This window comes from Aristolochia californica, unplaced genomic scaffold (assembly GCF_029961685.1).
Source record: "Aristolochia californica isolate CCGP_79_NKW_82.1479 unplaced genomic scaffold, dmAriCali1.0.hap1 SCAF_9, whole genome shotgun sequence".
Classification (NCBI taxonomy): Eukaryota; Viridiplantae; Streptophyta; class Magnoliopsida; order Piperales; family Aristolochiaceae; genus Aristolochia; species Aristolochia californica.
In genome coordinates this window covers 34807930-34935110 of record NW_027182290.1, presented here as the reverse complement: position 1 = coordinate 34935110, position 127181 = coordinate 34807930, and the positions used below count along the sequence as shown (strand labels likewise).

Sequence of the window (127181 nt, the reverse complement as noted above, 5' to 3'; positions counted from 1 at the left end):
AATCATTCTCTGAATTTTTTTTATTGTTTTCAGTTTCTCTGTTTCACAAAGACTTTCCATACCCCATTATAATTTTAAAGCAGCTAACAACAGCCAAAAATGTTGTCGATGGAATTGAAGGAAGCTTTCATGAACCATCATCATTTTCTAGGATGGCCCTTCTTGTGGATTGATTTTGTGATTTAATTATGCAAAATGGACTTTTAGAGTTTAAATCCGCAACCTTGATTATCACAATTCATTCAAGGGGCGATGTTATCCGATCAAATTCAAGCCTTGGTTTTTTTGTTTAACCAGTGAGGTATCCAGCTTTGTTGCGTGCGCCAATTCGCATCTCCATCAATTGGGACCATAATGAATAATTGGTCTCATCGAGGATGATTCCAGTTGCAAATGCAGAATTGTCTTGGTGGACTATAATCTGTGGTGATGGGATAAGTTCGGTGGATGCGCCTGTAGTGGTGGCCATCGATCTGGAAATTTGGTCTGGTCTTTGTCTAATTCGGTCCGATTCGGTTCGATATGGTCCGGTTCAGTGTGATATGGTCCTGTTCAATTCTGGTCCGGTCCAGTGTTGGTCTGGTCCAGTTATAGTCCGGTGCCGATCGGGTTCGATTCTGGTCCGGTTCGGCCCGATTCGGTTGACCCACCGGTCTGGGTCGGTTCGATCGGCAAAAAAAATAAAGGAACAGTAGTTCCAAAGTTTCAAAAAAAAAATTTCACCTTTCTTCTTCGGCAGCGGCAACGGAGCTTCGGCTTCCTTCGGCAACGACGGTGGTTGGCAGCAACAACGGGGTGGTGGTGCCATCGTCGACGATCGTCAGCACTCGTCGGCAATGTGGTTTCGGCTACAGGACCGTCGTCGCAGAAAGAGAACGTCGTTACAGAAAGAGAACAGAGTTCTGCAAGTCAGCTTCCGTCGGCAGCGGTGATCGGCGGCAATAACGGGCAGGTGGTTCAGTCATCGGCGGTCGTCTTCGGTCTTCGGTGATCGTCGTCGGTCATCGACGACGTTCTTTTGGCTACAGGACAGTCGGAATACGGAGTTGCAAAAAAAAAACAGAGTTCTGCAACTCCACGATGATTTTTTTTTTTCGGCTTCCTCCTTCGGCGACTATGGGAGCAATTAGCTTCGACTTTCGGCGACGGAAAAGAGAGGATAATTCTCCTGCTCTGATACCTTGTGAAATAGAGAAACCAAAAACAATAACAGAGATTCAAAGAATGATTTTCGATGATGTATTCTTCTCCGTTTATGAGGCAATTTATAATATATTACATGCTGATTTTAGGATTAATTTAGATCCTAAAATCATGGAATAAAATTACAGGATCAAGGAAACAATCCGTTTCCTACAATCACGTTAATCAATTTACAGACAACTCATTACAGGCTTGCAAACAAATTCATTCAAGGGGCGATTTTATCCAATCAAATTCACGAAGAAAACAGTGCAATAAAACTAGAGATATAAGTTCGATTAAATCCATATGTCCAGATGCAGACATAATTCATATATATATCTCAGTAGTGTATTAAAATAAAAAAATATTTGATTTGGAAAAAAAAAAAATCTGTTTGATAGGCTTTAATGGCGGATGAATAAGTTAAGAGAGGATTTCAATTGTGCTACAAAGGCATAAACACAATAAAAATCATAATTTATTTTAATAATAATTTTAAAAAGTATTTTTTTTAATCATTTGATGCTTTCGATTTAAAAGATAAAAAAAAAAAGTCTATACGATTTATACTATAATTTGACATACAAGTATACTGGTTCTTTGAAATCAAAGTCATTACCATTAATATCTGGTAAGTGGTTGGTCCAGAATTCGGAGAACTTCATACATGTGATGGATAATCCATCGCAGGGTCAAAGTTGGTGTGCTTTAGTTCCAGACTTGACGCTTCGAAGTGCAGCTTTATAGTGCGGGCAGCCATGGAAGGTTATCCCAAAACTTTGATAGTGAAGCAGTGGAAGAAATCATCGAGAGATACAAGGCACCATCATCATCAGCTCCGGTAAGGAACCGAACCTGCAAATCAATAGAGTGAAGTCTTCATTTATGATCTGAACAGTTGGCTAACTGTAAAAACTACCCCGAGATACTCTGACGGCTCGACGTAAAATATCAATCGATGCTGTTCATTCACACGGGCTCTCATACTAACGCAAATAAATTATATGTAATTATGTTTAGATTAGCCAAGAGCCGGCCACGCGTGGACTGACCTTGTAAACAGTTAGAACTGGTCGCGCCCCGGGCCTTTTGCCAATTGGGTTGATTTACTGTTGTTAATTAGGGTTTCCATTTAAAAATTGTTTGTCATTTTGGTTTTCCTCGTTCGAGCTGATGAGTTATTCAGTCACCATATGCCGACAGCTTTGTTAGGTCAAAAACAAAAGTCAGAAACACGGAAGTTTCAAATTAAAAATTTCTATCAGTAAGTTTCATCGTGTTCATTTGTCAATGGGATGATCTCATCCATATTATAAGATTTTTTCTTGGGACTTTTAGGATATTATCCAACTTTTTAAACATAATTAGACAAATAATAAAATTTTTAACTTATTTTTAAAAAAATCGCCAATTTTGATCGGTGAACACATCAACTAACACGTAATCTTCAAGACACGGGTTTTTTCAGCTACATTTTGGCATGAAACTGAAGCAGAAGGAACGTTATTTGATGTTATACCTGAGACAGCTCACTTGTTTTGTAAGCATCTTAGGCTTACAAAATGACGGATTTCCTGTTTAAGTAAGCATCTTAGGCTATAAGATGATGCGAGAGAAATTTCTGGATGGCTTCAGGATTACGATGACTTTCCTGTTAGTAACTCTATTTCAAAGACGTGGGACTTTATCCACCGATGACTTTAATAGTTTGAAGTTTCCGGAGTTTAAAAGTTTTTGTTTAATCCTTACATTTACTAAGTAGCTGTTCATATTATATTACTACGGTTTTTCCACGAGGACCGTTTCTAACCAGTAGTTTCCGCCGGAGATCTTAGTGTGCCGGCATCTATAAATATCCATTTCGTCTAGGGAATAACTCAAGCAAAGAAGGAGAGGATTAGAGAGAGAGAGAAGAGAAGAGAGAAAAAGAAATGGAGTCATACGGTATTTCGATAGAATCACTTCCCACCAATGTTGATAATGTTAAGGCTTTTGAATCGTATCCCATGAATGGAGGTGATGGACCAGCCAGCTACGCTCATAACTCCCATTATCAGGTACCTCCCGATCATCTCCCTCATTTGCTAATTCGTCTTAGGTGAGTAGCTGCCTTGCTTTGTCGCTAAAATTATCTGTTACTACTCGACTTCAAACCGCTGCTGTAACATTTAACTGTATGGTTTTTTTGGTTCTGGTAACTGATACACGAAATTTCCTATAGGGAGAGGGTGTCAACGCAGCCAAAAAATTGATCAGCGAAGCCATAGATCAGCATAGCTGCCTGAAGCAGCTATCCTCCTTGAAGACTTACCATGTTTCAGACCTTGGGTGCTCTGTCGGACCAAACACATTCACCGTTGTGCAGAACATCATCGATAGTGTGAAGCACAAGCTGGTCAGCCTCGGTCGCTCCTCCAACGTTATGGAATTTCATGTCTCTTTCAATGACCACACGTCCAACGATTTTAATACCCTTTTCATTTCTCTTCCCTCCAAAAGCCAGCGATATTTCGCCGCCGGTGTGCCTGGGTCCTTTCACGGCCGTCTCTTTCCCAGGTCGTTCCTTCATTTCGTCCACTGCTCGTATGCAATACACTGGTTGTCTCAGGTACCCAACGTGCTGACGGATGAGACATCTCCGGCATGGAATAAGGGAAGGATCATGAGCGATGGTACAAAACGTGAGGTTGAGGAGGCTTATGCAGGTCAATTTGCCACGGATATGGCGATTTTCCTACAAGCCAGAGCAGAGGAGGTTGCTGTCGGTGGCCTGATGGCCCTTACAGTTCCATATAGTAAAGGTTCCGTGAGCGTCCAACAAGCTCTGTTTACCAGACTCTTTCGCATCTTGGACTTGACTCTAAACGACATGGCCGCCAAGGTATATTCGCAACCTTAGTTTATATTGTGTGATAAATATACGCTTTTCAGAGCCATGGAATGCGGAAATATGCTCACTGTGTATTGTGCTAGTATAGGGTCGATTAGATGAAGCGAAAGTGAACTCCTTCAATCTACCCCTCTACATTCCCTCTGCACAGGAGATCCAAAAGCTGGTCGAAAGAAATGGGTCCTTCAGCATCGAGAAGATGCAGCCATTAACTTCATCAACGAAAGGGTTTAATTCCAGACTTGACGCTAGGCAATGCAGCTTGATGGTGCGAGCGCCCATGGAAGGGATCATGAGCCAATACTTTGGTAGCGAAGCAATCAACGAAATCTTTGAGGTATACGTTGAAATAGCTGAAGAGAATTCCGAGTTCATCTCACAAAGTGCAGCCTTGACTGAAGACTTATTTGTGCTTCTCAAGCGCAAAGCTTAGCAACTCGGGGATCTTCCAAAAACTGTCTGATGCTCGCAAGTTTTTTTTTTTTTTAATCTTTTAATGTATTTGTCGTTTCTTACTGTCGTACCCTCACGCACCCTCTCTCGCAGGAAATACCTTCTCTGAAAATAAATGTCAAACGAAGTTATCGGACTATGTGATTTAGGATCAATATTCCACCAGTGAATGATCACTCTCTTTGTTATTACTTTTTTACGTATCATCAACTCAACAAACAAGTATACATGCAGTTGACAAATAACATAAAATCCGAGAACACGCTTCCTCTTTTTGAAAATCAAGATTGGACTCTTCTCTTGGAGCTCAATCTTGAATGGGTATGATAGAGATAAAGATAAAGATAGTGATAGAGATAAAGATAACTAGTGAATCAGAGACATACTCAAATTGTAGAATTGTACTCTCCTATTGTCTCTATTGTAATTTTATAAATAGTGTATACTTAATCAATGATAATCACAATAATATTATTCTATATTCATATATTCTACCCCTCCAACTTGAGTTTTCACTGCTTCAGTGTGGAGTCCCACATAGCAACCCAAGTCTGCGATACGAAATCGGTCACCGGAAGAAAGCCATCCTAGCTCAAAATCCTAAACAATGATCTATTTGACCACAGATACAGCCATCAAAAAAGCTCCATCTCTCTGTCGTGTCGTGTCGTGTCGCATTACAATTTAAGGAGGACCAGTTAGATTGTTCAAATAACTCCATAATATTATTTTTTATAGAAGCCATAAAAAAAATCCCAAAATCCCGCTATAGAGCGCGGGATTTATTATTTAGCAGATCCCATCACCAAACTAACATTATAGAGCTTATGGATCATGACCTTCGTAAATGGATGACCATATCAGATACAGCTGCTTTGAGGAGGCCGAAGAGCACAAAAAAAAGTGGCTTTAGATCTGAACTGCCTTCCTGGAATAGAATGATAAGTGCCATAGAGCCACCAACAACAATCTCATCTGCCCTAGCTAGCAGAAAACAGATACAGTGCAGCCGAAACGTCGCGCTTGGCGCCAAAACAAGTGATCTTCCACTTATTCCATGCAGGAGAGTTTTTATTCATCATCTCTTTGGGCAGTGAACGTAATGAAGGGACGCCTTGGGGAAGAGACGGCCATGGAAGGATCCCGGCACGGTGGCTGTCCCACAAGGGAGATCGGATGGGTGTATTGAAATCATTGGATGCGATGTCATTGAAGAAGGCTTGAAACTCCAGCAGATTGCCATGGGACTCGTAGTACTTGAGCTTCACTGCTTCGAGTATGGCTCCGACGAGAAGGAACGTGTTGGGACCTGCGGAGCAGCCCAAGTTAGCGATGCGAAACGACTCGCCTGGGTTTGTAGAAGAATCTTTCATGTCCAAATCCTTGGCTATGGCCTTCTCGATCATGGTTAGAGTTTCATTTCTGAAAAGGCAACAAGCTCAACAGGGACATGCTGAGTTATCCCTTTTCAAACTTAGAAATATAAAAGGTTCCGAATCTTGGACGCTCAACCGTCAATAAACGTAGCTACAATATTTACGGATCTGGTCGGATTTTTTTAGTACCTTGAGATATCTGAAAATTTTTAGAGACATCTGGAGGACGAAAGCTCTTGATTTCCCTTTCTTTTAATGTGGAACTGAGTCAGTAATCAATTTTATAAAATTTGTGATTAATAAGCACATCCTTGTCATGGAATCTTCCATTATTTTATCTTATCTGTCATCAGCTAAACCCTAAAATGGACGCCGCGAGCGTTATTGACACCACATGGCTTTATCAATATTTTATTAAAGATGGGATTCCCACCATGTGAGTCTTTCCGGGTTTTTTTTTGGATATTTTATTAACCACATGGCACACGCAACACATTTATCATTAGTGTCCATACAAAACAAGCTTAGTTTAGGTAGACTTATGAACATGTTTTTATTGTGGGGTAGATAGACTTTCTATTAGGATGTTGACATATAAATTTAATGTGTTGCTGGTTACAATATCCTAAGTAGGGAATAGTATAGTTTTTTGTTGTGACCGGTCCCCGACTCCCCTTAATCCCTCGAATTCCGCACCGCTCGTTAAATTAATGAGTCGGCTAAGGAGCTTTCGACCCGAACTTCGATTCGGTCGAGCTCGACTCGTTAATTTAAACAAGCCGATCCCGGATCTTGAACTCGGATCGAGAATCGGGTATACCGAATCGAGCCGAGCTCGAGCTTCTCGGGAGCTAGCTCGGTTCTAAGCCACCGCTAATCCCACGTAAGGCCTATAAATATTTACCAAAAAAATATTTAAGGAAATAAGGCAGCAAAGACTGGTTCTTTGGGTTAGTTGTTGGTGCCAAACCAAAATAACGAAAAGTTCCTTCTTAGTGATTACCTTACCTAAAATATTTAAGGCAAGTCAAGGAATGAGATTGATTTGCTGAAGTGGGACCTAAGACACTAAATAAAGGTTGTAGAAAACACAACAATATTTTCTCAGGAACGTCTAAACAACAATCAAGAAGAAAGCCAACACTGATCTTTTTGAAATACAGTATGGTTTCACCCCACCACACTCTCTTAGAATAACTTCAATGGCTTTTGGACTGAACAGAAATACAAGAAGAAATTATAACAGAATAGCAAGGAAGAGCTATGATCTGGGGATTGCCTAATGCCGCTGAAGAACACCTCTATTTATAAGTGTGTTGCAGCACGCAATGTTTGTTGCACGCAATGGCGACTGGCAGACAGCTACCTAATCATGTTGGGAGGCTATGAAGATGACCTTCATGAAGCTTCCTTCGTTCACACTTGGGTGATGCAATCATGACAAGGGCATACCGTCGGGCCGGGTCCTACTGGCAGTCCCCGGAACCCCGTCGAGGCTGACACCCCGAACCTCATCTTCCTTATTAATTTTACAGTTTCTTCACAAATAGTTTCTTTTACTTGATCATACAAGAGGTGGATTAGCGTTTGAGCTTCCAAAATATCTATTGACTTCAAGTTGGGAACATTGACCTTATCTCCCAGGTTGAGGAGGAGAATAGAAGAAGTATGAAGGATGAACACATTTGAGATTGTTTGTTTTATTGATTATCAAACAACACTTGGTTCAACTTATTATTGACAATCTATTACTTAGCTTGACTCACTCACTCACTGCCAAAGCTACTATCTACAATCTACTATCTGCTATTTGCTGCCGCCTTGACTCCGACTTGATTACTACCCTAGATTATTACCTTGGATTATACACAACTTGTTACTTGGTGCATAACTTCCTTATTCAATGATGGACTTGCTGAAAATTATCTTGCAGATTGTTGTCAGCCTTGGTTATTCTGATGGAGAAGAAAGCACTTGGTGACCCCTGAATATTATCTTCCGGTGATTACCCTTTACCCCCATAATTGGCAGTTTTACTCCTACCATTTGAGAGTCGATGCCCTGTGTTGGGACACCGTGATGTAGGAATTTATTAATATACTTTTGAGCAATGTCTATAGACCCACTACCTACAGAGGATAGGAGTGTGCCCAACATCCAGCGTGAGTCAAGTCTACTATTCACCCAAGAAGTGTATTTTTTTAGCTACCCTAAGAAAGTGGGTAGACTCTGTGCCCCCACAGTAAGACTACTTTTTTGGCTGAGAAATTAAGCAGAAGGTATTTTTTACTATGACCATTTGACAAGAGTATGGAGAGATGTCTTACGACTAGGAGTGATTTTATTCTCTCTTATATTACGCCAACTGGATCTCTTGGTAAAGGATGAAGAGACCACCAATTTGAAGGGAGAGTGATGGAAGATATGATGGACTGCTATTTTATACGAGAAGATCCAATACACCATTTGTAGCAACCTGGGTGTTCATAATGTTCTCTCACCCCTAGCTTGGGGGAGGGTGTTGGAAGATGGGCCCATGGCCACACAACCAATGAAGTCCACACGTCCAAGAGTGTGGAAGATGGGCTCAAGTCCACAGACCAAGGAGAAGACCCATATGCCCACTTAATGGTAGCAGGATGGTACGTAAAGGGTCATCTCATAAAGATGACACTGATATAATTAGTCTATGATTTATGTCTCTTATTCACTCTTACAAGGGTGAAGGGTATTCTTATAATATTAGTACTTTTGATATCTATAAATATAACTTAAATGGGCGGGTTTGGACAATTCTATTCCCCTAATTTGCTTCCTCGTTACTCCAAAGTTGTCACTCTTCCTCTTCTCCACAACGCTTCTTCTTCTCACCCCTTAATCCTCTTCTACCATGACTATACATCATGGAATCCGATGTTTCAACACCATACATGCTTTAGAAATTTGGGATTTCATTACAAATTTGAAGTCATTATTCTCACGCGCGTCATCCACCTCAAGCAAGTAGAAAAACTTAATCAAACATGGATGCTTCAGAATGATACGTACCTAAGGAAACTATTTAACCTATAGTGCCCTATGCATAGTTTTTACTTGTGTTTTAACTCAAAGCTCTCATAAATATTTAAGAAACAACATGCAGGAAAATCTCACATTAATCCTTGTTGATGCTCCACTCTAGGAAAACCATTATGCCAGTTAATATAAAAATAGAGTTGTCCAAATATTTAGTTGGGCTTGCGCTTAAGTGGAACAAAAAGATCCTGGCTCACTTCCATACTTTGTATAATGAGATGAGAAGAGTCTTCAATTTTCTGGCGGTGTATGTCAAAGATTTCATCGATTATTTCGCTCCCAAATTGCGTGCTCATTATCACCTCTGTAATTGCTCTTATGAGAGAAGACAAAGTACGAGCATCAAAGGCCATGTTGGGTATAGTTAGTGGCTGCATCATCTCCATACTTAAACTGCCATTTTCTTCAACTAACATCCCGTATTCATCAGCAGTTGGAAGGTAGGCAGGCAAATTGAATGAATCTACTTGATCTTCATCCAGTCTAGCCTGTAAAACATAACGAAATGCATAATCCTCTTGCGAATTACTAGTCTATCCTTCCATTTATACAAAGGAAATAAATGAGACAATACAAACTCCGACTCGTTCCTTATTTGAGTAGACTAGAGGCGTGAATAGGGGTGGCCACAATTTGTGTCAAGCTCGGGGTATCTCGAAACCCAAATTTAAAAAAGTCAAAAAAAAACTCAAGGTATCTCTCTTAGGTTGAACGTGTAGCAGAGGTAGAGAAACAGCTAAACACGTTTGCCACCTACCTCTAAAACAAAGACACGTCCATCCTCATGACTCGTTCATTTGGTCAACCACGTCAAGATCCTTCACTAATAACAAATATTTTAATCAAATACCTAATTTTAATGAAATATTTATCAAAATAACCAACTCACAAACTTAATTTTAAAAATACACAACTTTGACAGGTTAACAACCCATTGTAAATTCCAATGCGGCACGTCATTATTGACCATTGACCACCCTGTTGCTGCCACCGTTGGTCACGGTTCGTCGTCCCGCTACCATCGCATGTTGTCACCTCCATCGCCGACAACCATCACCGATCAACCACATCCACCATCGTCACTCTCCTTGCCGTTGCCGCTGTTGACCATTCCGGCCACAGTGATAACTGCCCCCAGCCAGCCGGCGTCGATCGTAGTTCTCCCCAACCCCCCTTATGCCCTGTCCCGCACAACGTGCGAATTTACATGTGCGAAAAATATATTTTTTATTTTTATATTAAAAAAAAACCTCGCTACATAACCTCATCTTCCCATTTAGACGATGCAATTTCGTCTGCTTCAGCCGCCACCAATGCCGCTGCTCTTCCTCATTTCTTCATCGAAATATGCAATTTTGTTTGTCCCAGCCGCTGCTCTTTTTCTAGACGATGCGATTTCGTCCGCCTGAACTGTTGCTTTTACACCGGATGATGTGATTCCGTCCACTCCCACCTCCGCCCTTCCATTGGACGATGCGATTCCGTTCGCCTCCAATATCGCTGTTCTTCTTAATCGTTGCTCTTCCCAACCACTTCCGAGAACACGCTTCCTCTTTTTGAAAATCAAGATTGGACTCTCTTCTCGGAGCTCCATCTTGAGTGGGCATGATAGAGATAAAAATAAAGATAGTGATAGAGATAAAGACATTGGTAGGTATAAAGATAACTAGTGATTGAATTAGAGATAGACTCAAATTATAGAATTGTACTCTCCTATTGTCTCTGATGTAATTTTATAAATAGTGTGCACCTAATCAATGATAATCACAATAATATTATTCTATATTCATATATTCTACGTGATTCCTCTCCGATTTGAGCTTTCACTGCTTCAATTACTGTGTCGACGGCAATGTCCATGTTGAGTCCCACGGAGCAACCCAAGTCTGCGATCCGAAATCGGTCACCGGAAGAAAGCCATCCTAAGTCAAAATCCTAAACAATGATCTATTTGACCAAAGATACAGCCATCAAAGCTCAATCTCTCTGTCGTGTCGCATTACAATTCGAGGACCAGTTAGATTGTTCAAATAACTCAATAATATTATTTTTTATAGAAGCCATAAATGATCATCAATCAACTCTTAATAAAACCCTAAAGGGTGATATTAACTCTTCATAGAATCAACTCTTAATTGATCCAAAAGGGTTGTGTCCCCTTATCCCAAAATCCCGCTACAGAGCGCGGGATTTCAAGATTTATTATTTAGCAGATCCCATCACCAAACTAACATTGTAGAGCTTATGGATCATGGCCTTCGTAAATGGATGACCATATCAGATACAGCTGCTTTGAGGAGGCCGAAGAGCACAAAAAAAAGTGGCTTTAGATCTGAACCGCCTTCCTGGAATAGAATGACAAGTGCCATAGAGCCACCAACAACAATCTCATCTGCCCTAGATAGCAGAAAACAGATACAGTGCAGCCGAAACGTCGCGCTTGGCCCCAAAACAAGTGATCTTCCCAATATTCCATGCAGGAGAGTTTTCATTCATCATCTCTTTGGGCAACTCAGATAACCAGTGAAGCGCGTAAGAGCAGTGAACGAAATGAAGGGACGCCTTGGGGAAGAGACGGCCATGGAAGGATCCCGGCACTGTGGCTGTCCCACGAGCGAGATCGGATGAGTGTATTGAAATCATTGGATGCGATGTCATTGAAGAAGGCTTGAAACTCCAGCAGATTGCCATGGGACTCGTAGTACTTGAGCTTCACTGCTTCGAGTATGGCTCCGACGAGAAGGAACGTGTTGGCACCTGCGGAGCAGCCCAAGTCAGCGATGCGAAACGGCTCGCCTGGGTTTGTAGGAGAATCTTTCATGTCCAAATCCTTGGCTATGGCCTCCTCGATCATGGTTAGAGCTGTTGTTGATCCACTTCTCTGTCACACCATAAGACATTATTGAAGGCCATTTTGCAACCTATAATCAGCCTGATGATCCCACAACGTGAAGCAACAAAAGCAACCATAGAATCATCGCCTCATCAGCAGTAAAGCTGGACTGGGAAGAGAGGAACTTACCTGATAGGAAGAGTTTCGGGCATAACTGTTTGGACCGTCGCCTCCATTCATCGAACATGACCTCGTCTCTTGCCGTGCAACTGTCTTCTTTTTGTGCAGCCTTCATTTCTGAAAACGCAACAAGGTCTTCCATCTGTAAATTTTCCAGGGACCCTCCAAACTTAGAATTAAACAAGGTCGGAGGAAATTCCCTTGAATTGGAGATCTCGAGACTGGGGCATCTCTGGTCAGCAATCAATTTTATAAAATTTGTGATTAATAAGCACATCGCTGTCACGGAATCTTCCATTAAAGTATATATCCTTTTCAAGCCTGCAACATCTTCATATTTATTTTCATTATTTTTTAATTTTTCGAAAGCTCTTACTGCAAGCCAAGCTGTATGTGAGGCATCAACATTGTATTCTCACGTAAGCACGCCCGTTGACTGCCTCGAGAGACGAAAATGACTAAAAGGCTCTCATGAATAGTAAAGGAAACCATTTATCCTTATTGAGACTCCACATTAGGGAAACCATTACACCATCGGTAAATATGAAATATGGATTGTCCAAAAATTTTACTTGGGTTTGCGCTTAAGAAGTAAAAATATATCCTGGCTCACTTCCATACTTTGTGTAATGAGATAAGTGTCAAGGTGGTTCCGTCCACTCTTGTTTGTGGTCTGAGTTAGGTATTTGGCTTTCCGCACCTTAAACGGCTAGTCTTTTTGGGTTGTATTGGCTAGGTATCTGACTAAGAACTTTGTACCTCCTGGGAAGTACTCTTGCCTAGGACTTTGACAATGAGAAGACTCTTCGATTTTCTGGCGATGCCTGTCAAAGATTTCATCCATTATTTCAATGCCAAAGTGCCTATTCATTATCAGCTCAGTAACGGCTCTAATGATAGTAGACAAAGCACAAGCATCAAACGCCATTTTGGTCTGAGTCAGCGGCTCCATCTTCTCGATACTAAAACTGCCATTCTTTTCGACCAACATCTCGAACTCATCAGAAGTTGGAAGGTACGCTGGCAAATTGAAAGAATCTACTTTGCCTTCATCCATTTTACCCTATAAAACATTAAGATATTACTAAGCTTCTTCATTATGTGGTCAAACCGAACAGGTAAATAATGGGAAGTCTGAAGCCAGGTTCTTATGCTATGTGCAAACCCAACAGGGACGAGAGGCATGAGAAAGGCAGATGGATCAAATTAAGCAAAAAGGAAAAATCAGATAGATCGTTAATGAAAATGTGAAACAGCATCGCATACCAAGGCTACAATATCAGCCAGAGACGATTCAAGAAGTTCCATAAGTATCTAAAAGAGAGGCCGTTCATGAGGGAAGTCAGCTCCCCGAAATGGGAAGACAAATGCCATGACGCCTCCAGGAACCACCTCTTCTGCCCTTGCCTGTAGAAAAGAGTCCATGTACACGGCAAACTGGCCCAAAAATGCCTCAGCAACCTCAAATTTGGACCCACAAAACGTGATCTTCCCTGTGTTCCATGCCGGGGATTTGTCGTCCGTCACGGCGGATGCAAAGTATCGGTTGTCTTCCCACTATGGAGACCTGAGGAGCGTGTTGAAATCATTGGAGACGGTATCATTGAAGAAGACTTGAAACTCCAGCACGTCGCCTTTGGACTTGTAGTACTTGAGTTTCACTGCCTCAATACCGCCCACAACGCCGAAGGTGTTGGGACCCACATAGCTGTTAAAGTCTAAGCAAGAGTATTGCCCAGGAGGTCACCCATCTTAGAATTACTCTTGCCCAAGCTCGCTTAACTTCGGAATTCTGAGTCATATACCTAGCCAATACAACCCGAAAAGACTAGTCGTTTAAGGTGCGGAAAGCCAAGTACCTAACTCAGACCACAAACTCTAACAAGAGTGGACGAAACCAATCTGACACCCACCCCGTCCATTCTGGAGCCGCTTCTCACGAGATATGAACACGAGTCGTGGTATGCCTAGCTCTGATACCATGTTAAAACCAGTTGCGCTAAAACCTCGAGGCAATAGTGTTCCATCACATTGACCAATTATTTCACCTGTCTCTACACTCATGAGTAGAAATACTATCTAAGTGCCCGGTCCGTGACAATTTGCAAGGCACGTTTCTTTGGTATAGTAAAGAAGCAGGTTGAACTGGCAGACCCAACACTTGTCTACCAAAGGATTCTTCTCTCCAGGGCAGCGACCCTTCAGACACGGAGTAATTGTTATTTTAACTCCTTCAGCGGTGCTTCCCTCTCCTCTGGCCACAGTGCGTGTACATTCATAGAGGGCAAAGGAAGAGAGAAGGATGCAGCAGAGAAGCGTGGAGAAAATCACGATCGCGGTGCCCATGGCTCCAAGTTATGATACTAATAACTGATGTTATTAATCGAAGGAAGAGCTAGGTGGTTCCAGTCCACCTGGGTTAGGTTTCGTCCACCCCTGGTCTATCTGCGTTAATAACCTAGAGATTTGATTGAGTTATTGTGATCGTTCGGGGAAAACGCAGGGAGAAAATTCCATTCTTTCTCCCTGCATCGCGCTTCCTACTGCGGACCCGATTCCAAAGCAGGGAGTCGACGAGGAGAAGGTGCAGATGCAAGCTGACAGACGACTTCCCGCGACCAAAGACGACCACCGACGAATCACCGCTTGGTTTTCCGACACATCACCAGTCCGACGAAGAGGAAGAGAATCATCGTCGTCGTGAACAGAATCGCCGTCCAAGAAGACTGGTAGAAGTTCTGAAAGTTGCCGATGCCGAGCCACCGCTCGGCCTCCAAGAAAACCGTACCGTTGCCGACAAAACCAGAAGGCCTGCTGTCACTGAAGACGAAGACGACCGGGTACGCGAAAAAAATCGCTTAACTTAGGTCTGATTTTTATTATTCTGTCGACCCGAACCCGAACCCGAACCGGGCCATAACCGGAGTTGACCAAATCGAACCCGAACCAGATTCGACTGTACCGGAGTCGAAGCGGTCCAAAATCGGACCAGAAATGGACTGGAACAGAAACGAACCGGAGCAGAACTGAACAGGATCAGGAAAAAAAATAAAGTTTATTTGCAAAAGCTGGGCATATTCACTCGCCCCCAGCTTGAAGTTGAGTGTTCGAAAACATGACCCAAGAACACAAAATCGCCCCCAGCTTGAAGGGGAGTGTTCGAAAACAGGACCCAAGAACACAAAATCGAAGACGCTATGTCGTCACCGAAGACGCTATGTCGTCACCGAAGACGCTATGTCGTCACCCATCACCGAAGATGCTTTGTCGTCACCACATTACCGAAGACGCTATGCCGTAATTACTGAACACGCTCTGTCGTAACCCCGTCACCGAAGACGCTTTGTCATCATCGAAGACGCTTTGTCATCACCCATCACCGAAGATGCTCTGTCGTCACCTATCACCAAAGACTCTCTCGAATTAATCTCTGGTTCGCCGTGAAAGCACGGTTCAAAAGTGCTCTTGACAAAGAAGACGATGAGACTAGATTTGACTCGGATCAAACTTAATCGAACTGAATTACCGAAACAGACTGAACTGAACATCCGAATCGGATCATACAAATAGACTTCCGCTGATCACACCTGATGGAATACTCAAGAAGAGCGGATATATGGTATATTTTTGTCTCAGACCAAGCATAGTATGCAACAAGAACTTATACAACTCACTTCGCAAGTTGGGCATACGTTATCTGTACGCACCAACTTGAGGGGGAGTGTTGGCGTGAGCTATCTGAGTTTCCTTTCAGAAGAGGAAATCTTCCGTTGAATCAAAACGAAAAAGTTTATTATGGTGTGATTGTAGGAAAAAGATTGTTTCTTTGATTTTGTTTATTCCTTGATTTTAGGATCTAAATTGATCCTAATATCAGCATGTACTGCATTATAAATTGCCTCCTAAACGGAGAAGAATAATAAGTCAAAAAATATTGTTAAAAAAAAAAAAAAAACCTCGAGGTTTTAGCGCAACTGGTTTCAACATGGTATCAGAGCAGGTCGGTCCCGAGTTCAAATCCCGTTCCCCACCTGAAATTGGCCACCAAATTTCCACGGGTATTCCCCGTGCGGGGGCGTGTGGAACCGTATTTGTATCGCTCGGGCCAGTCCTTGTATAGGTCCTGTTGCGCCTCTCACTAATGCCTCTAGGTTTTATCGTAACTGGTTTCAACAAGAGCAGCCCAAGTCGGCAATCCGAAATGGCTCACCAGATGCGATCACAGGAAAGTTTCTCATATCCAAACCCTTGGTGATGGCCTCTTCGATCATGGCTAAAGCCGTAGTTGCTCCACTTCCCTGCCACACAACTTGGTGTTAGTGAGAGCATCAGAAGTGCAGGAGTTCGTTAAAACCCAGCGGAGAAAGAAGAAAATCACCTGGTAGGACGAATTCTGGGAGTAACTGTCGGGGCCAACGCCACCGTTCATCGCTATTGGTTCCATCTCATGCTCTGTACCCTCGCCTCTTTCCGGTCGGGTTTCCCTCGATCAGTCGATATTCTCGAGTCAAAGTTAGCAGATCTACCGAAGAAAATAAAGACACTATATACACCCCATGGCGGTCGACTCATCAACCGAAGGTTTCTCTTGTTATTTATGAAGATGTTTGAAGGACATTGGCCGCCAATCGAATAGAACAAAAGATCTCGTATGAATCGGTAGCGCTATTGACCACTAGTGGGCGGTGCAAGTGTTTATTTTTCCATGGCTTTTTTATCCATATTTTATTCGGTTCTTGAAAAATGGGATTCCCACCATGTGAATCTTTCTGGATTTTTCTGGATATTTTATTAAACCTCACTTGTCACACGCTGCACATTTATTATTTAAGTGTCCATAAGAAACAGACTTAGAGCAAGTAGACTTACCCACATGTTTTTATTTTAGGATAAATAGATTTTCTATTAGCATGTTGACATATAAATTTAATGTGTTGACTTACCCTAAGCCAGGAGTAGTACAATCTTTTAATGTGTTAACGAAGGAGATAGTACTATTTTAATGTCTTAGGAAAAGAAGTGTTTTCCCATGGGCAACTGAGTTCAAATTTGAGGAGTCCCCTCCAGTAATATAGAGATTATATGAGTATGACTCATTTACATGGGCATACATGTAGTCGAGCAATTAGATCGACTTGTACAAGTCTACTAGTAGAACTAACTGCTTGACTTCTTCGTCTTAGAGATATAGAAACAAACATGCGAGCATACCACAACCCAAGGCTCCATTGAATTTTTAGTGAGAATGTTGTTTGGTTGTATCCTATTATACAGAAGATTATCAAATTTATTCTACTCGCTAATGCGGAACATTGTTGTAAGTTGTAACATATATAGGTGAAAAACCATAAATCACTAAAAGAAACTTGAGGTATGTTGCAACAAGTAATTTTGTTTTCATATTATCAATAAGGTTACTTCCATACTTTGTGTAATGAGATGAGAAGCCTCTTCGATTTTACAAAAGAATTTTGCTGCCTTGAGGTCTCATTACCTATGTGGTTTGTGGGGTGGAAGAGGATAGGAGGTGGTGTTGGGGTCTCGTTCCAGTCAATGGGTGGGCCATGTTCTCAGGGATCATATGGAGGTGAAGGTGGAAAAGTTCAAAGTCTACCTCAACAATCAGATAGCTTGTTTTTATCTTTATATTGAGGTCCTACAAATTACTCAATCAAATCTTCCTTTTGGCATAAAATAAAGAGATACACAGACAAAACACACACAAAAGGTTGGTAGAGATAAGTTCTCAGAAAATAAGTTAGGCCAATCATTTCCCACACGAGTACAATCTATGTGCTGATTTTACAAAAGAATTGTGCTGCCCTGAGGTCTCATTACCTATGTGGTTTGTGGGGTGGAAGAGGATAGGAGGTGGTGTTGGGGCATCGAGACCTATAGTTCACTTTCCAGTCAATGTGTGGGCCATGTTCTCAGGGATCATATGGAGGTGTAGGTGGAAAAGATCAAAGTCTACCTCAACAATCAGATAACTTGTTTTTATCCTTATATCGAGGTCCAACAAATTACTCGATCAAATCTTCCTTTTAGTTTTTCCTGTTAAGTTTTATAATGTTAAGGTGCGAAACCCATTGGTTGTAAATGGATATTTAAAACCAAGATGGATTCAAAGAGCAATGTCGAGAGCTATAAGGTTCGTCTAGTCACTAAAGGCTTTACTCAATGGGCAGGCATAGACTATGAAGAGAATTTCTCTCCTGTATCTTAGAAAGACTCTTTTAGAACAATAATGGCACTAGTGGCTCATTTAGATCTAGAGTTACATCAGATGGATGTCAAAACTGCGTTTCTCAATGGAGACATTGATGAGACGATTTATATGGTACAACCAAAAAACTTTGTATCTGGTGATCCAAAGTCTATGGTCTGTAAATTAAAGAAATCCATCTATGGTCTCAAACAGGCTTCCAGTCAATGGTATCACAAGTTCTATCAAGTCATAACCTCGTACGATTTTGAGGCGAATGATGTTGATGACTATGTATATAATAAGTTTAGTGGGAGTAAATACATCTTCCTGACATTATATGTCGATAATATTCTGCTCACTAGTAGCGATATAGGCTTATTACACAAAACCAAGAAATTTTTTACCAAGAAATTCGAGATGAAAGATCTTGGTGATGCCTCTTTTGTATTAGGTATATAGATACTTAGAGATTGTTCTCAAAGTATCCTTAGGTTGTCACAAACGAGCTATATTGATAAGGTTTTGAGCAGATTCGGCATGAAAGATTGTAAACCAAGAGACACACCCGTCACTAAAGGAGACAAGTTTAGTCTCAAACAGTGCCCTAATAATGATCTTGAAAGAAAAGAGATGCAGAAAATTTCCTATGCATCAGTAGTAGGGAGTTTAATGTACGCTCAAGTTTGTACTCGTCCCAACATAGCATTTATAGTTGAAGTTCTGGGCAAATATTTGAGCAATCTGGGTATGCAATATTGGAAGGCAACCAATGTGTGATGCATTATTTGAGGAGAACAAAAGACTACATGCTCACTTATCGAAGATAAGACAATTTATAGATCATTGGGTTTTCTGACTCCGACTTTACTAGATGCCAAGATAGTACACGTTCCACATTAGGCTACATCTTTATGTTGGGGGAAGGAGCCATCTCATGGAAGTCTGCTAAGCTGACTCTCATAGCTTCTTCAACCATGGTTGCGGAGTTCATTGTTTGTTTTGAGGCGTCCAACCACGGAATATGGTTGTGAAACTTTGTCACTGGGTTGCGAGTGGTAGATGGCTTTGACATGCCATTAAAGATTTATTGTGATAATAACTTGGCTATACTTTATTTCAACAACAACAAGAGCTCGACGAAGTCGAAGTTTATCGACATCAAGTTTCTAGTTGTTAAGGAGAGAGTTCAAGATAAGCAAATTTCTATAGAATATATAGGGATAGACTCTATGCTAGCAGACCCATTAACCAAGGGCTTAACGCCTAAGGTCTTTCATGAACACACTACTCAAATAAACATTATTTCTGAGGATACCTTGGTTTAGTAGGAGTCATTTTTGTACTATATATTTACTATATCAACTTCTCTTTTTGGTTTTACTCTTTTTGCACTTTCAGGATAGCTATTTACACAAACAAAAAAAATTCTTTCTCTTATTTGATTAAACGGTGCTGATAGTATTATTTGGATAGTGTGTTTTCTGACATAAACAGTTAATTTTAATTTTTGTATGGGCTATTGTGATGAACCATTGTCAATTGAATGTATATGCTACCAAAAATCTCATTTGTTTTTTTTTTCCAGAAAGACATACTTAATGCATATAATTAATAACTTAAAATTTTATTATCATCAAACTATCTAAATGGGAATCTTGAAACTACAACTAATGTCCTAGCTAGCAGTGGTCACTGGGGGGGACAATTTTCTCAAGCCAAATTCAACAAGTAAAAAATGTTGATGCATATCATATCAGCCTATATATGATGTAGCCGAACTTGCGCAACTTATCTGGTACAATTGTTCCTTTGTACTGGTCTACATAAGTCTACTCGCTAGTATGCTTCACTATATTATAGTGCATTTACATGGCTGAAAAAATATCTTTAGTTAAAAATTAATAAAACTGTTTTTTAGATTTTTGAAGAGAGGCATATCAGATTCATGCATGTAACTCATGCATTGGCGTAATAGCATGCCAAGCACCAAATTTTTAGTTGGAATGTTTTGTCTGTTGTGGTCAACACAGGCATGTCAAACTTGGCAACCAGAATTTTTTTAGTTCATTAGGGCAACAAGACCGCATGAGTGGACTCGCCTTTTATTGTTGCGGGTCAGAAGGTCAGAAAATGCGGACTGAAGAGGGCATCCATATTGTGGAAGCTAAGATGCAGCTTTATCAACAACCTCATCATCGACTCCATCCCCCTTAATTGATGAAGAACTCAAACAGAGATTCATTCATTAGACAGCAGTCAAGTCTGAGAAAGAGTGAAAGATCAAATGGCTTCAATTGGGAAATTTATTTAAATTTTTTGGGGTTAACCATCTCATTCACCTAATCAACTGGGTAACTATTTTAAGCAAGACCATTTGTTTGACCACACCAATATAACTGAGCAATGGTCTTTGGTTTTACCTAATCTTTTAGTGTTTTTATATTCCTTGAAAACGATTTTCTTGTATGGAAGTCATGAAGTGTCTCATCGATCTTGACCCATTAGTGTATCTAAGGTAGCAGAAAAGTTACTTCATTAGGAGTACTCAACTATTTGATTGAAGGGAAGGGAAGGAAGTCGCCTTCCATTGACCATCGTATTTCGTTTACTTGAACCCAGACGCTGTTGAGAATTAATTTGTCCGGTCGGCTTTTAAAGTTTATACTCCACTGGCCTAGCTATTATTCAGGCATGGAAGGGGCGACTTTGAGCATGTAGTGATCATGTTGGTCAATGTCGGTATGCAGAATGTAACGTTTATGATTTGTTATATAGAGGGGGTTAGTCAACTTGAAGGATGAGATGATATTCAACCGATGAAGATCCTTCAACACTTGAAGTAGTTAGTGGAACGTAGATGAAGCTTCATCTCGATGCAGGGGATGAATGGGTCCTTCTTTTCCACGGTTTACTTTCCTTCATCTTGAAGAAGGCCTAGTTTGATCTTCTTTGAATTGAAGGACGCACGACACTGGCTTTTTCCCCTCTCTCTCCTCGCGCGTCGTCATTTCTTGTTTTTTCTTCCTCTCCCCCGCACTCCCTCTCTCGTCTCCCTGCCTCTCCAACGTCGCTGCTGCCATAAAATTGATCGAATTTTCGTCTCCGGCCACCGTCTCAGCTCCCTCTCGTCTCCAGCCTTGTCTCTCGGTCTTCTCTCAGCCTCACCCTCTCTCTCGCACCCCCTCTCTCATCTCCGTGACTCCCTCTCTTCTCTCGGACTCGCTCTCACTCATTTCTCTCTCTCTCTTATCCCTCCCGACCTCCCTTTCTTCTCTGTCTTCTCCCTTTTGGCCTCCCACTCCCTTCTCACTCTGGCTTTTCTCCTTTCCCCCGAAAATACCTTCTGATTTCGTTCGATTTTCCCATTTCCATTTCAATTTTCTTCGATTTTGGACATTTGGGCATCAATTGTTTAATTTCTACTTCGATTAGGCATCGATTTTTCCATTCGGCATCGATTTCACCCTTCAGCTTCGGTTTTCCCCAAATTTCAGAAGATATGCCTAAACCCTTTTTTTCATTAAATTAGTGTTTTATTTGATTTAAATTTATTTTCAGTGCCTAATTGGGGGTTATTTGTGCATTATTGTGGGATTTAGTGTTATGGTTTATCGTCTAAATTCTTGATTCGTGTATGGATTATTTTTAGGGTTTGTTGCTCGGTATTTAAGGGTCCTGTAATTAGGGTTTAGGGTTTATGGTTAATGATTTAGGGTATTTTAGGGATTAGGGTTTTAAGATTTAGGTGGTTTAGGGTTTTTAAGGTTTTGGGGGTTTTGTGTTTTTAAGCTCTAGGGTTTTTTGGGTTTAGGGTCTGGAATTAGGGTATAGGGTTTAGGGATTTTAAGGTATTAAGTTCTGGCATTAGTGTTTAGAGTTTAGAGTTTAGTAGGTGATATGGTTTAGGGTTTGATGGTTTAAGGTTTTTAAGGTTTTGGGGGTTTAGGGTTTGATGGTTTAGGGTTTTTAAGGTTTTGGGGGTTTAGGGTTTGATGGTTTAGGGTTTTGGGGGTTTTGGGGGTTTAGGGTTTGATGGTTTAGGGTTTTTAAGGTTTTGGGGGTTTTGTGTTTTTAAGCTCTAGGGTTTTTTGGGTTTAGGGTCTGGAATTATGGTGTAGGGTTTAGGGTTTAGGGCTTCTACGGTTTAGGGGGTCTAGGGTTTAGGGTATTATGTTATGGAATTAGTGTTTAGGGTTTATAGTTTAGTAGGTGATTGGGTTTGACTTTAGGGTTTGATGGTTTATGGTTTAGGTTTTATTAGGGTCTTTTTAGTCCAATTCAAACAAGGCTGAGTCGCCTACACGGGCATCCATTAGCCAACGAAACCAGACCCCCATCACTGATGAGGTACAGTTCGTAGTGACTGCAAAGTTATATGGGGCTCTACCAGGGGTGTTCAGTGAATTTGGACTTTATGTGTGTGTTTTCTCATTGTTTAGTGCATATGTAGTAGTGGAAATAGTTTAATTAATTTTGAAATGTTTGAGAATGTTGTTGAGAATGTTTGAAGTGTTATGGAATGTTTTTTCCATGTGGTGAGGAGATTCAGGTGTTATACATATCCACCACATGGTATTCTATTTTTTATGGTGTGTGTTTCTGTGACGGGTAAAGGTTGTCTGATAAAGTTTTTTTCCATGAGGACCGTCTCGAATTTTTATTATACATAGCTACAAGAAGACAACCAACTGGTCGACCATATGACATTTGGACCTTCGAAGACGATAGCAAAATGCTCGATCTCTTGGTCGAGCATGTTAATCTAGGGAACAAGTTGCCTAACGGGGTATGGAAGCATGAGGTATATATGGAGTGTGTTAATAAGTTCAATGAAGATGCAGTCAATAAAAAAACTGTTGAGTAGGTGAAGAATCAAACAAGATCATGGAAGAAAACATACTAAACGGTAACGAGTTGTATCAACACTAGTGAGTTCGGTTGAGATGCAACCACACAACGAGTTGCTGCATGTAATTTTGTATGGCTTGACTACATAAATGTCAGTAATTCATGATGTACTATAAAATATTTTTTATGTTTTCCGCGTTAGTATAACTCTAATTTTATTTTTTTGTTTTTGTCATAGGTGGAGATTTTGCTCATGCAGGGACGTATATTATTTTCTAGCATGAAGAGAAACAACTACAATTTGTAAATTTATAATGGATTTATAGTTTTTATTTGGGTGATTGTAAATTGATAGTGATATTTCATTTAATTTTGTTGTGTTTGATTATTGTATGAAGTCTATTTATAATGTTATGCAGTGTATGGAGTGTTTAGATTATTTTAGGGAATGTATAAATAATTTCATGGAGTGTTTATGCAGGTATTTGATGTGAATTTTTTGTTATATCGGATTTTATACCTCGCAAGCCTACGAATTGTTCATGTAATCTAGCGGTACGCGATGGTTATATCCACAGGGAGGACTGAATTTTGTGTATTCTTCAATCAACTAGCCTAATAATTATGATGAATTAATCTGAACTAAACACTAATTATATCCTAAATTATCAAGCAATAATCTAATTAACTACTTGCACAACAGGAAACGTCAACTCTGGATTTTACCATGATTCGTGCCTCTCTCGAGCGCCACGTAACCACGAATCCAAATTCTCAATCCTTGCGTCTAGCCCCTCTCGGGCACCTAGAGTTAATGACAGAGATCGGATTACAATAGAATGCAGAGAACCAATTTCCTATTGTGATGATGCTAAAATTATCAACTCTGGATTTTACTGTGATTCATGCCTCTCTCAAGCGCCATGTAATCACGAATCCGGTCTCTCAATCCTTGCGTCTAGCCCCTCTCGGGCGCATAGAGTTAAAGACAGAAATTGGATTAAAATACCATAATCCAACCTAAATTATAATCCTACCCTAACTAGCTAATTTAATCAAATATTCGGAAAACAAATATTCAATAAATATTAATTCTCAAATCAAATTTAATAAACATTCAAAACCTAAGTTCAAACTATAGGAAAATTAAATTACAAAATGACGGATTACTCCCCTTCTCCTTCCTCTCGCTCGGGCAACAAAGGCTCGTTCTCACGGGTGCTACAATTTCCAGAAATTGATGGCTTCGGGTTGCAAGAGCGAGTGGCCAGAGGTAGAGACGACGCCGGCAAAGAATGATAGAAACCCACGGATGGAGGTGGTGCGGCGGACGACGGAATGGAGCCGAAGTCCTCTGACCGGCTCTCTCGAGTCTCGGTCGGAGTCGAAATAGATCCGAAAATGGTCAGAAATGCGAAATCGATGCCAGAGGAACCCTCTCGAGTCACCTCTCGGCCTGGTGAGCAAAAACTGGTAGCGTCGAACTCGTCGGGACGGAGTCTCTCTCGAGCTCTCCTCGGTCTGTTCTCGGTTGCCAGATGGTGGTGGACGACGGTGACGAACGGCGTTCGGAGGGAGCCCTCTCGAGTCTTCACTCCGAACGGTCAGTGGCTGGAGGGAGACTCTCTCGAGCTCTCCTCTCCTTTCGATCGGCGGCTCCTCCCCCTCTTTTGACCTGTCTTCCTCCCTTTTCAATACGATTTTGCCCTAAAAATCACATCCCCCACTAATGGTATTTCTGTAAATATCTTCTTCTCTACACAAAATTCTCCTGAAATTCCATAATTAAATCCATAAAAATCATTTCAGGAAGAAATAAACCCCAAAAAGCAATGAAATATAATTCAGGAGAGAAAAATATGCAATATAAGCAGTGATTAATACCAAATTCAATAAATGCACATTTCATGTGAAAACCGGTAAATAACTACCTATAACACAATTATAAGGGTTATTCAATTATAATTAACCTAGTTCTCATGTCAGAATCTTGCATCTAGAAGTATTATGTATATTGATTATGCCCAGTTTTAAGTAGAGTCATGCCGAATTTTATTCATGTATTATATACATAAATTATGCTCAATTTTAAGAAGAGGTTATGCGTAATCTTATACATGTATTATATATATAGGTTATGCCTAATTTTATGTAGAGTTCATGTCCAATTTTATGTTAAATGTATGCGTAATTTTATATACAATTTATTTGATATATATTTTTTGAAAAGATTTAAATGTATGTTGAGACTCGAGCTCGGCTCGAAGCTCGGCGAACTTGGTTAAAATTTTTGGGCTCGAGCTCGATAAAAATTTTAGGCTCAAGACGAGGTTTGAATATGACACTAGAGCTCATTCTCCGACGACTTGATGAAGGTGGGGGTCGAGGACCACCGTCGCCAGCAGCCTATTCTCCGTCGGCCGCGCACCACCAGCCACCACAACCTCCTCCACCACCGTTGCGCCACCCCCATCCACCTATGACACCTCACATCCAGGGACCAAATTTGGTTCCCAGGTATGTGAAATTGGACTTTCCGACATTTGATGGATCTAAGGACCCCTCGATCTGGTTACACAAATGTGACCAGTTCTTTTACCATAAAAAAACACTGGTGGATGACCAGGTCTAGTTGGCAGCATACCATATGCTCGATGAAGCGCTCCTATGGTTCCACCAATTCCAAAATGAACATTTGGTTCAAGATTGGGAGACATTTAGACAATCTTGCATGATGAGGTTTGGTCCTCCAATCAATAGCAATCCATTGGGCGAATTGATAAATTTTAAACAGACAGGCCCACTTGATGTGTACCAAAAGACCTTCCAGGAACGTTTGGCCAGAGCTAGTAATTTTGTCAAACCCTCTCAGTATGTTCAAATCTTTACTGCTGGATTGACTGAGGCCCTGTGTCTGGAGATTGAATTACATGGCCCTAAAGATTTAGACCACGCTATGAATCTGGCCCAAACAATTGATCTTAAACAGCGTGTTCTCAAGGAATCGTTGATCAGAAAACCAGCTTGGGCAAGCAGGACAAATACCACTACGCCATCACCCTTTTCAGGGCCTCCACGTACAGGTCCTACTGTAGCCCAGCGTGCAGAGAGTTCTTCCTCCAAGCCACCAGCCCCTTAAAAAAATTAAATACACAAGGGATGGAACAGAGGAGGGCAAAGGGGCTTTGTTTTAATTGTGATGACCAGTATGTCCAGGGTCACATATGCAAAAAATTGTTCAGTGTCATTCTTTGTGAGGATTTTGAGGACATACTATCCGAGGAAGACATTGTTGAGACAGACCAGGAGGGCCCATCTATTTCACTCCTGGCCAAGATTGGCTTGCGCAGTTCCAACACAATGCAAGTTCAGGCACAATTGCACCTTCTACAGTTACTAGCCTTAGTTAACTCGGGCAGCACGCATAACTTCATCAGTCAGCCAACGACAGAATAACTTGGGTTAGTAATCCAGCAGAACACAGGCCTCCCAGTCTCAGTGGCCAATGGGGGCAAAATCGCCAGTGTGGGTATCTCAACAGCCACCCTCTTTTCTATTGAGGGCCACTCTTTTATTGTCGATTTCTTGGTGATTCCTCTGGCAGGATTTGATTTGGTACTCAGAGTTAAATGGCTCCAAATGTTGGGGCCTATTTTATGGGATTTTCAGGCCTTGACCATGATCTTCACAGAGGCCCAACGTCAGATAACCTTGCATGGCACACATGCTACAGTGCCCTGCACACTTCAGGCAATTCAGGTCCAGAGCACTGAGCTCTGTAAGTTATCTCAATTACTTAAAGACTTTGAAGATTTATTTCAGGCACCTTCTGCTCTTCCGCCTATTCGCCACTGTGATCACCGCATCAAATTGCAAATGGGGACTGACCAAATGGTGGTTCGGCCTTACCGTTATCCCACCTTACAGAAGGATGAAATTGAGCGCCAGTGCTAAAATATGCTCGCCCAGGGAATTATTCAGCCCAGCAGGTCTCCTTTCTCATCCCCGGTGTTACTGGTAAAAAAACATGACAAGTCGTGGAGGTTTTGTGTAGACTACAGGCAGCTTAATGCTTACACAATTAAAGACAAATTTTTCATTCCAGTGGTGGACGAGCTGTTAGATGAGTAACATGGCGCCATTATATTTACCAAGCTGGACTTGAAGTCCGGTTATCATTAGATTCAAGTTCATCCTTCAGATGTCGGGAAGACCGCGTTCCGCACGCATCTTGGTCATTTCGAGTTCCTCGTCATGCCCTTTGATCTCTCCAATGCACCATCCACATTCCAGGCCCTCATGAATGAGTTATTTAGCTCTATCTTTCAGAAATATGTTCTTGTTTTTTTATGATAAATTGGTGTATAGCAAACACTTGGATGAGCACCTTCACCAGGTATTTACTCTTCTCCGCTCCCATCATTTGGTTTTAAACAAATACAAATGTTCTATGGGTACCTCCGAGGTGGCATACTTGGGCCACATTATTTCAGCAGTTGGGGTGAAGGTTGACCAGAGCAAGATTTAGGCCGTCACAGGCTGGCCTCCTCCCACCTCCATCACATCGTTAAGGGGATTTTTGGGCCTCACTGGGTATTACAGAATATTTATCCACAGCTATGGCCAGATTTTAGAGCCGCTCCACAATCTCCTCAAGAAAAATGCTTTCATCTGGTCCGAGACAGCGGATCACTCCTTTCAGCAGTTGAAGGAAGCATTATCTTCAACGCCGGTTTTGCAACTCCCAGATTTTGATGAGTTGTTTGTAGTGAGATGTGATGCTTCAGGCGAAGGTATAGGTGCAGCGTTACAACAACAAGGCCACCCGATCGCTTATTTCAGCCGACAGCTTGGTGATGTATAATTTTAGTTACATCGACTTTTATACCTCGCAAGCGTACGAATCGTTCATGTAATCTAGCAGTAAGTGAGGGTCATATCCACAGGGAGGATTGAATTTTGTGTATTCTTCAGTCAACTAGCCTAACCAAATATGATGAATTAATATGAACTAAACACTAATTATATCCTAAATTATCAAGCAATAATTTAATTAACTACTTGCACAACAGGAAACGTCAACTCTGGATTTTACCGTGATTCGTGCCTCTCTCGAGCGCCACGTAACCACGAATCCGGATTCTCAATCCTTGCGTCTAGCCCCTCTCGGGCGCCTAGAGTTAATGACAAAGATCGGATTACAATAAAATGCAGAGAATTAATTTCCTATTGTGATGATGCTAAAATTATCAACTCTGGATTTTATCGTGATTCGTGCCTCTCTCGAGCGCCACGTAACCACGAATCCGGATTCTCAATCCTTGCGTCTAGCCCCGCTCGGGCGCCTAGAGTTAATGACAAAGATCGGATTTCAATAGAATGCAGAGAATTAATTTCATATTGTGATGATGCTAAAATTATTAACTCTGGATTTTACCGTGATTCGTGCCTCTCTCGAGCGCCATGTAACCACGAATCCGAATTCTCAATGCTTGCGTCTAGCCCCTCTCGGGCGCCTAGAGTTAAAGACAGAAATCGGATTAAAATACCAAAATCCAACCTCAATTATAATCTTACCCTAATTGGCTAATTTAATCAAATATCAAGAAAACAAATCTTAAATAAACCTTAATTATCAAATTAGATTCAATTAACATTCAAAACCTAAGTTCAAACCATATAAAAACTAAATTCAATAATGACGAATTACTCCCCTTCTCCTTCCTCTCGCTCGGGCAGCAACTCGTTCTCACGGGTGCTGCAATTTCCGGAAATTGGTGGCGTTGGGTAGCAATAGTGAGTGACCGGAGGTAGAGAGGACGCCAGTGACGAAGGTTGGAAGCCGACGGATGGAGGGAACGTCCGGCGAAGAACGAAACAGAGGTGAAGTTCTCTAACCGGCTCTCTCGAGCCTCGTTCGGAGTCGGAATCGCTCCGGGAATGGTCGGAAATACGTAATCGACGCCGGAGGATGGTCGGAAAGCGGAGTTGGCACCGGAGAAGCCCTCTCGGATCACTTCTCGGCCTGGCGAGCGACGACTGTCAAACTCACCTCGACGGAGACTCTCTCGACCTCTCCTCAGGTTTGTTCTCGGTTGCTGGACGGTAGTGGACGGCGGTGGACGGCGGTGGATGACGGTGGCGCGGTGGAAGACAGTGGTCCGGCGAGCGACGGTGGGAAACTCCTCTCGGGTCTCCCCTGTTTCCGGTGCTCTGTTCTGGCGAGCAGAAACTGTCGAACTCACCTCGACGGAGACTCTCTCGAGCTCTCCTCGGGTTTGTTCTCGGTTGCTGGACGGCGGTTGACGGCGGTGGACGATGGTGGCGCAGCGAACGACGGTGACGCGGCGACCGAAGGAGGGAAACTCCTCTCAGGTCTTCCCCTGTTTCGGTCAACGGTCGTGTTCTGATTTGTCTTCCCGCTCGGGTCTCCCCTCTCGGGTCCCCCCCCTCGGGTCCCCTTTCGACCCCCTCTTTCGACGCCCCCCTTTTGCTTTAAATACCATCTTATTTATTTTAAAACGATTTGACCTAAAAATCATCTCCATTTCACTAAGGGCATTTTGGTAAATATCTCCTTCTCCCACCATAATTCTCCTGAAATTCCATAATTAAATCTATAAAAAGTATTTCAGGAAGAAATAAACCTTAAAAACAATGAAATATAATTCAGGAGAGAAAAATATGCAATATCGATAGTGATTAATGCCAAATTCAATAAATGCTCATTTCATTTGAAAACCGATAAATAACCACCTATAACACAATTATAAAGGTTATTCTATTATAATTAACTTAGTTCTCATGTCAGAATATAGCATCTATCACTTGGCCCACACCATCACAAACTAGCGGCTTATGAAAGGGAATTAATCGGTTTAGCTAAAGTAATCCAGCATTGGCGGCCTTATCTCTGGGGGTGCCCTTTTCTTATTCGAACTGATCATTACAGCTTGAAGTATCTTTTTGAGCAGCGTCTCACCACCTCCCCTCAGCAACACTGGTTGAGTAAGCTGATGGGGTTTGACTTTACAGTTGAATGTAAACCTGACAGCTTGAATGTGGCAGCCGATGCCTTGTTTCGTCGGGACATTCCCGAGCCACACTTACATGATATCAATCAGCACAAAGTTCTTTTGCTGGATTCTATATGGGAGGAGACACAGCAGCACCTAGAACTCATTGCTTTATATCATGATATTCAGCAGGGGACATCGGATATCCATTGGACGATCCAGGATCGTCTTATCTTGTTTAGGAACATGATTTTTCTGCACCACACCTCGCCACTTATTCCTAGTATCTTAGCCTCTTTCCATGACAGTACACATGAAGGCAGATAGAAAACATATTTCCGCCTCAATAGAGATTTTTATTGGAAGGGTATGAAAAGCAACATAACAGATTATGTGGCGGTTTGTTAGACTTGTCAACGGAATAAAGCTGAATCATTAAGTCCAACAGGGTTACTCCAACCACTTCACCTACCGTCACAGGTATGGTCAAATATTTCCATGGACTTCATTGATGCCCTTCCCCCCTCTTCTGCTAAATCCATTATATTTATTGTGGTTGACCGCTTCTCCAAGTATGACCATTTCCTCCCTTTGGCGCATCCCTACACAGCCGCTCACGTGGCTCAGATCTTCATGGATAACTTTGTCCGATTACATGAGATGCCTGCGTCCATTACCAGTGACAGGGACGCCATCTTTACCAGTACGTTATGGAAAGAACTATTCAAGCTGCAAGGCACAAAATTGGCGTTCTCTTCCTCTTACCATCCGCAGACTGATGGACAGACCGAGGTAGTTAACAGGACGATTGAGATGTATCTCCGTTGTTTTGTGGGGGACTCACCTAAAAGGTGTGTTAAGTGGCTGGCATGGGCACAGTTCTGTTATAATACATCATACCACAGCGCCCTCGGCACTACTCCGTTCAAGGTAGTATATGGCAGAGATCTGCCTCGGCTTTTGTCGTATGAACCAAGTACATCCAAGGTAGCCACCTTGGACCAGGCTTTAGCAGAAAGGGACGCCATGCTCAGTGAGGTGCGCACTCATCTCCAAGAGGCCCAACATGCTATGAAACTATCTTATGATAAGAAGCACCGGGAAGTGTTCCTCTCCCCCGGGGATTATGTGTGGCTACTTCTCCAACATTACAGGCAACTTTCATTGGCCGCCTATAAACGTCACAAACTCTCCCCAAAGTATTATGGTCCCTTTCAGGTGTTGGACCGCATTGGCATAGTCGCCTACCACATGCAACTTCCACCAGAAGCCAAGATCCACAATGTGTTTCACGTCTCCCAATTGAAGGCCTTCCAGGGAGACTCCCCATTGCTACACACCCCTCTGCCACCGCTACATGAAGGCTGGGTCCTTTCTACTCCAGCGCAGGTGTTGCAGGCTTGCCGCATTTAGGATGATTGGGAGGTTCTAGTGCAGTGGGCTGATGCTGACCCCAATGACACTACATGGGTGCCCTTAGCAGCTTTCAGGGCTCTCTACCCCTCTTTCGAGCTTGAGGACAAGCTCATTCTCCAGGAGGGAGGTGGTGTTATGGACTCCATAGCATCCCGAGTTATCAACAGGCGTCGGAATTAAATTATTTCCCTTTCCATCTATGTTAAATTTTGTTTGGTTTGGTTTGGATGTAATTTGGCGTGAACCAATTGACCCATGGGTCTAAGTTGTATTGTCGTCCCCAAACATATTTATTGGGATGGAAAGCTGATGAAGGCAAGCATTGAGTAAATTAATTTTAGCCTGGTCGGATTCTCCCTCAGAGGTCCAGGTCGAGCTTCCTTCAAAGCTCAATCCATTCCATTCCGATTCCACCATTACACATTCAAAGAACAGGAGTTCTCTTCCAGCGTCAACAGTCAATCTCGAGGAAAGAGAGGGAAGAAGGGTGACGAGATCCATGGCCCGGGAAGATCCCAACAGCTTTCTGACATAAGCTATTAATTTTAATTTTTGTATGGACTATTGCTATGCTACCAAAAATCTCATTTGTTTTTTTGTTATTTCCAGAAAGACATATTTAATGCATATAATTAATAACTTAAAATTTTATTATCATTAAACTATCTACAACTAATGTCCTAGCTAGCAGTAGTGGTCACTGGGAGGACAATTTTCTCAAGCCAAATTCAACAAGTAAAAAATGTTGATGCATATCATATCGGCCAATATATGATGTAGCCGAACTTGTGCAACTTATCTGGTACAATTGTTCGCTTTTGTACTGGTCTACATAAGTCTACTCGCTAGTACGCTTCACTATATTACAGTGCATTTACATGGCTGAAAAAATATCTTTGGTTAAAAATTACGGAATTTCACCAAAATAACCATTTAAAACAACTTATTTTGAAAAACAACGACGTTATCAAATTATTTTGAAAAATACCCAAATCTGACTTGTCCACTACACTTGTATACAGTCAAAAGCGACACGTAAGCTTTGACTACTTACATGTCCCCACATCATCGGTGCAGTGAAGGTAGAAAAACACGTCATTTGCCACATCATTATTTCGCCAAGTCTTCTGCCATGTCAGTTGCCACGTCATTAAATGAAAAAAATTTGAATTTTTTTTAAAAAAATATAAAAAATCAAATACACTTTTTATTAATAAAAAATATAATAAATAATTAAAAATTAACTCTTACTTATTTAACATCATTTAATGTCAATAAAAATATTTATTAATTAAAAAAATTATCGTTACACTTTTTATTTCTTTATATTTTAAAAAAATAAAAATAAAATAAGTATCCTATTTAAAAATTTAAAATATTTATAAATATAAAAAAATACAAAAAGATGTTTTAGAGTTTAAAAATACAATTTATTTGTATAATTTTTATCACATCATTTAAAAAATAAAAAATTATTTTAAAAATATATTATTTAATTTAAAATCTTACAACACCTTTTATTATCAATTAAAAATATTTATTACTGAAAAATTAGAAAATTTTACTTGAGTTTAAAAAATAAATGTACTGGTACACTTTTTATTACCTTATATTTAAATTAATAAGTTATAAAAAAAAGTTTACTCTTACCTATTTAACACCTTTTTATTATCGATTTAAAAAATATTTTAATTAAAATTTTTGAAAATTTTAGTTTTGAGTTTAAAAATCAAATTTATCAATACTTTTTTTTCAAATTTATCAATAGACTTTTTATTACCTTATATTTAAAATAATTAAAAATAAAATAAATATACTAATTAATTAAAAAATCTTACTCTTACTAATTTAACATATTTTATTATTGATTTAAAATATTTTTTAATTTTTTAATTGAGAGGGGGGCGTCAAGGGCGAGGGTGACGCCGAGCGGCGATGTGAGGGGAGAGGGCGAGAGGAGAGGAAAGGAGAGGAGGCCGAGCAACGACAGCAAGGGAGCGACGACAGTGAGAGGAGAGAGGCCGAGCGGCGACGAGAGGGCGAGAGGAGAGGAGAGGAGAAATATGAGCAGGGAAATAAAAAGTATATTTGATTTTTTAAAAAAAAAAATTATTCAATTTTTTTATGTAATGACTTGGTAGCTTACGTGGCAGATGACATGGTGAAATAATGACGTGGCAGACGATGTGTTCATCTAACTTCACTGCACTGATGATGTGGCAATATATAAACAATCAAAGCTTACGTGTCACCTTTGACTGTATACTTGTGCAATAGACCATTCAAAGTTGGGTATTTTTTAAAATAATTTGTTAACATCGTTGTTTTTTAAAATAAGTTGTTTTAAATGGTTATTTTGGTAAAATTCCCTAAAAATTAATAAAACAGTTTTTTAAGATTTTTGAAGAGAGGTGTATAAGATTTTGAAATAATATTACCCAGTGATTCATGCATGTGACTCCACATTTTTAGTTGGAATGTTTTGTCTGTTGTGGTCAACACGGGCATGTCAAACTTGTCAACTAGAATTTTTTTAGTTCATTAAGCCAACTAGTCCGCATGAGTGGACTCGCCTTTTCTTGTTGCAGGTAAGAAGGTCAGAAAATGCGGATTGAGGGCATCCATATTGTGGAAGCTAAGATGCAGCTTCATCAACAGCCTCATCATCGACTTGTATAAATACCACTCCATCCCCCTTAATTGATGAAGAACTCAAACAGAGATTCATTCATTAGACAGCAGTCAAGTCTGAGAAAGAGTGAAAAATCAAATGGCTGCTACATGAACCGTTGTGATGATTATTCGACAGGCGGAACAACGGCCAAGCCCGTGGAGTCGTATCCCATGAACGGAGGTGATGGACCAACCAGTTATTCTCACAACTCTCACTATCAGGTACATATCCTTTCACTCCTTAACTTCCTTCCTCTCGGTCGTCTTGCAAAGTGACTTATGTTGTGACTTTGGTGCTGCAGGGAGAGGGAGTGAACGTTTCGAAGCAATTGATCAGCGAAGCCATCTCAAGCAATGTTAGCCTGGAACACCTCTCCTCTGTCGAGACTTATCACATCGCGGACCTTGGCTGCTCCGTCGGACCCAACACCTTCTCCGTCGTCCAGAACATCATGGGGGCCGTGGAGCACAAGCTGCTTGGCCTCGGCTCCTCTTCTAATATCTTGGATTTCCAAGTGTCTTTCAACGACCACGTGTCCAACGATTTCAACACCCTGTTTGCTTCTCTTCCTTCCAAAGGCCGACGATATTTCGCAGCTGGAGTGCCTGGGTCTTTCCATGGCCGTCTTTTCCCCAAGGCGTCTCTTCATTTTGTCCACTCCTCGTATGCGGTTCACTGGCTCTCACAGGTGCCCTACGAAGTGAAGGATGCGACCTCTCCGGCATGGAATAAGGGGAAGGTTTTTAGCATAGGGGCTAAACCAGAGGTAGAGGAGGCATATTCAGCCCAGTTTGCCAAGGACATGGAAGTTTTCCTGCAAGCCAGAGCAGAGGAGGTTGCAGTTGGTGGGTTGATGGCACTTACCCTTCCATATACTAAAGGTCCTGTTTTCGTCGAACAAGCTCTCTTTTACAGGCTCTTCCACATCTTGGAGCTAGCTCTAAACGACATGGCCGACAAGGTGGATAAAATCTTTCCCTACGACTAATTTCTAAGTGCCTAGTTTATAAATCTTCTTTTCAAATCGATCTTAAGATATATCAAGCTCACTGAATTGCTGGTATTTTTCAGGGTCGATTGGATGAAGTGAAAGTGAGCTCCTTCAACCTACCCATCTACATTCCCAGTATGCAGGAGATCCAAAAGATGGTGGAAAGAAATGGGTCCTTCACCATCCAGAAGATGCAGCCATTAACTTCTGCTGCGAAGGGATTTAGCTCCAGACTTGACGCTCGTCAATGCAGCATGATAGTGCGGGCACCCATGGAAGGAATAATGAGCCAATACTTTGGTAGTGAAACCATTGATGAAATCTTTGAGAAATACGTTGAAATCGCTGAACTGAATTCAGACTTCGTCGCACAAAGCGCAGCGTTGACTGAAGACCTATTTGTGCTCCTTCAGCGCAAAGCTTGACAACTAGAACACTTCCGAACCTGTTCGATGCTTGGAAATTATTTTTTTTTGAAGTTCTTATGTTTTCCATTGTAACTTGTCAAGCATCAAGACAATGTGTTCTCTCCCATTCATTTAAGGAAGGGAATTTCACCAAAATAACCATTTAAAAAAATTTATTTTGAAAAACAACAACGTCATCAAATTATTTTGAGAAATACCCAACTTTGATTTGTCCACTGCACATGTGCACAGTCAAAAGCGACACGTAAGCTTTGATTGTTTACATGTCACCACATCATCAGTGCAGTAAAGTAAGATGAACATGTCGTTTGACACATCATTATTTTGCTACGTCTTCTGCCATGTTAGTTGCCACATCATTAAATGATAAAAATTTGAATATTTTTTTAAAAAAACTTAAAAAATAAAATACACTTTACCTTATATCTAAAATAATAAATTATTAAAAAATTAACTCTTACTTATTTAACACCATTTAATATCAATAAAAATATTTATTAATTAAAAAAATTTATCGTTACACTTTTTATTACTTTATATTTTAAAAAATAAAAAATAAAAAAAGTTTAATAATTAAATTTAAAATATTTATAAATTTAAATATTTAAAAATTGAAAAAAATATACAAAAAAATTATTTAGAGTTCAAAAATACAATTTATTTGTATAATTTTTATCACATTATTTAAAAATAATAAATTATTAAAAATCTTACAACACCTTTTATTATCAATTAAAAATATTTATTAACTGAAAAAATATGAAAATTTTACTTGAGTTTAAAAAATAAATGTACCGGTACACTTTTTATTACCTTATATTTAAAATAATAAGTTATAAAAAATCTTACTCTTACCATTTTAACACCTTTTTATTATCAATTTAAAAATTATTTTAATAAAAAAATTTGAAAATTTTAGTTTTGAGTTTAAAAATAAAATTTATCAATACATTTTTTTCAAATTTATTATTACCTTATATTTAAAATAATTAAAAATAAAATAATTATATCATTAATTAAAAATCTTACTCTTACTAATTTAACATATTTTATTATCGATTTAAAATATTTTTTAATTTTTTAATTGAGAGGGGGGTGTCGAGGCCGAGCGATGGGGAGCGACGGCAGCAGGCACTGCGGGGGGGAGGCTGAGCGACGGTAGCAGGCACTGCGAGAGGGGGGGGGTAGGCGGGTGCGGCAGCGAGACTAGAGGAGGTCGAGGCCCAGCGGCGGTGAGAGAGCGAGAGGAGAGGGGGCAAGAGGAGAGGAGAGGAGGTCGAGGCCAAGCGACGACAACAAGAGGAGAGAGGGCAAGGCCAGAGGAGGCCGAGGCCGAGTGGTGGCAAGAGGGGAGAGGAGAGGGGGCGAGAGGAGAGGAGAGGAGGCTGAGGCCAAGCGGTGGCGAGAGGGCGAGAGGAGAGGAGAAAAAAAGCGAATTTGATTTTTTTATTTTTTAAAATATATATTTAATTTTTTATTTAATGACATGGCAGCTTACGTGGTAGATGACGTGGTGAAATAATGACATGGCAGACGATGTGTTCATCTAACTTCATTGAACTGATGATGTGGGGACATGTAAGCAGTCAAAGCTTACGTGTCGCCTTTGACTGTACACGTACAGTGGGCCAGTCAAAGTTGGGTATTTTTCAAAATAATTTGATGACTTCGTTGTTTTTCAAAATAAGTTGTTTTAAATGGTTATTTTGGTGAAAAGAAAAAGCAGGATGTGGGTTTCAGTATAATGCAACTAATGTCAGTCATGTCGGAAGGGAAAAAATGAGTGTAGACCAATTAGGATAGAGTTTGATCTGCTGAAGAGACGATTAATGAAGAGTTAATGTCCATGAAAAGTAACTTCTATGTTGATTTCTCTGTTTAATTTATAGATACATGTGTCATATTATATGAATAATACTATGTATACTTCAATAACATATTTAAACCATTTTATGTACATATAAAAAATATGACGCATGGTAAAATAATTTTACGTCAAGGGCTTTGTTATTAGTGGAACTTCCATCATAAGCTGATTTGAAAAAATGAAGACCCCATCAAACACATTGTTTCCATGCTTTAATGTGGGTTGTGATGGAAGAAATAGAACAACAAGGCAAAGGAAGAGGATGTATAAGTAAAAATGGTGTTTTGGCATAAAAACAAAGAGATACACAGACAAAACACACACAAAAGGTTGGTAGAGAAGTTTTCGGAAAATAAGTTAGGCCAATTGTTTCCCACACGAGTACAATCTATGTGCTGATTTTACAAAAGAATTTTGCTGCCCTGAGGTCTCATTACCTATGTGGTTTGTGGGGTGGAAGAGGATAGGAGGTGGTGTTGGGGCATCGAGACCCTATAGTTCACTTTCCAGTCAATGGGTGGGCCATGTTCTCAGGGCTCATTTGAAGGTGAAGGTGGAAAAGTTCAAAGTCTACCTCGACAATCAGATAGCTTGTTTTTATCCTTATATTGAGGTCCTACAAATTACTCGATCAAATCTTCCTTTTATTTTTTCTACCTAACAATGTTAAGTTTTATAATGTTGGAGTTATCAGAGAAGTTTGGTGTTGATATGAATAGGAATATCTAATTTCCATTTACAGAGACATTCCTTTGTAAATGTCGAGAATGTTAGTAAACAAAAAGTTTGACATACTATTGGGTTGATGCCTTTTATATGATTTAGATTGGAGATGGTATGTATTTTACTTGGAGTATATTTTTTGTCAAATATGTAACCAATTTAATATATTTACATGTACATGTCCTTCTAAATGTGTAGGCCACAACTTGTTATGATATTGAGCAATTTTAGATTACTCATCACTCCGAGTATGGGTAGACTGGTGGATCTAAAGAGCAAAATGCAAGTGTAACTTTCTTATAGAAATATATTTTATTTAAGCAAAGATAGTTATAACTAACTTATGTTGTTTTTGCAAGATGAAATACAACGGTTGGTATGAAAGGCACAAGAGGTTGGTGAGCTGGTTGATGAGTGTCATTGTGTGTTAGGTTCATGAAGTTAGGTCTGGCTACGTTAAGGGGTTAGGTTTGTCTCATCTGCCTCTACCGAGGAGGGTGCTATCATCTTCGTCTTAGTAGTTTACATGTATAGAGGAGTTGCTAAAAACTAAAGAGGCATTGTCCCAACTTCAAGAACATCTGAGAAATGTACAGAGTTGTGGTGAGGAGTTTGATTGTCATAATGAGGAGTAGGATCGTAAAATGAAGAAGTTAGAGATGAAGATGCAATGGTTCTTCCAACATCTATAGACCCAAAGCCAACCACCCCCAAATCTTCCTACTAAAGGTTTATAATTTTTTATTATTTTGAATAATTTATAAATTTTTTATATTTTAAAAAATACTTTGTACTATTTGTAAAAAATTTGGGGTTAACCATCTCATTCACCTAATCAACTGGATAACTTATTTAAGCAAGACCATTTGTTTGACCACACCATTATAACTGAGCAATGGTCTTTGGTTTTACCTAATCTTTTAGTGTTTTTATATTCCTTGAAAACGATTTTCTTGTCTGGAAGTCATGAAGTGCCTCATCGTTCTTGACCCATTAGTGTATCTAAGGTAGCAGAAAAGTTACTTCATTAGGACTGCTGCTCAACTATTTGATTGAAGGGAAGGGAAGGAAGTCGCCTTCCATTGACCATCGTATTTCGTTTACTTGAACCCAGACCCCCTTTCAGTTCCCACACGACTGTTGAGAATTAATTTGTCCGTTCGGCTTTTAAAGTTTATACTCCAGTGGCATGGCTATTATTAAGGCATGGAAGGGGCGACTTTAGTGATCATGTTGGTCAATGTTGGTATGCAGAATGTAACGTTTATGATTTGTTATTTAATTCATTTCGTATTTTCTATCGTTCAGTTCAATTGTATTTCACGTTTCTTTTAATAATTGTTGGAATTTGTGTTTATATCGACCAGGCCAGTCCTTGTATAAGATCCATGGGGCCGCTTTCCTAATAGGTTCGAGCCTTTTAGCCCAATGGTTTCAACATGGTATCAGAGCAGGTTGGTCCCGAGTTCGAGTCCCGCTCCCACCGAATTTTGTCCTGGGTTTTTCCAGGAGTTTGTCCAGGGTTTTTCCGGTGAATTTGTCCACGGATTTTCCCGTGTGGGGGAGTGTTGTTGGAATTTGTGTTTATATCGACCGGGCCAGTCCTTGTATAAGATCCGTGGGATTGCTTTCCTAAAAGGTTCGATCTTTTTAGCGCACTGGTTTCAACATAGTATCAGAACCAGGTTGGTCCCAAGTTCGAGTCCCGCTCCCACCGAATTTTGTCCCAGGAATTTCTGGTGAATTTGTCCTGGGTTTTTCCAGGAGTTTGTCCCAGTTTTTTTCGGTGAATTTGTCCACGGGTTTTCCCGGCGGGGAAGTGTTGGAATTTGTGTTTATATCGACTGGGCCAGTCCTTGTATAAGATCCGTGGGGTTGCTTTCCTAATAGGTTCGAGCCTTTTAGCCCAATGGTTTTAAAAACAATAATCTTATTATAGCAGCATGCCCGAGTGGCCTATCTTTCATTAGTCGCAGTTCAAGGGTCAATGAATGCAGACTGACCTGATAAAATTGATTTCACCAGCCATCACCATTTATTACTTGAGAGTTTAGACCCCATCCGCCTTGGCTTTCATTTGTCAGCAGACCAAATCAAGAAGTTAAAAAACACCAACACGTAACGATCAGCCTGATATCGAAGAGGTTGAGATAGGACGGAACAATTAATCTTCTCTTTATTCAAACTTGGTATGCTGAATGTAATTCGTCCGCATAAGTGGACTATATCTTTTATTGCTGCGGGTCAGAAGGTCGGTTTATGTGGACTGAATGGGCATCCATATTGTGGAAGCTAAGACGCTACAGCCTCATCATCGAACTTGTATAAATACCACTCCATCCGTCTTAATTGATGAACAACTCAAGCAGAGATTCATTAGATAGCAGTCAGGTCTAAGAGAGAGTGAAATATCAAATGGCTTCAGTTGCGAAGAACAGCTGCTACATGAACCGTTGTGAAGATGTTTCGACGGACGGAGCTAGGACCAAGCCCGTTGAGTCGTATCCCATGAACGGAGGTGATGGACCAACCAGTTATTCTCACAACTCTCACTATCAGGTACATAACCTTTCACTCCTTAACTTCCTTCCTCTCGGTCGTCTTGCAAAGTGTCTTATGTTATGATTTTGGTGCTGCAGGGAGAGGGAGTGAACGTTTCGAAGCAATTGATCAGCGAAGCCATCTCAAGCAATGTTAGCCTGGAACACTTCTCCTCTGTCGAGACTTATCACATCGCGGACCTTGGCTGCTCCGTCGGACCCAACACCTTCTCCGTCGTCCAGAACATCATGGGGGCCGTGGAGCACAAGCTGCTTGGCCTTGGTTCCTCTTCTAATGTCCTGGATTTCCAAGTGTCTTTCAACGACCACGTGTCCAACGATTTCAACACCCTGTTTGCTTCTCTTCCTTCCAAAGGTCGACGATATTTCGCAGCTGGAGTGCCTGGGTCTTTTCATGGCCGTCTCTTCCCCAAGGCGTCTCTTCATTTTGTCCACTCCTCGTATGCGGTTCATTGGCTCTCACAGGTGCCCTACGAAGTGATGGATGCGACCTCTCCGGCATGGAATAAGGGGAAGGTTTTTAGCATAGGGGCTAAACCAGAGGTAGAGGAGGCATATTCAGCTCAGTTTGCCAAGGACATGGAAGTTTTCCTGCAAGCCAGAGCAGAGGAGGTTGCCGTTGGTGGGTTGATGGCACTTACCCTTCCGTATACTAAAGGTCCTGTTTACGTCGAACAGGCTCTCTTTTACAGGCTCTTCCACATCTTGGAGCTAGCTCTAAACGACATGGCCGACAAGGTGGATAAATCTTTCCCTACGACTAATTTCTAATTGCCTAGTTTATAAATCTTCTTTTCAAATCGATCTTAAGATATATCAAGCTCACAGAATTGCTGGCATTTTTCAGGGTCGATTGGATGAAGTGAAAGTGAACTCCTTCAACCTACCCATCTACATTCCCAGTATGGAGGAGATCCAAAAGCTGGTGGAAAGAAACGGGTCCTTCACCATTGAGAAGATACAGCCATTGACTTCTGCTGCGAAGGGATTTAGCTCCAGACTTGACGCTCGGCAATGCAGCATGATAGTGCGGGCACCCATGGAAGGAATAATGAGCCAATACTTTGGTAGTGAAACCATTGATGAAATCTTTGAGAAATACGTTGAAATCGCTGAAGTGAATTCAGACTTCGTCGCAAAAAGCGCAGCGTTGACTGAAGACCTATTTGTGCTCCTAAAGCGCAAAGCTTGACAACTGGAACACTTCCGAACCTGTTCGATGCTTGGAATTTTGTTGTTACTATGTTTTAGTTTGTGGTTACACTATAAAATAAAAATAATTTTTATATCCCTTCCTCAACTTACAATTACCTGTATTACCCTTCCTCAACTTACAATTAAGTTTAAGATTTGAAGGAGTAAGGGTGGACTGGGGTGAAGTTGGGAGTGGGCTTTTAAAAAGTATAATCTGACCACGACCCCGTTTGTTCAAAAACCCATAACGGGTTTGGAAGTCCTATGCCATTCGCACCCCGTCCCTCCCGCATTGCACAATAGTTTTCCTGCATGTAAACTGTTACGCACAGAGGTTTGTGACTCCATCCATTGCACTTTGGATAGATTAGACATTTTTTTTGGAAATTCTTGAAATTCATATACTATATCTTTGAATAGATTAGACCTTTTTTTTGGAAATTCTTGGAATTCATATACTATAACTGGAGGTATATATTTTGGCTTCGGCTTTCCATCTTTTTATGAATTTCATACATATCTACAGAAATTACTCTAACACATGAAAATTAAAGTTAGGTCATTCGAGTTTGATTTGGATTCACCAGTTGGGTTGCCAGACTCAAGCAAAGTCAAAAAGGATTTGTGTAAAACAGAAGGGTCAAGTCCTTCGGCACATCCATAGAAGACTTTCCATATCCCGTTATAATTTTAATGTAGCTAGCAACAGCAAAAAACGTTATCGATGGAATTGAAGGAAGCTACCTTTCACGAACCATCATCATTTTCCAGGATGACCCTCCTTGTGGATTGATTTTGTGTTTTAATTATGCAAAATGGGCTTTTAGAGTTTAAATCCGCAGCCTTGATTATCACAATTCATTCAAGGGGTGATTTTATACAATCAAATTCAAGAAGAAAACAGTGCAATAAAACCAGAGATATAAGTTCGATTAAATCTATATGTCCAGATGCAGACATAATTCACATATATCAGTAGTGTATTAAAATAAAAAAATATTTGATATTGGCGCAACTCATAATTGGGGGCCAGTGAATACATTACATTAACGATAAGTTGTGAGAGGTAGGCATTGACACACTAACAAAAGTTTACTATTTTTTTTTTTTGTGGAAAGTGGTCGATTGAAGATCTTCCTTTATTTGATTTATTGTTGACTATTCTTTCCTAAGTGAGAAAGCAATTACATGCCTTACCTATTTGATCTTGACCAACATGTACTCTCCTTATTTAGTGCATAATTAGTTGCTACAAAGATTACATATTTGGTTTTTGGGTTAGATCTTCCTCCTTTCCCAAATTGGTTCCAACCCGAGCTGGTTAGCTCCATTTTTTTCAAGTTGGTTCCAACCCGAGTTGGCCCTGGTTTCCCTCCTCTTGGTTTGGTTCATATTTTTTGGTTGTCTTATTGGCTTGGTACAAGGTACTCTATTACTCACATCAGAGGAGCATTAACACTTGGTTTTGACATGCAAAGTCTTATAAGTATTTTCATATAAGTCTTGTTCGGTGGTTCAACTCTCTGGCTACAATTCTTATATAAGTAAAGAATTTCTGGTTCATTCTTAATGGTAGAAGATTTAAGCCGAATTTTTTGCTTACCTTTTTGAGTTGTTGTTACTAATCAACAATATCATGAAAGTATCTCATGATCTACCCTTGAAAAAAAAATATTTGTTAACTAACAATATCTGGAAAGAATCTTAAGAAGATCATCTTATTCCTTGATTTTTTTTTGTCAAAGATTGCCTTGCCTAAAGATTTTAAGAAAAAAAAAAAACAAGGCAAGGAAAGTTGTTTTCTTTGATTGCTAAGTTGGCACCGATTGAAGGAGGAAACTACCTTATTTATAAGATTTTTCCTGCCACTAATTTTGTGAGATTTTGTTTGTATTTTGAAATATTACAAAGAATTTGATTTGGTATCCTTGCCTTAAAAAATTAAAGCAAAAAAAGATTGAAATATTTGGCTTGGCTTGAGTTACTTGGTTTATAATATTTGAGCTAGTGGAGTTGTTGATAATAACCTTCTTTTACTTGATCATACAAGAGGTGGATTAGCACTTGAGCTTCCAAAATATTTATTGACTTCAAGCTAGGAACATTGACCTTATCTCCCAGGTTGAGGGGGAGAATAGAAGAAGTATGAAGGATGAGCACATTTGAGATTGTTTGATTTATTGATTATCAAACAATACTTGGTTCAACTTATTATTGGCAATCTATTACTTAGCTTAACTCACTCACTCACTGCCAAAGCTACTATCTACTATCTACTATCTGCTATTTGCTACCGCCATGACTCCGACTTGATTTAGTACCCTAGATTATTACCTTGGATTATCCACAACTTGTTACTTGGTGCATAACTTCCATATTCAACGATGGACTTGCTGAAAATTATTTTGTTGATTGTTGTCAGCCTTGGTTATTTTGATGGAGAAGAAAGCACTTGGTGACCCCTGAATATTATCTTCCGGTGATTACCCTTTACCTCCATATTTGGCAGTTTTACTCCTACCATTAGAGAGTCGGTGCCCTGTGTTGGGACACCGTGATGTAGGAGTTTATTAATATACTTTTGAGCAATGCCTATAGACCCACTACCTACAGAGGATAGGAGTGTACCCAACATCCAACTTTAGTCAAATCTACTATTCACCCAAGAGGTGTATTTTTTTAGCTACCCTGAGAAAGTGGGTAGACTTTGTGCCCCACAGTAGGGCTATTTTTTTTGGCTGAGAAATTGAGCAGAAAGTATTTTTTACTTTGACCATTTGACAAGAGTATGGAGAGATGTCTTACGACTAGGAGTGATTTTATTCTCTCTTATATTATGCCAATTGGATCTCTTGGTAAAGAACAAAGAGCCCACCAGTTTGAAGGAAGAGTGATGGAAGATATGATGGACGGCTATTTTATACGAGAAGATCCAATACACCATTTGTAGCAATCTGGGCATTCATGATGTTCTCTCACCCCTAGCTTGGGGGAGGGTGTTGGATGATGGGCCCAAGGCCACGCAACCAATGAAGTCCACACGTCCAAGAGTGTGGAAGATGGACTCAAGTCCACAGACCAAGGAGAAGACCCATATGCCCACATAGTGGTGGCACGATGGTACGTAAAGGGTCATCTCATAAAGATGACACTGATATAATTTGTCTATGATTTATGTCTTTTATTCACTCTTACTATGGTGAAGGGTATTCTTATAATATTAGTACTTTTGATATCTATAAATATAACTGAAAGGGGCAGGTTTGGACAAGTCTATTACCCTAATTTGCCTCCTCTTGACTCCAAATTTGTTACTTTTCCTCTTCTCCTCCTAAAACTTTTTTCTCCACAACGCTTCTTCTTCTCACCCCTTAATCTTCTTCTACCATGACTATACATCATGGGATCCTATATTTCAACACCATATATGCTTTAGACATTTGGGATTTCATTATGAATGTGAAGTCATTATTCTCACGCACCTCAACCACCTCAAGCAATGCCTAATTTTGGCATCATTACATATACAAAATGTAGTAGAAAAACTTAATCAAACATGGATGCTTCGGAATGATACGTACCTAAGGAAAATATTTAACCTATAGTGCCCGATGCATAGTTTTTACTTGTGTTTTAACTCAAAGCTCTCATAAATATTTAAGAAACAACATGCGGGAAGATCTCACATTAATCCTTGTTGATGCTCCACTTTAGGAAAACCATTATGCCAGTTAATATAAAAATAGAGTTGTCCAAAGATTTAGTTGGGCTTGCGCTTAAGTAGAACAAAAAGATCCTGGCTCGCTTCCATACTTTGTATAATGAGATGAGAAAACTCTTCAATTTTCTGCTGGTGTATGTGAAAGATTTCATCGATTATTTCACTCCCAAATTGCGTGCTCATTATCACCTTTGTAATTGCTCTTATGAGAGCAGACAAAGCACGAGCATCAAAGGCCATGTTGGGTATAGTTAGTGGCTGCATCATCTCCATATTGAAACTGCCATTCTCTTCAACTAACATCCCGAATTCATCAACAGTTGGAAGGTAGGCAGGCAAATTGAATGAATCTACTTCATCTTCATCCAGTCTAGCCTGTAAAAACATAACGAAATGCATAATCCTCTTGCGAATTACTAGTCTATCCTTCCATTTATACCAAGGAAATAAATGAGACAATACAAACTCCAACTCATTCCTTATTTGAGTGGACTAGAGGCATGAATAGGGGTGGCCACAATTTGTGTCAAGCTCGGGGTATCTCGAAACCCAAATTTAAAAAAGTCAAAAAAAACTCCAAAAGCTCAAACCCGACCCCGACCCAATCACCATCTCTGTAACCCATTTGATTTAAATTACGAGTCAACTCAAATGGGTTGATCTGGCTCGCCCGAGAGAGGACCGAGCCGACTCGGTTCTAAAAAACAAATTTTTTTCGCCCGCAGGGATTCGAACAAGAGAGGACCGAGCCGACTCGGTTCTAAAAAACAAATTTTTTCCGCCCGCAGGGATTCGAACCCACGCGTGTTCGTGTTTAGCCCATATATCCAGTATGCCAACTCGCATCCGTGTGTTATCATAGGATAAAAAATAGTATATATATTAAATTTCAAAAATTACATAATCTATTTTTTATTTAATTTTCATTCATGTGAATATTTATGAATGCACATATAGTTGTTTATTGTGCATATTTAAGTTGATTTTTTAATTGTGAAAATTCCTATTATTTTTATGCAATTGGTCTAGTATTTTAATCAAACTGATTGAAGCTACATGTTGCCAAAGTAATTTGATTAAAAATACATAGATGTTTGTACGGAGTTATTTATGCAAACTGTGCTTGGCCCAAAGGAAGACACAGTTTGGCCAAATCAACAACGTACCTATGATGATAAATGTATGACAATTATAAAGACTTTTCATGTGAATAATGGTCGGTCCAAAGAAAAGGCTATTGTTTGACAAAACTGATTGTCAGTATTTGATCATTGCACATAGAGTACCACTTACAGTTAATTTATCTGTCCAGAGACTAGGAATTAATGTTGTACTAGGTATCTTGAGATGGGTCACCAATTTGGGTTGTTTGTACATGTCTTATTTTTCTTTGTAAGACATGCTAGTTAATGTGAGTATGCTTGTTTATTTTGTTATATATACAGTTTCTGTTGCTACTGCTTCTAATGTTACTGCTCAAATAAGCAACATTCCAATGCTGAGCGGGACGAACTTTAAGGCATGGAAAGATATCATGGAAATTGTCCTCGGTTGTATGGATTTAGATCTTGCACTTTGAGCGGAGCAACCCACTTTTACTCCAAAAAACCTCAATGAGGTTAAAATTGAGAAGTGGGAGTGCTCTAACCGAATGTGTTTGATTATCATGAAATGCTCCATTCCGGAGGCGTTTCGGGGCTCTATTTCTGAGAGCAAGAGCGCTAAGAAGTTCCTTGAGGAAATTGAGCAATATTTTGCCAAGAATGAAAAGTCGGAGGCGAGTATCCTTTTGGCTAAACTCGTTTCGATGAAGTATAAGGGCAAAGGGAACATCATGGAGATGACTCATCTCGCATCAAAACTCAAGTAATTTAAGATGGAGTATCTGAGGACTTGTTTGTGCACTTTTGGGTTCCGCTTTCCATCTTTTTATGAATTTCATACATATCTACAGAAATTATGATTTCATACTAAACATGATGTGTCCAAGGGTTTTTTACTCGAACACATGAAAATTCAAGTTAGGTCATTCGAGTTTGATTTGGATTCACCAGTTGGGTTGCCAGACTCAAGTAAAGTCAAAAAGGACTTGTGTAAAACAGAAGGATCAAGTCCTTCGGCACATCCATAGAAGACTTTCCATACCCCATTATAATTTTAATGTAGCTAGCAACAGCAAAAAACGTTGTCGATGGAATTGAAGGAAGCTACCTTCACGAACCATCATCATTTTCCAGGATGGCCCTTCTTGTGGATTGATTTTGTGTTTTAATTATGCAAAATGGACTTTTAGAGTTTAAATCCGCAGCCTTGATTATCACAATTCATTCAAGGGGCGATTTTATCCGATCAAATTCAAGAAGAAAACAGTGCAATAAAACCAGAGATATAAGTTCGATTAAATCTATATGTCCAGATGCAGACATAATTCATATGTATCAGTAGTGTATTAAAATAAAAAAAATATATGGTTTGGAAAAAAAAAATCTGTTTGATAGACTTTAATGGCGGATGAATAAGTTAAGAGAGGATTTCAATTGTGCTACAAAGGCATAAACACAATAAAAATCATAATTTATTTTAATAATAATTTTAAAAAGTATTTTTTTAATCATTTCATGCTTTTGATTTAAAAGATAAAAGAAAAAAAAAAGTCTATACGATTTATACTATAATTTGGCATACAAGTATACTGGTTCTTTGAAATCGAAGTCATTACCATTAATATCTGGTAAGTGGTTGGTCCAGAATTCGGAGAACTTCATACATGTGATGGATAATCCATCGCAGGGTCAAAGTTGGTGTACTTTAGTTCCAGACTTGACGCTTCGAAGTGCAGCTTTATAGTGCGGGCAGCCATGGAAGGTTATCCCAAAACTTTGATAGTGAAGCAGTGGAAGAAATCATCGAGAGATACGAGGCACCATCATCATCAGCTCCGGTAAGGAACCGAACCTGCAAGTCAATTGAGTGAAGTCCTCATTTACGATCTGACCGAGTCAGTCAAAGTGACTCGAACCATTAGTCAGGGCTACGATGGTGGGAGTAGGAGTAATTCGGATGGCGGTCAAAATAGAAATTCCAATTATGTAATGCTTGAACAGTTGGCTAACTGTAAAAACTACCCCGAGATACTCTGACGGCTCGACGTAAAATATCAATCGAAGCTGTTCATTCACACGGGCTCTCATACTAATGCAAATAAATTATATGTAATTATGTTTAGATTAGCCAAGAGCCGGCCACGCGTGGACTGACCTTGTAAACAGTTAGAACTGGTCGCGCCCCGGGCCTTTTGCCAATTGGGTTGATTTACTGTTGTTAATTAGGGTTTCCATTTAAAAATCGTTTGTCATTTTGGTTTTCCTCGTTCGAGCTGTTGAGTTATTCAGTCACCATACGCCGACAGCTTTGTTTGGTCAAAAACCAAAGTCAGAAACACGGAAGTTTCATCGTAAGTTTCAAATTAAAAATTTCTATCAGTAAGTTTCATCGTGTTCATTTGTCAATGGGATGATCTCATCCATATTATAAGTTTTTTTCTTGGGACTTTTAGGATATTATCCAACTTTTTAAACATACTTAGACAAACAATCAATTTTTTTAACTTATTTTAAAAAAAATCGCCAATTTTGATCGGTGAACACATCAACTAACACGTAATCTTCAAGACACGGGTTTTTTCAGCTACATTTTGGCATGAAACTGAAGCAGAAGGAACGTTATTTGATGTTATACCTGAGACATCTCACTTGTTTTGTAAGCATCTTAGGCTTACAAAATGATGGATTTCCTGTTTAAGTAAGCATCTTAGGCTATAAGATGATGATGCGAGAGAAATTTCTGGGTGGCTTCAGGATTACGATGACTTTCCTGTTAGTAACTCTATTTCAAAGACGTGGGACTTTATCCACCGATGACTTTAATAGTTTGAAGTTTCCGGAGTTTAAAAGTTTTTGTTTAATCCTTACATTTACTGAGTAGCTGTTCATATTATATTACTACGGTTTTTCCACGAGGACCGTTTCTAACCAGTAGTTTCCGCCGGAGATCTTAGTGTGCCGGCATCTATAAATATCCATTTCGTCTAGGGAATAACTCGAGCAAAGAAGGAGAGGATTAGAGAGAGAGAAGAGAAGAGAGAAAAAGAAATGGAGTCATACGGTATTTCGATAGAATCACTGCCCACCAATTTTGATAATGTTAAGGCTTTTGAATCGTATCCCATGAATGGAGGTGATGGACCAGCCAGCTACGCACATAACTCCCATTATCAGGTACCTTCCCGATCATCTCCCTCATTTGCTAATTCGTCTTAGGTGAGTAGCTGCGTTGTTTTGTCACTAGAATTATCTGTTACTATTCGACTTCACACCGCTGCTGTAACATTTACTGTATGGTTTTTTTGGTTCTGGTAACTGACACACGAAATTTCCTATAGGGAGAGGGTGTGAACGCAGCAAAAAAATTGATCAGCGAAGCCATAGATCAGCATAGCTGCCTGAAGCAGCTATCCTCCTTGAAGACTTACCATGTTGCAGATCTTGGGTGCTCTGTCGGACCAAACACATTCACCGTTGTGCAGAACATCATCGATAGTGTGAAGCACAAGCTGCCCAGCCTCGGTCGCTCCTCCAACGTTATGGATTTTCATGTCTCTTTCAATGACCACAAGTCCAACGATTTTAATACCCTTTTCATTTCTCTTCCCTCCAAAAGCCAGCGATATTTCGCCGCCGGTGTGCCTGGGTCCTTTCACGGCCGTCTCTTTCCCAGGTCGTTCCTCCATTTCGTCCACTGCTCGTATGCAATACACTGGTTGTCTCAGGTACCCTACGTGCTGACGGATGAGACATCTCCGGCATGGAATAAGGGAAGGATCATGAGCGATGGTACAAAACGTGAGGTTGAGGAGGCTTATGCAGGTCAATTTGCCACGGATATGGCGATTTTCCTACAAGCCAGGGCAGAGGAGGTTGCTGTTGGTGGCCTGATGGCCCTTACTGTTCCATATAGTAAAGGTTCCGTGAGCGTCCAACAAGCTCTGTTTACCAGACTCTTTCGCATCTTGGACTTGACTCTAAACGACATGGCCGCCAAGGTATATTCGCAACCTTAGTTTGTATTGTGTGATAAATATACGCTTTTCAGAGCCATGGAATGCGGAAATAAGCTCACTGTGTATTGTGCTTGTATAGGGTCAATTAGATGAAGCGAAAGTGAACTCCTTCAATCTACCCCTCTACATTCCCTCTGCACAGGAGATCCAAAAGCTGGTCGAAAGAAATGGGTCCTTCAGCATCGAGAAGATGCAGCCATTAACTTCATCAACGAAAGGGTTTAATTCCAGACTTGACGCTAGGCAATGCAGCTTGATGGTCCGAGCGCCCATGGAAGGGATCATGAGCCAATACTTTGGTAGCGAATCAATCAACGAAATCTTTGAGGTATACGTTGAAATAGCTGAAGAGAATTCCGAGTTCATCTCACAAAGTGCAGCCTTGACTGAAGACTTATTTGTGCTTCTCAAGCGCAAAGCTTAGCAACTCGGGGATCTTCCAAAAACTGTCTGATGCTCGCAAAACTTTTTTTTTTTTTTTTTAATCTTTTAATGTATTTGTGTTTCTTACTGTCGTACCCTCACCCACCCTCTCTCGCAGGAAATACCTTCTCTGAAAATAAATGTCAAACGAAGTTATCGGACTATGTGATTTAGGATCAATATTCCACCAGTGAATGATCACTATCTTTGTTATTACTTATTTACGTATCATCAACTCAACAAACACGTATACATGCAGTTGACAAATAACATAAAATCCGAGAACACGCTTCCTCTTTTTAAAAAACAAGATTGGACTCTTCTCTTGGAGCTCAATCTTGAATGGGCATGATAGAGATAAAGATAAAGATAGTGATAGAGATAAAGATAACTAGCGAATTAGAGACAGACTCAAATTGTAGAATTGTACTCTCCTATTGTTTCTGTTGTAATTTTATAAATAGTGTGCATATCAATGATAATCACGATAATATTATTCTATATTCATATATTCGACATGGTTCCCCTCCAACTTGACTTTTCACTGCTTCAATTACGGTGTCGACGGCATTGACAATGTTGAGTCCCACAGAGCAACCCAAGTCTGCGAGCCGAAATTGGTCACCGGAAGAAAGCCATCCTAGGTCAAAATCCTAAACAATGATCTATTTGACCACAGATACAGCCATCAAAGCTCCATCTCTCTCTGCCGTGTCGCATTACAATTCAAGGAGGACCAGTTAGATTGTTCAAATAACTCAATAATATTATTTTTTATAGAAGCCATAAATGATCATCAATCAACTCTTAATAAAACCCAAAAGGGTTATATTAACTCTTCATAGAATCAACTCTTAATTGATCCAAAAGGGTTGTGTCCCCTTATCCCAAAATCCCGCTACAGAGCGCGGGATTTCAAGATTTATTATTTAGCAAATCCCACACCAAACTAACATTGTAGAGTGATAAAATTGCTTCTAGAAAATCCCCAAATCGGGAGACGAAGCTCCTCTGTTATTTCGGAAAAACAGAGTATCTTTCATTCACTTCTGTAAGTTGTATATACAGAGAAGGAAAAATAAAAACGAGTCGGCGCACTACCTGACTCGCTAACTTAACACACATACAACTCAGCATTAACTCATTACAACCCATTTACAACTTACAACTCAGTTCAGCAACTCAGCATAACAGTAACTCGTAATACCCCCTCCTCAAGCTGGCGCATGAATGTCAAGAATGCCCAACTTGGAAAGAAAAGCAGAGAACAATGGCAAGCCAAGTGGTTTAGTGAAACAATCAGCAAGTTGATGAGAAGTAGTGATGTGGAAGAGTTTAATAAACCCATCTTGAACTCTGTCACGCACAAAATGACAATCAATCTCGATGTGTTTTGTACGCTCGTGAAACACTGGATTGGTGGCAATGTGAACAGCAGATTTGTTATCACAATAAACAGCCACAGGATGAGTATGAGAAATATGAAAATCCTTCAGTAAGTAAATGAGCCAAAGCAACTCAGCAACAGTGTTTGCAAGAGCCCGATATTCAGCCTCAGCAGAAGATCTAGAAACCACAGTTTGCTTCTTGGATTTTCATGAAATAAGCGAACTACCAAGAAATATACAAAAACCAGTAATAGACCGCCGAGTATCCGGACAACCAGCCCAATCAGAATCTGTAAAGGCAGTCAAGTTAAGTGTGGAGGAAGAAGAAAAATGAAGACCTTGTCCAGGGGAATTCTTAATATATTGCAACACACGATGAGCTGCTTGGAGATGAGGCATCCGAGGAGCAGCCATGAACTGACTTAGTTGATGTACAGCAAAAGTTATATCTGGTCTAGTAATGGTCAAATAAAGCAACCTCCCAACTAATCTTCGATAAATCTTAGGATCCTCAAGAAGAGTACCTTCAGATTTTGAAAGCTTAAGATGCTACTCCATAGGTGTTTTGGCAAGTTTAGAAGCTAGAAAACCAATATCAGACAAAAGATCTAAGGCATATTTGCGCTGCCAAAGGGATATCCCAGATTGATTACGGGCCACTTCAAGTCCCAAAAAATACTTCAAGGGTCCAAGATCTTTGAGCTTGAACTTCTGATGAAGAAAAACTTTGAAGGTGTCTACAAATGCCATATCATTACTGGCTATCAATATGTCATCAACATATATTAATAAAACCATGAAACTGGAACCTTGAGTTTTGGTAAAAAGAGAATAATCAGCTTTGGACTGTTGAAAACCAAGAGAAACTATGGTTGAAGAAAATTTTTCAAACCATTGGCATGAAGCTTGCTTTAAGCCATACAAAGACTTAGTTAGTTGACATACTCTTTTATCACCTTGATCACCAAAACCAGGAGGTAAATCCATATACACTTCCTCAAGCAAATCCCCATGAAGAAAAGCATTGTTGACATCTAATTGAATAAGATGCCAACCTTTAATAGCAGCAATGGAAAGAAGACATTTAACTGTCACCATCTTAGCAACAGGACAAAAAGTGTCAAAATAATCAATGCCCTCTTTTTGTGTAAACCCCTTAGCAACTAATCGAGCCTTATACCGTTCAAGTGTCCCATCAGAACGAAGCTTCACCTTATAAACCCATTTGCAACCAATTGTAGCCTTACCAGGTGGAAGAGTTGTTAAAATCCATGTTTTATTTGTTTCCAAAGCTGTAATTTCTTCAGCCATGGCAGTCCTCCAATGAGGAATTTTGACAGCTTGAGTGAATGTTTTAGGCTCAAAACATGTTGAAAGAGCAACAACAAAGGCTGTATGTTTAGATGTAAGACGAGAATAAGATACAAAATTGGAAAGAGGATACAAAGTACCTGTTTGAGAACCAGCCATCGTATTAGGAGATGTTGGAGGTAAAGCTGTTGAAGAAGTCATATGGCAATGAAAATCATGTAGATATCCAGGTAACCTGTGAGCTCGAGAAGATCTTCTAAGAGGAAGATCATTAGAGACAGGTAATGTGTGATCTGTGTCAGAATGCTGATTTTGAAAATAAGGTTCAGATTCAAGAGGTATATGAGATGAATGATCAATTGAAGGAGATGCAATATCAGAGTGCTGAGAAAAAAAATCAATCAATGGTTTTGGAAGAACAATTGGAATAGATGAATTCAAATGCTGAGATATGGATTTAAAAGGAAATACATGCTCATGAAATGTGACATCCCGGGAAACAAAAGAAATATGATCATCAAGATCATATAATTTGTAACCCTTGATGGCAAGAGGATATCCAAGAAATATACATCTACGAGCTCTAGGAGCAAACTTGGATCTGTTATGTGATAAAGTGGAAGCATAACACAAAGATCCAAAAACCTTCAAATGATCATAAACAGGAGGTTTATTGAAAAGCAACTCATGAGGACTTTTACCTTGCAAATATGGAGAAGGTATTCTATTTATCAAATAAACAGCAGTAAGAATTGAATCAGACCAGAAATGCAAAGGTAAATGAGATTGAAACATGAGTGCTCGAGCCACATTTAAAATGTGTTGATGTTTCCTTTCTACAACTGAATTCTGTTGTGGAGTGGCTACACAAAAGAGTTGATGAATTATTCCTTTGCTAGCAAAGAATGAAGGCATAGCAAATTCACTACCATTATCAGTTCTCACATACTTGATTTTAGTATGAAATTGAGTGTCAACCAGAACTATGAAATGTTGTAAAAGAATCCGAGCATCAGATTTTGATTTCAACAAGTAAACCCAAGTACTACGAGTATAATCATCAACTATCGTTAAAAAGTATTTAAACCCATCCAAGGAAGAGGATTGAAATGGTCCCCATATATCACAATGTATGAGTTCAAAAGAACAACATGTTTTTGTTTGACTGTGTAAAGGAAAAGGTAATCTCTTGTGTTTAGCAAGAGGACATACATCACAAACCATTGAATTAGAACCAACAATTTGTGGAACAAAAGACGATAACAATTTCATGCGAGATGGAGATGGATGACCCAAGCTCTTATGCCAAATGTCAAAATCAGAAATTCTGGAATGAAAACCAGAAACAGAATTAGAAACCACAATTTTATGGGAGGTCACAGGTGGTTCTGGTTTCTGTAGTATATAAAGCCCTTCACAAGCTTTACCCTTCCCAATCATGCTCCAATGGATGGGGTCCTGAAGAAAACAAAAATCATGAAAGAATGTGATACAACATGATGAAGATTGAGTAAGCTTGCTAACAGAAATTAGATTAAAATTGAAGGAAGGAACACACAAAACATTGTATAATGTGAGTTGAGGAAACAAATGAATGGATCCAATATGTGTAACTGGCGCAGAAAAACCATTTGGCATTTTTACAAATGAATTCTGAATAGGCTTATATGAATCAAAAAAAAATATGGAATGAACCATATGATCCGTAGCACCAGTGTCAATGATCCATTCATCATTATGAGTCAACCTAGATTTAACAGTATTAAACGAAAAAATAGAATGTGAAGATGCAGAATCACCCTTACCAGATAAATGTTCAAGTGGAGATGTTACCATATTTGCATTGTGTGATGAAAAATTTGAGGATTGAGTATTGAGTAAAGCCAACAATTGTTGACATTGCTCTGGAGTTAAAGGTAATGAAGAAATAGTTGATGATTCTGCTGCAACATTCTTAGCAGAGGCAGAATGATTAGCAGAAAAATTTGAAGAGTTAGAAGAATTGGAAGACCTGCCTTTAAACTTATATCCTGGAGGATATCCATACAATTTAAAACATTTCTCCACTGTATGTCCTGTTATGGAACAATGAGAACATATAGGTTTACGATGGTTAGACTTGTTCTGACGAACAAATTGAGCATCAGCAATGGCGGTAGCTACAGTAGCAGCAGCTGCTGCTGCAGTAACAGTAGCAGCTGCAAGTATGGCAGGTAACATTATAGTTCCAATTTCTCGTTGACGTTCTTCTTGAATGATCAAAGAATAGACCTTGTTAATGGAAGGCAGTGGATCATTAAGGAGGATCTGACCTCTAATGTGCGAAAATGAGTCATTTAGTCCCATTAAAAATTGCTTAACATAGTCTTGTTGCTGCATTTCCATCAACGACTTCAATGCGCCACAGGAACAAACAAGTAATGGACGGTAATTCATCAATTCATCCCAGAGACCTTTCATTTTTGTAAAATAAGAACTTACGGAAAGACCATCTTGAAGGAGAGATGCAATGGACTTCTGCAATTGATAAATGCGAGGTCCATTCCCTTGCGAAAATCTCTCATTGAGTTCGGACCACATCGCCTGAGCTGAATCAGCGTAAATGACGCTGGCAGCTATCTCCCGTGAAAGTGAATTCAAGATCCACGAGAGCACCATATTGTTGCAACGAATCCACAAATGAAACATAGAGGATGTTTCAGAAGGAGACGGAAGAGATCCGTCAACGAAACATACATTGTTCTTGGCGGTTAACGCCATTATCATCGAGCGACGCCAGGTGTTGAAGTTTTCACCGATGAGAAGTTGAGTGACGAGAATATTTCCCGGATTGTCGCCGTGATGAAGATAATACGGATTTGAAGAATCCATTTGACGAACAGGAAACGAGATCTCGTCTAGCTCTGATACCATGATAAAATTTCTTCTGGAAAATCCCCAAATCGGGAGACGAAGCTCCTCTGTTATTTCGGAAAAACAGAGTATCTTTCATTCACTTCTGTAAGTTGTATATACAGAGAAGGAAAAATAAAAACGAGTCGGCGCACTGCCTGACTCGCTAACTTAACACACATACAACTCAGCATTAACTCATTACAACCCATTTACAACTTACAACTCAGTTCAGCAACTCAGCATAACAGTAACTCGTAATATAGAGCTTATGGATCATGGCCTTCGTAAATGGATGACCATATCAGATACAGCTGCTTTGAGGAGGCCGAAGAGCACAAAAAAAAGTGGCTTTAGATCTGAACCGCCTTCCTGGAATAGAATGACAAGTGCCATAGAGCCACCCAACAACAATCTCATCTGCCCTAGATAGCAGAAAACAGATACAGTGCAGCCGAAACGTCGCGCTTGGCCCCAAAACAAGTGATCTTCCCCTTATTCCATGCAGGAGAGTTTTTATTCATCATCTCTTTGGGCAACTCAGATAACCAGTGAAGCGCGTAAGAGCAGTGGACGTAATGAAGGGACGCCTTGGGGAAGAGACGGCCATGGAAGGATCCCGGCACGGTGGCTGTCCCACAAGGGAGATCGGATTAGTGTATTAAAATCATTAGATGCGATGTCATTGAAGAAGGCTTGAAACTCCAGCAGATTGCAATGGGACTCGTAGTACTTGAGCTTCACTGTTTCGAGTATGGCTCCGATGAGAAGGAAGTTGGGACCTGCGGAGCAGCCCAAGTCAGCGATGCGTAACGGCTCGCCTGGGTTTGTAGGAGAATCTTTCATGTCCAAATCCTTGGCTATGGCCTCCTCGATCATGGTTAGAGCTTCATTTCTGAAAAGGCAACAAGCTCAACAGGGACATGCTGAGCACATCCTTGTCATGGAATCTTCCATTATTTTATCTTATCTGTCATGGCACCATGTGAGTCTTTCCGGGTTTTTTCTGGATATTTTATTAACCACACGGCACACGCAACACATTTATCATTAGTGTTCATACAAAACAAGCTTAGGTTACGTAGACTTATGAACATGCATTTATTGTGGGGTTGATAGACTTTCTATTAGGATGTTGACATCTAAATTTAATGTGTTGCTGCTTACAATATCCTAAGTAGGGAATAGTATAGGTTTTTGTTGTGACCGGTCCCCGACTCCCCTTAATCCCTCGAATCCTGTGTCGCTCGTTAAATTAATGAGCCGGTTCACGAATTTTTGACCCGAACCTCGATTCTGTTGAGCTCGGCTCGTTAATTTAAACGAGTCAATCCCGGATCTTTAACTTAGCTCGAGATTCGGGTATACAGAATCGAGCCGAGCTCGAGCCTCTCATGAGTCGGGTCGGTTCTAAGCCACCCCTAATCCCATGTAAGGACTAGATTATAAATATTTACCAACAAAATATTTAAGGAAAAAAAGGCAGCAAAGACCAGTTCTTTGGGTTAGTTGTTAGCGGCAAACCAAAATAAGGAAAAGTTCTTTCTTAGTGATTACCTTGCCTAAAATATTTAAGGCAAGTCAAGGATTGAGATTGATTTGCTGGAGTGGGACCTAAGACACTAAATGAAGGTTTCCTACTTTTTTTTTTTGGAAAGTGGTCGATTGAAGATCTTCCTTGATTTGATTTATTGTTGACTATTCTTTCCTAAGTGAGAAAGCAATTACATGCCTTACCTATTTGATCTCAGACAACATGTACTGTCCTTATTTAGTGCATAATTAGTTGCTACAAAGATTACATATTTGGTTTTTGGGTTAGATCTTCCTCTTTTCCCAAATTGGTTGCAACCCGAGTTGGTTAGCTCCATTTTTATCAAGTTGGTTCCAACCCGAGTTGGTCGTGGTCTCCCTCCTCTTGGTTTGGTTCATATTTTTTTGGTTGTCTTATTGGCTTGGTACAAGGTACTCTATTACTCACATCAGAGGAGCATTAACACATGGTTTAGGTGGTTCAACTCTCTGGTTGCAATTCTTATATAAGTAAAGAACTTCTGGTTCATTCTTAATGGCAGAAGATTTAAGCCAATTTTTTTGCTTAACTTTTTGAGTTGTTGTTATTGATCAAATCATGAAAGTATCTCATGAGCTACCCTTGAAAAAATTTTGTTTGTTAATTAACAATATCTGGAAAGAATCTTGAGAAGATCATCTTATTCCTTGATTTTTTTTTTTGTCAAAGATTGCCTTGCCTAAAGATTTTAAGAAAAAAAAAACATGGCAAGGAAAGTTGTTTTCTTTGATTGCTAAGTTGGCACCGTTTGAAGAAGGAAACTATCTTATTTATAAGATTTTTCCTGCCACTAATTTTGTGAGATTTTGTTTGTATTTTGAAAGATTACAAAGAATTTGATTTGGTATCCTTGCCTTAAAAAATTAAAGCAAAAAAAGATTGAAATATTTGGCTTGGCTTGAGTTACTTGCTTTATAATATTTGAACTAGTGGAGTTGTTGATACTAGATTGCCTTTACTTGATCATACAAGAGGTGGATTAGCACTTGAGCTTCCAAAATATCTGTTGACTTCAAGCTAGGAACATTGACCTTATCTCTCAGGTTGAGGGGGAGAATAGAAGAAGTATGAAGGATGAGCACATTTGAGATTGTTTGATTTATTGATTATCAAACAACACTTGGTTCAACTTATTATTGGCAATCTATTACTTAGCTTGACTCACTCACTCACTGCCAAAGCTACTATCTACTATCTACTATCTGCTATTTGCTACTGCCTTGACTCCGACTTGATTACTACCCTAGATTATTACCTTGGATTATCCACAACTTGTTACTTGGTGCATGACTTCCTTATTCAACGATGGACTTGCTGAAAATTATCTTGCTGATTATTGTCAACTTTGGTTATTCTGATGGAGAAGAAAGCACTTGGTGACCCCTAAATATTATCTTCCGGTGATTACCCTTTACCTCCATAATTTGCAGTTTTACTCCTACCATTTGAGAGTCGGTGCCCTGTGTTGGGACACCGTGATGTAGGAGTTTATTAATATACTTTTGAGCAATGCCTATAGACCCACTACCTACAGAGGATAGGAGTGTACCCAACATCCAACATTAGTCAAATCTACTATTCACCCAAAATGTGTATTTTTTTAGCTGCGAAATTGATCAGAAAGTATTTGTTACTATGACCATTTGACTGGAGTATGGAGAGATGTCTTACAACAAGGAGTGATTTTATTCTCTCTTATATTATGCCAACTGGATCTCTTGGTAAAGAACAAAGAGACCACCAATTTGAAGGGAGAGTGATGGAAGATATGATGGACTGCTATTTTATACGAGAAGATCTAATACACCATTTGTAGCAACCTGGGCGTTCATGATGTTCTCTTACCCCTAGCTTGGGGGAGGGTGTTGGAAGATGGGCCCAAGGTCACACAACCAATGAATTCCACACGTCCAAGAATGTGGAAGATGGAAGTCCACAGACCAAGGAGAAGACCCATATGCCCACATAGTGGTGGCAGGATGGTACGTAAAGGGTCATCTCATAAAGATGACACTGATATAATTAGTCTATGATTTATGTCTGTTATTCACTCTTACTAGGGTGAAGGGTATTCTTATAATATTAGTATTTTTGATATCTATAAATATAACTTAAAGGGGTGGGTTTGGACAAATCTATTACCCCAATTTGCCTCCTCTTTACTCCTAATTTGTCACTCTTCCTCTTCTCCTCCTAAAACCTTTTCTCCACAACGTTTCTTTTTCTCACCCCTTAATCCTCTTCTACCATGACTATACATCATGGAATCCTATGTTTAAACATCATACATGCTTTAGAAAATTGGGATTTCATTATGAATTCGAAGTCATTATTCTCACGCACCTCAAGCAACGCCAAATTTTGGCATCATTACACATACAAAATGTAGTAGAAAAACTTAATCAAACATGGATGCTTCGGAATGATACGTACCTGAGGAAAATATTTAACCTATAGTGCCCTATGCATAGTTTTTACTTGTGTTTTAACTCAAAGCTCTCATAAATATTTAAGAAACAACAAGCAGGAAGATCTCACATTAATCCTTGTTGATGCTCCACTCTAGGAAAACCATTATGCCGGTTAATATAAAAATAGAGTTGTCCAAAGATTTACTTGGGCTTGCGCTTAAGTAGAACAAAAAAATTCTGACTCAAAAGGCTAGAGTGGATGCGCTACCACAAATTTAAGTTTAGAATACTGATGGTTTCGAAATCCTCATTAAGATAATTGTGATGATAACAAATACTCAAGTTACTAATGATGTTCGTTAACCTTGTTGTGTAATAAAAAAATATTCAAAGGAAATTTTTTGACAGTGTATCCATTTGACTAGTTTCAGTTGAGGTCAAACCTATAGTGGGTGAATAGGTTTGTCAACTTTTGCTGCTATTTTTAACTTCTTTTAGTTAATCCTTCTCTGTGTATAATTTTATAGTTAATATACTTGTAAGTCCAATCTTACAATTTACTGATATGTAAACCCTTGCCTGTCTCTTTCGTGGGGTCGGGTTTGGGGAAACCCTTCCCTGACCCTAAACCCAGTGGGGGTTTTTCTGCCCCATCCCAGAATCTCATCTAAAGGTTGTGTCCCACTTATCTCAAAATCCCGCTACAGAGCGTGGGATTTCCAGATTTATTACTCAGCAGATCCCATCACCAAACTAACATTATGGATCTTACGGATCATGGGCATTCGTACCTGGATGACCATATCAGATAAAGCTGCTTCGAGGAGGCCGAATAGCACAAAAAAGAGTGGCTTTAGATCCGAACTGCCTTCCTGGAATGGAATGACAAGTGCCATAGAGCCACCACCAACAATCTCATCTGCCCTAGCTAGCAGAAAACAGTTCAGGCCCACGGCAAACTGGCCAAGAAATGCAGCCCAAACCTCGCGCTTGGGCCCAAAACAAGTGATCTTCCCCTTATTCCATGCAGGAGTGTTTTCATTCATCACCTCTTTGGGCAACTCAGACAACCAGTGAAGCGCGTAAGAGCAGTGGACGTAATGAAGGGACGCCTTGGGGAAGAGACGGCCATGGAAGGATCCCGGCACTGTGGCTGTCCCACGAGGGAGATCGGATGAGTGTATTGAAATCATTGGATGCGATGTCATTGAAGAAGGCTTGAAACTCCAGCAGATTGCCATGGGACTCGTAGTACTTGAGCTTCACTGCTTCGAGTATGGCTCCGACGAGAAGGAACGTGTTGGCACCTGCGGAGCAGCCCAAGTCAGCGATGCGTAACGGCTCGCCTGGGTTTGTAGGAGAATCTTTCATGTCCAAATCCTTGGCTATGGCCTCCTCGATCATGGTTAGAGCTGTTGTTGATCCACTTCTCTGTCACACCATAAGACATTATTGAAGGCCATTTTGCAACCTATAATCAGCCTGATGATCCCACAACGTGAAGCAACAAAAGCAACCATAGAATCATCGCCTCATCAGCAGTAAAGCTGGACTGGGAAGAGAGGAACTTACCTGATAGGAAGAGTTTCGGGCATAACTGTTTGGACCGTCGCCTCCATTCATCGAACATGACCTCGTCTCTTGCCGTGCAACTGTCTTCTTTTTGTGCAGCCTTCATTTCTGAAAACGCAACAAGGTCTTCCATCTGTAAATTTTCCAGGGACCCTCCAAACTTAGAATTAAACAAGGTCGGAGGAAATTCCCTTGAATTGGAGATCTCGAGACTGGGGCATCTCTGGTCAGCAATCAATTTTATAAAATTTGTGATTAATAAGCACATCGCTGTCACGGAATCTTCCATTAAAGTATATATCCTTTTCAAGCCTGCAACATCTTCATATTTATTTTCATTATTTTTTAATTTTTCGAAAGCTCTTACTGCAAGCCAAGCTGTATGTGAGGCATCAACATTGTATTCTCACGTAAAATGACTAAAAGGCTCTCATGAATAGTAAAGGAAACCATTTATCCTTATTGAGACTCCACATTAGGGAAACCATTACACCATCGGTAAATATGAAATATGGATTGTCCAAAAATTTTACTTGGGTTTGCGCTTAAGAAGTACAAATATATCCTGGCTCACTTCCATACTTTGTGTAATGAGATGAGAAGACTCTTCGATTTTCTGGCGATGCCTGTCAAAGATTTCATCCATTATTTCAATGCCAAAGTGCCTGTTCATTATCATCTCAGTAACGGCTCTAATGATAGTAGACAAAGCACGAGCATCAAACGCCATTTTGGTCTGAGTCAGCGGCTGCATCTTCTCGATACTAAAACTGCCATTCTTTTCGACCAACATCTCGAACTCATCTGCAGTTGGAAGGTACGCTGGCAAATTGAAAGAATCTACTTTGCCTTCATCCATTTTACCCTGTAAAACATTAAGATATTACTAAGCTTCTTCATTATGTGGTCAAACCGAACAGGTAAATAATGGGAAGTCAGAAGCCAGGTTCTTATGTGCAAACCCAACAGGGACGAGAGGCATGAGAAAGGCAGATGGATCAAATTAAGCAAAAAGGAAAAATCAGATAGATCGTTAATGAAAATGTGAAACAGCGTCGCATACCAAGGCTACAATATCAGCCAGAGACGATTCAAGAAGTTCCATAAGTATCGAAAAGAGAGGCCGTTCATGAGGGAAATCAGCTCCCTGAAATGGAAAGACAAGTGCCATGACGCCTCCAGGAACCACCTCTTCTGCCCTTGCCTGTAGAAAAGAGTCCATGTCCACGGCAAACTGGCCCAAAAATGCCTCAGCAACCTCAGATTTGGACCCAAGAAACGTGATCTTCCCTGTGTTCCACGCCGGGGATTTGTCGTCCATCACGGCTTTGGGCAACCGAGACAGCCACTGAATCGAGTAAGCGGAGTGGATGAAATGAAGGGAGGATTTGGGAAAGAGACGGCCATGGAAGGAACCCGGGACGGCAGATGCAAAGTATCGGTTGTCTTCCCACTGTGGAGACCTGAGGAGCGTGTTGAAATCATTGGAGACGGTATCATTGAAGAAGACTTGAAACTCCAGCACGTCGCCTTTGGACTTGTAGTACTTGAGTTTCACTGCCTCTACAATACCGCCCACAACGCCGAAGGTGTTGGGACCCACAGAGCAGCCCAAGTCGGCAATCCGAAATGGCTCACCAGATGCGATCACAGGAAAGTCTCTCATATCCAAACCCTTGGTGATGGCCTCTTCGATCATGGCTAAAGCCGTAGTTGCTCCACTTCCCTGCCACACAACTTGGTGTTAGTGAGAGCATCAGAAGTGCAGGAGTTCGTTAAAATCCAGCGGAGAAAGAAGAAAATCACCTGGTAGGACGAATTCTGGGAGTAACTGTCGGGGCCAACGCCACCGTTCATCGCTATTGGTTCCATCTCTGGCTCTGTACCCTCGCCTCTTTCCGGTCGGGTTTCCCTCGATCAGTCGATACTCTGGGAGTCAAGTTCGCAGATCTACCGAAGGTTTCTCTTGTTATTTATGAAGATGTTTGAAGGACATTGTTGGCCAATAGAATAGAACAAAAGATCTCGTGTGAATCGGTAGCGCTATTGACCACTTGTGGGCGGTGCAAGTGCTTATTTTTCCATGGCTTTTTTATCCATATTTTATTCGATTCTTGAAAAATGGGATTCCCACCATGTGAATCTTTCTGGATTTTTCTGGATATTTTGTTAAACCTCACTTGTCACACGCTGCACATTTATTATTTAAGTGTCCATAAGAAACAGACTTAGGGTAAGTACACTTACCCACATGTTTTTATTTTAGGATAAATAGATTTTCTATTAGCATGTTGACATATAAATTTAATGTGTTGCTGCTTAGCTTACCCTAAGCAAGGAGTAGTACAATCTTTTATTGTGTTAATGAAGGAGATAGTACTATTTTAATGTCTTAGGAAAAGAAGTGTTTTCCCATGGGCAACTTAGTTCAAATTTGAGGAGTCCCCTCCAATAATATAGAGATTATATGAGTATGACTCATTTACATGGGCATACATGTAGTCGAGCAATTAGATCGACTAGTGCAAGTCTACTAGTAGAACTAACTGCTTGATTTCTCCTTCTTAGAGATATAGAAACAAACATGCGAGCATACCACAACCCAAGGCTCCATTGAATTTTTAGTCAGAATGTTGTTTGGTTGTATCATATTATACAGAAGATTATCAAATTTATTCCACTCGCTAATGCGGAACATTGTTGTTTGTTGTAACATATATAGGTGAAAAACCATAAATCACTAAAAGAAACTTGAGGTATGTTGCAACATGTAATTTTGTTTTCATATTATCTATAAGGTTAGTTTTTCCCTTTTCAAAATTTACTGGCTTCAAATGAAAAAGAGTGATTAATAAAGTCGGAGGTAAATGGCAAGTTATGTTTATTTTAAATAACTTTAAATCATAAAATTAACAATTATGTTACATGATATTGTTAGGTCCGATAAGGAATAAAACTAGAGGGGTGAATAGGTTTATTAGCTTTTATTTTTAATTTTAACTCCTTTTGCTTCATTCATATGTGAGTGTAAAGCTAAACTATTCATACACAAGGATCAAGGTACACCCAAAAACAATTACATATAAAATACACAAGATTTTTAGGTTGTTCACAGTCCTTTTATGGATTACTAGTCCAACCCCAAGATGCTTTACAACCTTGAGGTTCCACTAATTACCTTGGGTTGTCCTATGTCACCTATAGCAAATAACCTCTAAGAAGAATTACAATGTTGCCTACAAAAGAACCTATATCACTCAATTGATCACAACAGCCAACTTACAATAGTGCACTCTCACTTAGATTACATGAGTTTAGACCCTCTAAGGGATTTTCCAACAACTTACTAGATTACATGAGTTTAGACCCAAAAAGGGATTTTCAACAATTCATTAGGCATTACAAGCTTAGACCCACACAGAAACTTCCAATAGCTTATTAAGCATACTAGCCTACACATAAAGAGGGATTTTCAGCATCATCTACCTACACGATGTCTAATGACTCACCTAATAGGAAAAACAACTTTCCAACTTCTCTCAAACACTTTGGGAGTGAAAACGTTCTTACCTACTTAAGGTTAGACTCAAATTGCAACAATTACTTGCTTACAATATAACCCAATGTAAATTGACTCTTCATAGGTTTATTTAACACTCCAAGCACAAACAAATAGATACACTAATTATAAGTACTTTTTCAATGTAATTAGCAGCTCGAAATAGTCTTTAATGACTTGATTTCAAAATCTAGGTAGCTCAGGATTATCCTTAATGTGTTAATTTAAAAATATAGGCAGTTCAAAATAGTCTCTAATGACATAATTTAGAAGATAGTGAATATAAATCTAGGAGGTTTTTCAAATTGAGGAATATATCTAAAAATATAAAACGTGTATGTGGTTGACTCATTTTGGCCATTTTACTCTTTTTGCCTCTTCTAGATTGGTTGTTTGTGCAAAATGATTTTTTATTTCTCATATTAGGTCAAACAATGTTGTTTAGGTTATTTGGATGATGTGTTTTTTGGCATAAGATGTTTGTTTCCTTTCAGTATGGACTATTAAGATGGATCATGGCCACTCGAATAGATATGCTACCAAAAAATTCGTTTAAGGGCTTGTTGAACTACACAACATACTTAACACATATCATTGATAATTTGAGTGTTTTTTATTATCAAAATCATGCCAATGTGGATCTTGACGCCATCATTCTCACCTTTTTTTATGATGACAAACACCCATAAGCATGTACAACCTATTACAAGGAGGCAACCTGGTTAACCACATTTTGCTTGTATACGTATAAAAATGGATAAAAGTGAACACGATAGCTACTTCTGTGATAGATGTAAACAACCAGGGCATAATACTAAAAAATATCGAAATCCGCCAATTGACGCCCCAACAAACACTCAAGAAAGTAGCAATCAAATGTGAACATTCACACACAATATAATAAGATCTCCTTGTAACCTCCAATCTAAGAACTTTATACTTAAAAAATCCAACATAAAGTTAGAACACGTAAAGCCAATGCTATACAAAAAGAAACATGTTTCCCTTGAATATATAAACGATAGAGCATAACTTAGATGGCCATATTTCTCATTTTTTTTCTTTTCTCTTCAAATTCTCTGTTTTTTAGAGAAAGTTCATTAACCAAGAAAAGAATTAAATTTCTTTTATATTTTCTTTTCGTTACAAAAATCTATGCAACATTGGAAAAAGGACTCTCCATTTGTGCTGCCAGTGAATGAGTCATTTGTAATACAATCTGTTCTAGCTAGTTCTTGGATACTAAAAACAAGAATGAATCCATCAAAGTAATTTCTTTCTCACCTAGCCACTATCGGTTGGTGAATGTACACACCTAGACAGGCCTGGAGGACAGATAATGGCAGCATGACCAGAATACATGGTACCTTCTCCCAAAGTCATCACAATTTCTTCCACAGATCTCTAATACCTGAACTAAATCTTACCCACAGATATATAAAACAGGAACATAGGTGCATTGTCCACATGAGCTTTAAGCGAGAACCCTTTTATTTATTAATTACCTTCTCGAAAAATTTGGTCTATTGGCTACATAAATTTGGATTTCCAAAATAGTTTCTCTTTGCGAAAAAAAGAGAAAATAAATAAATTTTCAATGTTTTTTAAAGATGCTACAACAGTGAGGAAGGCGCACAAATCATAAATTATCCAAGATCTTATCACTTGAGACTCCATCATCCGTGAGAAGAGAAATAACAGCCTGCAAAGCACATCATTTTCAAAACTCAGCTCCTAACATTTAAAAAGACAAGAAATCAAAGAAACCCGAACAACACCTTATTCTGCAGTTTAGTTCTGTTCACATATAAAAAGTAATCTTGTAGAATCAGTATTTTTTTTATTTTTTTTACAGAACATAAACAAAAATCTCAACTTGGTAATTTATTTCCAGCCTTAATGGATTCTTTCTTCTCATTGTTATAAAATAATTTATTTCCGGCTAAAAAAATGTTCAAGCATCAAGAAGGTAATCTTTTGGCAAAGTTGACACTTTTTGTATTATTAAGTAATGGGCCTGCAAAGTCAAAAAGTATTGTCATGTACCAATTATAACTTCTATTTGCCAGCATACTAGAGAATCAATGTCCAACAGCAAAGAAGGACAATTTTGCAAAAAACACCATCAGCAGCTATAATAAAGAATGGTGAAGTTTCATTAAGCATATTTTTCATCTTCTTTTACTCTTTCTTTTTTGCATCCACACTCATTCTCCAATAGGAACAGGAGTAAACCCTTCTAACATTACAAACTCTTTTAGTCAATGTCCCTGTCATTAGTCAATAACAGGCCAACAAATTCTCTGAAGGAGTGAAGAGTTTCCAAACAGGGACACAACTTGCAGGCTTAGTTACAAAAGGTAAAATAAACAAAAAGAGAAGGAGATTACAAATAACTTCCAAAGAGGTTAAGGCAGAGAGAACTCATCATAGTTTAAACTAAGTTTAGATTTGAAATCTTGGGCAAACCAACTGAAACATTGTATTATCTTAAACAGTAAAATGCATATTCTTGTATGCAAATAACTTTATCATTCTGTAACATATTTTATACTCATAGCCAAATGCAAATAATAGTTGTTATGTTGTTAAACTCCATAATAGTTTGTTTCAAATTTGTCTGACATTGATATAGTATATATTAATTTTCACCACAATATACTATTTGTCAAACACCCTTAACCAACCAAGTTCAGAGATTGTTAGAGTTTATTATGGACCAAGAAGTCAAGGGGTATTAGACCTGGGCTTATAAAAACTAGCCGTAAAAGCCACACCCGTATTTATCTAACTTAAAGTTTATTACGACTCCTAATAAATAATACAAGAAGGGATTTCGACTATCACTGCACGGGACCAATATTTGCAACTATATTTTCATTTTGGCTCTTTTTTTCTATCTTTTCTCCTCCTGTTGTTAACTGGCATTGACTCTATCAACCTTTTGCCTGTCCTTTTCTTACTTGGTGAGGCCCTAATGGCTAAACTAACATGATTGGACTCTAATTAAAATTATATGCTTTCTTTTAATATTGAATTTGGTTCACTACAAGTGTTTAGATTTGGCATGACTCAAACACATCATCAACAGTCAGCCAACCATAGCCCAAGAAGTGCCAGCATCGTTGCTGATACACTGGCCAGGGAGGTTTTTCCTGCAACAACTTGCTGTCATGAACTATCTCCCCATTTCTTTGCAGGTTTTTTTAATTTAGGTTTGTTTCCTACTGTTGTGTATGCTTGCATTTATTTTAATCCTTAAAAAATTGTTTCCTCATTGTAACTTAATTAAAAAGACAGTGGATGTGGGCATTGGGCCACAGACTCAGTGACAAAGTTAGAAGCACTTTTTAGATATATAAAAGAAAGAAAAATATATATGTACTTCTTCATAAGATTAATGACCCCAAAACCAATCCTTTTTCAAGAAGAGAAAGCTTAAGATACTAAAGATATAAGAAACCATTTAGATCTAAGAGGATGCAATTATGCCTATATGAATATATATACTTCTTCATAAGATTAATGACCCCAAAACTAATCCTTTTTCCAGAAGAGAAAGCTTAAGATACTAAAGATATAAGAAACCACTTAGATCTAAGAGGATGCAATTATGCCTATATGAATGTGACCACTAACTCCTCAGACATGAAACAGATAAATATGCATTTGTTATTGTGCACAGTTGCCTAAACAATTAAGATAATGATATCACGTACATGAGGATGACTCAACACTCTATTAGGTTGTGGGTTCAAAGTGAATATGTTTTCTGACAAGTTGATTACACTTATTCCACTCTTTGACCTCATGGTCACAAGTCAGATGTTATAGCATATGTGTGATGCTGTTAGAGACCAACGACAGGAAAAAAACAATCATGAAAGAAATGGTAACCTTGAGGTAAAGTGCTTTGTGTAAAAACTAATAAAAGAAGTGTACAGAAGCTAATCATAAATAGGAGAGATGAGCCCTAGGTGTCACCATGGTTGTTTCCAATAAAGTCGATGCTAAAACAAGCATCCGGTCATGCACCTGTACCAAGAACATGTGCTCTAGGATCTCTATCCCTGAACAATGAGAACCATTCAAATGCAATTTGCTACTAAAAGCTGACACAAAATTTTCAGACCTTTGAAGAACCTATAACCTTCCCTATAAATGAATACTTGAGAGGGGTATCAGCTTCTCTAAAGACGAATTAAATAAGCAGGAAATAACACAAACCTCAGTCATTTCTTCAGGTCCGCAGAGCACTGCACCAGTGGATTGAGGATCAGATATTCGCTTATCTCTAGCAAAAGCATCCTGAAAGGAAATAGTCAAAGATAAGTACGACTAAGAAGGGACACTTACAAGAAAAATCACGAAAGAATGTTTTTTAACTGGATCACAAAAGTATGTTAAAAAAACAAAATAAATATGAATTAAAAATAAAATTGGTACACAATACTAGAAGAAGAATGCATTACCTGTACATAGCCTCTTTCACCACTCCAATTATCATCAGCTTCAGAAAATACTGGTACTATTTTAATACCGGAAGATTCCCAACCCTTGAACTTATCCTATGGGCAAGGGAAGGAACAACAATTTATGTCAGAGAAAAGAAATCCCCAGATTTTCAATCTTTCACAAAATTCCATGTTTTCAAACCTGGTAGGCCATTCCCTCAAGGTTTCTGGTTCCATAATATAGCCTCACATCAGATCTCTTGTCGGCACCAAATCCCCACTCAATAAGGGAACGTATCGGACTGTAAGAAAGGAAACAATGTAAAGATCATGTAGATAAAGGACAAACAACAATGCTTGATCCAATAGATTAAATGCTAGCATGTTGAGAACATCGAGCATTAAAAAGAACAACATTGAGAATAGTCCAGGGAAAAAATGTGGTTTCTGTCATAGTTACTAGACAAATTTTCAACCAAGATCGGGTACGAAAGTCTAGACGAGGAAATTGCCAAAATTTGATAATGGACACATAATTCTACCTGTTTGTATTCAAATTTCAAAATTAAGGTTTTCGAACAACGACATGCAGTGAAGAAATAGTCAATCAACGACGATTTGATACTATTTGAGTTTTCAATTTTTTTCAAAAAAGTCAGTTTACACTCGATGCAAATAAAAATCAACTGTTCCAACGAAAGAAAAAGCGAAATTCACATTTCCTTAAAGTTTTATAACAGAAAAAGTAAAATAGGAAAGGAATGGCAGCTTACCTGATTGCGGTCCCAGTGGCGAAGAGAAGAACTGTAGGAAACTTTTCAGGCGGAGAAATCTGATCGATATCGAATCCCTTACCCATAACCATGCTCAATTCTACAACGTCCCCTTTGCGAAGGCGACATAGTGCATCGGCGGTGGTTCCTGGAATGGACTTAACGAGGAATTCCATCTCACCAAGGGAGGAAGGTGAAGAGGCGATGGCGAGGAAAACCGGCTTGGGCTCAGTGGGGACTCTAAGCTGCAGGTATTGGCCAGGGCGCGTGAACGACTCGGCAACATCAGGGCAATCCGACAGATTGACGGAGACGTTGAAGAGAGACTCGGCGGCGCCCTCGACCAGCGAGAGAGGTGCAGGGGACCAGACGGTGGGGTCTTGTCGGACAGCAGCTGCTACGGGAGAGAAGGAGCGGCGTCGAAGATAGCGGTGGAGGTTAAGGACGCGGGGGTTGAGCCGGGGCAGAATAGTCATGGCGGAGGCATCGGGGCGGGTAGAGAGGTGAGGAAGGAGGGGGGGCGAATGATTAGTGCACAGGAGAGAGATTCGCATTCACACCGGCGGTCGTGGTGATAGCAGCCATTTTGACGAAGGTGAGAAGCATGGAATTCGTAGACACCCAGGCAGGCTCAACGGTAGAACCTTAAGGTGGGCTCTGTAAACTGGGCAATGGGCAGGTCTACAGAAGCCCAAGGGAAATTTGTACCACACTTAGTAACCAATTATCTACACAAGAGACAGAAAGGGAGAAGAGGTTCGGGCCCCTCTCCCCGTTGTGTGCCCAAGCCCAAGGAGTTACCCTCACAAAGGTAACATTTTATAATTATTACACCTTTTAAAAGCGATTCCATGCTCTTCAGTCTTCACCCACCTTAAATAAAATACAAATTGGATGTAGATATTAACTGGGCATGTAAGACCAAAGGCAAAAAAAAAAAAAAACACGACTTTAAGACATCTAGTCACTCCTATTAGCCTTTTTCCACAGTAGAGATGGCATATTTGTGCACAACAAAAAAAGTGTCTCTATGTAAAAACAAGAGATGGAAGAATAAGCATCTTTAGCCCGAGCCACCGTGTTTTGGGGGGGCTTTGCTTACTTCTTCGCCTTAACATCTCGCTAACACCGATCTCAACACTTCTACAACATCTTTCCACAGAAAGAGGTACGGGCCACACTTGTCCGGTTTTCTGTGAATTCAATTTCGTTTTTAACCGCCGAAGGTGGATTACCAAGATGTAGGCGCCTCTTACTAAATCTAAGCATCCGGGAGCACATGGCGAGTCCGCAACAGACTTGACTATTCGTTGTCCCGCAGACACAGGCTACTGAACGAGTATAAGAGAATCAGCCTGGTGGCTCATTAACTTTGCTAGGAAAATTACTGGCCTCGACACATGCAAAGGCGAAGAGGCGAAGAAAGACCACCCGAAACTGTTTCTGAATGTTTCCGATGATTGCATGATTGCATTTAAAAATAAATAAAAAAGGCCGGGCGATTTTTTAAGTACGAGCCCTAGTTCAGTTTTCCTCTTCACCTAATCACAAAATTCTGTCAAAAGTAAACCAAATGAAAATCCCCAACACTGCTGAGCTCAAAAAATGCAAATTCGGTTTGGGAGGCAACGCATTGCCCCTGGCGATCAAATTATTACTTCTAACAGTCCTGGGAACAAACTGAAAAACCAGACTTCTCTCAAGCAGCTGACTCCTTGGCAATCTTGTCGGCCTTGGCAATCACCTCTTCAATTCCTCCCACCATGTAAAACGATTGCTCGGGCAGATCATCATATTTACCATCCAAAACACCCTAACAGAAACCGAGACAATTATGTATTACCCAAAGATTGTACCAAGAAAATAACAAATACAAAATAAAGTGAATGGATTATGTCAATTCAAGAATTCAGCATAAAACAGTGATATTCTCATATAATTCTAAAAGAAATGAGCTCAAAAGGATAAAACAAGATGTTGACCTTCACTGGTCAAAAATGATCAACACCAGTTTTAAGATTTTGTTAAAATAAGACTCAATAAAACACCAACAGACTCAAATGGTAAACTCCTGTTCATTACCACAAAAATTAGCTTGGTAGAGGCAAAAACCTTTCACTTTTTAAATGCAACAAAGTAATTTCCTAGCATCCTTGTCCAATTCCATCACAGGTTCCAATACATACATAAATTGAGAAGCCAAATTTTCACACTCAGTTTTAAAACTTCCTCGTTCACCTTGAAAAGTGAAGTGTGCAAAGTTAATACTGGGCCCAAGAGGACATCAATTTAGTTCACTTCGAAAGCTTAACCAAACAAACACTACAGAATTCTCCGCTAATTTTTCATTTAAGTGTGTATGTCCTGTGCATGTGTATATGTCAGAGAGAGAGAGAAAGAATGTGTGTGGAAGAGAGAGATTATATACGAAATCAGGCACAGTGAGAAGTAATGACTTGTCAAATACCTGGAAACTAGCAACGCTTTCCTTCAACTCTACATATTTGCCAGGAGCACCAGTGAACACCTCAGCAACATGGAAAGGCTGGCTCAAGAAACGCTGAATCTTACGGGCTCGAGACACTGTCAGCTTGTCATCTTCACTGAGCTCATCCATACCCAAAATTGCAATAATATCTTGAAGATTTTTATAATTTTGAAGGACCTGTTGTACACCACGAGCAGTGTTATAGTGCTCTAATCCTAGAATATGAGGCGAAAGCATCCGGGAGGTAGAATCAAGAGGATCCACAGCAGGATAGATACCAAGTTCTGAAATCTGTGCATAAGAAGTAGACATCACTGAGCTACAGAAAGCAACTTCAGACAAAAATTTAAACAACATGGTCAGCCCTAATCAGATGTGGATATAAACCTGTCTTGACAACACAGTAGTGGCATCAAGATGTGCAAATGTTGTAGCAGGAGCTGGATCAGTCAAGTCATCAGCAGGTACATATATAGCTTGGACAGATGTAATGGAACCTTTCTTGGTGGTGGTAATACGTTCTTGCAAACCTCCAAGATCCGTGGCCAAAGTGGGTTGATACCCGACAGCAGATGGAATGCGACCAAGCAAAGCAGACACCTCAGAGTTGGCCTGTAGCATTGACAAGAATACATGCTTTAACTACTCTACATCCATTCAAATGGAGAAGGAAATTTTATAAAAATGCAAAAAATCAGTACATTCGTGAATAAGCTAATAATCACCTGGGTAAAGCGGAAAATGTTATCAATGAAGAGAAGCACATCCTGCCCTTCAGCATCTCTGAAATGCTCCGCAACAGTCAGGCCAGTGAGCCCAACACGAGCACGAGCACCAGGGGGTTCATTCATTTGGCCATAAACAAGAGCACACTTGCTTTCACTCTGCAATATTGACAGAATGCATGCATAAAACAGAAAAGGAGTTGACTGTCACAATATAAAATAAAAGACTTGAACTCCTAAAATATTTACCTGTTTCTCTCCAAGCTTAATGACACCACTCTCAATCATTTCACGGTACAGATCATTACCCTCTCGGGTACGTTCACCAACACCAGCAAAGACAGAAAAACCACCTGATAAAACAAGATTCAGCAATTATGCTAAAAAACAAATGATCACTATATTCACGTAATAAGAGAGTTTTTTTTTTTTAATTCAAACCATGAGCTTTTGCAACATTGTTAATCAGCTCCATAATAAGCACCGTCTTTCCTACACCAGCACCGCCAAAAAGCCCAATCTTTCCTCCTCTTTGGTACGGAGCAAGAAGATCAACAACCTACAGAAAATTTTACAAAGAACAATGGTTGGACAAATACCAGGTAACTTCTAACAGGTTAGGAAAAAAGAAGTGGAAGAAAATAAGAGAGAAAAATAACGTAATATACCTTGATACCAGTGACAAGGATCTGCTGCTCAGTTGCCTGCTCAACAAAAGCAGGGGCTTCACGATGGATGGGAAGGTAGTGATCAGTCTCTATGAAAGAGCAAACAAAGACACTGTCAGTTAAAACAGATGAATGAAAGAAGCACACTTACAAAGAAAAGCACCAATTCTTATTCTTTGTAAGGCATGTGGCAGTCTTACTAAGATCTCCTTTTTCATCAATAGGCTCTCCAATAACATTCATGATACGGCCAAGGGTAGCCCTACCAACGGGAACCTACAGGTAAAATAAATCCAAACAACTAATCAGTATCTAATAAAAAATCACGGAGAGAAGTGATAACAGTACAGAATTTAACAATAAGACCATACCGGGCATCAAACAAACAATAGGAAATTCACTGACCAGCAAAAACGCCCAGCGATGCCAAAGAAATTTACCTCAATCACAACGAGGCTTGCAAATAAAGGTCAAAAGATACAATAGAATATCTGGGAAGCTATTGATTAGGAAATATAATGCTGAACTATTTCATCTGCTGTGGCAAGACAGGAATTAAAGATCACACTTTTTTAACTCTAGAAATGGAAAATCTAGATTATCTGGAAAAACCATTCTACATTGATCAAACTAAATAAAATATCTCAAGGCATAACTAAATCCATACGAAATTATGGACCTAAAAAGAATCGTGACTGCATACATCATTACAATCGGAGAGGGAAAATGAATTAAGGTTCTAAAAGTAAATGGTTTGAATTCGATTTAATTCACAAAAATCAGATATCCGAAAGAAAATGATGAACATCTATGGGTGCCAAAATACATATAATAAAGCATTGAGAAGAATTTAAGAAAAGGGAAAAAAAATTAAAATGTAAGATCCATGAAGAGGCAAGACATCACGAAAGAATCCTAAAACCAGAGATGAGACGAATAAACCAGGAAGAATTAGCTTACAGTGATCGGAGAACCAGTATTCAGAACCCTTTGACCACGGACAAGGCCCTCCGTGCCGTCCATGGCGATCGTCCTCACCATGTTCTCTCCCAAGTGTTGGGCCACTTCGAGAACCAGACGGATCGAGTTATCCAAGACTTCCAATGCGGTCAAAATGGGAGGCAAACCTTCGGTGAATCTAACATCGACGACTGCACCGATGACCTGACAGACCTTTCCGATGGAGCCAGCCCCAGTGAACTCGTCAGTAATCTTGCCGCAGGGCCCAGCGCCCTTGGTTACCGAAGCAGCGGATGATGCGGGAGCCGCAGCTGCCGCGGACGTCGCGTAATCGGCGGCGCGGTTCAGAAGAAAGCCCTTAGGAGAAGCGCGATGCGCCGGCGCCGGCGAGGGAGATCTGGGACTAAAGACTGACGAGGGTTTGGAAGCAGGGCGGCGCGCGGACGATCTGAGTAGAGAAGCCAACACCCTTCTCGTGGCCATGGCGGACAGATCGGATGAGGATTTCGAGAATAGGAGTTCAAATAGGGTTTTCAATATCAGTTGCCGCAGCGGCTGCAACTGAGACGACACCTCATTGGAAGAAGATTGTGCTCTCTTTATGTTTTTGGTGGAGGAGACGACAAATGCCAAGGGGATCTTGGTTTAAAGCGAGGAGAACGAGAGCGAAAACGAGCGGACTTCACGGGATTTTGGGAAATTTAGCGGGGGTTTGGCGTCCGAGAGTTTGGGAGTGGAAAGAGCTACTGACTAGGGCTAAGCGGATCGCTAAAACCCTCTTCTACAGTCACTCGCTTCCACGGGCCAACTTCGCCCGTTGGTTGGCTCGAGTAGACCAATTTGCGAGGGACGCAAAGCTGGCACAGGTTGAATTAATAACCTATGCAGATATGAGGGGAATCTACTTTCCCGTCTCTATTCCAACCCTAATTCATGGAATCTACTTTCACGGTGTACTGAAAAACTAATATAAATATATTTGTATTATTTTCATTGAAAGAGAACAAGATTATTATATCAATTTCTTGTAGATATTTATGTTAATTTTTTTTTATTTTCAGTGTTTTAAAATTGAACCCGACCATCTAATTGGAGGTATGGCCAATTTCGATTTAACCTGGTTTAACCCATGATTGTACAAAAATCGGATTAAACTATAAATGGATTTCGATGTCACTTACCTGGATCTCAGATACGTGTATTCAAGTGTTTAAAGGTGTAAAAAATAAAAACTAACAATGGCCAGTTTACTTGAAAGACAACGTCTTTTGCACACATCCCTCTATTCATGTACCAAATAATTCAAATAATATGGGTAGCACACAAGAAAAGAAAAGTAGCTAAGAGCACAAAAAAGAATTTTATCAAGTTTCTCCCCAATGTGGATTGTATACTCCAACTATCTCTTTTCCCCTCCCTTCCCTTCATTTTCTATTCAAGGACAAAGTATGACTCCAAGGCCTCACACATACCAATTGAAAAATTATGAGCAACTAGAGAAAGAAAAAAAAATCTTAAGTAAATGACTCTATCCTTGATCAAAGTCTTTAAAAAAATTAAAGCACAACACTATAGTCTACTAGAATCTGCGGCTTGTTCACAAAATAGAACTAATGGTAAAAGAGGATTCGCAATTGGAACAAAAAGATAGAAAAAAAAAATTGTGTTGAATAGAGAGGACCTGTGCCCTAAGTGTAGAGATACCAAAATCAATTACTCGTTTTTAGATAAATTTGAGTCATATCTCATCTATAAACTTTAATTAAATTTCCTGTTCATTTCTCTTCAAAATTCTTTCCTCAAGATGTATAAAAACACCTGATAAATACATAAGAACCAACTTAGGACACTACAATAAAAGGTCAAGGACGCCAGCTTACGAATAAAAATTAAACTTCATTTCGAACTTGTATAACAAAGAAGTGATTTTTTGGCTTTCTCAAATTACATCTTTTACAAGTTAGTGAGATGTGGTAGCACCTGTGGCATAACACTGTAACACATGTAGATACCAATTATATCTGATCTTCGTCTGCTTCCAGTAAGAAACTCACCTAGGCCTTCTACATGACAGCCTTTGCTCATCGCTCTGGAACGCTGGCTCCTCCCGGGAATCAGGAACCTCCCTGCATGAAAGCCTGCAAAATACTGCAGACATCCATCAAACAATTTTAAACTCTCCCCGGGCTGCGCTCGTCAGGTGAAATAATTTACATGCAACCCATGAAACTGCAGTTTTTACAGTTGTCTGTAGAAAAGAACATAAGCTTGATCATGTAGAACTTTATTCGGGCCAACCACTGTAACGGAGGCATCATCATAATGCAGCCACAGGCCGTCAGGGTACTTAACATCAGCTGTATAATGACCTTTGGAAGGCTCCCTACCATGGTGTGTAATTGTTGCCACTAGTTCATATCGTCGACCCTGCATAAAACTCAACAACCAGCTTCTTAGCACTCACACAATCGTTATGGAATGAATCAGAGGGCCACCAAATTGTCAGTAAGATGGCCAGGATCAACTCAAAACACTAGCTGCATCTCTTTATCAAAAAAAAAAAAAAAAACTTTATCAAAAAACAAAACACTTGCTGCATCTCAAAAGCCCATTTGTCTGGTGATTGAGGCTCTAAAATTTTAAAAAATGATCTTGCCTACTGTTGTCAACGGAAGTTCTGAAAGATTAAAGCTTAACTCCCCGTCCACTGTCAAAATCTTTTAGAATATCATAGAAAGAAAGTTTCATGTCTTCTAGTTTCATGTCTTCCACAAAAGGTACAAAATTTTCTGTCTCATGAATCTTACCAATCACTTACAGGCCAGCCTTTAAGATAATTGAGAGTTATGTGACTGTTATTTAAAAAGAGGGTTTTACGCATGGTTTTCCGACTCAGTCACCCAGAAATCCTAGTCAAGTCAGGACACCCGACTCACTGAGTCATAAGTTGAAGGTAGATTAGAAGTCCCTTAGTCTATGGTCCTTCAATTTAAAGGAATTCTGGTTGTATCATGTAAATAATCATGTAATAGGCTTTAAGGAGGATTAGACTTCCAGACCTCATCACTCACTTTACAGTAAATACATTCTGTGATTTGTTGTTTCTCTCTCTAAACACCATCTCTCATATTTCCTTTCATTTTTGAAACATGTTAATGAAGTCAACAATCAGAGAGTGAAACCACTCATCGAACTTGGCCCCATTTTTTTGTAACGATAAGTTACCCACTGGGAACTAATACACCATATTCAAACAGAGATTGACATTGTCTCTACATTAAATCATCTAGTACGAAATAAAACAGTCTAGGGTGGAGATTATCACCTCTGCTGATGGAGAAACTAGCAACTCACGTCCAAGAACCAATTCAAGGGGAAAACGAACAGGCTTGTGCAGTTTGGTGCTTCCTTTGCTGCCATAACCAAACCTCATCATGTGTAATATCATCACCTTGGAAAGAGTCTGTAGCTTCACAGACTTGCTAGCGCTCACCACTGCAGCCTGCGCATAGTCCACAACCATTTGAAGATACAACTTTCCATGCTATTAATTGCTAAAGTACGGATCTGGAAACAAAATGTGCTTATATGACATTATGGTACAGGCAAAACAATCCTCATAAAAGCCCTAGATACAAGGATTTACATTACATGAGATGTGAAAGGAGTAGAACAGATAGTCATACCTTCCCAACTGATGTTTTATATCCTTCTAGTGATTCTGGAGCAGAAAACAGACGAAGAGCATCTTCAATGTTGTGAACTGCTTCTGGGAATATATCAAGATGCAGCAGCAAATAGGGCTGGACAGTAGCCGAAGCCTTATTACCTATATAAGTAAACTCTAATTTAGATGTCTTTCATTGTACAGGGACCAAGTAACAGAATCATCGGGACGCAGTGAAATATCAGAAGAAGAATAAAAGAAGCCACAAAAGCATCACCATTTCTACATGCTTTAAACAGCAATGAACTGATCAAATCAAACTAAGTCGGATGCCTAAACAATAAACATACAAATCAAGAAGAAGTTACTAGACAAATAAACACATAATGAAGAAATCGAAGAACAACGGAAGAGAATCCCAAATAAAGAACCAAGGAAAATTTTAAATGTAAAACCAAATTTAGATCTGCAGTTGACTAGAATTTCAGTTCTTTAATTGCTTCTTTTCTTTGTGGCTAAAAGATGAGAATTCCATAAAAATTAGAAGAAAATACAAAACAGTACAAAAAGGCCAAGAGACTCCTGACCCCAGAAAACAAAATCAGCCAACATCCATTGAAAGAAATCCAGCCAACAACCAAGACACATGTAAGAAGTTACAGCAATAGACTAAGTTTAAGACTTCTTAAAACAAACCATCTACTAAAATAAAACTAGTAAACTATAAACTACTAAGTTACCTACGGCATGGGTGTAAAGATTCTTTTACCAGTTAATACGATTCATAGTGATAGGCGTAGAATACCCAGAATAGTCGCAGGATGAAAGGGTAAAATAGAATACGGGACAAGAAGGACAGTTGGTGCCAATTCGAAAAGGTTTGATTCTGAGAGACAGAGTAACTTGGTTTGATTCTGGCAGCCTAGGGAATGGACCAGCTTCCTATTTTACTGCTCACTTCTTACTTTATAAAAATTACAAGTTTGGCCTCACAAAGCTGAAGATTGAATACAAACGTACTTTACCTGGATAACCTGCATATCACAGATTGATTAATCATTCTTTATAATGATTGATAGATCATATGTTTAGCAGACACCCTTCTACTTTCTGTTTGATCAATCATCCCTTATAATCATGGATTCATTCGTTGTCCTCGTTAAAATACTAATGTATGGTTATTTTGGCCATTTCACATACTCGTGTCTCTCGTAAAGTTGTAGAAAGCTAGACTTCATATTAGGACTCTAGTTTTCAATTTTCATTGAATTTTGATTTGCATTTGTAAAGTTATGAGAGGGTTCGTAATGAAGGGTTCGTAATGAAGGGCATTTGTAAAGTTATGAGAGGGTTCTTTGTTCATCGTGACTATTGTGTTTGGGCCCTAATTGAGAAGTGTGGGGCCCACTTGACATGCACAGGGTAGAGTTTGTTCTTATTGGCTTTTTGGATTAAGTGTATCACTTGGGTACATTTGCAATACATTTAGAAGGTCTAAATGACTGAATCAAGCAAACATGTTTTTGTAATTCAGCCTTCTGAGAGTTCAGACAGTAAAGACTCTCATTCCATTCAAATTACTTCAGTGAAGTTGAATGGGTAGAATTATGTGAACTAGTCCAGATCTGTCCTTATGTTTTTAAAGGCAAAAAGGAAGGTCAAGTACATAAGGGATTATCCTCCTAATACCATAACTAAAGATTGGGAGGCTGAAGACAATCAAGTGATAGCTTGGTTTGGTCAATAGTATGGACTCAAGGTTTAGTGATCAGATCTTGAGTTGTGGAACTTCAGTCTTTTCTCCAAAGAACAATTTATCTAGAATATATTAGTTGTATGTCTGATATTTTAACATGCAAAGGTGTGATACTAACTATTTTATAGAGATGAGGGGTGTTTTGCAAGAAATTAATACCTTCCATCCTTTTACTGCGGATGCAGATGATATTCGTCAAGAGAAAAATCAAATTCAGGTGGGAAGGTTTCTAGATGGTCTTGAGTCTGAGTATGATGCAATTCGGGCATATTATTGGCTAATGATGTGACTAATCTTGAACTAGCAGTTAATCAAGTAGTTCGGGCAGGAGCAGTGGCAGGTAAAAGTGAGAAAGATACAAAGGTCATTAATGCAACTTCCATTCATAATTTAATGTCTAAAACCCGAGGTCGTGGGAGCATTAGTAGAGGTCATGGTAGAGACTCCTCTACTCAGGTCATGGTTGTAGTGATAGAGGGGACAAAAAGTACATTCATTGTAGCCGAACAAACTATTTTTCTAATAAGTGCTAGGAGAAATTTGGAAAGCCAGCATGGGCAAACTCCACTATGATAGGGAGAGAAGATGTCCCAACAAGAAGAAATTCAGTAAGAAATTCAGTAACTCCAGAGACTTGGTCAATTGACTTTCACACCTACCACTACTACTACCACAGAGCCAAATTTCTCTTCCTCAGCAAATGACACAATAGTGAGCACAGGTATGCCAGCACTGAATGTGTTTCATTCTCCTTCTTGGATTATTAATTCAGGAGCATCCACACATATGTAAGTATGTCTTCTTTGTTTCAGTCTATCACTCTTCAATCCAATCATCATGTTACTTTAGTTGATGGGTCTACCTCCCTGATTCAGAGGGAGGTACTATACAGTCTACACCTTAGATGTACTTGAATTTTGTTCTATTCATTCCAAACTTTCTTGTCAACCTGTTTTTTGTTAGCTATATCACTAAATGTTTAAATTGTTTCGTAACTTTTTTTCCTACTTCTCTTGTTTAGGACTTGCAGACAAAGAGGATAATTGGTTCAGGACATGAGAAAAGAGGGCTGTATTTTCTAGATCACGTATCAATTCCAAAGGTAATGGTCCTTATAACTAAAGATTCTCCATTCCTATGGCACATGAGTTTTGAACATCCATACCAACTCAGCTTTGTCAATCTTTTCCATCTTTTCCAGCCGATCTTACTTTTGATTGTCAGTCATGTCAACTTGAAAAACATTGTCGGCCTGTTAGTTCTAGTCATAGTTCTGGGTTTTTCAATTAGCCCACTCAAATGCATAGGGCCCATGTCAAATCCTTTTTGGTTGCAAATATTTTGTTTCCTTTATAGATGATTTTAGCAAAGGTACATGGGTTTATCTCCTACGGAAGAAGACAGAAGTCTTTGATGTATCTGTGAAATTTTTCAATGACATAAAAATCAGTTTAGTGCCAATGTTCATATTTTTCGTACAGATAATGGCCTTGAGTTTCTCAATCAAAAGTTTAAGTCATTATGTGCTTTACTTGGTATTACACATCAGACTTCGTGCATATATTTTTCCCAGCAAAATAGGGTTGTTGAACAAAAAAAAGGCACCTCCTTGAAGTTACTCATACCTTGCCATTCCACATGAATGTTCTTAAATCTTTTTGGGATGCAGTGTTAACATCATGTTTTTTAATCAATCGTATGCCATCATCAGTTTTGCAAGGACAAGTTCCTAAGCAGGTTTTAAAACCAATGTAAATTTTTTTATGTTCTTCCTCGTATCTTTGAGTTTATTTTTTCGTTCATTTGTTTATTAACTTTACTGATAAATTGTCTCTTCCATTCTGTAAATGTGTTTTTCAAGGTTATTCTCCTCAAAAAGGATATGTGTTATGAGATGTGTTATGATCCCATTAAGCGTAAGATATATTTCTGTTGACGTCACATTTTTTGAGAATGCTCCCTATATTGAGTCCTCTACCGATTCTCAATTGTCATCTAATCCTTCTTTGGATAACCCAGTGCCTATTTCTATCATGAATGCACCAACCCCAGGTTTCTCTCCGCTACTTCAAGTAAACAGCTGGCATTTTCATTGTTTGTTACCAACACAAAAGGCTCCTAATGTTCCAGCTCGTGAGCCCTCTTCAAGACCAACCATCTTCCTAATGTGGGATGTCATTGGGTGTACAAAATTAAGTATAAAGCAAATGAAATTTGACTAATACAAGGCTAAATTAGTGGCAAAGAGATATACCCAAACCTTTGGTGTTGATGTTTTTGAAATGTTTTCTTCAGTTGTTCAACTCAACTTGGTTCATATTTTGATTTCTATGGTAGTAAATAAAAGTGGTCACTATTTCAACTAGACAGTAAAAATGTCTTCCTATGGTGATTTAAAGGAGGAGGTTTATATAGAGCAACGTCTTGAATATGTTACTCATGGGAAGACAAGGAAAGTTTCTAAATTACATAAGGCTATTTATAGATTTGAAAAAAGTCCAAAGCGTGGTTTCAAAAATTCAGCAATGTGGTAATGAAGTTAGGGTTTAAAAGGAGCCATTGTGATCATTCTATGTTTTTGTTGAAAATAAATTTGGGATTATTGTTCTAATTGTATATGTGGATGACATTTTATTGTCTGGGAGTGATTTGAAGGGATCAAGCAAGTAAAAAAATATTTCACAACACATTTTGAAACAAATGATAAACGAAAACTGAAATATTTCCTTGGTATAGAGGTGGCTAGAAGTAAACAAGGTGTTGTTTTATCTCAAAGCAAATGCGTTTTAGATATGATGCAGGAGTATGGTCTCTTGGGTGCATGACCAGTGGATACTCCCATGGAAGTTAATGTTAGCCTTCATGATCCCCAGAGTCCTATACTTGAGCACAAGACATAATATAGACGTCTAGTGCGTAAGTTAATTCATGCCTTGTTACCAAGCCAGATATATCATTTGCAATAGGAGTGGTGGGTCAATTCCTGGAAAACCCAAGGAAAATACACTTAAAAACTGCTCAGAGGATTCTAAGGTATTTGAAAGTGGTAGGTTAGTTCATGGAAAACCCAAAGAAAATACACTTAGAAGTTGCTCAGAGGATACTAAGATATTTTGAAAGATGGATAAAAATTTTATGTGTTGGGTTACTCTAATGCAGACTATATTAGGTGCAAGATGGATAGAAGGTCCACCACTAGGTACAGTTGTTTTGTTTGGGAGTAACCTAGTGAGTTTGAAGAGTAAACAACAAGTAGTAGTGGCTAGATCTAGTAGCGAAGAAGAGTACAGGGTGATGGCTCATACAGTTAGTGAACTTATACAGGCAAAATCAGTCCTTGTTGAGTTTGGGTTTCATATTCCAAAACCTATGGTTATGAAGTGTGACAATCAAGCAGCCATTTTCATAGCCAGTAATCCAATCTTTCCACAAGAGAACTAAACACATCAATATCATTTTCCATTTCATTAGAAATGTCATCATGCAAGGGAAGGTTGTTACTCCATATGTGAAGTCATCATAACAACTTGGTAATGTGTTTAACAAACCCCTTGGAAAATGTGAATATTTGGTGTTTTTAGACAAGCTGGATCTATTTGACATTTACTTTCCAGCTTGAGGGGGAGTGTTAAAATATTAATATAGGGATATTTTAGTCATTTCATGTAATCATGTCTCTGATAAAGTTATAGTAAGCTAGATTTAATACTAGGACTGCAGTTATCAATTTTGATTGAATTCTGATCTTCTTTTGTGAAGTTATGAGAGTCTCTGTATGAAGGACAGAAAATGCTCTTTCAATGTAAATTTTACTTAATTGATGTTATTAAAAGGAGAGAGCTTGCTTCTGAGCCCTCATCCAACGCAGCCTCCAAAGCTGCTTTCTCTCTGTCTTCTCCATTCTTCTATTTCAATCTTGCAATTTTTCAGTCCTAATTAAGTGAAAAAAAAAACTAAAGTACTAATGGGCTAAATACCTATAAATGGTCTGACTATTTTGATCACCAAAGGCAACAGAATTCTGATAGACAACAACGATGCAAGATTTCTGAAACTACACCCATTCCAAAAAACATGCCGAGTATGTTTGATCAGTAAAGGTAACAAGAGTTCTGAATCTACACCCTTTTCCAGTAACACAAATACTGATAGGCTGAGAGAAATTTATTTTTTTGAATTAAAGAAATTTATTGAAAGAAAGATTGAAAATTTACTGTCGATGTTCAGTGCTTGGCTGAACTTGAAAAAATACTTAATGACAGAACTGGAGAAAACTACAGCAGAACAAGGGTAAGCGACTAGACCATTTTTTTTGAGGAAAATGTGTAAATATTTATTCAAAGAGAGAGGAATACAACCTAGCACGCAGGGCCGTCTTCCACAACAAGGTGTTGGAGGAAATAACCCCATTTTGCTTGAAAGTCCACCAAGTGATTGGCAGATCTGGGGAATGGATCCATATACAATTTAGATTAGAAGTTATATTACAAATTTCAAAATAAATATCCCAGTACCGCCAGGCGGACGAATTTTCTTGGTGCACCAATCAATGACGACCTTGGAATCTCCTTTGAAAATGAGAGGCCCAACAAGACAGTCTTGGAAGACCAAGAGGCCTTGAAGCAACCCAGCTAGTTTTGCGGTAGTGGAGTCGGAGATACCAAGAGGGCCCGCAATGGAGTATAAGAGACGACTATTTCCATCATGTATAACCCTGCAGGACCAGGACATCTAAAGGCACTTCCATCAAAGTTCATCTTGAAGTGGTCAGAGGGTGGTGGGGACCACATTTCATGATGGGGGGGGGGGGGGGGGGGGGGGGGGGGGGGGGGGCGGCGGCAGCGTAGGAAGGCCCCACAAGCGCGACGATCAGGTGCCAGTTCCCTCTAAAATTAGTGCTATTGAGGTGAATAAAATCCTTCTTTATCAGAAGCCAGGAGGAGACCTATCCAGCAATGTTTTCCACAAGTACCTCCAGAGGAGAGGTTTTAAATTTGAATCTCCGGTTATTCCTTTCTTTCTAGAGCGCCCAGGGAATGTGGCCCATGCAACATGATATGAACATTTTTCCAAGCTTCGAAAGCAAGGAGTTTGTGATGGAGAGGATCATGGATGGCAAGTTTTGGGGAATGCAGAATTGGCAGTGGATAAGGACATGCGACGCGGTTTCTAGGGAGTTGTGACAAAAGGGGCTGGAGGTGTCTTGCACGGGAAGTTCCCCGCCTTATGAGGGAGTCGGAAGTGCGAATTTTACTCCTGCAAGCACACCATACAAAAAAATTTGCACAAGGTGGAGCAAGTAAGGACCAGCATGGAACTGCTGGGTGGTGAGGTTGCGGATCAGTGAGGCTTTTAAGAAATTTATAAGCAAAGGTTGTGGGAAAGGTTCCTTTGGGGCAAGGGGTCCATATGAGGGTGTCGGATATGTGTTCATGTCTTGTGGTCTAATCTCCTCACATGCCTCACCTAAGTGACTAGACCATGCATAAAACTAATAGGGAAGGAAACACTACGAAGAGAGAGAAACCTGAAAGTTTTAACAATTTCCATTGTTAACACAGGAAGCTGATCTTCTTTTTCTTCTTCTTTCTTTTCTTTTCTTCCTCTTCTTCTGCCCTTTCTTTTTAATTGAAGGGTGCGACATAAAACAACAATCAAGGAGGGGGAACCCTTACAATGAGGGATTAGAGGGTAAACCCTTCTCTAGCAAGAGAATCAATAATTGGAAGATAGAAGAACATAAGTCTAGTACAAAAAACATCCTTAGACAAATTTAAGGTTTCTGAAAAACAAAAACAATGATGCCAAAGGGGGGCCTTTTTGCCTCAGCCCCAAGAGCTGACAACACCTGAGTCTCCTTCCACCTGAAGCTTTCCTTGAAAGCACTCATGAAAAATCCTTAAACCATGCCTAAGAGCTTGCATTTCTCTAGTTGTCAAATCAGAAATGCCGAGAGGGCCAGCATAGTAGGCAAGAGTATCCCCACTAGAAGTCCTGAAAACCCCACCAAACTTGGATGGGCCAGGGTTACTAAGAAAAGAACTAACAAAATTCAGCTTAAAGCTGCCATCTTTAGGCAGCTTCCACTCAACAAGCACCCGACGATTGGAACAATCAAGCCTCACCACAGATTTCCAGTTGCTTCTAAGAAGGCCACCATCAGTATCTTAAAAAAGTCAAGGGTTAGGAGCCAAGATATACCAGCAAGAATCTGTTTTCAGCAACAGCAATCCAAGAAGTGGATGCATTGTTGAAAAAACAAGAACACTGGTTCCTTTCAAAACGAATGTCCCAAGGAACAGGCACCAGGCAGGCTTGAAGCATAATCTCCCAGCAAAGGCAAGGGTACACCAAGGCGGAGAGAGATGAGCCCACTGAATGACTGACGACAGCATAAGGGGACATCAAACAACCTGGAAAAAAAATTCCAAATATGCCAAGTGAAGTCACAATGAAGAAGGATATGATCAATGGTCTCATCCACCTCGATGTGACAATAAACAAGAAAAGCTTGAGAGAACAAAATCACACTCCACCAAATTATCTTTAGTCAAAATCTTTCCATGGATGGCACACCAAACAAAAAAACTTCTGTTTAGTAGGGCCAGAAAGAGACCAAGCAGCAAATGGCTCAAACCGCCCAGAGATTAACCTTCTTTTTTTAAAAAAAAGATGTATTTATATTAACAAGAGAAATTACAAAAAAGGGAACATATCCCTTACAACCAGCGATTAAAGGGTAGCTCCCTGCTTAGCAAGCACATCGGCTGCCGAATTTGCGGATCTCGGAATGTGAGACCAAATACAAGATAAAACTGAAGTAATTTCAATAATCTCCCGAAAAGTGTCCCAATGGCGCCACGAGGGAGGGGATGCACACTCGCACCATCCAATGACCACCTTCGAGTCCCCTTCAATATGAAGGAGACCGATGCACTTATCTCTGAAAATGCGGAGCCTATTGAAAAGGCCATGAAGCTCCGCAAACGTAGAGTCGGCAATTCCTAAAGGGCCAGCATATGAGAAAAGTTGGTTGAATGATCAGAAATAACCCCTTTGAATCCAGAGATCCCGGGATTACCAAGAGAAGAGCCATCAAAGTTCAGCTTAAGGTAACCAAATTCAGGAGGGATCCATTCCTGCATAATCGGGACCTTTGTCCCAGAGTGCATCATAGCCAAATTATTCCAGTTTTCACAAATAGGGGTACCCACAAAAGAGGAGAATGACTTCTTCGTCAGGAGCCAAGAAGAAATATGTCCCACCACTCAGTCTGCCACCCGGTCAGCTGCTTCACTTTTACCATCAAACCTCCTACGATTGCGTTCATTCCAGAGACCCCACGGGATGAAACTAGCACAAGCAGAGAATATCACTTTTCCGAGGCCAGGAAGGGAGGTACCAAGGAGCGACTTACTGAATGTGAACAGATCAACCGCCATACAGAATTGAAACCCCAACATGCTAAGAATGGATGTCCACACCTTCCATGAGAAGATGCATTGAAGTAGAATGTGACTTGTGGACTCGGCATCAATGTTGCATAAAGGGCACAAGGGGTCGATTGAGGGGTAACCTTCCCAAACCAATTTTGACCCCCCTCCCTTATTCCCGAAACCAAACTGAAAAGGGCTCAAACTATCTCTTCTTCCTCTTCTTCCTCTTCTTCTATTTCCATCATCTTTTCTTTATCCATCTCAGAACTGTTGCTGCATTGATACTATGTGATTGCAGGAGAAAAATGTTAGGAGAAACTAGGATCTAAAGTCCCATCTCCCTTATTTATAATTTAAACAAAATCTAAAATTATAATCATGTCCCTGCGGTAATACAATGAATCTTCTTTCTACCAGAAAACACTTTCCTATAACATACAGAAAACTAAAGTAACTTAAAATAACAACTTCTAACAATATCACTAATTTCAACAAGTTGTTGACCAAATCCCTAACACTCAGTCACCTTTACCATTTCCAATAAGAACATAGAAATTCCAAACACCTCTATAGCATCAGAAAATTGAGCTAAGTAAAGAAAGAACTCTCTGGTAACTTTGACATCCCCCCCCCCCCCCCCCCCAATTCTAAGTAGCAAGAATGATGTTAAGATATTTATAAAAAAAAAGAATGATTTCCAAATCATCCACTATAAGAAAAGGTATTCTTATTGCCATCACGTATAACACTTTGATCAACCACAACACCCAAATAACAAGACACAAGCCTCCATAGTAACCACATCACACTAGACTCTTTGAACTTGCTACCAATAGCAAAGGAAACTGAGCAACATTCAGAAACCGTTTCATCAATTTGACTTGGATGCTTAATGGTACTGAGCCAAAGCTGATAAACAACTTCCACTGGCACAATATTTCACAGCTAACAATGTCAATCTCCATACAACATATCTTTCCACCAAGTGTGCATGCAGTATGAAAGATATTGTTACAAACCACTTAGAATTAGATTCTCACTAGGAATTAGTACTGTTTTCAAGCACCAGTGATTCTCAACATCACCACATACAGCTGCACCATCACTATTTGTTTTTTAAAGCTGATGAGCTTTATTAATTAAGAAGCACAAAAGAATTAAGAGGAGTATTTCAGTTGTAATAAGAGATTGCAGTGAAGCTCCATTTTTAGTAAAAGAATCAGCCACAGAGTTGGCTGATCTTGAAATATGAATCCAAATACAGGTAAAAAAGGGAAATATCCTTAATGTCACAGAATATAGTCTAATGCCACCAAGGGGGCTCAGAGAAAGAAGAAGAGCACCAATTAATCACGACGCTGGAGTCGCCTTCAACAATAAGGAGGCCAGATATATGATCACGGAAGATGATAATCATCAAAAATAAGTTCAAAATAAAAATCTACACTAATAGGGTCTCCTTCATCAATGAGAAGATGATTTCCTGCTCTACTAGAAGTTTTCCATCAATCCATAGCCTCAAATACAAGTTCTTCACATCTAAAACACTTAAGATCAAAGTGTTTCCTTTAGTTTGTGTTATATGCCAAAACTTGGTTCAGTACTTTGAGTAAAAATCATATTATTTATAATGGATTAGTAAGAAAATATGAAGTTAGGGGTATTTGTGTCATTTCACTCAATGTAATTGGGTCCCTCATTAGTCTAGGGGTGTCTTAACTATCCTAGTATGTTTCTAGTTTAACTTTAGAAAATTTAAGCCTGAGAATACACTTTTTATTACACATGTAATGAAGGACAGAAGGGTCATTTTCCTGTAATTTAACTTAAGTCTACCACAGATTGCTTCTTTAATGCCATTTCTTCTCTCCTCTTCTTCTTTCTTCTTGGTTCTTCCACTTCTCAATTATCTGATTTAACATGGAGCATCAGGGTGATAACAAGCTTGGAGGAATTTCAACCTTTTGCCTATCATTTTTTCATACCTGGTGATATCTCAGGTGACGGAATTTTCAATTTTCCTCTGCTGACTAATGCCAAAGGTTAGATTTTTCCCTTTTTTTTGTGTCATAACCAATTGGTTGGTGGCTTTTGCTGCTCTTTGAGCAGTTGTTATGTGTTTCTGAGCCCCTGAGGTTATTTTACAATTGCTGTGTGTTTCTGTCCTCTGCACTGTCATAAGAGATCTTTTCTTTGTCAAGGACCTATCATCTTAGTACAGGAGACTAGTTGCGGTCTAATTCATCTGACTTAGTTTGTGATCTTAGGCGGATCCAAAAGTCTGATGGTGTGATTTGATGCAATAGGAGCAGTATTCTTGCAGTACAAAATCATCTTATGATCTGATTGAAAGTTTCAAAGGAGCTCACTCAGTTTTAGTCAAACTCAAAAAAAAAAATGATGGGAAGATTTTTGCAATTTGCAATATATAGTCTTTAGAGGGGGTGCTTGTACGAAATTTCAGAATGAAATAGAAGAACAAGTATTAAAAATGGAATGTTCCCTGTTTGTTGGGTGGAGACTACAACACAATTCGCTACACACAAGACAAGAATAATGCATCCTCTCACGTCACTTTAAACTTGAGTCTCTTTGATGACTCTAGTAATTTTCATGGGCTTTTGGAAAATACAGACCTCAGGTGCCAGAGTCACTTGAACAAATGCACAAACCCTTCCTATTGTATCAACACTGGACAGATTCCTCAAATTCAAGGGTGGCTGGAGCTTTATCCCAACTCTAACTCCAGTTGTCATCCTAGATCAGTAACAAACCTTTGCTCCATTATGTTTGGCAGTGGTTCTCTTCTTTGGGGTTATCTATGTTTCAATTCAACAGGATGTGGTTTGAAATTGAGGGCTTTTTGGATATATTAGAAATTTGGCAGAGAGAGATTGTTGTGGGGAGAGTTTTCTTCACATACACATGTTTTACAAATGGATCAGAATATAATACTCTATAAAAGTAGTTCCCAAAAGGAAAAAAAAAAAACAATAGGTCTACCTCTTGCCTTCACAACACTCCTTAGCTGCCCTCCAAAAATCTTACTTAACTCTGACGGAATGAAGCTCTGTGTCCTTGTCACAGCAGACTTGTTCCTGGGTCCAACAATCTCCCAATCATCATCCTCCATAGATGAAATGATATTTGATTTGGTCCCATTAGCACTATGAGGCTGGCCTTCAAGCTTGAGTAATTCATCATGCATTTGATCCATGACAAAACTCAGAAACTCCTGTGCATCTTCTTGCCTATACAAGATAAAAACAATCCATTTTTTAAGAAAGAAAACAATCCAAATTTTAGCTGCAATAACCAAAAAATATAATTTTTAAAATAGGACCATAAATTCAAAGGGAAAAAAGAACTCTATATCTTACAACTCAGGTAGAAAAAGAAAGATACGACTACCAAACACAACAAATCCTAAAAAAATTTAAATAGACTGAAGCTTACCAAAGAGCCTAATTGATAATTCAGAGTAAAGCATCCACTAATAATTCTTACTAACCTCCAAGGACAACATTATGTTTTTGATGTAGATAAAGGCAACATTATCACTAAAACAAATAAAACTGTTTAAAAATGAGGGGTGCAAAGTGACAGCTTAGTTTCTGTTTAACTGTTGTAACACCTATTTAATTACGGTTACACACTAATTGGTTATTTAGTAAAGGGTATTTTAGCCTTTTAGGGGTCAAGAGTGTTAGTAAATGCTCGGTAATCTTCTGCTTTCCCTGCACTTTCTGTCTTCCCCTTCTTCCCCCTAACATCTATCTCTAACCTCTCAAATCTATAAAACCCCAAAACAGCAACCGGTCCCTTGTTTCCTTTGGCCTTTATTCAGGCAATCATAGAATATGGGATCCAAAAATTTCAGCATGGGACAAGAGTAGAGTTTAAGGGTCTGAAAGTTGCTGTTTAAGCTTTTCTTCTGTCAACTAAACCTGTGGCAGCTATGTGATATCCTCCATAAAAAAATGGATTTTGTTTAAATAGCAAATAATTTTAATAAGGGCAAAAGGGGAGAGAAAAGCCTTAAGCCCCAACAGGGAGAATCCCTAATTGCATGAACAATCTATGAACCCCATCCTTAGCTTACATCAAACCCTGAACAAAGGTGAAGAGCTACATAACGGAATTTTTTTTCCTTTTATAATTTTTCTAGAGTTGAGAAAACAAGAGAAAGAAGAGCTGGTGATATAATAGGAGAGGAGAAAGAAACGTTTTTGTTCCCCCTTTTCCCATCTTTTTTTATTTATAAGATAAACAGATATGGTACGATACAGTCCTCCTTACATAAGGAGATTAAAACCTAAGCTTAGTACAAAGCAAAGGAGGAAACATAACAGAATAGGAAACTAACTTAACGCAAACTGAAACACCTATGTCCTAGTAGACAACTAACTCCTCAAAGCTACAACAGAGCCAACGTCTACCTCTAGGAACAAACACTCCTCAACCACCCATAACTTTTGCCTTAGAGGTAGTTAAGGTATTTTGGTTAACTTGGTTCTTCTCTCCTTAGGACACCTATTCGTATCATCAGATACAATTTTTTATGCTTGCAAAGCAGTCAAATGTATAATTAAGGTGGGAGATGCTTTTATGTGATTTTCCTTAAGATAAGAGAGTATAAGAGAGGCTCAGGGGTTGAACTAAACCCCTGATCAGAATCTTTCTTGCAGCAACGTCTCTTCTTATCTCTTATTTATCTCAACTTCTCTTCACAATTATATATATGGATGACATTATTCTTAATAAAGTAATTGGGATAAAATAATTGCAAAAGCATTTCCAAACAAAGGTTTTAGGTTTATCAAACATGTTTTAGGCATAGAAGTTGTGGTCTCATGTTGAAATAGTAGGACCTTTGAAACAGGAAATGGTGGTCTCGTTTTGTGTAGTGTCCGTTAACTCGTATATATTATTTAATTATTATAATGCTTTTACTTAAATTATAAGCGAAGGGTAGTCATTTTGTAATCAACCTCAAAAAAAAATGGGGTGAAGCGATGTTAGTGCTCTCCTTCTGTCTTCTCCTACCTTTCTTCCTCCCTTTTTGTTAAATGGTCAAAATTTCATTGGAAGCAAGAGGAATACACAAAGGTCACAAAAAAGGAAACAATCCCCAATAATCAAACACTGATGGGAAACCACATGATGAGCAAACTGATCTGCAGCAAACCTAGGGCTGTGTATCCAACAGCTGGGCAAGGATCTAGAGGTATCACAAATCTCACAGTGAAGTAATATACGAGAACCAGAATGAAACTCCAGCAAGACTTTCAATCCACAAAAAGTATATGCAACTAGGCCATGAAGCAATCATGATGTCCAAAAGGAATAGAGTACACTCAGACCAAGTGGTGCCCCCTCACCAAAAAAACAAAAAAACACCTAGGACCAATGAGTGAGTTTAGTTTTAGTTTAGTCCACCCTTGTTTAAGGGGCAACTACTAAATCATTGAAAGTCTACTGAAGGATGAAGCAGCAGCCAGATCATCCCTGCCATTGCTTCTACTCTCATTTTTTGAAAATGGTGTGCTTTATTAAGGAACAAAGGAACAAGCAAAAATTAAGGGAGCAATCCGGTTACAATAAGAGATTGCAAGGAAGCTGGGGATTTGGTCCCCTAAATTTTGTAAAATCTGTTTTATTAATACATCTTTTTCAAAAAAAAAAAAAGAGATTGCAAGGAAGCTCCATTGACAATCAGCCATTGCTTCTACTCTCAAAATGCTGGAAGAAAGAAATCTTACTAACCTGTAAGCGAGCGTAGTGAAGAACACACTCAATTGCTGCTTCCTTTCTACTTAATGTCTTCTTCTCTTTCTAACCTCTCAAACCCATAAAACCTTACAATAGTAACCAATCTCTTCTTTCTTTGGGCTTTTTCCAGGTAATCATAGAGTATGGGACCCTAAAATTTTAAAATAAACAAATTTGCAACAAATAACAGCTCACTATATTTGTTTCTTTTTGGGTGATCACAGAAAAATTTCAACAAAAACAAACTTGCAACAGACAACAGCTCAATCTATGCATCTTGTGATAGTTGAGGCTGTTCCTCTCAAATGACTAGCATAAGTTACTTCCCTACAACTTAGAGTAGGATTTTTCACACCCAAACCAATGTGGGACTATTCTCCTACCTATAACAACTCTCTCTCAAACAACTAGCCAAAGATGTAGAGTACCAGTACAAATATAGATTGGTTGACATTTGTGCTAACCCACACTCCATGTTCCATTCTAAATCATCCCAACCCACACTGCATGTACCATTCTAAATCGTGCCAACACACTCCATGTCCCATTCTAAATCATGCCAACCCACACTCTATGTCCCATTCTAAATCGTGCCAACCAACACTCCATGTCCCATTCTAAATTGTGCCAACCCACACTCCATGTCCCATTCTAAACCGTGCCAACCCACACTCCATGTCCCATTCTAAATCGTGCCAACCCACACTCTGTGTCCCATTGTAAATCATGTTAACCCCACACTCCATGTCTCATTCTCAATCATGCCAACCCACACTCCATGTTCCATTTTAAAATAAAAAAACTGGCTTAAGACATGGAGAACATGCACATAGGAGCCATAGAGAACAAACACAGAGGTCACATAGAACATTGGCTTTGATTCTACATAAAGTTGAGTCAGTTCCTCCCACAGGACTAGCCAAATATAGGAAGCCACTTCCCAACTAATAAGCATTAGATCTTTTGAAGCTCAAACCCAATGGTGGACTATTCTCCCATACAACAGCTCTCACTCTCAGACAACTAGCCAAGGATATGGAGCACCATTAAGACTACAGTGGTGAACATTTTTACCCACCAACACATCAAATGCAGGAAAAATTCACTCACAACTTGGCTTAAGACTTTTTACACATCAGATATAATTACGTAAAAATAAAACCTTGATTTACTTTTTTATTTCAAAAGATTGAACAGAAGACAATGAATAAGGAAAAAGAATAAAGATAGAAGTACTAACCTTGGCCTGCCTGACATGCTAGTTGCTGGTAGATCTGGAGTAAAGCTCTTCAAAACAGGTTCAAACATGAAGGGAGTAAATGGCATCCCTGTCTCGAGAACCGATTTCTCATTCTTTCTAAAGCTTGCATCGATGGGCATGTCAAAGTCACAGATAAATTCAACAAATGCACGTAGTGTTGGGCAGCCAATCTAACAAAAACTCAGAGTAGAACAAATCAGATAGAATGAGAAATAAATAGAACTTGTCCTGAAATCGAAAAACAGTTCTTTATAATAAAATTTCTGAATCATTACAATGGTAATCCACAAAATGAGACCTTGGGTATGCTCCGCTGTCTTAGTTCTTGCAAAAGCTGAACAAATGGAGAACAGGCAAGCAGAGCCTGCAATGTTGCATTGAGAAAGCACAAATTCCCTGAGTTGATTAAGCCTCTTGGTAGAAGATGCTTGGTGACCGAGGCCTTCTCTTTAGAAACCTTTTGCAGCTCCTCTTTGGAAAGCTGAACAGTTTCAGAATCTGCTGAGATCTTAAACAAAGTCGAATCTCCAATGAAAGATAAGTTGCTCCATGTCAACTGGTTTTCAGAACAGATTTTATTTTCAGATATAGTGATCGAATTGAAATCTTCACTAACTTCTTCCATATTGTATCTAAAATCCATGATACTTCCATTAGAGTTTGTCTTTTTCGTTATCCCTTCAAGATTATCCTTAACTGAGGCGTCTCCAATTTTGCTATTTTCACTCATCTGAATGGAATCAGGTGATGGCTGAACTTCAAGCCCTCTTGTTGATGAATCAACTTGTTTGTCAACTTCAGGCCCTCTTGTTGATGAATCAACTTGTTTGTCAACTTTAAGCCCTCTTGTTGATGAAACAGATTGGTTTTGGACATTGGGCGCTCTTGTTGATAAATGAACTTGTTTTTTAACTTTGGGCACAATGATTGATGAATTGGCCTGCTTTTGAGCATTGGGACCTCCTAGTGAAATTAAAGTTGCAAAGTCCAGAGAACCAAACTGAAACTCATTTGTCCCCGTTGGAACTTGCCTATGGAGTAGCCCTGATGGATGTGCACTTGATGGCCCAACACCCTTAACCTGTTCAAGAAAGCAAGAAGAAAAAAGACATTAGGAAAGCATGAAAAGAGACTTTGAAGTGGGACATTGTTGTAGAAAGACAGCAAACAATATGGAGAAGGAATCGAGAGGATGGTTGTCAGTACATAAAAATTGCAGTGATCAAAACTTAATACACACAGGGGGTTTTTTTTTTTCTGAAAAGTCACATAATGAGATAGTTGAATCACGATAATCAGTGATAGAAAACTGCAGAAGTTAACTTTTTTATATGATAGCACTTGTCCCAACCTTTACAATTGTACTAAATTTTACAAGAACATATCAAACTCTTCTATTTAATTTATATGTTTGTTGTTGAGCCTTGCCTACTTTATTCAAGCATTGTTCTGTAAGTTGGATGTTTACCTGCTTGTTAACCAATCACTTAAACCAGTTAAAACGGGGCAACAGATTAATGTGGTAATTCGGGTAATGGGTTAAAAATCACATTAGCCAATGATAACTAATTTCCAATAAACCAGTTAAAACAGGGTAACCGATTAATGTGGTAATTCAGGTGAGGGATTAAAAATCACATTAGCCAATGATAACTAATTCCAACCCTATTTTGCACCAAGTAAACTCTTTTAGTGATTTTATTTGCTTTACTGATCCAAGATACACAATTAATCTGGAACCAGAACCAACTCTGGTTGAGCAAGGATTTCAAAAAGAAAGAGGGTGCAAAAATGCTTCTAAAGAAATGTTTTCACCATCCAGCCTTCAAGTAAACATAAACATTCTTTTCTACTTATTTTTCAATGAAACTCAGAGGTGAAGGTATGAACTTTGACAAAAAGTCCAACACCCTTCCAAGGGCTAGCATTGTCTTTAGTAGATATCATGAGGATTATGAAATCTCACAGGAAAGGGGTATCCTTGTTATATTTCTCAATAGTGGACTAGACCACGCATAATGAACCTGTTAGTGTGAACTCTCCATCAGGAAGCCATCCATACAGGAGAGGTAGGGCTAAAATTTTAGGTATGCATGACATTTTTCTAAAAGACATCAGTGTTCCTATAAGCAACTTTACGTCTTTTAGAAGCTTTTTTTCATTTTTAAAAATGCTCTCTCTCTCAGCATGAAATCGGTGGTGAATATGCAAATATTTCACAAAACTCCACTTGGTCTTGTCCAGCATCACAACTAAAAAAACAGAATGATAGAAGAGAAACATATTTAAAAATAGGCAAACGGTATTAATTTATAAACTATGTCCAGCATCTGTATGAATTAAATCAATATTTTAAGAATCTCCATTCGGATACTACCTGACATCATTCATACATGCATTTACAAGTTACCAAAATTAGGGATACATATTCTCAAACTATCTGGCATTGACCATTTTACAAATCAGTCTGTTCAGAAAAATTTAACCTCCCCACCAACTTACAGTCGTGAAGTCTAAAGAGCCAAACTGCAGTTCCTTTTTTTCTATTTCCCTGGAAGCATCTCCAAGAGATCGCATTTCGGATAACCTGGTCACATCTTCACTGGAAGACCCAAATTCCAAACCCTGCTCAACAAGCAGAAAGCAAAAAAGCATTTACTGCCTTGATGACAACTGGGTAGCATAGTCACAAGGAAAACTCTTTTGCTAATAAAATTAACAATCTCATCATGCAGATTCATTATTTCCAAAGCTTGACCCCCAACACTAGCAGTAGGGACTGCTTAGACTATAGTACGTGGGCATCGCACTAAGGTTTCAAAGAAACTTTAAACTAGTGCAATGGATTAGTGATCGAGAGCATCAGTACTCTCATTTATTCTTTAACCTTATTCTATATTTTCTAATATTAGCTGTTAGCCTTTTCTCCTTAACTGTATCTTTTTTTTTTACTATGCAATTAAATTACTATGAATTCCAATGTCAATAGAACCAGCGTGGCCATTGGAATATGTGGCCAGGTCTGGTTAACCAGTTCAAACACAAAAAAAACAGCAGCTGCATGTCATAATCAAAAACTTTTTTTTATTTTTTTTGAAAAATCCCTATCCTTAAAGGCATGTGCAGGGTTATGCTTGACCTCCTTCGTGTCCAAATCATGGGAGCCACCATCTTATGAATCATAATAAAAATTAGAAAATAAAAAATTTCACATCTATCATAGTAGGAATTAGTAGCATTAAATTGATTTCAACGAAGAGTGGATCAGAACTTTTAAGTTGTAAATTCTACTAGTCCAAATAAAAAGCAATAGAGCTCAGGCAGAAAAATTTTCCCTGGACTAAATTTTAGGTGTCAAAGTCCAGGACACTGTACCACCATTAAAAAGAGAGACAGGAAAAACTCGTCAAACACTTTTATATGAAGAAAAATTATAATGATAAATAAAAAAATTGTCAACCATTCTCTTATAATAAGGCAAAGTCTTGCTAAAACTAATGCCTTTCACATTGAAGCCATCTACGACATAGCCCGCGAGACAAAAACAGAAAAATCCACTCTTTTTAATCCAAACAGATGATATCTAACTTATTTTCAAAAAAACAAATAAATAAACCATAGCTTACAAATAATCTACATAATTAGAAAACTATTTGATTAAAAAGGATTAACTAACTGCTAATATAACAATATCCCTCAACATCGAATGCAAATTTACAAATCACAATGGAAAGAAAAAAATTAGAGGAAAATAACAAGTTGGGAGAGAAGATACCTGTTCTTTATTGGAGGAAGCTCTCATCTATACAGTGAACAGAAGATCAAAGGAGGAGGAGATTGAGACCTCCAATCCTTGGGGAGAGTGCTGATGATTACCTTCTGTCAACTAAAGAGCGAGAGGTCTAGAGAGGGAACTAAAGAGAAATAAAAATTGATAAAAAAAATAGAGGGGAGGAAAGAGAGATCAAAACGGAGAAAAGTGATGCAGATAGAATAAAACAAAGATCCAAAGGGAGATTAGACGAAGGGGACAAGATTACGAACGAAAGGGCGAGAGAGTAACCCAACAGAGACTATGGAGTGAATATCATCAGAACGGAGTGTAACGGAGACGATAAAGGAACTCCAGGAGAGTATTTGGCGTGAAGTAGGGTTCTACTAGGAAGATGGGTTGGTCGAAGGGTTACAGAGAGTCGGGTCGATTTTTTTATTTTTTATTTTCCATCGAACAATATCCGACGTCTGTGATAGCGTAGTTGATAAGTTCAATAAATAATTTTATAAAGCTCAATCAAAAGTTAATTTAAAAAATTTATAAAACAATATAATAATTTTATTAAAAATAATTCACCCCGTTCCTTTATTTTATTTTTTAAATATTATTGAAACCATGTGCTAAAAGGCTTAAACTTGTTACGAAAACAACGCACTGATCTTATACAAGGACTGGCCCAATATAAATATTTCAACACTCCCCCGCACGAGAAAACCCATGAAAATTCGGGGCCCGTAGAAAGCGCATGAGGACAACCGTGGAAACGCGGGGGGAGCGGGATTCAACTCGGGACCAACTTGCTTTGATACCATGTTGAAACCAATGCGCTAAAAGGTCGACCTTCTAGATAAGGCGCAACGTGAATATTAAAGACAGGCGACGAGCAATGTTGAGATATTTATATCAGATTAATCCTTGTATAAGATCCGTGTAGTTGCTTTCCTGAAAAGTTCGAGCCTTTTAGCGCACTAGTTTTAATATCGTATCAGAGCAAGTTGGTCTCGAGTACGAATTCCGCTGTCCCCAGTATCTATGTTGACAAATTTGATCCTCCGTGTTGTGGGCGTCGCAATTGCGGGGGAGTGTTGGAATTGGCCCGTTACTTGTCTTTAATATTCACGTTGCGTCTTCTCTAAAAGGTTGATCTTTTAGAGCAAATGGTTTCAATAAATATCTAAAATTTTATGTGTACGTAGTTATTTAATTTAACCATTAGATTAAAATTTATAAAAACTATTTTTGCAACCGATGAACCTCTCATGTGAGATTGTAGATTTTGGGTTAATAAAATTATAAAGATTCTCAATGAATAAACTAATTTTATCTATTCTCAAAATTTACCTATTTCTACTTCTTAAATGATTAAATGTGAAATTTTATTCACATGCTTAACTAAGTCTCCATCTATACTCTACCATACTTTTTATTTAAAAATTAATAATATATTTAATTTTAATAAATTTGGAAACATACATGGTATGAATTAGTATTTAATATATACATTGTTGTTCTCTTTTAAAAAAATTATAACTAATATTATCTTGTTTGTTTAGTGTTAAAAAAACTAAGTATCATGCAATAGATTGCGATCAAAATGAAAAAGTCGAGAAAATAAAAAATAAATAAAGCGAAACAAATTATAACTCGGTAGGGGTATGGTTTCTCTCTCAATCCTCCTGATTTTCCTCACATGTTTCCCCAAAATTGTTTTTCTTTATTTTTTTTGTTTTGATTATTTATTTTAAACTTTATTAATTTTTATGGTTATTTAACGTCAATTAAAAATAAACACTAATAAACATCAACGAATTGATTATATCAAATAAAAATTAAAATGACTTAAATAAATGGTAATAAACACGAATAAAGTAACCATTATTAAGCATAAACATAGTTAAAATCTAGAAATAATTATATATAATCAAGAAGAAATAAGTACAGATTTTAGTAGTAATATTACATTTTAATATAGTTTAGTATTTAAGTATAAAAAATATAATGTAGTTATTAACATTTATGATATTTGAGGTTTATTTTAATTAGTATATATTATGAATGATAACAAATAATATATTATTTGTAAAATTATCGTTCAAAAATAAAAATGTAACGATTTTTTATAATATTTTAGTAGTAATATTACATTTTTACAAACTAATAAAATAATAAACAGATCAATTAAATTATTATTTTAAAAAACTAAATAAAATACATTATACATAAAGTAAAATAATAAACATTAAAAGATGAATGCAATAATAAAAAAATTTAAAACTAAAATTAATAGATGGAATAAGAACATTAATAAAAAAAGGTTAACTAATATAATATAGTTAAAGCAACAAATATAAAAACAAAATTTCTATAATATTTTTATAGTAAATAAATAAGAAAATTGAATAAGGAAATAATATAAAATTATATATTAACTCGTTAATTTTGTATTTTTTTTCTTTTAGTTCCCTATTACTAAAGCAACGGGACATTTTGGGTTAAATACAAAAACTTTGCTACCCTCTTTGAGTTTGTTTTATCTGTCAGATATGTTTGCACATGTGTTTGAGTGGACACATATATCACATGTCATACCAAATTATAATGAGTATTTTTTACCGGATTGATCCAATTGTTAGGATAGATGAAGCCGTTAGATGAAAACGATTACAAATCCAAACCATCGGATCAGGCGGTTACAAATTCGAACCATTAGATCAAAACGGTTACATATTTAATGGTTAATTTTTTATAAATTATTTAAACTGTCATATTAAAGCAGTTACAAATTTGGACAATCAAATCAATTGATTGTTTTTCCCAACAAAATTATAAAACTTTATAAATATAGGTACAAAGTTGCAGTGTCCTTGAAAGTAAAGGACGAATTATCCTCCGATTAAATCCAATTGTATATTGGAAATGGATTGTTAGCATCATGTGTAAGAGGCAAATGTCTTTTGAAGACAGCGAATACACGCTTCAGCCTTGATAGAGGTACTATTTAATTATTTAATTTTTTATATCTAATGGTAAAGTGGATCGACAAAATATACGAATCAATACCAAATTTAATTTTGATTTATTAAAGTATTTATTCAAATTCTACGAGTTTGCATAATATATTTTCCAATGGAAGTTTTTTCTTGTAATCCTATGTCAATTGTCACCCATGAGAGGAGTTGAAGACCTCACCCTTTCTTAAGTAGAAGTACTCCTCTCATACCCACACAATAGCGATTTGGTCGGTCATGCAATTTACTTGTTAAACTAACAAACCTAGTGGGATCTACTCAATTTTAACCTTTATTCACAGGTCTTATGTGCCCATAGGCGAGGCAATGGACTAGGGTCGTTGAGTCTAATTAACTAGCTGATATCGTTGAACCCAGTTAATCGACTCAATCAATCAGGGTTTATAAACTCTTTGCAAGTGGACACTTCGTCCCCTCGCATACAACTTAATCGTGGAGAAAAAAAAAGGTTTTTTGTTTAGATGACCACGAAAAGTAAGAGAGAAAATGCGCGAGAAATATAGTTTATTTTGTTTAAATATACAAAGAAAAAAAATTATTAACTCAAGTTTTTATTTATTTTTTATCTTCAAATTCCATCACGAGAGAAAATTTATTAATTAAAGAGGAAGATATTTTTTTTAATAATTCTCTACTACATGACATCAGAATTTTTTTTCCGTATATATATTATTATTATTTTTGCTGTATGTTCAAAACAAGCCCTCCGAGTTGTTTGTCGTGTAATCGGACTAGTTGTCGATAGCGGAGCTGCGGAGTCACAGAATAGCCAGAGCATTTACACTGCGCGCCGTGTAACCTGTCGGCCTCGTCCCTTCAGACGGCAAAACTAGAGTGGCGACCTTGTTTCCCAGCATCCAGCCACAAAACGACTATGCATCGTACATACGGACCCTCAATTTGATGGATACTCCCGAAGTTCCAATTTCTTCTGCTACAACCTGGACCATATCAACCTCCGATCTCTTTGTTTCTTCATTTATATCGTTTTCCCGCCAATTTCCCAACGTTTCTCCGCCTCTGTCTTTCTCGCTCCTATCTCAGAAGACTCCTCTTCCCGCTATTCCTCCCAAGTTCCCCAGGTCGAAACTCATCCCCGGGACGCGATTCGTTGTTGATGGTTTCAAAAACGCTGGCACTTTCTCCGTCTCTTACTTCCTTTCCCATTTCCATTCCGATCATTACACTGGATTGAATTCTAGTTGGTCGAAAGGCCTCATATTCTGTTCTATAACCACTGCGAGCCTGCTAATTGAGTCTCTTAAAATATCAAATCATTTCGTTGCGCCTTTATCGCTTGGCGAAACTGTTATCGTTGACGGGTGCGAGGTCACACTTGTTGATGCAAACCACTGCCCAGGTGCGGTCCAATTTCTGTTTAAGGTCCCTGCCAAAGACGGTCGGGATGAAAGGTATGTCCATACTGGGGATTTCCGCTATTGCGAATCAATGAAACTGCAGCCAGCACTTCGCCAATTTGTGGGCTGTGATGCAGTCTTTTTAGATACAACATATTGTAACCCCAAATTTGTTTTCCCTTCCCAAGACGAATCTATCGACTATATTGTGAGTACTATAAGCAGGACTAAGACTGAAAACGAAGCTTTAAAAGCGCCCGTGTTGTTTCTTGTTGCTACGTATGTGGTGGGAAAAGAGCGAATTCTGTTGGAAATTTCACGCAAATGCAATTGTTTAGTCCACGTGGATCATAAAAAGATGGCAATTTTACGGGCTTTAGGTTATAGTGATTCCGGGATTTTCACAGAAGATGCTTCTTCCAGTTGTATTCACGTAATTGGGTGGAATTTGTTGGGTGAGAGTTGGCCCTATTTTAGACCGAACTTTGTAAAAATGAAGGAGATCGTGTTGGAAAGAGGGTATTCAAAGGCCGTTGGTTTTGTTCCTAGTGGGTGGACATATGATGCAAAGAAAGATGGATTTGCGGTTAAGACAAAGGGATTGCTTGAGATCCATCTAGTTCCATATAGTGAACATTCTAGCTATCTTGAGCTAAAAGATTATGTGAGGTTCTTGAGGCCAAAGAGTGTAGTTCCTACTGTGGGTTTAGATATTGAGAAACTTGATAGTAAACATGTTATTGCAATGAAGAAACACTTCACTGGATTAGTAGATGAGATGGGCTGTAAACACGAATTCTTGATGGGGTTCTACAGTAGGCCCTGTAACAGTGACAGAATGGATTCACAAGGTAATGTGATTGGCTCTTGCAAAGAACGAGAGGCACAAGCGGAGAACAACTTACAATTTGAATTTTCGAAAGCTAATCTTGTTTTGGACTTGGATGCAGTTCTGAGTTCTGCAGCGCAAGGAACTGTGGAGGAAACTTCAAGCATAGAGAATGGTAAAGATGTGGATGGAGCAGCAGAAAAGCTCCGTGATTGTTTGCCTTTTTGGGTCACCCAGGATCAGATATCGGATTTGCTATCAAGGTCAAGGGGAGAAATTGCAGAGGCTGTCTCTGATTTTTATGAGCATGAAACCGAGCTGTATGAACAAGTAAAAGCCCCCAAAGATGAAACTATTTCTTGCCAGGAAGTGGTCTGTTTCAGTCGTTCTGCTTCCAACATAGAAGTAGTGTCTAGTAAAAGCATTCTAATTGGTGAAAGTATAATAAGTCAAGGTGAGAAGTCATGCAACACAAGCTTTCCCATTTCAAGTACCTTTTCACCCAAAAAAAAGGGTGCTAGGCTTGACAATAAACCAAAGAAGAAAACAAGATCGAGGTCAGCAGTAGATTATAGTGGAAGCAAACAATCTACGATAACAAAGTTTTTTTCAAAAGTTGTACCTAAGGCTTCTCAGGCTGATGAACTTTGCAGTTCTACAGCTAAGCAGTGTCTTGATGAGCAAAACCTGTTGTATGACGAGGTGCCCGAGTCATATAAAGAGCAATTAGATCACTTTACTCAGATTCTAAACGGTTCCATATCAAGAGATCAAGCTGCCATGATTATTAAGGAGGCAAAAGGAGACATTAACCTGGCATTAGACATGTATTATACTAACTCTAATTGTAACTTTGACCATGTTGATGAGAAAAGTTCCCCCAGCACATCAGCTCAAATACAAGAAGATGTTAGCTGCTATAGTGCCAGGGAAGCTTCCATTGGCGTATCTACGGTGGAACTTTCAAAAGGAGATCAAAATGAAACTTTAGTTGCACTATCTGTGGAGAAGTATTATCCCATTGAGCACGGTTTGTTAAATTGTGTCTTTTCTGTTATTTATTTGCTATCATTGACAGTTTGTTATTGTATCTTATGTTAAAATGTTATCAGGAAAGCACCCTCTATTACAGCATGTAAACAGTAGTGTAAACAGGCCAGACCTAGGTAGGGCTTTATATAGATTTGGTTGGGATGCGGACAGTTGCAGGAGGTCCAGTTATGGATCTTCATTTCATCTGAACCTGGTTTGGAAGATCCAGATTCCCAGTTGAGATTCATATAAAAAATCAATTGAATCAAATCCTAAACTGGACTGTAATCCACATATGATTCATGTCATGACAGTGAGTTACAGTCTCACGCATGGACTCACATGTTGAACTGCAACTGGGCCTTGTTTGCAAGTTTTCAATGTTCACAGGTCAGGATCTGGATCCTGGTCTAAAATCTGTATCTGTACACGGTGTGTTATTATTTAAGAAAAAAGTCAACTGGCAACAGCTACCTACTTACATTACTACACGGATCTGAAAGTGTGCCCAGATTTGTCCTTTCTTGATTGGAAAGTTTATTTGCAGCTTGCTGGATGACTGATCAGCCGGCTCCCTATTTACATCTTGCTCGAACTTTTGATTTAGTAGAGAAAGAAAGAGGCAAGATTAAAGCTGTTGGAATGTTGACCAACATGTTCAGAAGGTTTGTATTGATGGTCTTGGTACTTGTTATTTGACTTTCTTTGGTAATACTTGATGTTATTCAATAGGCTTACATGTTGTTTCACCGAAAGTTGCTCAGTACTGCATGCTTGTTTATCCTCTATTGTGCAGCTTGCTTGCCTTGTCACCCAGAGATGTGCTACCGGCAGTGTACCTTTGCACAAATAAGATAGCTGCTGATCATGAAAATTTGGTTTGTCAATGCCCATCTTAGCTTGAACTTCACAATGTTTTAGTTTCCTCCCTGTTGTATTTCTACATCTGTCTCACTGGTTGACCGTGTGTCTGAGTTCTTGCTTGAAATGGTTATATTTTAGGTGAACAAATTAGACTTTATGTTCATCTCAGAAGTGTAGGAGACGGTTGCATCGTTTTCCTTTCAACAATGATGAGAGTTAATGTTAACGTGTTTTTGTGTGTTGAAAAAAATATGTTGCTCTCTTTGTTCCATTATGAAGTTGAGCTCTTATTTGTTTGTTATTGAAGACAGACTCGTTCAAGGGGAAAGAAATTATGATAATATACATGTTATGAGGATTGCACATCGTATCTTCAAGCTTCCAGCTGCGTTATTATTTTGCAAGATGAATATATGATTTCATACTTTTCAAAAGAAAGATATATGATTGCATGGATTATTAGATTTAGTTTAAAACCATGGGACAGATAGCTTTTAGTTGAACTTATAAAGTCAAGTATTTAGGTACTGTGCTGACAATGTAAAATCACACCACCATCTCTTGGTTATTAGTTAGATCTCCAAAACTGCTTGTTCTCTGTTTTAGCTGTCAAGAATTGTTGTTCTAGAGATTACTCCTGAGTTGTCAATTCTAAACGTCATTAAAAGGTGAGATTTGCCCAGAATAAGTACTGGGATGTGAATTTGCAGTCAAAAAGGTTATTTGCTCTGTCTTGTGCCTTATGTTTTTGTTTTTTTTTGAATATTGAAGCCCTTTACAACTTAAAACCAAGACCTCACACTAGAAACCCCCCATGTCTTCTGCCATGTTATTTGTTATTCTCAAGTCACCGGTGACATAAACTGACAAAGTTGTATTACACCATAAATGATGGTTTCAGGAACTCAATATTGGTGGTAGTCTGGTCTCTAGCTCTATAGAAGAGGCATGTGGAACTAATAAGTCCAACATCAGAGAGATGTATTATAATTTGGGTGACCTTGGTAGGTATGCTGCAGTTCTTACATAATTTGGAATTTTTGTTGCATCTGTTATTAATCTCTTGAGGTGATTTTGGTTCAAAACAGGTGATGTGGCACAAGTGTGCCGTCAGACACAATCCTTACTTGTTACTCCTCGTCCACTTTTAATTCGAGATGTATTTTCTGTTCTTCGAAAGATAAGGTACTGAATTAATGAAAAAATTAATTAATTTTTATTTATTTATGATAAGGCTGAAGTCACCTATGCTCCTCTCATACTGTTGGTTAAAGATAATTTAATGTTGAAGTAATCAAGAGTAATTCTTTTGAATCAAGCAAAGATAGGATGAGTAAAAAGAAGGAAATGGAAGCACCATCTTCTTCCCTATGTTGCTCCATTTTTGCTAAATTGCAAGTAGCTTGCTATCAGCTTTGTACTGCACAAAACTGCAATTAGTTTGCTTCAAGAAGGATTTGTGCCTTTCATCTGATTTTTGCTGGAGAAATCTGTTGGAATTTGTGCCTTTCATCTAAAGCTTTAGGGTTCCTGTTTATACTCTGTTCATGGTGTTATTGCTCTCTTTGTACTGAATTATTACTATGGATACTCTGTTTAAAGTTCTAGTTGCATTTAGATTGTTCCCTTGTTGTTCCTTATCTTTCACACCTTCCTCTGTGTTTCTCTTTATACTTCTTATTTATTTGCAACTTTGTCTAAGATGGCTTTTTTCCTCCTTTTTCTACCATGTTTGTGTTCACCAGTTTGGAAGTTGGCAGTGGAAGTACAACTCGTAAGAAGAACCTTATTGTTAACCTTATGCGTTCTTGTAGAGAAATGGAAATAAAGTTCCTGGTTCGAACTTTGGTAGGATACTTTCGAATTTATTAGGAGTTCAATGATCCCATATTAATTTTCACATTATTGTCATATACTGAAGATAAATGACTTAATTTTTTTTCCCATACCATTGTTGTCTTTCTCTTTATCGTGGTGTTGCTTTTTCTATGAGAGCTTGTGGGCAATTTTTTATTTCAAATTGCAGTAGTAATTGCAGCTAGGATGCTTATTTGTGAGGAGAGGTCATTCTGGTGATGACATATAATGCTTTGTGTCCTGTTGTTGGTTATAGCTTGTTAATTCTAGCATGAAAAGGAAAAAAAGTTCATAACTTGTTCAGCTAAACCACTGTACTTCATCCTTGGTTCTTAATTTGGTCCTTTGTATCCATGCATTGTCATATCTAATAAGAGCAGTATATTGGGTAATTCTTTAGCTTTGTAATTATGTATTGTTTGAATGTATTGGGTAAAACATGAATAATATGCAGCTCCTCATGCTTGTTTTGTTTCTTACCTTGTCTTCAAGTGCACTGGAAAACAATTTCCAATGTTTTTTTTTTTTGGATGAATGGTGTGCGTATATTGATAAAAAAAAAAAGAATACAATTTCCAGTCTTAGTGCCCCAAAATGAAAAATATGATGTAAACAAGAGAATGAGTAACTTGTAATAACATACTTAAATAGAACATATCTACCTAAACACCAGATTAACCAAAAAAACATGATTATTGCACTAATAAGTAATTTAATATAGAATTAAAATATATTAATATACAAATTAATTAATGACTGCAGTTTATTGTACATTAATACAATAATTATGTGTGACAATTAATTGTGCACTGATTAATTATAAAAAAATTAAATAAAAAGTAAAAAATAATAGAAGTGAATGTAATAAATTAATTAATTTATTTATTAATAACATAAGATACATTTTAACATAAAAAAGGAATAATTAAACAAAAATAATTGATCACTCTTAAATCACAAATTTAATACAGTAATAAAAAAATGAATATAATAAATAAATAAATAAATTATTTTATCAATATATTAAAAAATATTAATTTATTCAATAAGTAATTTTAATTCTATTTTCTGCGTGCCGGAGGCCGTCTTCAACCTCCTGCCACGCGCAGAGGGGGTTCGATGGCAGCCATCATCGACCCCCGTCGGACGTCAGACATTGGCTCTCTTTGAATGACCTAAGTAATTGGGGTGAACTTCATCTCCTGATTCATGTTGACTAACATCCCCTAAAGTCATTATTTTGCTACTGTTATTGAATATTATTATTATTTGTATTGTAATAAATTCTATTTCATTTATCTGATTATGCTGCATTTTACTTTTATTCTTACCTCAATTTGGTAAATAGGTCCGTAACTTGCGCATCGGGGCCATGATGAGAACTGTTCTCCCTGCTCTGGCACAGGCTACTGTACTGAATTCTTCGTCTCACGTGCTTCTTGAAGGGGCTTTTGAAAGGTTGAAACCACTCCTTCAGGTGAGAAGTACAGTTGGTTTCTTGGGGGTATTTTTCTCATTTTGATGTCTGAGGGTATAATTGTAAATTTTACACTAATTCTAGTGTATCAGTGTAGTAGAACTGTCAGTTGTGTTGTGGGTACATTATTTACTTTTTAAATAAGTGATAAAGAGGCATTTTAGTCTTTGTAACTTATGGTCTTAAGTTAATAAGATGTAAGGAGGAAAGGGTCTCAGCCATCCCTAAATTTTGTTCCCCCTTCTTGCTGTATCAACTCTTTCTTGACTTGTTATCTCTTATTGCCTTAATTCTGTCTCTAAGTTGAAGATTAATCACTTTCTACATACCCTCCGTTTGTGTGTGACTTTAAGGCATTCATCATTCTACTTATGGTAATTCTAGATGAAAATAGCTTTGGGCAAATTCATGTGATTTTACAGTAGCAGTTGCTATCAATCTAATTCAAGATAATAGTTTGTCATGTTTCTAATGATTGTTTTTTCTTTCGGTTAGTCCATCTCTGCAGCAGTTGTTGAAGCCTACAGCATACTTCCGAATTTGGTATGCTTTTCTTATCTTTACTAATTCTATCCTTGACAGTCTTTTTCATTTTTCACTTTCTAGTTGACTATCCATGAATCTTTAATCTGGGCATAATAATCAAGATAAAACCTGACTACAGTGAAAGTATACTTTATCATAACACAAGGACCTACTTTTAATATCACTCTTACGCATGAGTTTTCTTGGGATGGCTTTGTGCCTGTCTCTGCTTTTATAGCAACCATAAAGGAGAGAAAGTGGCATTTTCCTTAACTGTGTCTCATTCAAGCTATTGGATGTGATGATTTGGGTCTTGGCTCAATCATCGCATGGGGTTTGTAGTGCGAGGTCTTGGGTTCTACTCTAACCAGGCTAAAGGATTTCAAGTCCGAACAAACAAAAAAGCTATTGGATGTGCTTTTAAAACACGAAGGTTGAACCAAATATCTATACATCTGGTTGGCCTTAAAGTGTTAACGGACAAAGATAAATGAAGGAAAGAAAAACTGTAAAAATGACGATAGTTGGAAAAAAAAAAGGTTGTTGAATTGAAATTACAAAGTTACAACACTGTTGAAGGAGCCATTAGAGGAAGAGAGACAATGAAATGAAAAAGACCATTTCTGTTGATGTCCTTCAAATAGGGAAGCTTGTTCTTTAAGAGCTCGTTACTCGTTTTTTCTGTGCATGCACTCATTGTATGTATGGAAGCAGGATTTGCTTGTTCCTTCTCTCTTGAGCAACAGTGTCAATTTCTGTTCAACAACTTTATCAGTGACACCAGGCATACCTATTCAGCCTATGCTTGCCAGGTAAACACTATCTTTTTATTTATTTATTTATTTTGAAAGAGTAAAAAATGCTATCTTAATCTCCATGAAATGGAAACTTTGTCAAACTGACTTGACATACTTTTATGTTTGGTGTTTGTGTCAGAATTACTAATGGGATTGACCAAGCACTGAAAGTGTTCCATGGTAGAGCTTTCACATGCGAGTATAAGTAAGCTTTATGTTACTGTTTCTCCTTATTCGAGCTATTTTCATCCTCTTGCTTTTAGTTGTCTCATTATAAGTCGAAGTTTTACTTCATTAGTTATAAGGTTTGATGCTAGTTTGACATGACAAGGTGATTACATGCATCTGTCTCTTTTAACAAGGATGATAATGTTTAGTAATAGTCTGAAGTCATTTTTCCTAGAAATGTATCTCTTTTGTTTGGCTTGGACTTTATGATCTTTTAATGCACGTGTACTTTGAGAAAGTTTCATTACTAAAAACTTGTTCATCTGCAGAAAGGATTTACCCCGAAGCAAGCTAGTAATTTAATGAAAGTACAATGTGTTTGAATTCTAAGAAGCTTCTCTGAATATGGTCTATGATGTTTTTCTAAATTTCAATTTATATGAGTTTTAATATCTTATACTTATAAGGTATGTTTGAACAGAGGCCAACATGCACCAAAGAGTTGCCACACAAGATGTAGATCATGTCATCATCATACAACTGCTTTGGAAAAATTATAAAATTTGATTCCTTGCAAGAGGTCATTAATTCAGCCTTTGTGGAGTCTGCATGTCTAAGCACGTCAAAATATTCTAGCATCGTATTTTCACCACTCTCTGTAAAAGTGCCTCACCTCGTTGCCAAACCTCAGTTACCTTTTCATCTTCTGTTCAAATTAAGCTTGAGCCAACTGTTGGATGGGGTGCGGATGATTCAACTGTGAGAATTTTCATCACCAACTAAGCAAAAATTATCCTCCAAATTTTTTAGTACCATAACGGGGAGGCGAAAAAAAAAACTTGAAATTTTGCTCATCATAAAATATGGGTTGATTACTTTCTAAAAAGCTCCACTTTTGGATCTAGTTTTGTCCTTAATGGTTTTATTCTTCCTCTTCTTCTATGCCAATGATAAACCAGAGGATTCTTCTTGATTTTGTCATTAGCATTAGCTGGGTGAACAAGTTGGAAGATGGTTTTAGGAGACAAATGGTTTGACCAAACTTTTTTGGCCCTTTACATTAGCTTGACAAATACTTTGTTGAATTTTGCCGGAAGAAAAAAGATGGAAGAGCTTAGGGTTTATAGTCCCCTCTCCCCTATTTATAACTTAAACAATATAAAAAATGTCCCTGCAGCTCTTTAACTCTAGGAAATGACTTTCTACTGGAAATTAATTTTCTAAAAAACTAAGTAAACTAAATTACTCTAATTATTCCTTCTAACACTCCCCATCAAACGTATAGCTTCAGCTTGTTACAAAATTTGTCTCATAGTCCCATAAACATAAAAAGAATTACATATTTGGTCATCATATGGCTTCAACAGCTTAAAAAATTGTTTCCTTTTGTGGTCTCCTACTTTTGAGCTCACCCTTTGGTTTCAAATTCTGCATCCTCTATTCTCCCCCTTACTTGGAGTATTGATATTTTTGGTCAATAAACCTTTGATTCAGAATAAGTTTCAGCCAGCACCATTTTATCCCTCTCAAACTGGGGAGCAAAAGCACACAGAGTTCTAACTTGGACCGAAGAAGAAAAACACATGCATCTCTCTAAAAAAAGGGGGAACATAACGGAAAATACAGTAACTCGTAGAAAACCCTATCAATAGGATACAACTGAAAAAAGGGCAAAAAGAAGGATGGTGATAGATAAAATCGAAGCTAAAACTAGGATTCCGAATGAAAACTAACTTGAATAGGATGGGGAGCCACTTCAGCCTGCTAAACACTTTCCAGGTAAGAAAAACTTACCCTTATCGAAGGACAAGAAATAAGTTGCTAAGGACATAATAAAGTCACCCATATAAAGTAAGAAGACCAACTCAAGGAACTCAAATAAAGGGGGTTGATATACTCAACACCCAAAAACTTGAGACAATTTTTCAAGACAAAGTTCGAACTAGAGATGAATACTAAACCAATAGAACAAAAAACAAGGAGTTCTAGAAAAAAAATGAGTTTGATCTTTAGCAAATAAAGGAGAGTCAACTTCATGGTATGAGATGGCATGGGAGACAGGTAAAAAGCTAACAGTCAATACAAAAAATCATATGGAAGGACCACTATTGGCATATGTGCTAGAAACATGATTAAGCCAAGGCGCCTATCAATATGAGACAGTAAAGGTAGAACCACTAAAAAGAATAATCCCAAAAAATGACTAGCATATTAACTAGCCGATAAAAAAACACCCATTAAATCACCATTGAACTAACCAGAAATTGTCCCAACTTTTCATCCTAAGTTTTGATCAGAAAATCAACAAAATCTGACTGGAAATTTGAAAGATAAATTTAATACAATGGAGATATACCTGTAAGTGACCGTACGATTCCAACAGGAACAACAGACATAAGATCATCAAGTATTTTGGTGAAAGAAAGACTTGATTCCCATGGTCCCACGAGTGAAAAACTTTTGGCAAAAACAACTCTTACCTCCAGAATAAACGATTGCAGTTGCTGGACTGTTGGACAAGAGCATCTCCAAAACAAAGCAGCTTCAAAATAAAGCTTATATGGGCCCTTGATGGACCCGATTGAATTCTCTGTCACCAAGCTCTGGATGTTAATTGGACACTCTTATTCTCAAAAGTGTACAATTTGAATTGATGTTAGAAGCAAGGCTTTGGTTGATATTGTATGCTTTGTACAAAGCACTTACACTTTCATTGCCATGGCCAACTTGGGATCTTCATTTTTGTTTTTTTCATGGGTGTAGACACAGTCCCACAACATGAGTGGCTCTGTTCTTCGATCTGATGCTTTTAAATTTCTTCAAACACAACAGCTTGAACCAATCCTTCCAACTCCTACAATGCTGACACTAATTACAGCATCACCAACAGCTCTTCAATTCCACTCTTTGCAAACCGTCTCTTCAATCCTTGTGATGGTAATAACAGGCCTTTACTTCTATTATCCTTGAGTAAACTACAATATCGCGGGAGATGAAAGTGTGGACCCATTGAGTACAACCAGTCTCTGGAAAAAAATTCTCAGTTGAAGTCTGATGTGTTTTTAGAGCAATTCAGATGGCTGCTACTCTCCACTACTGGGTTTAGGAGACGAAATTGTGGTTCTCTCACAACACACTCTTTGGCAAAATAACTATCAAAAGAATTTGTTCTGTTTTACCTTGTTCATCTTCCACATCGGTTGCAAATACTAGAGAAAGTCAAAGATTATGGACATGGCCTGTGAATGCCCTATTTCTAATCAAAATCATTGAAGAGGATGAAACTCACGAAGATTAATAGGTCAAAAGATATAACAAAACAAACGAGAATTTTATAACAAGCAAAACATACAAGATAAAAATAAATTATAGACATAGAACTAGCCATTAAACAAAAGAAACTAAGACCTAAGAATCACTCTCGAGAGAAAAGGCTTTGCTTCATCGTCTTTGTAAGTTGATTTGTCAATCCATAGACCTAGATGACCTACTCTAATACCATGTTAAATTTTGTCGAAAGAAAAAAGATAGGAGAGATTAAGGCCCTTTTCCCCTATTTATATTTTAAATAATATAAAAACTTACATTCATGTCCCTGCAGCCTCTTAACCCTAGGAAATGATTTTCTACTAGAAATTACTTCTCTAGAAAACCGAGTAAATTAAATTACTTTTCCCCTATTTATATTTTAAATAATATAAAAACTTACATTCATGTCCCTGCAGTCTCTTAACCCTAGGAAACGATTTTCTACTAGAAATTACTTCTCTAGAAAACCAAGTAAATTAAATTACTCTAATTATTCCTTCTAATATACTTCTTTGGTGCAATGTCTTTTCCTTGTAATGAATAAACTGAAATAGGATGGCCTTGCCTATAAACAGAAATTGAATAACCTTTACCTGATTATGAGTGCAAATGGAAGAACCATTATCTTATTTCAACCTATTATTTCTCTGCAACCCTTGATGCATGCAATGTCTGGTATACTCTGGAATTTATTTCCTGAAATGAAAAATAACTTACTATGCTCTGGGCAACCTCTTGAAATTCATGTGCAATTTTGATCTTTCAAAAAGGAATTATATAAGAGGTCAATAATAACTTTGTGGACATATATGTGTAAGCTTTTGGAAAAACATCTTTTAAATCGTAAAATGAAAAATAACTTGCTTACTAACTACGCTCTAGGCAGCCTCTTGAATTGTACTTCTCATTGCGCAAGGGATGATCATGTTGGCAAAAGCTGTTGTGTGTTAGCACGCGTTGGAGTTTTCTTTGTTGGCTCGAAAGCACCAAATGTAAGCTTTCACGACTAGCTAGAAAGCTTATGGTAGCACTATAGTTTTCTTCGCTTGCTGAAAAATGTAAGCGTGCTAGCGTGCCTTAAGTAATAGGTGCCTAAAGGCTGGCTCAATATGGCCTCGTCCTCCTGTTTGATGAATGAATTAACTGATAGGGTGGCATTGTATTGTGGAACGAGAGAGAGTGCTCAGAGGTTGCCTAGAGCATAGTTAGAGCAAGTTATTATCATTTTAAGGTTTAAAAGATGTTTTTCCTAAAGCTTGTGCATATATGTCCACAAAGTTTTTCTTGACCACTTATTTAATTCCTTTTTGAAATATCAAAATATCATTTTTGCATTCTTGTCTTCTTATATAACTCCTTTCAGAAGTACAAAAATGTAATTAAAATAAGGGGCTGGTGAAGCACTCTAGTAAGTTATAATATATAGATTTTCATTTTCAAGAAAAATAATAGAAATAGATTTTAATTTTCTATAGATGTTTGATTTCTGTGAAAGAAGAAGTCTCGTGGGAGCCTAAACAAAGTCTCATGGAGGAAGTCTCATATGAGGAAGGTCTCATGGAAGGAAAGTAGAAGACATGTCAAGGAAGCACAAGACCATTCTAATCTTGGATTTGTGTGTGATTATTCTAATACTCTCCCTCATGTATTAGTTTTGCTGACTCCTACATGTGAATAATTTTGGGTAGAGGCCCGGGTAGAGGCCTACTTACAAGTAGACCCTTTGATACCACGATTAAGTGTGGTCTGTTCCTCCATGCACTGGGCTAGGAGTATGAGTTTATTTGTACTCTAAGTATTGGTGAGTAGAGAAGAACCTTACATTGAGGACACCATTGCTCGTGTTTTTCTAACTGCTAGCGTTGAATCAGAAGTGTGATTGCGAGCAAAGAGAATCTTTGTATGTTGCTGCAGCAGTTTGCATAGGTATCCACAGTTTTCTGAACTGCAGGCCTCATCGTCCTCTACTGCTAGTTCTACTTTGGCTCTGTCTGGATCTCTTGATGAAGGTGATTAGAGGTGAACATGAAAAAGATAACCATCTTGATGGAGTGCTCGATCAATATTGAGCTGCAATCTTTTGTCTCTTCTTCTGAGTGGCACCTTTGGCTTGGCCTTCTATCACCAGAGAAGCTCTATCAGTTGTTTCCTAGATTGAGTCTAGTGTCTTCATTCCATTATGTATCGTGTCTGTTGGGAAACACCCTTATTCTATAGCACTGATAAACTAAATCGGTAAATCCCAATTCAAGACCATGCCTGCAAACATTCCATCATTTCATGTGAGACAAAAAATTGAGTGGACACTGCATTGCAAGTTTTAACAAATATTATCAATTCGGTGGCAGGTATGATGGCCAGTGTGCTCAAATTCATAAATTAGAAGATGGGCGTGTGCAAGTCTTCTCACGAAGTGGGGAAGAAGCAACATCTAAGTTCCCAGATGTGGTGAATATTATCAAAGAATCTTGTAATCCTGCTGCCAAGACTTTCATATTAGACGCAGAGGTAGTGGAATATTTGCAGATGCTATGGTTCTTATGAGTTCCCATGGATTTTTTAAAATAATTTCCTTGGATTTTCTTGTTGATGACGAGTGCATTTTTTCTATTTTTTTGTTTGCGAAAAAAAAATGGTTTTTTTTTACTCCTACATTTTTACTTCTTTCTATGTGTTGCTTCTATGTTAGTTTTTATCTTGTTGCCAGGTGGTTGCAGTTGATAGGAAGAATGACAACAAACTTCTGTGCTTCCAGCAACTATCTTCACGAGAGAGAGGGGGCAGAGATTCCTTAATAACATTGGATAACATAAAGGTCCCTTTCTTCATATCCTGGCACTATTTTTCTGGTTCCTCTGTGGATAACTGCTTTTTTCTTAATTTTTGTATATAAGTTGATGTTTGGTTCGATAGAAGCGATTTTGCAATTGTGCAAAGATTCTTCATGTTTCATCCTTACAAGTATTACCTGCTAAAAGCATCTGATTGCATTCCAATCGGATGGGGTGTTGGATGGACATCATAATTTGATGCAATCAAATAGGTTAGCAAGTGAACTTTAACATGGTGGGGTGGCTGAATGTATGCGAAGCCAATTAAACTGGCACTGGATAAGAGTTTATAACAGAAAATTAATTAAATTAGAAAGAGGAAACCTTTTCTGTCTTGTTCATTTTTTTATTTTTTTATTTTTTCTTTATTTATTTTTTCAAGCAAATTGAAGTGATTGTTCAAACTGGATGTTCCAGGTCTTCTGGATCTGAGTGATCTAGGAAATATCATCTTATGCGTAATGTTCTGCTTTGATTTGGTTTGACCTTCCAGATTGTGTTTAAAAACATTCCCTCAAACATTTGATATTTTTATTGATAACGTATAAGGTCTCATTTTATATATTTTATGCAATTAGTAATAATTCCTGTTATCTGATGCATAGTTGCAAATCGCTGTATTCATATGCACACAATTATAGCATACAGGGACTGATACATAAGTTTACAGTTGCATATGATATCGTACATGCATTGGATATGAGGAGGGGAAACTAGTCCATAGCTGTTATCCTTGCTTCAGGACATCTTTCAGTCTTTTTGGAATGTTGATTACCTACACGCATAACAACCAAATCCTTAGCTGAGACTTAAAGATAAACTTTTTTTTTTTTTTAGAAATTTGTGAGTGAGATACCAGATGGCTAATTTATTGATATGTTGCCATTTCTTAAAAAGGATATTGAAAAATTGGAGTTTTAGAAGATTGAAATTATTAGAATTTTTACTAGTACTTGAATTTGTACATACCTGAATATGTTCCAGCCAACTTTGTGGTCGAGTTTAATATATTCCTAGACATGGCCAGCCAGTGAATCCTAACATTTCGAGTTTAGACTTGAAATTTTTGGAATAAATACTTATCCTAAACCCTTGTTCTCATTGTGCAGGTTGATATTTGTGTCTTTATCTTTGATATCATGTTTACGAATGGGAAGCAGTACTGATCCAACCTTATCTCATGTGATTATATTTCTTTACTATCCATTATTTGTTGTAGTGTCCTTAACATTCAAGAAAAATATTTGCTTTATTCTTCATTACCAAATTTTAGATATATTGATTTGTTATTCTTTATAAAAAATATCCTTTCAAAATAAAAAACCTTATAATATAATTTATATTTTTATGTTGATGTGCAAAAAAGAAAATATTATATTGTCATCTAGACTTTTCAAATGTTGATTACACATACACTCCTCCTTCACCCTCTGGTGAGACTTGAACACCCCCCCACCCCCTCTTCCACCATTTTCCCAATGGTCCAAGCCAGTTTTGACCAGGATTTGGTCAGTCCCATATGGTTGAAGCATCTGACATTCCGTGATATTGGGACAAACCTTTTTTCTGGGACAAACTTATAACTGTCAATGACATTAAAAAGATAATTGATATTACACTCCTAATGTTTCAAGCTTCTATTACCTTACAAATTGATATAATACAGTTTAAGAAATTCGCTTGTGCAGGCTGCTGATTTCTCCCTTGAGAGAAAGGCGAAAGTGTATGTTTTCTACTCTGACCTATTATGCACATGTTTTTTTTTTTTTTTCAAAATAACCTTCACTGCTGAAGGTGATATGATTGTGTGAAACATTAACATACTTATCCCATGTTTGAACGTCACAGATTTGAAAGGTTTGTTTCATGAGGAAAAGTTTGGTTGCCTTGAATTTGCCAAAGAGATAACAGTTAAGTTCATTTGTTTAAGATCATTTTATGACCTTATGATTCTGCCTTCACTTGTTTCAATCTTTTAGCTAATGTTTCTGAAAGCTTTCTCTTGTTATTGAATATATTCTAGGTGGAAGCAGATGAATCTTTCCCAACTGCTGATGCTACACTGACCAAGGTGAACTCCTTTCTGGAAAATGCATTTAACTCATCTTGTGAGGGGATCTTGGTGAAATCTCTAGACATCAATGCTGGATATGCTGCATCCAAACGTACAGACTCATGGCTAAAGGTAGTTCTGTAACTTCAGATACTCAATTCGTTGCTTGCTGCATAAGTGCAATTTTACAATGACTTCCATTTATTTAGGTCAAACGAGATTATCTGGATGGTTTGAATGATAGTATAGATTTAGTTCCTATTGGGGCTTGGCATGGCAACGGGAGAAAAGCGGGATGGTATTACTTGGTTTAAGTGTTTCTTTTATTTTGTTTTCATGTAGATTGGTAATAAGAACAAAAATCTCAATTGATGACTAAAATGATATTTATTTGTTCTCGTGTTTCAGGTTTAGTCCTTATCTCATGGCATGCTACAATCCTGATACTGAAGATTTCCAAAGTGTCTGTCGTGTGATGTCTGGATTTTCAGATGCTTTCTATGCAGAGGTAACAACAATTTGTGTGCAAGTAGAACAAATTATAGAAATTCATGCAAGGTTCACTTAAATTGGAATTGAGAACTGTGCTGGACACCTGAAAGTCTGAGTCATATTGGAAGAAGAGACAGAAAGGTAACCCAAACCAAATTTGGTCACACGGAAATGCAGATAAAAAGATTTCATAAAACAAAAATTAGTAGAAAATAAGCTCTATATTGCTGATATAATATTGTTCTACTTGTATCAAAGATTAGTTAAATTACAGTAAGATGTGGAGCACTAATTGAGAAAGTATTTAATCTTGTATTTCTTATATATTTCTTTAATTTGAACGCGCTTTCTTAGGTTTGAACTTTGGATGCTCTGCTCCAAATAAATTGAAAGGTTATTCATAGTTTCAATAGTTTTAAAACATCTCATTTAAAAAAAATAGTTTTAAAACATCAAGCTAATGTATAATAAAAAAAATTGTTGTTATTATTATTATTGTTATTATTATTATTAATGTTATTCTTGAAATGGGATTTATTGTATGATCATGTTATTATTAATTAGTGTGTGGTCTCACGAGAGTTGGGGCTAAACTTGTATCTTTATACTGAGAAGGGAATAAAGAAACTTGGCCCTTTAATCTGACTTGGTCCTGATAACATCATAAGAGGTCTTTTGCTGCATTTATTAAGTAATCAAATTTGGTAAAGGAATTTTCAGCCTCTACAGTTAGTATTTTAGTTATCTCTGTTACACTGGAGAAGGGGACTGATTTTTCATTAGAAAAAAAAGGCACTAAAATGGGTGAGCCAGGTGATCAGGTGGTTGTACATTTTCCAGCTCTCTTTATGTGCGTTGCCACCTTGAGGATCAAATAAAACTAGGACAATACATAAGGTGTATAATCCATGTTACAAGATGTTATTTCTATTTACTTGAGTTTCTAGGAAAACATTTTTTTATAGAATCTTATTTTTAAGGGTGAAAGGGGAGCAAGAGCATTTAGGGTCTTTTATCATTGTTTTATGTTATAAATAGTAAAGAAGAGGGAACCCTAATGAACCTATTCTCGCAATTCAATGTGAGACTTTTCTTTTACTCTCTCTCCTCCCCCATTCTCTCTTATGTTCATGAAATTTCACAATCCAATTAGAAACCATGGATGTAATTGTATGGCTGAAACAAGCCCATTGGCCTTCCTGACTATTCGTTTGGAAATATAGTTTTCTTTCATCAAAGAGGGATGCACTTTGAATCTTCTTTGGGGATTAATCCATTTTTTAAATAATTCATGTTGAAGAGCAAATATGGGAAAAGTCTTACATGACTCTCACAATAAGAGGTCTTACAGAGTCAAAATTATTATTGAAACAGGTCTCACCGAAGAGTTTTAGTTTCAAGGTGTTTTAGTTATGTTAGTCTTCTATTTATGTTGAGTTATTTAATTATGCTAGGACTTATCTTTAAGTGTTAGAGTTTGGGAGTAATTGGGACACGGGTAATTTAATTGTAATTGGACTCTACTACTTACCTCTATTATAAATAGGGGTTCATATAATCTGATTATATCAAGTCAATGAAGTTTTTCTCTTTTCCATAAATTCAACATGGTATCAGAGCAACAAAATAGGGCCTACACGTGAGAGGGAGTTAGTCCCACATCGATTAGTGAGTACAAAGATTTTGAGTTTATTAGTTAGAAAATAGGCTTCCTAAGTTGGCTAGTCATTTTGGGATAAGCCTTGGACCCAACTTCACATGGTATCAAAGCAGGTTCTTTGAGTTGACTTGGTCAACCCACATAGATAATGTGATCCTTTTTTGATTTGTTATCTCTAGCAATTTAGGTTCGTATCTATTTTTTTTTCTTTTAAGCCCTTATACCCGTTTTTTGCTTTGCGTTTTTCACCTTTACAGTGAGCTTTTCATATTGCATATTATATATTGACGGAAAGATATTCAAGTCTAATTTCCAATGCAAATCGAATTTTGGCAATCAGAGTTTTCTACAAAGAGAAATTTATATTTGAAACAGCAAAGGTCAGACTGCAAGAGAGGTTTGATCAACAACAAAAAGTTTCAATTTTCAAGCCATTTTATGCTATCAAGAAAGAGACTTTATATGGAGATTTATATATCAAAAGAAAGATCTATAAGTCTATTCTCTTACCTATTCAACCAATCCTTGATTTGAATTTTTCATATGGAGAGATTGATCTTGGAATAGTCAATGGTCATGCTGGCAAAAGGGAAAATAGTACTTAGTTCGGCCAGATTACAAAGATTGAAATCTATCAGATTATTTATCTCAAAAGAAATAAATTTTATGAAGAAAAGTTATACTTGGATGAAAGGTATTTAAGTCTAGTTTTAGAAGGAGAAAATTTCATATCAATCTGATCTATATTTAAGGATATATTCGCATTGGAAGAATCAAAGATCATGTTGGTATCCTGTTGTATTGAAAAATCCAAATTTAAGCCGAATTTTTTGTGTTACTTTTTGAGTTGCTATTATTGATCAACAATATCAGGAAAATATCTCACTTACCCCCATTTCGGTTACCTTTCTCTTACCATCATTTTTTTACTCTCACATACTCCTTTGGGCCAACCTCTTATGTATTACTTTGGTTGGTTAACCTTTATATATATATGGGTGTTTTTAAGTCCATTGAAACTTTTTATTGGTACCCTTAGGTTTTTTTATTGTTGTCTTGTGAATGATAGACATTACCCACTTTAGTGATTGTTGTCACTATTTTTGTTCGAAATCCTTTGATGTTGGTTTCGACTTTTGTTTTATCACCCATTTTTACCTTTTGAGAGTTTGTGTCCAATTTTGTACTTATCCTTGGGACACCGTGATGGAGGAAATTATTACCACATCTATGTTATTTGTTTCAAACTGAGATCACTGACATTACCTTCCAGTTTGAAGAGGAGAAGTAGAAGAAGAAGTCCAAGAAAGAGGTATTTTATTCCATATATTATGGTAACTTTTATGTGACCAAAATATTCAAGAAAGGGGGAGCACAAAAGACGAAGTTTTTGCATCTATGAAGAATTGTATTTGTGAGAAATGTTTTTTAACGAAAGAAAATTGAAGACCAAGAATAATTTTCATTGTAAGCTGAAGTTATAAACTCCAACTTGAGGGGTAGTGTTGAAGAAAAAATATGGAAGAGTCTTACTTGACTCTCACAATAAGAGGTCTTACATAGCCAAAATTATTATGGAAGCTAGTCTATCCGAAGAGTTTCAAGTTAAAAGTATTTTAGTTATGTTAGTCTTCTATTTATGTTGAGTTATTTAAATTTGCTAGGACTTATCTTTAAGTGTTAAAGTTTGGGTGTAATTGGGACAAAGATAGTTTAATTGTAATTAGATTCTACTACTTTTCTTTATTATAAATAGGGGTTCATGTATTCTGATTACATCAAGTCAATAAAGTTTTTCTCTTTTCCATAAATAACAATTCATCATGTCCGTGAGCTTATGTGAGAACCTTTTGAAGCTGGTATGTGCTACTAGAGATATAAGCTGCATGACGTAGTTTCAGATCTCTGTTACCCTTGCTTGTAATTGTTACTTATCCAATAACTGTAGCTGCAATGTTTGGCAATGCTTCAGTGAAATCAATTATGTGCCATACACTAGGCAAAAGTGCCTATCTATACAATTTCTGTTCTTCAGAAGAGCTTTCAATCTGCAGATAGAGATCAAACAGCAAAAATCTTTTATCATTATTACTTTTTTATGTTGACTTAAACTCTGTGCAGTAAGTTACCAGTATAAAAAAAGGCTGTGCTGCAGTACTGAACTTACTGCTTTTAGCCATCACTAATCGGCACAACTTTCTTAATGCTACAGGGGTACAATCACTTAGGGAGAAAATCTTCTTAGTTGTCGTTCTTATTTATTCTAAAGAATTTTGATTCTTTGATTGAACAACCCTGAAGTTTGTTGGCTTCCGTTGAGGATGGCCCAGTTTGTTGGGGAAGTTTAAGGTTTTCGATTACTCATTGGAGGATTGACATATCAAATTTCAGATGAAGGAGTTCTTTTCTGGTGACAAGATCTTGTCCAGAAAACCACCTTACTATCAGACAGCTGAAGTGCCTGACGTATGGTTTTCGCCTGAGCTTGTTTGGGAAATAAGAGGTGCAGGTATGCGAGAGTCCTGGCCTTCCAAAATTTTCAGGTTTTCAAGAAACTTATTTTCATTTACATTACATAAAACTTCTTTGCAATTTTAAATTGCAGATTTCACCATTTCGCCAGTACACCATGCTGCAATGGGTTTGATTCACCCTTCTCGAGGAGTCTCAATCAGGTTCCCAAGGTTCATACAATCAGCAGTTGATAGGAAACCAGAAGACTGCAGCACATCAGCTGATATTGCTGATATGTTCCAATCGCAAACTCGAAAAATGGATGTGAGCATCGAAGATTGATCTTGTTGATATGGATCCAGGAGAATTTTGTTGTATAGTTAAAGGCTCCAAGCTAATGCCCGACTTTTGGATGTACAACTTCATTAGGCTCTGCCAATTCCCATTCCAGGTGTGAATCCATTGATATCTCCATTTCAAAGTAATGATAAACAGAAAAGGAAAAAACTTCTAGAGGTTCAAGTAGGGTGATATCGAATCGAGCTAAGCCCGAAGTTGTCTATGTTCGAGTTGGGTTTGATTTAAATATTTTGAACTTGAGTTCTAGCTGAATCTAAAATTGTAATCGATTTTGAGTCCAATAATTTTAATCGAGTTCGAGTTTTTATTTATATTTAAAATTTTGTATAAAATATATTTTAAATAAATTGTATATAAAATTATGCATAAATTTTACTTACAATTGCTCATGACTTTTACATAAAATTGGGCATGTCTCCTACATAAATCTTGCATAAAATTGTTTATGCTCTCTGCATAAAATTATTCATATATATTGCATAGTATTATATATAATTTTTATTCAATAATAATTAAGAGGTTTAGCTAATAAATCATTCAGAGGTTTAGCTGATAAATCATTTAGAGGTTTAACTGATAAATATCATTTTATCTTCAATGAGATCATCAATAAGTTATAATATAGGAAGGTGAGACTAGGACCAATACTTTAAGTTGTAAATTTGGATTTACTAGAATAAGCTCTTGCGTTGAGAAGAAAAAAGGTTGAAGAAGAAATACAATTTCTGAAGGGGAGCCCTGACAATGGACCTAATATATGATTGATTGGGATGGAAGAAAGCAAGTCATGCAGCTGAGCATCAAAATGGGTACAAATTTTTGTCAATGATGGTACCCTAAACCCTAAACACATCAGTAACATGTAAGACAGTAAGAAAACATACATTAGCAATAACGGTCACTTTCCCTTGGTTAAAACATATAACGAGAATACAAAAGATAAAGAAAAAAACAAAAACAAGTAGGCTAAGAGAGATGTGAAATGACCAGATTTGAACCCATAAATCTGTACTAACAGTGGTGCCTTACCATTAGGCCACAAAGCCTCATTTTTACCTACTCCTCAAAGCTATAATTGAACAATGATTTAAAGTACCATAGTGGACATTCAAGATCACTGTCTCAAAGGCATAAGCATCTACCAAATACCATAAAACAAACAGAGAAGACAAGTAAATGACAACCTATTTTATTTAACATTCATTAGTCCAAGATTGCAAAATGAACAAGCATTCCCTAAACCCCCTTTTATCATTCAATTCCACTATTACTCGCATTTGACGTTTCATCAAGATAGTTTAAGAGGCCTTGCAATTTTACCCTAATAAGGAGAGGTAAAATCTTCTCTCAACCCTCTCTATTTATGAAAGCAGGCTTTGCCAATCATATCTTGCATAAAATCACGATGGAGCTTCTATCGTGATTGAAAGAGGAAGACTAGTGGGGAATTGAGAGATGAGAGGGAGGTATTCTGCTTGAGGTTCCCGGATCAAAGGAATGATTGGATAGTGACCGGAGAGCATGAAAAATCCTTGATCATTATAGAAATTATTAGCCCAATGAAAATTAGGAGAATAAAAGATGAACAGGTGAAGAACATACTTGATTACAACAACAAATCAATGAGGAGTTCAATGATTTATGATTTTCTCACCAGAATTTCTCTTGTGATAAATTTTCAATTTGGAGTACTAGCCGATTCTGTGGATGAGCTCTGATTCCTGCTGCGAGAAATACACCCTCCTAAAAGAAGCTATAGAAATGAAGATGTTGAAAAGTGAAGGCGGCGAAGAGCGAAGACGAATATGGCAAAGAAATGGGAGACAAGGCAAGATCGCTCTGATTTTGTGGTTATTCTTGAGGGAAAATCGATGGAGAGGAAGAGGAGTCTCGACTCTTTGGGCCTCAACTCTTCAGGTGGCATTCATCGAACTCCAAATCCAATCTCGAACTTAATTCGAGATCGGAAAATTTCGAACTAAACTGAGCCAAACTTGAGCTATTTGCGAACCGACTCAGTTCGATGCCACCCCTAGTTCCATGTATTCATCGTGTATCTTCCTTCATAGTTAAGTAGTAGGAATGTTGTAAAAATGGAATCAGTAGCCAAACCAGTTGCGGTCTTAAAGCTAATTTGACTGGTTCCACCGAAATAGATAGGGTAGTGTAACATATAAAAAATGTATGTGTTTGTCATTTCATTGTATTTGAGCACAATAGAGTGATCAGGTGCATTGGTTAAAATTTTATTAATTGTTAATCGAACCGGACTGTTCAATTGGTATAAGATTAAGAACTAAAGAGGTTTTTTTTTTTAAAAATTTTTTTGATTAAGATCTACCATCAAGTTTCTATTTTTTTTTTTCAATTGGTATAAATTATCTTCATATTTATGCTGTTATGAATTAACTTTTTAAGTTTTTTACCCATTAAATTTAATTAAAAGCAGTTTAACAAAAATATA

At 38.2% G+C, this 127181-nt stretch overlaps 9 protein-coding genes across 13 annotated transcripts; 5 read left to right on the top strand and 4 right to left on the bottom strand.

Moving 5' to 3' along the window:
* Positions 1 to 3116: 3116 nt before the first annotated feature.
* On the top strand, positions 3117 to 4508 carry LOC137940862 (loganic acid O-methyltransferase-like). The gene is made up of 4 exons (XM_068785981.1): positions 3117 to 3242; positions 3407 to 3580; positions 3794 to 4066; positions 4164 to 4508. Exons 1-4 carry the CDS (start codon positions 3117 to 3119, stop codon positions 4506 to 4508), a joined length of 918 nt encoding a protein of 305 aa, XP_068642082.1.
* Positions 4509 to 5508: 1000 nt separating this feature from the next.
* Positions 5509 to 5934, bottom strand: LOC137940861 (farnesoic acid carboxyl-O-methyltransferase-like). Its single transcript, XM_068785980.1, has one exon. The coding sequence runs from the start codon at positions 5932 to 5934 to the stop codon at positions 5509 to 5511; it is 426 nt and encodes a 141-aa protein (XP_068642081.1).
* Positions 5935 to 34183: 28249 nt separating this feature from the next.
* LOC137940860 (loganic acid O-methyltransferase-like) lies at positions 34184 to 35570 on the top strand. Its single transcript, XM_068785979.1, has 3 exons — positions 34184 to 34375; positions 34456 to 35115; positions 35226 to 35570. The coding sequence occupies exons 1-3, from the start codon at positions 34184 to 34186 to the stop codon at positions 35568 to 35570; spliced, it is 1197 nt and encodes a 398-aa protein (XP_068642080.1).
* Positions 35571 to 40578: 5008 nt separating this feature from the next.
* LOC137940859 (loganic acid O-methyltransferase-like) lies at positions 40579 to 41916 on the top strand. The gene is made up of 3 exons (XM_068785978.1): positions 40579 to 40722; positions 40803 to 41462; positions 41572 to 41916. The coding sequence occupies exons 1-3, from the start codon at positions 40579 to 40581 to the stop codon at positions 41914 to 41916; spliced, it is 1149 nt and encodes a 382-aa protein (XP_068642079.1).
* Positions 41917 to 49790: 7874 nt separating this feature from the next.
* Positions 49791 to 51182, top strand: LOC137940858 (loganic acid O-methyltransferase-like). The gene is made up of 3 exons (XM_068785977.1): positions 49791 to 49916; positions 50081 to 50740; positions 50838 to 51182. The coding sequence occupies exons 1-3, from the start codon at positions 49791 to 49793 to the stop codon at positions 51180 to 51182; spliced, it is 1131 nt and encodes a 376-aa protein (XP_068642078.1).
* Positions 51183 to 67378: 16196 nt separating this feature from the next.
* LOC137941965 (fruit protein pKIWI502-like) lies at positions 67379 to 71769 on the bottom strand. Its single transcript, XM_068787606.1, has 5 exons — positions 71115 to 71769; positions 70544 to 70643; positions 70360 to 70455; positions 70115 to 70195; positions 67379 to 67589 (listed from the first exon to the last, which is right to left on the bottom strand). Exons 1-5 carry the CDS (start codon positions 71666 to 71668, stop codon positions 67527 to 67529), a joined length of 894 nt encoding a protein of 297 aa, XP_068643707.1. The 5' UTR covers positions 71669 to 71769; the 3' UTR covers positions 67379 to 67526.
* Positions 71770 to 72552: 783 nt separating this feature from the next.
* LOC137940397 (ATP synthase subunit beta, mitochondrial-like) lies at positions 72553 to 76682 on the bottom strand. The gene is made up of 9 exons (XM_068785436.1): positions 75956 to 76682; positions 75196 to 75271; positions 74996 to 75084; positions 74769 to 74886; positions 74577 to 74680; positions 74328 to 74486; positions 73990 to 74214; positions 73582 to 73893; positions 72553 to 72927 (listed from the first exon to the last, which is right to left on the bottom strand). Exons 1-9 carry the CDS (start codon positions 76436 to 76438, stop codon positions 72814 to 72816), a joined length of 1680 nt encoding a protein of 559 aa, XP_068641537.1. The 5' UTR covers positions 76439 to 76682; the 3' UTR covers positions 72553 to 72813.
* Positions 76683 to 77831: 1149 nt separating this feature from the next.
* Positions 77832 to 99968, bottom strand: LOC137940730 (ubiquitin carboxyl-terminal hydrolase 24). Its single transcript, XM_068785864.1, has 8 exons — positions 99623 to 99968; positions 98350 to 98472; positions 96146 to 96928; positions 95827 to 96017; positions 91818 to 92065; positions 79642 to 79784; positions 79281 to 79457; positions 77832 to 78382 (listed from the first exon to the last, which is right to left on the bottom strand). Exons 1-8 carry the CDS (start codon positions 99647 to 99649, stop codon positions 78194 to 78196), a joined length of 1881 nt encoding a protein of 626 aa, XP_068641965.1. The 5' UTR covers positions 99650 to 99968; the 3' UTR covers positions 77832 to 78193.
* A 3488-nt stretch (positions 99969 to 103456) lies between these two features.
* On the top strand, positions 103457 to 124894 carry LOC137940474 (DNA ligase 6). Of its 5 annotated transcripts, XM_068785558.1 has the most exons (20): positions 103457 to 105868; positions 106418 to 106535; positions 106667 to 106748; positions 107636 to 107738; positions 107823 to 107919; positions 108480 to 108582; positions 109940 to 110068; positions 110564 to 110611; positions 111308 to 111405; positions 111530 to 111595; positions 117216 to 117375; positions 117575 to 117682; positions 118808 to 118857; positions 119387 to 119421; positions 119547 to 119608; positions 119722 to 119883; positions 119961 to 120049; positions 120160 to 120259; positions 124295 to 124412; positions 124509 to 124894. In XM_068785558.1, exons 1-20 carry the CDS (start codon positions 103555 to 103557, stop codon positions 124697 to 124699), a joined length of 4233 nt encoding a protein of 1410 aa, XP_068641659.1. In that variant the 5' UTR covers positions 103457 to 103554; the 3' UTR covers positions 124700 to 124894. The 5 variants fall into 5 exon arrangements, 3 of the variants coding, with proteins under 3 accessions (XP_068641659.1, XP_068641660.1, XP_068641661.1); XM_068785559.1 differs by lacking the exons at positions 119961 to 120049; positions 124295 to 124412; positions 124509 to 124894 and having other exon boundaries at positions 120160 to 120246; XR_011110323.1 differs by lacking the exons at positions 119722 to 119883; positions 119961 to 120049; positions 120160 to 120259; positions 124295 to 124412; positions 124509 to 124894 and having other exon boundaries at positions 118808 to 118880; positions 119547 to 119560.
* The last annotated feature ends 2287 nt before the right edge of the window (positions 124895 to 127181 follow it).

Bases quoted from the DNA above. Each gene is read 5' to 3' on its own strand.
- LOC137940862 (XM_068785981.1), top strand. From the start codon at position 3,117: ATGGAGTCATACGGTATTTCGATAGAATCACTTCCCACCAATGTTGAT. The intron at 3,243-3,406 runs GTACCTCCCGAT...AATTTCCTATAG, and splicing joins CTCATAACTCCCATTATCAG to GGAGAGGGTGTCAACGCAGC. The intron at 4,067-4,163 runs GTATATTCGCAA...GTGCTAGTATAG, and splicing joins TAAACGACATGGCCGCCAAG to GGTCGATTAGATGAAGCGAA.
- LOC137940861 (XM_068785980.1), bottom strand. From the start codon at position 5,934: ATGATCGAGAAGGCCATAGCCAAGGATTTGGACATGAAAGATTCTTCT.
- LOC137940860 (XM_068785979.1), top strand. From the start codon at position 34,184: ATGAAGAACTCAAACAGAGATTCATTCATTAGACAGCAGTCAAGTCTG. The intron at 34,376-34,455 runs GTACATATCCTT...TTGGTGCTGCAG, and splicing joins CTCACAACTCTCACTATCAG to GGAGAGGGAGTGAACGTTTC. The intron at 35,116-35,225 runs GTGGATAAAATC...GGTATTTTTCAG, and splicing joins TAAACGACATGGCCGACAAG to GGTCGATTGGATGAAGTGAA.
- LOC137940859 (XM_068785978.1), top strand. From the start codon at position 40,579: ATGGCTTCAGTTGCGAAGAACAGCTGCTACATGAACCGTTGTGAAGAT. The intron at 40,723-40,802 runs GTACATAACCTT...TTGGTGCTGCAG, and splicing joins CTCACAACTCTCACTATCAG to GGAGAGGGAGTGAACGTTTC. The intron at 41,463-41,571 runs GTGGATAAATCT...GGCATTTTTCAG, and splicing joins TAAACGACATGGCCGACAAG to GGTCGATTGGATGAAGTGAA.
- LOC137940858 (XM_068785977.1), top strand. From the start codon at position 49,791: ATGGAGTCATACGGTATTTCGATAGAATCACTGCCCACCAATTTTGAT. The intron at 49,917-50,080 runs GTACCTTCCCGA...AATTTCCTATAG, and splicing joins CACATAACTCCCATTATCAG to GGAGAGGGTGTGAACGCAGC. The intron at 50,741-50,837 runs GTATATTCGCAA...GTGCTTGTATAG, and splicing joins TAAACGACATGGCCGCCAAG to GGTCAATTAGATGAAGCGAA.
- LOC137941965 (XM_068787606.1), bottom strand. From the start codon at position 71,668: ATGCGAATCTCTCTCCTGTGCACTAATCATTCGCCCCCCCTCCTTCCT. The intron at 70,456-70,543 runs GTTTGAAAACAT...CCTTGCCCATAG, and splicing joins TTGAGGGAATGGCCTACCAG to GATAAGTTCAAGGGTTGGGA. The intron at 67,590-70,114 runs GTTTGTGTTATT...TGTGCTTTGCAG, and splicing joins GACCTGAAGAAATGACTGAG to GCTGTTATTTCTCTTCTCAC.
- LOC137940397 (XM_068785436.1), bottom strand. From the start codon at position 76,438: ATGGCCACGAGAAGGGTGTTGGCTTCTCTACTCAGATCGTCCGCGCGC. The intron at 74,887-74,995 runs GTATATTACGTT...AATTTTCTGTAG, and splicing joins TCCTTGTCACTGGTATCAAG to GTTGTTGATCTTCTTGCTCC. The intron at 74,215-74,327 runs GTGATTATTAGC...TCAATGCTACAG, and splicing joins ACATTTTCCGCTTTACCCAG to GCCAACTCTGAGGTGTCTGC.
- LOC137940730 (XM_068785864.1), bottom strand. From the start codon at position 99,649: ATGAGAGCTTCCTCCAATAAAGAACAG. The intron at 92,066-95,826 runs GTTAGTACTTCT...TATCTTGTATAG, and splicing joins AGCATGTCAGGCAGGCCAAG to GCAAGAAGATGCACAGGAGT. The intron at 79,458-79,641 runs GTATGACTATCT...GACTATGCGCAG, and splicing joins ATAAAACATCAGTTGGGAAG to GCTGCAGTGGTGAGCGCTAG.
- LOC137940474 (XM_068785558.1), top strand. From the start codon at position 103,555: ATGGATACTCCCGAAGTTCCAATTTCTTCTGCTACAACCTGGACCATA. The intron at 105,869-106,417 runs GTTTGTTAAATT...GTTTATTTGCAG, and splicing joins GTATTATCCCATTGAGCACG to CTTGCTGGATGACTGATCAG. The intron at 108,583-109,939 runs GTAGGATACTTT...TTTGGTAAATAG, and splicing joins AGTTCCTGGTTCGAACTTTG to GTCCGTAACTTGCGCATCGG.